Genomic DNA, 144,179 nt, shown 5'->3' on the forward strand with positions numbered 1-144,179 from the left:
TGTTCTCAAAATGGCCACCATACCCAACCCGATCACATGGAATGTATACACCAAAACTCATTTTTGCGTGCATATGATACGCTGTTTTTTGCGTGCATATGATACGCACTTTATGGCATTTATATGACACGCTCTCTTGGGTAGGTTTAGGGTAGTGGGCTGGGGGGTTCGTATGTATAATACACCATAAAGTGCGAATCATATGCACGTGAAAAACAGCGTATCATATGCACGCCAAAATTAGTTTTGGCGTATACATTCCACGACATTGCACACTCGTACTATTTATGCGCATTTTTCGTGAGATTCGACTGCCATACCGGCTGCCATACTCAACATGGCCACCATACCAGAGCCTGTTCTCAACATGGCCTCCATGCCAGAGCCTGTTCTCAACATGGCCTCCATACCAGAGACTGTTCTCAACATGGCCTCCATACCAGAGTCTGTTCATAACATGGCCTCCATACCAGAGCCTGTTCTCAACATGGCCTCCATACCAGAGCCTGTTCGCAACATGGCCACCACACAAGAGCTTCCAGCTGTCATAGCCACCATGCCTGAGCCTCCAGCTGTCATGGCCACCTCGATAGTGCAGAGTCCTCCAAACTGGAGAATGTCTTCCAGTTTGGAGGACATCCATTTTTTTGGATGTCCAGTTTTTGCTGACGTCAGTGCAAGCAGCTGGTATCTCTGCGGTGGTATCAAGTCTGGGGGTCTCAAAGGCGGTTCCTATTACAATGATGGCCGTTTTGTGTGTTTGGGCCACACACTGCTCTCCAGGCCAGGAGTCCACTCTTGCGCCCGCTCCAGCACAGTCCACTCCAGCCCATGAGTCTGGTCCAGCCCATGAGTCTACTTCAGAGCCCACTCCTTCCCCAGAGCTCAACCATGTATTGTTTCCAGCCTGTGAACTTCCTGTCTGCCTTGATGTGGCCATAGAGGCCATCTCAGATTTTATTGTCTCCCCTAATATGACCGTTGAGGTCACCCCTGAGTTTCATGTCTGCCTTGATGGGAGGTTGCCCATGATCTTCCATTTTGCCTTGACAAGACCAAAGAGGTTGTCCCTAAGTTCCTGTCTGCCCTGACACGACCACAGAGTCCGTCTATGAACTCTCTGTGATGACCACAGAGGTCATTCCTAACCTCTCTGTGCTCTGTGTCCCAGATCAGCTGTGTCCAGCCAGCTCCGCCATGGTGGTCACCATCTCCGTCTGCTTTCCCGTGGTGGTCCTCTACTCTTTTGTGGGGGTCTTCAGTATCACCTACACTGCTGTGGTGGACTTCGGATCTACCGTAGGGATTTTCATTCTCACCTACACTACTGTGGTGGTCTTCTGGTCCATCATGGAAATCTACAGTCTCGACTGCTATGCTGTGGTGGTCTGGCGCTTCGCAGTGGGTATCATCAGTATCGTCTGCCTGGCTGTGGTGGTCATCTGCTCTGCCATGGATGTCTCCAGCTCCTGCTGGGGTGGTCTTCAGTCCTTTCAGCTCTGCTCTGGCCACATACCCAGTCTCTTTAACAGATCTGCCTTACTCCCTAAGTCCGTCTCCTCTACATGGACCATCTTTCATAACCTATTGCCCACATTAAGCCTACATAAACCCTGTTCACTTATTCATTAATTGAGAAGTCTTGTTTGTCTACACTGCATTTCTGAGCACACTTTTGGTTTTCTGTTTCATGGTTTTGCTCATTTTCCTGTTTCCTACCCTTTTTGTTACCCTGTTTGCCCGGGTTATCTGCTTATGTTTATGAACTCTTGCCTGTTTTTGGATTAGCAGTTCATGAAATAGGTAGGTTTTTTGAAAACACATTGTCATTTAAAAATGCACATAATTGTTCCAATGTGTCATGGCCTTTTAACTAACTAAAAAAAAAAAATCTGATCTTGGGAGTTGTCGCATTTCCACAGTTTTAGAAGTCACTATGATCCTATTAAACATGCAGCAGCATCACCATCAGAGCATGAATGAAAGGAATTGACATGCTTTATAAAGTGGTGACTTAAATTGGTATGAAGTGTAAACTTAATAAATACTTTATGATTTCAACATCAGCATTTTGTAATGTTTGTGGCATCTTGGTTTTTAATTCCAACATCTCATTTCGTTTCTCAACTATAACCACAAAAGGAAGTAGTACAAACCTCAACCTTTTAAGTCAATGTCAACATTCATTCTTTTTGCTTTGAAGTCCTTGTGAGTTTCAAAAAAGTTAATGTAATGAATATACACAATAGTCACATATATCTAAATAAAATAAAAATTCTAATCATACAATGTAACAATTTGTGTGTGTGTGTGTATATATATATATATATATATATATATATATATATATATATATATATATATATATATATATATATATATATATATATATATATATATATATATATATATATATATATCAAGTTTATACATTATTTTAGACAGAAAGCAATAATCTTGAATCTGGAAAGGGACTACAGGGCAACACAATAATTGGAAAAGATGAAGGAAAAGGTGAAGATCACATTTCATCAGTTCTTATTCCCTGGGAATTAACCCCATGATATTGGCATCGTTTAAACAAACACATGTAAAGCAAAACTACAACGACTGCATTTATCTTTAAAGGGATACTTCACTGCTTTTTCATATTAACCTATTAATCTGTGCCCCGTTTTTTAGAGAATTTAAAAAACTATGTTATCCCCTTAACTAAGATGAGTTAATGCACACCTCTCGTCTCATTTCTGTCAATAGGGGGAGATGTGAGGGAGGATTTTTCAGCCGCGACTTTTTACTGCGCCGAGTCGAAGTACTCTCAGAAGTGCTGTTCCCCCATACATTATAGTTCTCCTTTTTAATCCGCTTAGAAAAGCGCCACGTTTTATTTTGTGCCACCATACTTGATCGTTCAACTATTGGTGTAACTGTATTTAAATAGGGAAAACGTGGAGGTGTTTGGTCGCTTCTGACTTGATCTCTGTTTGGTACCATGGTGAATGAACTGGGCTTATTGGGCTAAGCTAAATGCTATCAGATCGCCACCGCGCGTCAGAGAGATTAAGTGCACGCACTGAGACGAGAGAGGTATGTATCAACTTATCTTAGTTAAGGGAATAACATAGTTTAATATGAAAAAGCGGTGAAGTATCCCTTTAAAAGGCCTTAAAAAAAGGGAACAATAATTCAAAAATAAAAAGAGCCGGTTCGATGAAGATGCACGCTGTTAGTTGTACATAAAGATCATATCTACACAGGCATACACAAACATGTATTTCCATGAACTCCTCAACTCTGATTAACAAAAGACTCAATTAAACAATGATTATAAAGAAAAACATTTCAGAAATGCCTGCATTTTCTGAAAGACCTCGTGTAGTGAAGGCAAACATGGTTATTTTGGTGGCAACTCAGTCTCATGGACTGTTGAATTGTCTGTGGGCTGTTCCATAAGATATTTGGCGCACGGATGCCCTTCAGTGGAGAACATCATTTTATTAATTTCAATAATTTCAATATCATTCAGTTTTTTTACTTCTGCGAACTGCAGTGAACTTAGCAGAGGAAAGAAAAATGAATAGGTAAATCTAAAGGAAAGTTAATCTTTCAGACTTAATCTTGTGTGTCCTCCTTGTCTGTTGCTGTGTGTTTTTTGTGTATTGTTAATTCCGGTTTCTGTACAAAAACCGAAATTAACAATACACAAAAAAACACACACAAACAGTGGTTATAGAAAGTATTCAGACCCTCTTAAATTTTTCAACCTTTTTTAAATTGCAGCCATTTGCTAAAATCATTTAAGTTAAAAAAATTTCCCCATAATTCATTATTTCATTATCACAGCCCCCCATATTGACAGAAAAACACAGAATTGTTTACATTTTTGCAGATTTATTATAAAAGAAAAACTGAAATATCACATGGTCCAAACTATTCCGACGTAATCCTCATCAAAGAGCATCCCAATGATCCACACAATAGATGGAATGGACTAATGAGAATATAAAATATTTAATTTGTACTTCTCTTTTCATTGCATATTGTTCTTTATCATTTCGATCTTTGTCTTTCTTTAGATTCAACATCTAGGAGAAGTAGAAATGTTAAAGCACAAAGAAAACAAGCAGGTGCACTGAAGATAAGGCCAGTCAGTGTTGTATTGATCTTAGAATCGCAAGGGCATGAAAACATGTAATCGGCCAAAACCTCCAACAGAATCGAAAAAAGACTTGCTGGAAAAGAGCACATTTAGTCAGGACACTCTGAAAATGGATATACATTTTTCGGTAAAGATATCATTATAGGTTCAGAGGTCAATTTTGAGCTTGTTTTATTTTGGATGTTTTGGTGCTCAAAATTGGTTCAGCAGATCGTCTTTCTGAAGAACAAAATGATACGCCTTATTCATATTTTAGCAATTGATCAGATCTAGTGACACATTTTCAGAGCAATGTGATGTGTAACAGAACACACTTCAATAATATCCTATTTAAATAAATGTGTTTAATTGCAACATATTATCAACAATCGTCTTTAAAGGAAGTGTATGTAATTGTGGCCAAAACAGGTACTGCAATCACTATCAAATGACTGTAGAGCGGTGTATCTGACTTCATGACTGGTCGATAGGTGGAGGGCGGAGCTTCAGGCCAAAACACAACATGTCAACATCAACATCAGTTGAGGGCTGCAACAACAAGTATAGGTATTTCAAATATAAGTATTTGAAATTAATGATTTCTTAATGTCTAGTGACATATCAGGACCATTTTATTTATTTTAAATGTTATAGCTTTAGACTTCCCCCTTTTCTGGCTCTGTTGTTCTATTTCATCAACATTTAAAGGTGTCTGGAAAAGTAGGAAAGAGACAGGAAGTGCTTTCTGTGGTTAAAGATTAGTGCAAGGTCAAACAATAATGGGGGGGGGGTGAAAATGTACTTCAAAAGTATACAGGTAATTAAGACTAAATTAGTATAAGCAAAGGACATTTTCTTTTTTTAAATAAATACATTCTGGTCTCATTTGGTTTCCCTCAAAAACTTGAGAAATTCTCTCATAGAAGGCAGCAGCAACTAGTTAATATTAATATTTTCACTTTTGTTAAAGACAAACACAGTTCAAAGTATGCATATGCTGCATTTGAAGTAACTTAATGGCATAAGATAGTTTTGGTTGAGGAAGAGAGTTAAAAGTAATTTGTTAATAGCTGGTCTTTTTTTTAGGAGATGAACTTTCACAAGCTCATTTGATAGCTGTCTTTTGTTGCCCCTTAGGTGGCAATAGGTTTTTGAAATTCCTGCATCATTGTAATAGAATCCATTGTAGAAGAATTCCCTGAAGCCGGCTGTCTATGTCCTGCTGTAGCAAACATCCCTGACCCTTGCAGTCCATGTACATAGTAGCAGAACCTTGTTTCTTTCAGTCCCTCAACCACTATGGTTGCCCTTCCACTTTTGCAGAACTTCCTGACCCTTGTACTCCACTTTGGCAGTGATCACATTTACCTCTTATGCAGCAGTCATAAATAGCCAATGAGGTAAACGCCAAGCCGCTAAAGATGCCAATCGTGATGTAACCTATATACTGAAAGAAAGAATAAAAATAATACATTAAGCAACAAACAGTCCCCTTTCTTTAGGTAGATGTTGTCTGTTATGTCTGTTAAATCCTAAAAGTGCACACTAATTTTACAGTTTGTGTTTGTTGTGGGTTTAAATGTGTGTTAGTAGTATCAGCAACAAAGTGCCTTAGCCCTTAAATGAATACCTTGGGTCTTTAGCGACCTGGGACATCATTCACTACTCTCCTCCTTATTCATTTTTTAAAGTTAGAAATAAACCTTCTTAGTATTCCTTAAAGCTACACTAAGTAACTTTTCCGTCTGCTAGAGGGTGCCTATTCAAAACAAAGGCGTAGTTTGACGTCAAGTTTAAGTTCAGAATCTTGGGACATGTGGTCGTCACCTCACAGCCGGTGGAAAAGAATTGGGATAGGACTCAGGCAGAAATCGTGCTCATGGATGTGATTATTAATGTTACTGTAGTATGAAGCAGACCAGACCGAGTGTTGAGGGAGCTGAGCAAGGCCGCTGGAGCTATTGTTAATAAGATGAATGCAACACAGCTCGTGAGCAGCAGGACTTTTATTATGCTATTATGAGGTAACGCAGCTCTGTTTATCATATTAGTTACATTTAAGTGTGTTTAAAATGATGTTATGACGTTACTCTTTGCGTTCGCTCAGCATCTGCTGTGACACTTGTTCACACTGCTAAGAGTAAAGCGCTTCTGACAAATAATCCCGGAAACAGGGGGTAATGTAGAGATACACACACACACACACACACACACACACGCACACAAACCTAAAGGATTATTACGAACACCATACTAATACCGTGTTTGACCCTCTTTCGCCTTCAGAACTGCCTTAATTATGAGTGCCATTGATTCAACAAGGTGCAGAAAGCTGAAATGTTGGCCCATATTGATAGGATAGCATCTTGCAGTTGATGGAGATTTGTGGGATGCATATCCAGGGCACGAAGCTCCCGTTCCACCACATCCCAAAGATGCTCTATTGGTTTGAGATCGGGTGACTGTGGGGGCCATTTTAGTACACTGAACTCATTGTCATGTTCAAGAAACCAATTTGAAATGATTCAAGCTTTGTAACATCCGAGGATGGGTACATGGTGTTCATAAAGGGATGGACAAGGTCAGAAACAATGCTCAGGTAGGCATTTAAACGATGCCCAATTGGCACTAAGGTGCCTAAATTTTACCAAGAAAACATTCCCCACACCATTACACCACCACCACCAGCCTGCACAGTGGTAACAAGGCATGATGGATCCATGTTCTCATTCTATTTACGCCAAATTCGGACTCTAACATCTGAATGTCTCAACAGAAATCAAGACTCATCAGACCAGGCAACATTTTCCTAGTCTTCAACTGTCTATTTTGGTGAGCTTGTGCAAATTGTAGCCTCTTTTTCCAAATGGTTGTGCCCAGTAACTGAGCAGATTGTGAAATACTCAGAACGGCCCATTTGGCACCAACAAACATTCCACATTCCACCATTCCATCATATTTTATGGTCGGCAATGACTTGAGTTGTATAAGAATCTACGTATATTATTTCCTGCACAACAACAATTGAATCTTTAATGACGGAATAAGCGTAATTGACTTTTATTCCACAAGGTGGCAATGTCTGATACACAATGACAAAGTGACGTTTCACTCATAGATACTGCAGACTGATAACGAAACAATAAGTATAATCTGCAAAACTTGAAATGGCTCAGAGATTTACTGCAGAGCTAGTGCTGCATGCAATCAAATACTACCGTCACTGTCCCTTGATGGTGGGTCTGGTTGCAGAAGCGGTCGTCGATGAAAATATTGATTTTAAAGATGTTGAAAATGATAAAGATGTTGAAAATGATAGCAGGATCAGCTGAATCTACATCCCACATGATTCGGACTAAGGACAGAGTCTTTGCCAAAATAACTTTTGTATACAACTAACCACAAATCACTGCAGCCCACGACCATCTGTTAATAAACATTTAGAAGGTAGACATTTAGGAAGTAGAGAGAAAGCTATATACATTATGGCATTAAAATATCAAGAAAAGCTTATAGAGTACATGATATTTACCTGAGATTCAAGAACAAATGTTCGAACCAAATATTGTAGCTCTCTCATTCTGGACCCTTCGATAGGTTTACACCAAGACCTGTCGATCTCCTCATCAAAAACATAAACTCCCTTCCAGTGTGTCTTGGCACAGGCAACATAATTACCATCAAGTAACAAGATGAAGATCCACAATACAGACCCCTAAGGCTAGTAGGGACCTTAGGGATATAACCCGGTCTGGAATGGAGAAAAGCTTTCACCATCCCGGGTGTGAATTCCAAGCACGAGGGAACCACTGAGAGGGACTGAATGTCTCCAATTCTTCTTAGAGACGAAATAGCCAAAAGAAAGAGTTTTAAGTGTCACAAATTTGTCTGACATCTCCTCTATAGACTCAAATGGGGCCTAGAGCACAGTGGCCAAGTCCCAAGCCGGAACCCTCGTATGAACTACCGGCCTCATCCTCAAGGTACCACGAAGAAAGCGAGTCACTAACGGGTGTCTCCCCAAAGAAACCCCACCCAAAGGAGTGTGAAAAGCAGCTAAGGCTTTTCCCCCCGCCACGTACACCTTTATTGTGGAGGGGGTCAACCCTGCTGAGAATCTATCCTGCAGGAACTCCAGCAATGTACCAACCGGGCAGTTAACCGAGTCCAACTGGCGATCTCCGCACCAAGCAGTGAATAATCTCCACTTTAGTGCATACAATTTCCTCGTGGATGGAGCTCTGAATTGAAGAATGTCTCAATGACCTCAGCCAAGAGACCTGAATCTATGAGCTGGGCCCCCTCAGAGACCAAGCCCAAAGTTTCCATAACTCTGAGCAGGGAGCAGGAAAGCGAGAAACACCGCCAGCATCTCCAGGCAATTTATATGCCACGAGAGCTGGTGTTCCTGCCATAGACCCTGGGATGAGTGACCACTCATGGTCGCCCCCCAACCCATGAGAGATGCATCTGTCATTAGCGTGACGCGACGAACATGAGCTCCTAACACGGGTCCCTGGGATAGAAACCGAGGATCTTTCCACATGACCAGAGCACAAAGGCATTGTCGCGTGACTTTGATCGTGAAAAGTGGGTTCCTCCTCGGGAAGAACCCCTTGGTTCTGAGCCACCACTGCAATGGCCTCATGTTCAGCCAGCCAAAAGGTATCACATTGGATGCAGCTGCCATGAGGCCTAACAGTTTCTGGAACTGCTTGACATTGACAAGACAATCTAGCTTCGGTTCTTTCACCGCTGACAGGATCAAAATGATACGTACTGACAATAATTGCGCCCACTTAATCATCGAATCCCATACCATGCCTAGATAAGTGGTCCTCTGAGCTGGAGGAAGTACAATTTTATTTGCGTTTAATCTCAACCCCAACCTCTTCATGTGTGTGAGAACGACATCTCGATGTTGGACCAGACCGGCAGGGAACAACTGACCTGACTGCTCGAAAACCCTCCGAGGAGGGGGCGAACCACCCTTGGGTGGCCCGCGGAGACCTTCTGCGCCCCAGCATTGCGGCGGAGTTGGCAGCGTGGCCCCCTTCGGAGTTGTTTACCCTCACTGTCCTGACCCTTTTAGTGTCAGGACTTCTTCAACGAGGACTTCTTGGTGATAATGCCTGTCCTCAGATCAGCCCTACCCCTCGAAGACCTCGTCTGCGAGCGCCGCCCCACCTCCCAGTCTATCTGAGGTGAAGCACGGGCTGTGATGCTCTGCCTCTGCTGTGCCCTGTGTGCGGAGCTCATACTCGGCTTGGGCTGCTGTGGACCTGGACGTGGAGAGGGAGAAATTGCTTGAGCGGCGCTGCCTGTTTCTTTGACTCCTGAAAACTCTCGGTGACCGATTGTACAGAATCACCGAAGAGGCCAGCAGGAGACACTGGCGCATCAAGCAAAAAGCTCTTCTCCCTCTCCTTGATTTCAGTGGGGTTGAGCCAGAGATGCCTCTCCCTGACCTGCCTGCTGAGTACGCCTTACCCACCAAGGCTGAAGTTGTTTTTAGTGGCTTAGTGGGTAATGTTGGGGCTTTCAGGAAATATGCAGCTGAAAGCAAGGGATGGCTCACAAGCGTCTCTTCAACCTTAGGCATCGCCCCATAACCATACGGTCTCAGCCCCAAAACGCTGTACGTAGACGTTCAAGGGCTGAAGACACGATATGATGCCGGCTTTTTCCAGGACCTCGACACCTCGGTGTGGAGGTCTGAAAAAAACAGCAGGTCCCAACGTTGAGGTTGTGCTGCACAAGAGGGTAAAAAGCACTCATCTAATTTGCTTTTTCTATGATGAGGCTCAGATCTTTCTACCGGCCAGTCAATATTTAACCAGGCCACTGCCCTCGTGAGCACCCCAACTAGCTCCTCACCTGCAGGTGACTGAAGTGGCGAGTCTTCAGTTGCGATGCTCTCAACATCCAACTCCTCAGAGCTGGATAGTTGGAGCACCGGTGCCCCGCCCAGGAGAAAGAAACCGCAGGGCGGGCTTCCAAACCCCGAGACGAAGCACTGGATCTCACAGGTGAGGGCTAATATAAGGCTGGGCCTGTCTCAAACCCCTCTGTGAGATCCATCTGCGAACCCCATGACTGTAGTCGCCGCTCTACCTCGGCAGCAGCGGGACCTAAGCCACGGGGAACCCTCCTCGAAGAGTGCCCAGCGGGAGCACAGCGTTCTCAATAGAAGCTGCTCACAGTGCTCACAAGCAGCCCCCTCAAGAGCTGCTTGGCCATGCTGCACTCCCAAACAAGCAGCACACATAGAATGTGTATCCCCACCCGTGATGAAGCGAGGTCAGGGATGAACACATCTAGTGAATTGTTGTTCACTCGCCATAATTCTCTTTTTTCTCTTTATGTTCTTAATATTTAACAAAGGTGGAAAACTCCTGCCTAGCATTCACTAAGGACAGACAAAAACACCAAATTGACAGACAGATTCACACAGATCACTTACTGAAGCTAGTTTCTGTTTGTGTTCACGGGTGCTTTATACGGGTGCGGGTTTATCGCGGGTGCTTTATATTTATGACGTTGTAACTCCTATCCCTTTTATTTTAGTTTAAGTATTACATGTACTGAGGGATCACACAGACTAATTTTGCTCATGAGTCAGATGTATTAAGTATAATGGCATAAAACACAGATTTAACATGATACACATCCCGATTGGTAAATAGAGAACAACAAACAAAAGCAGCACCCCAAACCACAGTCTTTCCTTTAGGACCTGTTAGGACCATAAGTCCTTCTTAAATTACTTCAAAGGTCAGGATGATTCCACCACCAAATTCATCTGGAAGAGAAGGCCTCAATGCTCGAAACATAGCTTTGGTTTACCGCCAGGTAACAGTCAAACAGTAGTTGAAATCAATTCTCTCCATTCCATCTTCTCAGTTGTATAATCCCCCAAGTACTCCAGAACTTCCCAGAACACAAACCCTCTGTAGAAACATTCAAATAAACAAACAAACCAACGACCCATAACTGTATACTACAAACAATAATTAGCAAAGAAAAGGAAAAACAAAAATAAATAATTACTTACAGATGAGCTTAGAACTATAAAGTTCCTCAACCAGGGCAAAAGCCATGAAGTAAGCATCTCCGTGAAGATAGAGGATCAACTTCCTCTCTTTCTTCTTCTCTAATCCCTTAAATAGGTAACATGTTTCCAACCAGAGCGCCCCCTAATGCTCAGGTGAATAATAGCACTGCTTTACTGAGAAGCTATTAGTAACAGAAAAACTTTTACAACGTCACCCGCCTATGACGTTCCGTCTTCGGATTGGACTGATTCGACACACGCTTCATGACGCAATCACGCAGAGGCATTCTCACAGCGTTTCGACGCAGCTCGAGTTCCCTGATAGGGAACTGGAGATTGTTTTAGAAATCCTTGTGTTTGTGATGCCTGCTCCATCTTCAAAAGGAAGTGTAATGCTGCTTTTGGCTCCTTCTGTCTCTTGTAGTCTGCCCTTCAACAAAAAAAAAAAATATATATCATGTTATTTGCATCAGTAATGGAATTATATAGTAATGGGAACAAATAGTAGCCATTTGTGTTTAAAATTATTTAAAAAAAAACTGTACAATATAGTTTTTGTAATAAACAAATGAACCTTTCTCTGACCTTTCTCAGATTGTACTGTGAATGAGTACTCAATGACTTTAATAAAAAAATTAAAAGTACAGCTTTTTGTGTTAGATTAGTTTTATTATGTTTGTCTATTTATTTTAGTCAATGATTTACTCTTGAGTCGGCTCGTCTGTTGCGGTGTGGTGTGTAAGTGTGTCGCTCTGCCTTTGAATCAGCCTTTGAAGGTGACTGTGCAGCAACTTTAATCAGGAGAGAAAACTGTGTTGTGTTTTATTAGATAAGCCACAATAAATGTGCTGTATATATAAAAAACACTAGTTTTCTGCTACCTTTCTCTCAAAAGTGTTTTTCAGTCTGCACTGTGAATGAGTACTCAGTGACTAATAGAAAAGTACAGCTGTTTGTGTTACTAGTTTAGTTAGATTATGTTTGTCTATTTATTATAGTTAGTGACTTACTCTTGTTTCGGCTTGTCTGTTGTGATGCTCACTGAGAAAAACAAACAAACAATTGATTTACAATATTTAATTGTGTACATCGGTCCCACATGAATCAATGAAGTTAACAAACAACATCATGGAATGATAACATTTTAAGTGAGCCAATTAAGTAGTCTCAACGTGAATTTTATCATGTCTCCCTGACATGATTCAGTCATTCGATTTCATATATTCATTCATTCACTTCAATTTCACATACTTTAATGTTACATAACTGAATTATAATACTACATTAGCTAGTACTCTTCTACACTGTAAAACCTAACAGTGAAATTCACTAAATGAAATAAGTTCATTTTACTTAATGTTACCAAAAAAGTTAATTCAACTTAACAAATATGTGTGATGTTAACTCAAAAATGTATTATTGTAAGCAAACCTCAATCTAAATAAGTTACTAAAACTTTTTAACTCTAATGGTTTAAGTTACAGATATTTATTTAATCTAGTATTTTACATCTATGGCCAATTAAATAACTAAAAGCTGATAAAATAAATAAATAAACAATAGTATATACATTAATCTACCTCATATTAAGCCTACAGTCTTACATTAAGCTCTTTTAAAGTCATTACATTTAGTCATGTCAAAGTATCACCCCAGTGAGTTTCCGAGGTAACAAAAACCGCACCATTTTCCCTCCTTCAGTCCAGTCACAGCAGGACGGCTCGCGCTACAGTCAAGAAAAACAAAAGGTAAGCGTTTCAAACTTATTTATTCATATTTCGCTCATGTTTGAACGTTTTCAGTGTTATTTTTGTACCTCTTTTATGTTTATCCGAAGATTAATAATGTTGTGTGTAAAGTTAGCCAGCAAACAATCTAACATTAGGAGCAAATGCGCTATTGCACCAGTGTTATCAACGGTAATGTACACGTTTGGAGTTAATTATGCTGTTTTACACTGCAGTTTGTCAGCGGGGAATTAAAAAATATATGTTTGTGCTTTCTCACAGTCGGACAGATAAACGCTGGCTTTTGAGACAGTTGGCCATCTTTCCATGTCTCTCGTCTCGTGCCACAGTGACGTTAACTAACTTACGTTAAAGCAAAAGGTAACGTTAATGCAAACTCACGCATTCCTTATATTACAACCGTTTTAAATGTATTGTTAATCGAATTCGAGTTTCCTCTATCATATGTGATGCTAGTTAATTTGACTAAAGCAGCTGAAGCTCCGGGGTGAACAAAGTGACTTGAGGAGCATTTTAGATCCTGTTTTGCTAACGTTAGATAAAATTTTAAACTGTTATTTGTTTCTCATGACGTTTTCTCATTTGAAACTCACACTAACACATTGTTGCCATGCTTTTAAATCTTTTCAGAGCAAAGACGAAGGTGCAATGGCAGCAACGTGGCTACAATTCTATGAGTAAGTAAGTTAGAATTAACATTGAACAAATCAATGGAATTTTGTAACGTTACTGTGCAAAATGCAAATGATAACGTTATGAACAGTTACATAATGTTCATACAAATATAAGTTTGTTCTTCAATTTTAATTTTTGAATGAATTGCTATTTTTGCAAACGTAATTATGACCATAAATGTATTTTAGCACAACTTGTAAGTCTTCTGAAGCAATATGATTTTTTTAAAAGGCTTAAAGTCCAAAGTCCAGTCTGTCTATCATTCAAAGTCATGTTGTATTGCTTCAGGAGAATACTGGTCAAGTCTTGAAAGTTGTTGTTATAGTCGGCTTTCCTAATTTAAACAGAAACATTTCGTGTGTTATATTTTCACTGGCAGTTATCCTGAAGTTGCCTTGGGTTTGTAAAGGTGTAAGGTAATTGGCAATGCTAGATTTGCAGTGGTTGAAAGAAGTCTTGTCATGAATCATAAAAAAAACTACGATCCTGGCAGGTCTGTTACTATTTAAAAGGAAGAGTCAGGAGATGTTTTCAAGACACAAGGTAGGACACATGTCAAAACTACATTACATTTATTTAGCAACATGTTAACCTTTCAGCTGCCACCAGCATAAATGCATGGTGTGGTTACAGTGACTGATAGTTGATCATTCAAGTTGTCTTAAATGTATAGTCCACTTGCCAATACAAATTCAGTCATGATTCATAAATTACCAACCCTCATATTGTTCCAAACACATAAGAATTTTATTAATCTGTCCATTGAAAATCTAGTCTTCAAAACGTTTAATTTAGGCTTTCATTAGCATATACATTGAGCACAGCAAAAGCTTATTTGACACATAATAAACCAATCTCAGCTCAAGCTTAAAGGAATCGTTCACCCTGATTTACTCCCCCCCTCAAGTCCTCCTTGGTGTAAATGACATTCTTCTTTCAGACGAATACAATCAGAGTTATATTAATACATGTCCTGGCTCGTCCAAGCTTTATAATGGCAGTGAATGGCAGCCCAAAATTTGTAGCCCAAAAAAGTGCATCCATCCATTTTAAAAGTGCTCCACACGGCTCCGGGGGAATAATAAAGGCCTTCTGAATTAAATCGATGGGTTTGTGTAAGAAAAATATCCTCTCGTGATTCAAAACGCTTGTGCAACGCCCGACATCATCGTCACATCATTTATGTTTTTTACGCTGCGTCCGCCGTCAACGCCGTGGCTGTTATGCTTTTTTACACTATATCCGACGTCATCGTTGCGCCGGAAACTAGTTATTTTCTTATTTTATAACGAGTTAAATATGGATATTTTTCTCCTGGATAACCCTCCAGAGTCATGTGGATTACTTTTATAATGAATAGATGCACTTTTTTGGCTTCAAATTTTGGACAGCCATTTACTGCCATTATAATGCTTGGATTAACCAGGACATTTATTAATACCGCTCTGATTATATTAATCTGAAAGAAGAACGTAATTTACACCAAGGATGTCTTGCCATTATCCATTTAAAATTTGTTAATCAAATCTGTCTTGTTTCACCTTGTCTACACCGGATGTGAGCAGCGTGACAGGACAAAAGAGCCCCTTATAGTCCGTTATGTTGTCTACACTGGATGCGGCGTGATGTGAGCGACAAATCTTTGACAGTAAACTGTTGCCTCTTTCTATTTATGACATACTGACATGAAAAACAAATGTTTTGCAATGTGTGCATTATCTCTTGAATTCAATTCAATTCGTCATTCAATTCAAGGTCTAGAACATTCGGCTGATACACCCCTGAAAATGTTTTTCCCCCAATTAAACCTTGCTGACAAACAACTTAACATCTTTACAAAATTGAACTACAGGGTTTTAAATAAGCACACGCCCAATTAAATCAACAATAATCCGTTCCTTATAACAACGTTTTTTTTATTTATGAAAATTGAAATATGGTGTCTGCCCTGACAAGGGTTATTTTCTTATATGTGGTGACATACAAACTTTTTTTTCCAATGCATATAGAAAAAGGAGCTTGACCAGGTGCAGAAGCCAACAGTCACCATCCTTACTGTCGAGGAGGAAGAGGGAACGTTACCTTTAAACCCACTGGATGCTTTGATTGTCTTTAAAGATGAGGTGGGGATGTCTGCCAAGTCTTCGGTCAGTGCAATACACTTAGAGTACATTAAAGATCATACAGTGCTTTTGCTTTTTGAGGAAACGTACCTTTTTACATATTTTTTTTTATTTTATATGTTTGGTTATTTAAATGTTATGACTTTTTTAAACATGTTTGTGCTGTTTTATTTGGTGAAAAAGTCTAATATTTTTTGTCTAGTTATATTTGTGAACATATGGCATACTGTATTTATGATGTAAATGTTATATTTCAATAAATTACTTAAAAATACCCTCCTGTTCTGTCTTCATTTTGTACCAATGTTAGCTTGTGCTTAGTCTTATGTAACTTAATCACTTTGAGTTTGATGAACTTAAACCATTTGCCGCAATCTGTTTCCTAAAACCATTTAAGTAACCATGTAGTTGTTAAGACTTAGTTAGATTTGTTACCTGAATTCAAACTGAATTAATAAAATTAACTTAAAATCTTTAAGTTCAGTTTACTCTTAATAATTGATCAACACTAAAATATAAGTTTTAACACTTAAACAACACTAAAATATGAGTTAATTTAACTCAATGTATATGAGTTTTCAGTACTCATACTTAATGGTTTTAAAACTTAATTGGTTTGAAGCAATCGGTTTCCTCAAATGGTTTGAGTTACCGTAACTTGTTGGGTTTTACAGTGTACACAATGGTAACCCATGATTTAAATTGTTCTAATAATTCCAATACAATTGCATATTAAACACTGTTAAACATGAAGTCTCCCCCTTTCTCAGCTTGCTCAAAAATATAAAATAACACCCTTGCCTATAAAATAACAACATGTACTCTCTCTTGATTTAGCCATATGTAAAACATGCTGGAAACAAACAAGCCCCGTCCAGTTTCAGTTAATGCAACACAAATCATTCATGTAACACAACTCAAACAGATTAAGTAAACTTCAATTTGACTTGTAATTAAGTGGATTGAAAGCATTAAAATTAAGTTAGGGCAATTAATGTCAATCGTGTTGCTTTAGCTCATTTTAATTAAGCAATTTGAACAAGCAGTAAAAAGGTGTTTTTTTGTTTGTTTGTTTTTTTTTTAGTGTGGTGTTAGTGCATCAATCTACCTTTGCATCAACATTTGAAGGTGGCTGTGCAGAAAAAAGAAAACTGCTTTCTGTGTTATTAGATAAAAAGCCACAAGAAATGTGATTTTTTTAAAAACACTATGTTTCTTCTACTTTTCTCTCACTAGTGTGTTTTTATGCAGATTTACAGGCATAAGAAAATACAACAAAATATCCAAGTCTTAAAGGAATATTCCAGGTTAAGAAAAGGTTCAACTCAATGGACAGTATCTGTGCATTTTTTGTCTAATTTTCTTTAAAAAATTACAAACATTAAGGCTACAATGGAAGCGAAAAGGGCCAATTTCTGGAAGATTTAAAAGCAGGAATGTGAAGCTTATAGTTTTAAAAAAGCACTCATTGATTTTTTTTTGTTAATATTTCTATTCAGGTTGTAAAGCTGTTTAAACCTTATGCTGTCTGGGGGTTAAACAGTTTTGCAAACACCAGTAAATTTGACGAGTGCAAATATTAGTAAATCACCTTGCGTGAATTATTGATATACTCTCCTCCCATCAGTTTTGTGCCTGGAAGAGAAACTCCTACAAATGCACATGCAATAAGGTAAGCCGCAAAAATAAATTAAGTTTCACAAAGTCTACTACTTCAGCCATTTTTAGATCTAACCATAGCAAAAATTATGCTTTTTAAAACGCAAATGCACTAGTGTAAACAGGGCCTAAATGGAACAGAGAATGCAATGTTGGGGAAATTTGAATAATTTACCATTTCACAAAGATGAAAAATATGAAAATATGTACAAATAAATTATAAAATATCATTAAAGATAACCATAATGAAAAAGAACGAATGATGCAAAAGTTTATTTTTATTTTTATATTTTGAATTATGTTTTTGTTTAGCGAAGGTAGAGCATTAAACTGTGACAGTGAACAAAGTTTCAAACCAAAATATTATGGAATTTAGAAAGATATTTATTTGTACATTATCTTAAAAAAAGAGCAAATTGCATGTGGGTAAAATAAGACATTACATCTCTCAAGAGCTCCGCAGAGGAGGATTCAACAGCTCCACAAACAGTATTAGCTTCACATATTACTAACCAGATTGACTTTATTTATGTCATTTATGTTTTAATGAATACAATGGTTTCATTTGAAATCACCATAATGGTATTTTTTCACCATTATGGTGGAAAAAACCCCCCACAAGGGTTCTTGACCCTTTCTTACTAGCTTTAAAATATATATATTACAAAGAAAAAGCATCTAATTACAAAAACGTGATGAGAAAAGCTTGCACTGTACTGTGGGTGCAGAAAACCACACATCCTGGTATTCAATGATAACCATCATTCACACAGACAAAACAAAGAAATGCCCATATGCCCATTCAATTATAAATCCTAACAGAAAAGAGTGTTGAGCAGCAAACTGTTGGTGGTTACTTCCTAAGGATATTATGACTTCTATTTGTAAGAATCTATTTTGCTCAATATAAATGTATGCCTCTGTGATTGACTAAAATGTTAACTTTTGAGGCTACTCAAATATTGAAATCTTTCTCATGTAATAGGAGGCCACCCACTGAACATCTGACATCAGTTTTAAAATGGCTGAAATCTTAAAAACATGCTCAATCATTTAAGTTCACAGTTTAATCGAGTGATTAAATACAGATTTGTATTTGTTTAAAATGTTACTGATTAACTATATTTAAGGTGAATCATGACTGTTGACAACACTGAAGGCCAAACCAATTCATGTTCTAAACAAACAAACAAAAACACATATTTTCACACATTTTCAAAAAAAAAAAGGCATGACATAAACACTTAAATTAGACAGTGCCCCTATTGGCTGCCAGAGGAAGTTCAAAAATGCATGATTGGTACTTTATCTGTGTTTATGTAAGTGACATATTTTTTAGGAGATAAAAAGGGATTCCATTGAGATTTCACAGTTTAAAAGCTTGTAGCTTCTGTTTGTTGCCCCGTGTGTGATAATAGGATTTGCATTTCAGTAGACTGTCTATGTCCCACTGTAGCAGACCTCCCTAACCCTTGCGGTCCATGTCTCGTTGTAGCAGAACCTCTTGATTCTTCCAGTCCCTTATCCACTATAGCAGAACTCTTTGGTTGCCCTTCCACTTTAGCAGAACTTGCTGGCTTTTGTTGTTTCTGTCCCACTGTAACAGAACTCTTTGACTCTCGCTGTCTCTTTTTAGCAGAACTCATTGACACTTGCAGTTCCTGTTCCATTGTAGCAGGACCTATTGAACACACAGGAAAATCATACATAGTACAATTGCTCTCCAGTCATTTTCAGCTAATTAATTTAGCTTTTTTAGCTTTAAACACTTAAATGCATATAATGCATATTTGAGAAATGAGATTGACAGCTTCTCAGAGCGAAGTATTCACTGAGGCACCAACAGACGTTTTGATGTTATTCAATGTCATTTGTTATTAATAAATATGTAGCTTTCATAAATTTGGAATATTTTGAGCAATCATGAGTTTTAAATTCAAAGGAATTTACAGTTTTTCTCGATTGCTTAAACACATTTCTTGAAACTATGCCTCATATTCTCAAAACTATAGACACAAATCCATAACGTCTCACCCAGTTTCCCAAACAACCTATTTTCAGGTCAAAATGATGCTCTAAACTCAAAACCATTCACTCTTGCTGAAAAACCAAACTCTGCCCTCAGACAAGATACACAAGCCCTCAAAATCACACACACTACAACATAGTCTAACACACTGGTGCAATAAATTCAAAACAACATTTCCAAAACTGGTAAGTTATGTTACTTGTGGTTCCCCTCCTCACAAACCTTTTCACATGATGAACAAAATACACAACCAATGGATACATTGGCACATTTTTATTCATTCATTCATACTACACGGTACAAAAAAAAAACCAAAACCAAAAAATGTATTCCGCCTCAGCCTCCCTTCTTTGGTCTGGGTCAGGCCAGAGAATCTCATCCACATCACAGGCTATATTAGCCCTAGCCTGGCAGCAGGGGTAAAATCCTCTTGCATGCCTGATCCACCCCTGGCACGGCCTACTGACACATGGCTTGGACGAAGTGAACAAGCATATAAGGTTCTCGATCATACACTTTCCACTAGTGTTGTAGTCAAGACCACCTAAACCGAGACCAAGACCAAGACTTTGAAGGGCCGAGACCGAGTCAAGACCAAGACCAGTGCATGTCCCCACACTTACAGTATGATAAAATGTGGAATATGCATATGATTGGCACTTCCCTCTTATAATCAACTAAACTGGCTCTAATGTCATCCGAGACTGCTTGTCTTCCTCCTCCTCCTCTTCCTCCTCCTCCTCCTCCTCCTCCTCCTCCTCCTCCTCCTCCTCCTCCTCCTCCTCCTCCTCCTCCTCCTCCTCCTCCTCCTCCTCCTCCTCCTTCACCACATCCTCTTCCTCTCCCTCCTTCACCATGTCCTCTTCCTCCTCCTTCACCACGTCCTCTTCCTCTCCCTCTTCCTCCTCCTTCACCATGTCCTCTTCCTCCTCCTTCACCACGTCCTCTTCCTTTCCCTCCTCCTTCATGTCCTCTTCCTCCTTCTTCACCGTCCTCTTCCTCTCCCTCCTCCTTCACCACGTCCTCTTCCTCTCCCTCCTCCTTCACCATGTCCTCTTCCTCCTCCTTCACCACCCACGTCCTCTTCCTCTCCCTCCTTGAACTCTTCCTTCATTTCTTTGTGGATCCATTGTTCCAAATCTCAAAGGAACTGACTCTGGCAATTTTATGTATCTTGAAAGTTCTGATTGATGTGTGTTAAATTTTGACTCTTAGTGTTTTCACGTGGGTAATTGTGTGCTAATTGAGCTGAAACTATGCTGACTTGAGTGAACAATATTGAATGCTAGTGCTTTCTAAATGACCACATGGTCTAGGCAATGAGAAATTAAGGGATTTGTGTGTAGAGTTTTGCAGTGACAGTTCAACAAATCTGACTCATGTGTCAAAACAGGGAATAGTGTTTATAGTTTAGTGAAATGGGTGTGCTTTTTGATAAATGGCATTATGGTTTTGAAATTTTAGTTCAAAAGCCTGGTTATAGTGTTTAAGCAATCGAGAAAAACTGTAATTACATTCTATTCATTCCAAATGGTTTAATACTGGTAATATATAAATAAATCTTAGATTATATATGTTCTTATAAATCTCATAAAAGGTCTTTTCAATACTAAATATCATAGCTCGTACTTTTTGTGTTTGTTTTGTTTGTGTAATTTCGAAATTTCTACGTTTTTTAGTACAAAAAAATGGGTAAATACAATTATAACATGGTAAAAGTAAAAATCAAAATGTGGATTTTTTTTCCACATTCACTCATTAATGAGAAGTTGCTGATATAATATGGTTTTAGTTTAAAAACATTAAATTGTTTTATAAAATAATCCTGTCCAAATGGAACTAGAATGTGAAAATAATAAGCTGATTTTTGAAAGCATTATGATGGTTAGCAAGCATATTTTTAAACCACATCAGTAAAAAAAAAAACAAAGTGCAATAGAGTTTCCTTGCAATACTACACAAGTACTGTGTTGTTCGTCTTATTAATATAAATAAGAAAAGACACTATGGGGAAAACTAATTTTTCTCTGATTCTGAAGCCTTTATAAAATCACGCAGGGAATGCTGCGCATGGACTGTTTCAAAAAGTTAAAGAAATTGAACCAATAACAGTGCGGCATGCGCAAGCCAATGGTGAGCGAGCCTGCTCGAGCCCGCCGAAATGGGCAGAGACTCGTCTATAAAAGTGACCGTTTCAGCATGGCAAATCATTTCATTCTACTTCTGCGATACAGATAACTTCTCTTTGTTGGAACTTAGATTGAAGCAAGCAGCTGGACTCACTCAACGCTGATATTCGCCCCTTTGTGCAGTCGATCAGCCCGCCTTCCTGCTCGCCGCTCTCAAGCAGCTCGCACCTGCGCAGTCACCACTTCGAGCAGCCGTAGCCCTCTCTCTCTGCTCTTCAGCTCGCCGTTTAGACCACCGCTCACTTTCCGCTGTGTTACAGCCTGATCAGCACTTCGCTCACAAGCTGCCTGCAGTCGAGTGAGTGCATTTCACTCTTCTGCTTCCCACATCTGTTGATGGTGCCAGGCATCACCTCGGCAATTGCGTTTTGGGATGCCTGCCTTTATATGCACATGAACTTTAATGAAATCCCATTCTTAATCTGTTGGGTTTAATATGGAGTTGGCCCACCCTTTGCAGCTATAACAGCTTCAACTCTTCTGAGAAGGCTTTCCACAAGGTTTAGAAGTGTGTGTATGGGAATTTTTAACCATTCTTCTAGAAGCACATTTGTGAGGTCAGGCTCTGATGTTAGATGAGAAGGTCTGGCTCACAGTCTCCGCTCTAATTCATCCCAAAGGTGTTCTATCGGGTTGAAGTTAGGACTCTGTGCAGGCCAGTCAAGTTCTTCCGTACCAAACTCACTCATTCATGTCTTTATGGACCTTGCTTTGTTCATTGGTGCTCTGTCATGTTGGAACAGGAAGGAGCCATCCCTAAACTAATCCTATAAAGTTGGGAGCATGAAATTATCCAAAATGTCTTGGTATGCTGAAGCATTAAGAGTTAATTTCACTGTAATTTAGGAGCCAAGCCCAACTCCTAAAAAACAACTCCACACCATAATCCCTCCCTCCATCAAACTTTACACTTGGCACAATGTAGTCAGGAAAGTACCGTTCTCCTGGAAACAGCCAAACTCAGACTTGTCCATCGGATTGCCAGACAGAGAATTGTTATTCGTCACTCCAGAGAACATGTCTCCGCTGCTCTAGAGTCCAGTAAAGGCGTGTTTTACACCACTGCATCTGACACTGCAGCTACTCGGCCATGGAAACCCATTCCATGAAGCTCTCTATGCACTGTTCTTGAGCTAATCTGAAGGCCACACAGAGTTTAAGGTCTGTAGCTATTAACTCTGCAGAAGGTTGGCGACTTCTGCGCACTGTGAGCCTCAGCATGCACTGACCCCGCTTTAACGTGGGGAGTTTCTTTTGTTCCCAACTGCTTCCACTTTGTGCCTCAGCATGCACTGACCCAACTTTAACGTGGGGTGTTTATTTTGTTCCCAACTGCTTCCACTTTGTTATAATACCACTAACAGCTGACCTTACATGATCCTTCACCTTTCAAACTATCATGGTAACATGCTTGAATTCACTGAGCTCCTGAGAGCGACCCATTCTTTCAATTTTGTAGAAGCGTCTGCATGTGGTGCTGGATTTTATACAACAGTTGCCATGAAAGTGTTTGTAACATCCAAATTGATTTTTAAAAAAATTATTTAGTGGGGCGTCCTAAAATTTTTGGCAATATAGTGTATCTGTGTCTTTCCAGTGCTGAAAGTAACAGGCTAAGACCAAAATGGCACAGTGTTTGATACTTGATACTTTAGATTTGTTTTGATACTTAAAATTGTCTCCTACCATGTTCCTCATCCTCATTCCTCACTGGTGTTTGTCCACAGCAGCGTAACCGTCCACATTTACCACTTATGCAGCAGTCATAAATAGCCACTGAGATAATCACAAAGGCACTGAAGACACCAATCATGACGTAAGCTGTAAACTGAAAGAGAAATCATTAAGTAACATTTTAAGATTTCTTTTATGCTGTTGCCTTTAATCTGTTTCGTTAAAAGAGCACTCTTATTTTATAGTAGTTAGGGTTTGTTGTGGGTTTAAATAGGTGTAAATTAAATGGACGGAACCACACAGTATAGCTAGCATCTGCCTTAAAGCGATAATTCACAAAAAAAAGTACAATTTTGTAATTATATACTCAACCTTCTTGCCATTGTAAAGTTGTATGACATTAAATATGTGGAATATAAAATAAGATTAATAAGGTTTTAAATAAGTTACATATTTTTAAATAATATTTTTTTTTTTAGATAAAATATTTTAGAGTCCAGTGGTTCCCAACATTCAAAAGAATGTTGCGTTCCAAAAGTCACAGAAGAACAAAAGTCATGCAGGTTTGAAACAACAGGAGGGTGAGTCAATGATGATGAATATTAATTTTGGTTAAACTATCTCTTTAAATTATGTATGAGCACAGAAATACATATGAATAAGGGAAATCTGAGATTTTAGCATTATTCTTCCAAGAAGACTCTAATGCCACATCAGTCATTCATACTAATAGGTCTGGCCAATCACTGCTTGACACCTGGAGTATATAAGAACTGAACTCATTCCTGATGTTCCCCTTCATCCTCCCCATAACCACCAGGTTGGCCCCTGTCCGTCCATCTATCGGGGGTAGGCTCCGCCCCTGCCTTCGTCTTTAGGCAGGAACAGCCGAATCTACATCCCCCAGGATCTGGACTAAGGACAGGGCCCTCACCAAAGATCTTACAACTGAACACGAATCATTGTAGCTCACTATTATCTGTAAATAGATTACTTTACTTTACTTTAATAAATACCATGCAAACGTTAACCTTTCTGGAACTGAACTATCCTTTTCGCATTTGAGAAGTAGAGAAAGCTAATTATATTGTGCATTATGGCATTAAAAAATCAAGAAAAATTCATATAGTACATGATATTTACCTGAGATTCGAGAACATATGTTTGAACCAAATGCTGTAGCGCTTGCTCATTCTGGAACCCTTCCATAGGTTTACACCAAGACCTGTTGATCTCCACATCAAAAACATAAACTCCCTCCCAGTGTGTCTTAGCACAGGCAACATAATTACCATCAAGTAACAAGAAGAAGATCCACATTACAGGTGGAATCAGACAAGCTGCAAAAGCTTTGGGGCAGTTCTGCTTAGTATTATAATTTGCTCCTGCACAACAACGACTGCATCCATGTTTAAAAGGCCTTAAGACGAAATACATTAAAGCAAAAATAAAAAGAGTAGGTCCAGTGAACAATGACACTGTTAGATTTACATTCAGCTCTTCTTTGCATGGGCATACAAAAACTAGTTTTCCAGTAAATTCCTCTAGTCCCATTAACAACAAGCTCGGTGGAAAAGAGCTGAAAACTGGAGATTGTCTAAGAAATCCATGTATTTTTCCTAAAATATCTTCTGGCCGCGTCATCTTTTAAGGGAAGTTTGATGATGCGTTTGGCTGCTTTCGTCTGTGGAAATAACTGGATTCCGGTTAACAAGATCTTTAAATGGTGGACGGATGCCCTTTAACAAAGAAGAATATCATTTTATTTGCATCAGTACAAATTGCTCCAATCTACATGTGAAATTATTATTTTTTTTTTAAAGCTGTACAAAAATAGTTTCTGTAATAAAGAAATTAACTTTTCTCTGACCTAAAAGTACATTTCGCCATTTTTCAGACTGCACTGTAAATGAGTACTCAGTGGTTTTAATAAAAATGCGAAAAGTACAGCTGTTTATGTTATTAGTTTAGTTAGAATATGTGTCTGTTTATTATAATTAATGACTTACTCTTGTTTCGGCTCATCTGTTGTGATGTGGTGTTAGTGCGTCGTTTTGCATTTGCATCAACATTTGAAGGTGGCTGTCCAGTAACTTTAAACAGGAAATAAAACTGCTTTCTCTGTTATCAAATATAAAGCCACAAGAAATTTGATTAAAAAAAACATTAGTGTGTTTTTTTTAAATCTTGCATTATTTTGTACTTTCTCAGCACTTTCAGCATCTTTTTTGGCTTTTACTACTTTGAATAAATAAAGTCAGTGAAGAAGAAAAAGATCAGGGACAGAGAGGAAATAGAACCATGTCCCAGAATCAAACCTGCATTTGATATCTGTCTTGGCATTGTTTCATCATCAACTTATATTTCTGATCACAGTTTTATCAGAGTATTGATACTTTTCACACAACATGCAATTATATGCAAATAGTTACAGCCATAGATGTAAGAAAATACAATAAAATATTCAAGTAAATGAATATTCTGGGTTCAGAAAAGGACAGTGACCGGGTTCAGCTTCATATGACCCCCCTAATGAAAAGGTTTGCTTTAACAATGAGTTATTCTATATTTCATTTATTATTTATGCAACACATACAGTTTGGTAGCTTCAATTTCTCTATTAGACTATTCAGTTTCCCTCTTAGGCAGGTAGGAAGGACACATGTAAATATTACATTTATTATAATGGGTTTATATGAAGATTGTTTTAAGTTTACTTGAAATTGATTGCTTTTAATTATACTGTAATGTTGGATGACTATCATTAATGTTTAAAAAAAACAAAAAACAAAAACAATTTCATAGCAGCATCAGTAACTGTATTAGTATCTGTAACATAAACATCTGTCTGTTGCCACCACCATCCTTTACTAGTTTAAATTTAGCCCTGTTAGGTTACTTAGTCATTATCTGTATCACCTTTTCCCTCTTTATGTTCTCATCAGTCTGTGTATTTAGTTCCTCTGTGTTCACTCTGGGCGCGTCTCAATCATCTCACTAGTTCAGTAGTCAGGGCACTGATCAGGGAGTCAGCCCATTGACTTATGTCCTAATCAGTGCCCTGACTAGAGAGATGATTGAGACGCGCCCTCTGTCTTTGTCCGTCGTCGTCAGTACACCCGTCTGCATACCTGTCCTGATTAAAGTCAGAACGACGGACCAAACAAGCGAACGATAGTCAACCAAGATTCGTGTTTGTAGTTCGTGTTCAGTGTTTTCTTTTTCGTTTTTTATCCTTGCGTGCACCATGACCCTTCCCGCAGTCGATTTAATGTGCTTTGAGCAGGGAGAAAGCTCCGTCAAGAGACATTTAGAACGCTTCATGGATCTCGCCCATTAGAGCACCTTCCCGGACTACTGCCTGTTTGTGGGACTCAACGCCGCCACATGAGCACAGCTGTCCGGGGCGGGTCCTCGAGGGAGCTTCTCATCGTATGTGGAGTGGGTGATGGCATCCTGCAACTCGCCGGTCACCATCGTGGATGCCGCCCAGCCCCACTCCTGATCCAGGACCCAGCCCAGGACCCAGCCCAGTACCACCTCGCGACGAGGAATGGCAGGACGTGCCCACCGCAGACAGAGAGAAGACCTCGGCAGCAAAGCCTGAGGGGAACTCGTCTGACCAGGTGTGCGAGCTGACTGACCATTCCATCGCCGAGGGAGTCCTCGTGGAGTTCGAGGGAAGGGAGATGAGTACTGGATCAGCTTGGAAAGTTTGCTTTCCTGTGGAGAGAACAATTTCCTGTTAACCCTACCCATCCTCCCTCTCCCACCACCTCTCCAAACTACCAGCTACTGACATAGTCCTGTGAACACCATCTGTTATCTTCAGTCTCCTCCTCAGTCTTCTACCACTCCTACAGACCAGTCATAGTCTCCTCCAAACAGTCCCTCACCTTCACCTCTGCCTCTTCTCAGTGGCGCGGTCAACCCGCGGATTTGCTGGGAGTCACCGATCCTTGGAAGGTTGAAGCCCGTGGCCCCTCTCCAGCCTCCGGGGACTCTACTCCACCTCGACCCGTCATCCTGGCACCAGCGCCCTCACTCCTCCCTCCCTCGGCTCCAGAAAGGACCATCGGCCATTCGGCATTGCAGGGCTCCCTCGGTACGTCAGCTCCACCTGGATCAGACGTCGCCATGCCTCCGCCGCGGACTTGCGAGCCGTCCGCTGCTTTCTGCCACTCCACTCCTTCAGCCTCAGCAAGCTCTGCCTTCTCTCAGTCTTCACCTCCGCCCTCGGTCGCTCCCGCTCCACCTCTGGCCTCCGTATCCTTGCTTCCACCTCGGGGGGTCGTCGTGGAGACTCCGTTGCGGCTGCCGAGGTCTTCAGTCTCGCTCCACCCATCGGCCTTCCGTCTACGCGGTGGGCTTCATCTTCGTCGTCATCCCCAAGGTGGCGTCGGACGTCACTCACCCTTGGCTCCTCCCTCCTGCGACGCCGCCTTGGGGCATCCTCCTGGCTGGGACCTGGATCCTCATCGGGATGTCCCTGCTCGAGGCCATCCTGTGGCTCCTCCCACCTTCCACTCCTCCCCGTGCTCTTATGTGTTGTTATCTTCATTGTCTATCTGTCTGTTGCCAGGTCCTGTGTCCGCGCCCTCCTCCGGAACCCCCGCCCTCCCTCCTCAGAAGTTCCTGTGATCGGTGCGAGGACGTGCCTTTTCGGAGAGGGCATACTGTAACATACACATCTGTCTGTTGCCACCACCATCCTTCACTAGTTTAGTTTAGCCCTGTTAGGTTAATTAGTCATTATCTGTATCACCTGTCCCCCTCGTTATGTTGTCATCAGTCTGTGTACTGATTTCCTCTGTGTTCACTCTGTCTTTGTCGGTCGTAGTCAGTAAACCCGTCTGTGTACCTGTCCTGATCAAAGTCAATGTTACCAGTGGTGAAGTTCCATTAAAGTGTTATTTACTAAAGTCATCTTCCTCGTCCTTCTTCATCTTCTTCTGCGTGCATTATCATCACCACTGGGGCCTGACAGTATCAGTGTTGCTATCCTTCATAAAAAGATGCTATTACAACAAATATTTCAAATATACTGTTTTTAAGCTATTTCTTTATTACTAAGGAGAATAAGTGTGACCTTTTTACAATAAAAAAAAAAATAATAAAAAATGCAGAGGTTTTTAATTGTGATTATTTACAGAAATGGACTGCAAATGGATGGACTGCATTTATATAGCGCTTTTATCCAAAGCGCTTTACATTTTTGCCTCACATTCACCCATTCATACACCGACGGCGATGTCAGCCATGTAAGGCGCCATCCAGCTCGTCGGGAGCAGCTGGGGTTAGGTGTCTTGCTCATGGACACTTCGACACTTGGTCAAGTGGAACCAGGGATTGAACCACCAACCTTCTGGTTTGTAGACAACCTACATGAACCACTGAGCCACTGCAGCCCCACTGCCGAAATGTGTATGACTAATTAGTTACTTTTTTAAAATAAAACTATTCCTTGTTATTGGACATACTCAAAACATATTTCAATAAATGTATTTCTTTATTTAAAAGTAAGCTATGTTTTAGACTTACTCTTGCTGTGGTGTGTTGTCAGCCTGTCATTCTGATTCATCAACATTTAAAGGTGCTGCATGTCCCAACAAGACAAGGTGCAGGAAGTGCTCGTCTTAAAAAGAAGTAGGTTTCAAATTATGTACAAATAAATGAAGGCATTTTGGCAATACAGTGAAGAATAGAGAATTATTTATTATTGAGTTAGTAACAACCATAATGTCCCAGTATTATGTATAAATATTACATTGTGTAAATAGGCTACAGCACTTTAGAAAAGTTTACATTGTACCAAAGGTTCAGAAACCCACATCCTGTTGTAGGCTAACAGATAGAAGAAATGTGATAGTCTAAACCCCATCCTGATTGAGTTTTACTCAATTATTCCTTATAGGGATAGTTCACCCAAAAAAAGAAAATTCATCCATGATCTCACCTAAATGCTGTTCCAAGCCTGCATGAGTTTCTTTCTTCTGTTAAAGGGTATATAAGACATAGTTTCTGCCAATCTCATGTTAATCTTGAGTCCCTAGTATTGAATTCTTCATAACCCCGAAAAGTCTTTAGTTTTACCAGATTTACAAAAGACAGATATGCTGTACAAATTCTTTCCGAAAACAGCCGAGTTCATAAGGCATGTTGTGGGGGGAGCTAAAAAGTCACAAGCACACACACACACACAATGTTTTTCCCTTGGGGGTAAACATGTTTTACTCTAACTCTACTTAGAGCAGGACTAGGCAAGTTTGGTCCTAGTGAGTCGCTGTCCTGCAGAGTTTGGATTCATCCCTGAAAGACATCTATAGAAGCTCTTATTGAAAATAAACAGAGGCTAAGATGTTAAAGTTTTGTTAAATTTTTTGGTCACCATTATGGTGATCAGTGTTGGCTTTAGTTGGGCAATTAGACTCTTGGCTTTGCATGGAAGTTCAAGGTTTTTGTTACAGTATTAAAACACATAATCTGATCAAATCGAATCAAAATATGCCATAAAAAATTGTCATCAAGCTTGTGTCATCATACTACAGCCCTGCGCGGGACTGTTTTCTTCATCCCACTCACGCCTGCCGAATTTCTGACCATTACCGCCCGCTCCCGCAACGTATGTTACACTTCCCCCCGCTCCCGCAATATGTATGTCCACTCCCGCCCGCACCCGCAAAACTCTGAGAATGTATTCCTGCACAATAATAGAGATGCATTGATTTTGTGTCTTCTCCCGTCCCGCAGGAAAAAAACAAAACACGTAGGCCTATTTGTATTGATATTATTAAAGAGACTCATGGGGTTTTTTGTTTCGTTTCCCTGGCCTGCATGTAAAAAAAAAAAAAAAGAAAAGAAAAAGAAAAACACAATACATTCAAATATAATTTTGTTTTCATCAAAAACTTTGCACATAAAAATAGAGAGAGAGAGAGAGAGAGAGAGAGAGAGAGAGAGAGAGAGAGAGAGAGAGAGAGAGAGAGAGAGAGAGAGAGTATGAAAAACTAGGCTACATGAAAACTTTGACCGGGGAGAACAGAGCAGGTGTGTCGCCTCAACCCAGACGTGCAGAATTTGAGCCCATTGTAGATGAGTATTTTTGCACATTTGTCACAATGAACAAAGTCCAGCTCCTTTCCATCTTTATCACAAACAATTGAGAAACTTCTCCAAATGTCAGACTTTCCTTGCTTAGCTTTTGTGCTGTAAATACCTCATTTGAGGTTCTTTTCTACATCATCTATTGACATCTTCTCCATCATGGCGCTAGGCAACCACCCTATCCTGCTGTGTTTTTTTTTAGCCACCCATTCCCGCCCGCAGCAAAATTCAAACCGCCCGCTCCCGCGAGATTTGCGTTGGGTCCCGCGGGACCTGGCGGGACTCAATCCCAATGCAGCCCTCTACATCATACTCAAAAAGACTTGAGGCTGTAATTGGTACCAAAGGTGCTTCAAAACAAAGTATTGAGCAAAGGCTGTGAATAATTGTGTACATATGATTTCTTTAGTTCTTTTTAAAAAGTTTGCAAATATTTAAACATTTTCCCATGTCATTATGGGGTATTGTCTGTAGACAACATAACAAAATGTGGAAAAAGTTAAGTTTGGATTGGACATTGTATGCCTGAGTTACATCAACTTCTTGTTTTGAGGCGTTAATCATATACATTAGCACTTAGCCCAGTGTTGCATGATTTAACATGTTTCTAGCATATTTCACACGGACCCACTTTATATTAGGTGGCCTTAACTACTATGTACTAACATTGTAAATAATCATTTGATACAATGCACTTATTGTGTACATACATGTTTTTACATTGTACTTACTTTTTCAAAAATACCTGTATGTAATTACGTCTGTAATTAATTTCTGTAGTTACATTTGTAATTACACTGTTGGCACTTCCCTTACACCTAACCCTACCCTTAAACTTACACACACCACCACACCTGTCCCTAACTCTACCCGTATCCCACCTCAATATCAGCAGAAATGCTTTGCAATATAATATGAACACTATAAGTACAGTGTACTTACTTTTTGATGTAAGTACATAGTAGTTAAGGCCACCTAATATAAAGTTGGGCCTTTGACACTTGATGCCATATTTTATTGCGTTCCAGGGAATGAATGACAGGGTAAAGCATTTTCTGTTGGCCACAGGTGCCGCTATAACTAACTGAATATTGGCATGTAGTTGTCTTCAGACCAGGACTCTTATCAAACATGCTAAGCTTGGGGAATCCAATGAAATGTGAAGTTTGGGGCTGATCGGACATTGTATGACTGAGTTCATCAAATTTTGTGAAACCGACACGGACACGTCCTTCAGGGACAACTCAAGATCTTCGCAATTTAACGTCGCAAAGCCCTTTAGAATAGACTGACCATATATGATCTGATAAAATGTCTAGTTGCAGCTTGTCAAAATACAATGTCTGTAAATGGTAAAAACAACAAAAATTTCGCAGAGAAAATTAACATTCACATCTTGGTCTAAGGGAGTGTTTTTGCAGGTATTGGGCTGTTACATGTGTGTACCTTGTATACTTGTATGTGAAATGTATAGCACGAACAACGCTTAATTGAAATATTGGCTTCAATTAAATGTAGGCTTTATTTGTAGGTGGTGCCATCGAGCCATTTAGCCATGCCTAATTCTGAAACCCATATCAGACATAAACTTTCACCCCCTCAAAAATTTGATTCATTTTGGAGAATAATAATAATTGTTTTTTTTTGTTGAGGGAACCAGTGTGATGCTAACTGCGGTTAGCCTTCAATACAAAGTAACATCATACCTGCACCAGTCTATTACATATAATGTTAGAATGTTGGTCATTATGATTGTCATTTGCATACTGAATTGTCTATTCTTTCTTAAATTTAAATGACCAATAACATTAAATTAAACTATATTTTGCATGTGATGGTATATTTCCTTCAGAACCTGCATGTATCTAATAACTTATTTTTATTTAGGTTAATAATTAAAACTAAAGCAGGTAGCCAAGAGATGTCACGCATTGCAGTGATTTTAAGTAGTGCTTGATAGGATGTAAAAGCTGTAAAAATAAATAAAAATTAAAGTACAGCCTTGAGAATGTTTAATATTAAATTCTCCAAATATTACTTTCATGATTAATACAACAACATTTTGTGTTTCAATAGTGTGTTGACACATTAATATAAGCCTATCTAAATCATTGTTTAATAAAACAAAACTCACACTAACCCTCGAGTAGAAAAAGATTGTTTCAGTCAGATCTAGCAGCTCTGTTGCGTTCACTCCGGCGGGTTTGCACCGTTTTATCTGGTTAGACTAATTATAGTGGAGCAAACCAGTTAAACAGGAAGACAACATCTATTAAGTATACACGTATAATAAATAAACCATTGTGCTATTTGCAAATAGCCTGAGTTACACACCATTGAACCTTTAAATCACATTCAAAACGCATATTTCATAGTTCTTGGTCCAAAATCGCATTAAGTGTATCTATATGTATCTCACTGACTAAACTCTTTAATTTCCCTTTGTACAATAGCAACCTGTATGATTGCGCAGTGCAATATCAAGCTATTTAATTTCATAATTAAAAAAACACGTCAGTTACAGCTCAAAGTGAAGACGGACCAATATACGGCGTACATTGCTTTGTATAAAAGTTCTACATTTAATACATTTCCAGAAAATACAAGCAAACCGGACGTACAAATCAACTATAAAATTATAAAACTTTTCTTCTCCGTCTATAGTTGTGTACAGAGAATGTGTTTTTTCATCAAACATGGCATCACAAGAGTCCCACACGTCGTTTGACAACCAGCGAGTGAAGGTGAGTGACGTGAAATCATTTTTTAGTCCTTAGATATGTTTTGCAATATGCAAATGAAATATCACGTTTTCAAGTTGTAGTACAGTTGCAAAAAAAAACTAAAAACACACACTGTGGGTTTCGACTTCATATTTGAAGCATCTAGGCATTGGTGATCGTACCACCAACAGGAAAACATATACATAGTGTGTACGTAAATAAACCAACTGTATATAAAATTGTCTTTAAATAAATTTATTACAGGGTGTGGTGAAGGGGGCGTGGTTCTGTGAGGTCTGCAGCGGGAGAGAGAGCACAGAGCGGAGCGGCAGGTAAGTAGGTCAAGCACAGATGGCGAACACCTGTTTCTGATTGCAGTGATTGGCGTGGAGAGAGCGCATTTAAGCCGCGGCCGGGAGAGAGTCGAGAGAGAGAGTTGGACTTGGACTTCATCGATCGGGTGGCACTGGAGCAATTCGTGGCAAGGTTGCCAAAGAAAACTGCTCAGTGGGACCAGTGCCACCGCCCAACGTCGCTAGACCAGGCCATCCAGCTGGCGGAGGACGAAATGGTGGCGTGCCGAGGGGTCGGCGAACCCCTACCATCATCTCTCTCTCTCTCTCTCTCTCTCTCTCTCCTTCTTCCCCCTCCTCTCAACCCTCTAAGCCTGTCCCTATGCCTAGGTCGCGCAGTGCGCTGACGCCCCGGCCGGCTCCCCGATGGAGGTCAGGAGCCCCGACGGAACAAGCCGCCGGGTACCAGTCGTCAGCGAGAGGAGGGGGAGGAGCTCAGGATCCCGGTCTGCCGGCTTACCGGCACCCGCTCTCTCCGCGCAAATACTCTAGCGGCTCTATAGCGGCTTTACTGCCAGCCGCTAGAGCCGCGGGGAAACCTGGGCCGGCGTGCTGGCGCCGCGGGGACCCCGGACACTTTATCGATCAGTGTCTGATGATGGGATGGGGACGCTGGTCCGGGTCCCCCAACATGCTGCACGCCGCCCCCGATCAGGCTGGCCTGTACCAAATACCCGTGAGTATCAAGGGGGGTACTTATTAGGCTTTGGTGGATTCAGGTTGTAACCAGACCTCCATACACCAAAGCCTGATTCAACCCGGGGCATGGGATAAGCGCTGCATGGTTATGGTGAGGTGTGTGCACGGGGAGGTGAGAGAATACCCTTTAGTGCCGATGGATATTCTATTCTGGGGGTCAAAAAACTGAGTTGAGGTGGCCGTTAACCAGCACCTCCGGCATCCTGATTATGGGGACAAATTGGCCACGATTTAATAAATTATTGGAATATTTGTGTGTGGATGCCTCTTGGGGAAAAAAGAGAAAGGGAAGGTGGCGATTGCGCAGGCGGGGGAGGTGGAACCGAGACCACTGGGCACTGATCCGGGGGAACAGAGTGCTCCGGAAACGCCAGTGTTTTCGGAGCGCGATGACTTTCCCCTGGAACAGTCCCAGGATGAGACGCTAAAAAATGTGTTTAATCAGGTCTTTGCCATCGACGGCCATCCCCTTCTTCCTGATCAACCGCTCACCTTTCCTTATTTTACTCTGTTAAAGGACAGGTTGTATCGGGTGACCCAAGATGCCCAGACAAAACAGACTACAACCCAGTTGTTGATTCCAAAAAGCCGTCGGGAAATGCTTTTCCAGGCGGCTCATCACAATCCTATGGCTGGGCATTTAGGGCAAACAGCGACACTAAACCGCCTCATGGCCCGATTCTTTTGGCCGGGCATTCATGAGAATGTACGCCGATGGTATGCGTCTTGTCGTGAATGTCAGTTGGTAAACCCACCGGCCCAACCAAAAGCACCATTGTGCCCCCTCCCGTTGATGCAGGTCCCCTTCGAAAGAATTGGTATGGACCTCATCGGGCCATTAGAGCGGTCAGCCCGCGGACATCGCTTTGCATTAGTCCTAGTGGATTATGCAACGCGATATCCCGAGGCAGTGCCACTGCGTAACACTTCAAGGTTACAGACGTAACCGGGACGATTCTTTATAGAGGGAGGTTTAGGCTAAATATTCTCTGCACTAAGAAAAAAAAATATATATATTTTAAGACCTTTTCTAGGGGAATTTACAGAATTTACATATGATGAATAAAAACAAGAAGTCTGATATGCTATCAATTGAAGAAACGTTTACTGAAGAATATAGTTTGCAGTTTCATCATTAGAAGTCAGCTTCAGCACTCAATACAGCAACAAATAGGCTATATACTCTAACACAGGTCACTAATGCTGCCTTCACGTGCTATCGGAAAAAAATCGATTATTCCCACTTCAAGAATTTTTGATTTCGAAATCATCACGTTCAAATTTCAAATGGGAGGGCATTCATGTGCAATTTTTATCTTGGAAACTCGTATTTACGATAATTCCGAGACCACGTGAAGGCAGTGTAAGCTACGTCATCCCAGCAGGTTAAATGATTCTGAATGGTTAAGGCATAGATAAATTGTACACATGGCTTGTGAGTCAGAAAAATATGTCCATCGATTTTCTGGATGACAGTTGGTCATCTCACCTTCCCTGCATGCCAGTTGTTCAGCTCAAAATGTCCTTTAAAAAAAGAGTGCTGACACACATACACACTAGGGATGGCTCGATACCACAATTTTGGCTTCGGTACGGTACCACAATCTAATACCGAAGTACCGATATTAAATCGATACCACAAGGTCTGATATTAGCGCGGGTATATTGCACGCGAATGAGTTCAATTATGCAAGTTTTGAGTTTATAAAGTGGGAAATTACCACAAATGTTTATTAGTAAATTAATCAGCAAAGCTTATCACATCAAATCAGTCATTTGAAAACTTTCTTGTGAGAAATAATTTCAGCAAAAATCTCTCAAAATGAGCAAATTGCTTTTGGTTTCAAAAGACATCGCACTACTCTAAAACAATCTGCATAATCCGATTCAGCATTTCACGCTCGTCTCGGGATGGAGAACGGAAATCATTTGAACATGCAAGCGATTTTATAGCATTTCGTAATAACAGTTACAGGAGATATGAGCTCATACGACACACACACACACACACACACACACACACACACACACACACACGCCTGTCACTTAGTCACGCTCGCACATTACACATTAAGTTTCCTTAAACAGTCAAATACACAGAGTTATGTACAAATGTCCATCTTTAGTGAGTAAGTTATTCACATAAACACAGGCGGTTGTGTCTAACGGGAATATAAATAGTGCAAGTAGTACGCGTGCAAATATAATGAGATCTAAATGTCATTGGTTGAAACGAACGCTGGAGATTGTGATATTCGATTTTATGTAAGGCTATGTGTGTGCGTTGATCAGTGTTAAAAGAAAATAAATTTCTAAATGAGATGGTTTGAATGATCACTGACCTGTCGATCTCTTCAGAAGTCTTAAAGTCAGAATAGTGACGGATGCTTCTTGGCTAGGTTTGATGGTTCTTCATCAGTTTTATAAGCAAAGTCATTACAAATGTCACTTCTACTCCTCTCTTTATTAATTCGTTTTGGGCATCTTGAGTGAGATTCAACTGCTTTATCCATTTTGTTCATCTGTTGTTGTCACATTTGCCGGTTGTTTCGGGTCAGTTTGGGTAGCGCGCTGCCATCTAGCGGTGAACTTCGGAACAGCAGCATGTACCGAAATGTGCCAAATCATGATATCGTACCGTTTTAAATAAAATATATACCGGTATTTTTCCAGTACCGGTATATCGCGCATCCCTAATACACACACACAAAGCTTCTTCCAAGTCTAAGTCGGTCAAGCTCTAGCTCTGACCAGGTAACTTTCCTAAAATATACTGATACGATTTTTCTCTAAAATGTTTTTTTTTTTCTACCCTAGAAATCTAGACGCACCCTAGCAGCAGCAAATCTTATTTGCACCGAGTGTGGCCTAACAACTCTCCATAGACTTGCGAGCTGGACAAAAACAAACTCTGGTCAGGCCAATCACATCGTGTATAGAGTTGGTGGGCGTTCATTCTTAAGAAGGGAAGATGTGTTCAGAGTTTTGGCGACCGGATACAGCGAAAGTTTAATTATCAGCTTATTAACAGCTTCTTCTTTTTTTGCCACCAATTTTTGGTCATTTTCACAGATTATTGTATGTTGTATAAATATCTGAACATGCAATATATCAAAAGAAAGAACTCTGCTTTAAAAACAAAACAAAACAAAACTAAACAAAAAAACACTTGAATGTGGGCAAGTTTCATAAAAAAGTAACATTTTTATTTAAAAAAAGCTGATAAATATCAGGTGTTTGTCAAAGACATTCAGATTCTACATTTATATCGGATTTAGAATGGTGATCAAAACATTGATGGAGTAGATCAAGTTCATCAACAAAGCTTCACAGTCCTGTAGCTCGTCCTGGGTTGTCTTTTGATCAGAAGATTCTGTACTCTTTCACAACACGTGTCATTACGCTCCTAGTCTTGCGTACACATTTTTGGATCTATTTTTGGTTTCCCAAAGAACCTTTAAAAAATAAGCTGTGGTGCACCGCCCTCCAAAATGCAGCTGTTTATTCGTTTTTAGAAAAAGCTATCAGTGGGTGTGTAGAGATGGAGATGGTGGGGCTGCTGCACTCTACATCCTCCTGTCTGTTTCCTCCACCGCGTCTCACTTTTCTTCCGCAGAACGACAACAGTCGACTTGGGCAGTGGTCACATTTGCCACTAATGCAGCTGTCATAAAGGGCCACAACGATAAGCGACAAGGCACTGAAGAGAAAGATCAAGACAAAGCCTAAATACTGAAAGAAAAAAAAAGAAAAAAATTGAAATTGTATTTGTTAATATTTCCTTTATGATATTACAGTAACAGAACAAGCAGTATATGAAATTTACCTGAGATCGATTAATATATTTGCGAGTCAATTCTTGTAGCTCCGTCTCATTGCGTGTCCTGTCATTGGGTTTACACCACTGCATTTTTTGCGCCTCATCAAAAACAGAAACACCCTCCCAGTCCGTCATGGCACAGGCAACAAAATTACCATGAAGTAACAAGAAGGAAATCCACATAACGGGTGGAATCAGACAAAATATGAAAGCTTTAGCACAGCTCGTCTGTGTATCATCTTCCACTCTTTCAGGGCAATGAAGCCATCTATATCTAATAGGTCTTAGAATGTGGAACATAACGACAAAAATAAAAAAAACAGGTACAATGAAGAGGGACACTGTTATTGCTGTATTCTGATCATTTCTGCACGAGCATGTGAATTGATGAGCTATTGAATACATAAAACCGATAAACAAAATGCTCAATATAACAGTGCCTAAACCAGGACACCATTTCAGGAACTTTACAATTTGTTTCTCTTGAGATGACATGTTCTGAGGGAAGTTTGATGATGTTGTTTTTTGCTGCTTCTTTCCCTTTTAGTCCGGTTCAAAAGCTGGTATCCTGGACAGATTCCCTTTAATGATGAAGATGAGAATTATTATTCATATCAGCAGAATGAAGAATATGGCTTTAAACACATCAACAGTGCAAAGAACATTTCACATAAAGGTTAGTTAATAGTTCCACAAAGAACATCTAACATTCAGAATCCTTCAGTTGCACTAAAGATTCATTATATCGGTAAAAAGTTATTTACCAAAAATTAAAAAACTCTTCTGGAACTTTTTAAGAGTGTCCAGAACAATCTGATGGACTTTATTACTGTATAGGTGTAACAAAATTAATCCAATGGCCAATCGAAAATATCCCAATGACGATATCCCAAAAATCGGATGAAAAATATGCCAGTCCCACACTTTTTTTTTTTTTTTCAGTCACTAGTCATCACAAAACTTAACAGCTAGCACAGTTTTATCATTAGTAGAATATAAAAAATTTCAATACAAGCACTTCAGTCAAATATAATTTAAGTAATGTGTCAAAGCGTTAACCAAATACACTTGGGACTTTGCAACTCTGGTTGCTTTCACCCTGGCACTGTTATATCATCCAACTTTCATTTCTTTCTTTCTTTAACTTACTCACAATAATGTTAGTATTATCTTGAGTATTTGATGGAAACTTCTAATTGTTCAATTGTTCGTTTAAACAAAGTAAACTTTCACCGCCCTCATGCTAGCGTTTTAGTGGTACCTCAGAGGGCATAATAAAAAAATTAAAAACATACAAAATCTTTCCCAAAACAAGTCAACATCTGTGGCACACAAAAACTTTCCTTAATCACATCATAAAATCTTAAATAGCAACCTACCTGAAGCAGTTTGAATTCACTTCGATGTAAACAACTTTAAGAGTCTGCTGCACAGTGCTCTTGACTGTGTGTTCAACATGAAGATGGAAGTTTTACTTACTCAAAAATGATATGAGGGCAGAAAGGGAAATGATTGGTTTACAGATACAACATATGCAATTGAAGCAGAGGCGGGCCAAAAGGTTTGTGCGTGTGGAGGGTGGAGGTTTGTGCACAGCGAGGATCGCTGTGTTATTATCACCTTTAAATATTCCAATGAATTGTATTATATATACTTACGCTTGTGGCTGTGTTGTAATGTGTCGTCTGTGTATTGTTCTCCTTCTTCATCAACATTTAGAGCGGTCTCAACAAGAAAGGCACAGGAACAGCACTCCTTATCAAGAATCCCATCATGTTTAACACTTTGTTTTTTCTCTTGCTTTCTGAAAGAGCATGCTACAGTAAAAAACATACTTGTTTTTTGTTATTGAATTGAGACATGAGGTAAAAAAAAAAAAAAAATATATATATATATATATATATATATATATATATATATATATATATATATATATATATATATATATATCATATGAGTAGCGAGTACCACAGTTCATTATGGAATCTGGAGCAAGTGACATTATATTATACTTTATATATAGCATTTCCTCATCAACTAATCACTGCATTGCTGGTCATGGTTCCAGATATCAATGCAACTTCAATCAAGATGTAGAGTGCTAATCGTATCCATATGCGACTGTTGAGAAACATATCTGTTTGTGAATGTCGAAAGCGCACGATAAATAGATATTTTCTTCCAAAAGAAAGAATCGACTCTGAACCGTCTATACGAGTCGTTTTTAACTGGAATCCCACTCTGTTAGGGTTCTACGTCACTAGAAAATTATATCCGCATAATGCCCGCCTATGTTATACATCGTCCACCCGGAAACAACTTGACCCACCCTCAAACGTAATTTTACTGCCTACTGCTTTTCAAACAGGTTCAACACGGGATTCACAAAACGCTTGCTCTTGAAAGATGGGTCGGTACAGAGTTTTTTTGGACCAGCTTGCTCCTCAGAATCAAAACCTGTTATTCTGAATTATTATTGATGTATATTTTCTAACGGGTGTTCAAAATACGTAGTTTTGTGTTTTATGTTGTGTAAGTTGCCGGCTAACTGGTTAACTCCCATTATTACTGTCTTACTGAAATGTAGGCCACTATGACCTAAAACTGTGTCTTAATGCCGATGTCGTTCTTACTACTTTGAGTAAAGATAAAGGATGGAGCAAGATTTGTTTTACAAGCGTTTGTTACATTCGTCATTCAAGTTATTGATACAGTTCCTGCATGTGCACAATAAATTACAAATACACACATGAGTTTGTTAATGTAAATAGTCTTGTTAATGCTGATGGTGAGGAATTACAGTTGAAACATCTCAATGTACCTCAAACTGAGTAGCGTATCACTGAGAAAAAACAATGAAAAAACTCCACCTTGCGATTGAGGTTCGGGTTGAATAACTATTTCTTCCAACGTTTCAACATTGAACTCGCACACGGATTGATGTGGTAAAATCAACGGCATCATTACTGTCTTTACAATCGATGAGCTTTAGGAAGCATCTGGACAGAGCTGAGGTTCATGTATGGTAATGGCCGTTTAGTTCCTGAAGCCCGTGCTGTAAATGGTAGACCAATCACAACAGGCTGGGCCAATTGACCAATCAGAGCATAGTAGCTTGGCACGATGCAAGTGTTTTTGCTAGTTTCAGCCCAACGCAGTTATCCTTTTTACGTCCTGCACCAAGTTGTTTTAATAGCAAATGCGGCCATCTGTTTGCCCATTGCGTGCTGGTCTGAAAACGAGGTGTGTTCAGGCGCATTGTTGGCATGTTGCTGTTTTGAGGCAACTGAATATGACTGCAGCATTGATCAACTTAAACTTGGTTTAAGTCACCGCTGCAGTATTTTTTGTGTTATATAAAGAGTGTGTTAGTAATATGCACCTATAGTCGGGTCCACAACACGTGCACACTCTGCTTATGACACACAGGGACACACAGCAGCACACAAATGAAAAAATAAAAGGATTCCTCTCTGTCGTTTAGCTCACAAGTTCAGCCATGTAATTAGCAAATCCGCCATGGTGCGAGTGTTACAACCCTGTGGTTTGTATTTTGTGACATTAGGTTTTGTAAATCTCTGTGTGTATCTGTGTGTCCATCTGATTGGTTCCTGCAGGCTGATTGATGCTGTCATGATTGGTGCATTAAAAAAAAAGCATGTCATCACTTCCTGTACCCAGATTGGCATTACCCAGGGTTTTGAGAGAGAGTTTTTTGACATGTACACTGCAGAGTTTGTGTTATGAATATTAGAGACTGTGAGTAGTTCTTGTTTGTTTGTTTAATTTGAACTGTTTGTTTCAGATTAACTTTATTGGTATATCTGACCCTTTGCCTGTTTTCTGACACTGATTTAGACTGCCCTTTTCAGTTTGTTTGCTTGGTTGTAAATATATTGTAAATACTGATTATTTTGGAAAGTATACTGTAAAAAAAGGGCAAATTTTGAAGTTTTCAACATTTCAACATAGATTATGTTAAACTGATTTTAAAAACTTAATATAAAAAGTTATGTATAACTTATAAAATTTTTACCATTTCTTAATTTATTTTGATGAGTTAAAAGAATGCAAAATCAAGTTGTCATAACTTATTGAACACATAATTCTTTACAGTGGGAGAATCTGACACCATTTTTGTTAATTGTAAACTGTTTTTGATCTCTGTTTTTGGTTAGGGAGTTCCCTTTATCGAGGGAACTCGCACTGCGTCATCGTAGATGACACATCGGGGAACGCCCTCGGCGTGACGCTGCTGAGTTCATATCAAAAAAGTCCAATCTTGATTGGTGCTGCGTAATGACGTAACGAGTGACGGCATACCCGGAGGTGGGGGACATTCAGGCATTGGCAGTAACACCCAATTGCTTGGAGTTTGCCCCAGGCAACGTGAAAGCTATCTTGCGGCCGACCCCGGGATACGTCCCCAAGGTACCGTCTAATGCGGTACGGTCGGTGGTTCTCCAGGCTTTTCATCCCCCGCCTCATGTGACGGCAGATGAGGACAGGCTTCACCTCCTCTGCCCGGTGCGGGCATTGAGGATTTATTTGGAGAGGTCTGCCCAGTGGAGGAAGTCAGACCAGTTGTTAGTGTGCTTTGGTCCACCTAGGAAGGGGCTGCCTGCAGCGAAACAGACAATTAGTAACTGGATTGTCCAGGCAATAGCAACGGCCTATCAGGTGCGCAACTTGCCTTCACCTATAGCCGTGAGGGCTCATTCTACCAGGGGCATGGCCTCCTCGGTAGCCCTCCTTTCCGGAGCTTCTCTGCAAGAGATTTGCGAGGCGGCTGGGTGGGCCACACCGCATACCTTCGTGAGGTATTATAGTCTGCACCTCCCGGCGACGCCAGGCGCTAGGGTGCTCGCCCCCTGATTATGCACTCCGGTTCATGTCATGGGGTGCAAGATAGGCGAGGACTAGTGGGTACTCGTTCCCCGATGTGTCATCTACGATGACGCAGTGCGAGTTCCCTCGATAAAGGGAACGTCTCGGGTTATGAATATAACCCATGTTCCCTGAGAGGGAACGAGACACTGCGTCTCGTAGCCCCGCCTATCTACAGAGCGGCCCGCTTCATAGCAGTAAGCTGCGTTTGCTTGTGCCGGCGTCCCTTTATACCTCCGGGTATGCCGTCACTCGTTACGTCATTACGCAGCACCAATCAAGATTGGACTTTTTTGATATGAACTCAGCAGCGTCACGCCGAGGGCGTTCCCCGATGTGTCATCTACGATGACGCAGTGTCTCGTTCCCTATCAGGGAACATGGGTTATATTCATAACCCGAGACGTTAGCTTTATATATTGTATTTTCCTTTTCTTTTCTTTTTGGGTTAGGGTTTAAAGACAAGGAAGTTTTGTTTGTTATTTTAGCCCAACAGTCAACTTAAATCTAAGGTCCCAAATTAACTCAATAAAATAATCTTTATTCAAATACACTGTTTTTTTCAGATGTTTCATGTTGCACCCTTTTCCCCTAGATGGGGCATAACAGCGAGCACAACTGGCTTTTAAAGGGAATGGGAGATGAGACTCTGATTGGTTTATTGCACGTTATGCCCAAAACACACCCATGATTCATTAATCACTTCAGCTCTGCACCCCCCATTGGACCCACCCATGGGTCCAAAATTGCATCATCATAATCTTTTTAAAAAATCTATAACTCACACACCACAAAACTAGACATTGAAAGATTAGAACCTCAGCTTTCTTAATAACCCAATAACTTCTGCATTTATATTATATAGAAGAAAATAATACGGTCTGAATTCATCACAGATTGCGACATGTTGCGTTTTAGTCAATGTACATTTGAAATGGGAAATGTGCGCCTTCACGGAAAGAAGCTGGATCAACATTTTCATGGATGAATCATTTAAAATCTGCTCTGTACCTCAAAACTATACCACCAGAGATAAATGGGACTGCAACACATCGTCAGCTGAACTATTGTTGGTAGAGCGTTTAACATTTTTGCAATAAATAAATAAATAAATTATTGTGATTGCACTTGTCTGTCCGTTATGCTTTTATTTTTAACAATACATCGTTTTGAGCAATAGTTATGGGTAGGTGTAGGATTAACGGCTCAAAATATTGTTTTAATGCTATATTGTTACTAAAAAACTTAATTATGCTATGTTTAAATGTTGCCAATACATCCATAATTTTCTTTTTAGAATCTATCCATATGTACAAAAACTTACGTTTTGTATCTTTGAAAGTTAAATTTTAATACCTTCGTATGTTGTCTTATAAAGCGTAAAGAGCTGCCCATGAGAAAACTTTGTTCTGCCACTAAAGAGCAGAAACCACACATCCTGTTGTTGCAATGTGTAGTGACTCTGTATAAGGGAAATGGATATATTTATCTCAAATTATTTCATTAATTCATGGGAAATTTTGGAAGAGTATTTTAAGGCAGAGCAAATGACTCATGTCATCCCTTCCTCTACCCAGATTGGGTCAGAAATCTTGTGTTTTGAGAGAGAGTTTTGTGACAGGTGTAGTGCAGAGTTTGAGTTTGTGTTATGAATATTAGAGAGTGTCAGTATTGTTTGTTTGTTTAAATTGAACTGTTTGTTTCAGATTAACTTTATTGGTATATCTGACCCTTTGCCTGTTTTCTGACACTGATTTGGACAGCCCTTTTCAGTTTGTTTGCTTTGTTGTAAGTACATTGTAAATACTGATTATTTGGGAAAGTAGGGAGTCTGACACCATTTTTGTTTATTGTAAACTGTTTTTGATCTCTGTTGTTGGTTAGGGAGTTGCGCCCTATAACCAAAACACCTGCCCCATGCGCTTCAGACCAGGCGCTCAGATCGTTAAAATAGGGCCCATAGTCCACAAAAACACAGCACAACACAAAATAGGTAGCCTGGATGCCAGCCGAACTTAGCCCCGCCCACAACATTTTTAGGTCGGGAAGTTCTGTCTGAACTTGATCCGTAGAGGAGTTATTATGCCCGAACAGAAACTGTTTGGACCAATCACATTGGCCCTCATTTATCAAAAGTGCGTACACCAAAGTTCCAGCGTACACCTTGAGTACGCCCCAAACCCACGGTGACTTTGAGATTTATCAATATGGACGTTGGCGTACGGCATGCTCAAATCCTACGCCAGCTCAGGAGGTTGTGTACGCACGTTTTGAGTTAGTGCAAAAATGCGCAGAAAAACAATTCCTAACATCACAAAACGCACTGACAAAGATATGCTATATTATGACCCCCTGTAAAAAAAACAACAACACATAGTAATTATAAACTTCGGTGTTTATTTTTGTGCAACATGGACTTGTTTAATTTGTGTGACTTTACCAAAGCATTTGATTTGTAGGCATGTATTCTTCCAGTTGCGAGCCTGTGCGCTTTACCTGACGTTTCAGGGTTAGGCCCGGCAGCTGCGCACGGACTGGGACTGAAAATAATTCAGACGGACAAAATAATAAAAAAAAAATTTTTTTAAATAATAATAATAATAAAATAAATAATAACGACATTCTTCTTATAAATACCAATAATAATACAAATCATAATAATAATAATAGGAGAAGAAGAATAATAAGAAGAAGACGAATCTTACAAATTGTCATGTAATTATTAATGTGAATGAATGGTATTCCACATCAAATCATCATCACTATTGTACACCCCAATACATGTGCCGTGATACGAAATTAAATGCTAATTGTTTCAAAACATGTGCTGTAAAATAATGCATTGTGATGGTAATTTATCATCCAAACAGCTATTTAAACTGCTGGAGTGCGCTTCTCAACCTCCACACAATTAACAGTACTCATTAACAGTATTATTAACACTCATATTAACAGTAATTTGGGTCCATATTCTGTTTTTGTGGGCGCCTTTAATCCCACTCTTTAAACTCCTAAATACAATTTCTTTTTTTCCACTTCCCTGGTGATGGTCTCGATGGGCACATCTCAATCAGCTCTCTAGTTCAGTAGTCAAGGCACTGATCAGGGAGTCAGCCCATTGACTTATGTCCTAATCAGTGCCCTGAATAGTGGACTAGTAAGATGATTGAGACGTGCCCGATCTCCATGTCGGAGAAGTTTTGCGCCGTCTTCAGCATGTCCTTGGGGTAAAATGAGGGCGTGGGGGAGGCGGAGAGACTTGGATATATAGGGGCGTGTTATTCTAAGGACGATCGGTTTCAGCCGTGGCATTTATCAAGGGCAGGTATTGCGTACACCTGGATTGCAGAGGTGTGCACAGCTTCATAAACTAGACAGTGAGAGGAGTGTAAGCATAATCTTACGCCAACATATACACCCGTTTCTACGCAAGATTGATAAACCTGGCCGTAATCAGAGTCAGGACGGCTTGTGTGTTTTGTGTAACTTGCAAAATGTAAAATTACAAGTAAAAGAAAAGAAAAGTGTGAGTTGAGAAATAAGGTTTCTCACTAGGAGTATGGCTGTCTCTATGACTCTTATTTCGGGAGTTTCATTGTCAGAGGTATGTGATGCGGCTGGGTGGTCCTCTCCGCATACATTTGTGAGGTTTTACAATCTAGATGTAGCCTCTACACCGGGGTCCCGGGTGTTTCTGGGTTGATTCACACATACAGACATTTGGGACTCTGGCGGCGTGGGTATTGAGGTCTCCTAGCGTTTCGACGCAGCTCGAAGTTCCCTCGAGATAGGGAACGTCTCAGGTTATGTATGTAACCATGGTTCCCTGAGAGGGAACGAGACGCTGCGTCGCTATGCCATACTCCCGGCATGCCTGTGATCGACTTGTTCGGCTTTTTCCAGAAGCTAGTGACTGTTTGGTCCAGGTGTGCTTTATAGCTTCCTGGTCGATGACGTCTCGCTATTGGACTGATTACACAAGTGCTTCATGACATGGTACGCAGAGGCGTCCCCTAGCGTTTCGACGCAGCGTCTCGTTCCCTCTCAGGGAACCATGGTTACATACGTAACCTGAGACGTTTTACTTACCCCTGTTCTACAGGAAGTCGTTTTCAGCAGGTTAGAGGTTACAGTGAACCAGAACTGCAAAAAAAGAAAAAAGAAAAAGAAAAAAAGTTTTTATTTGTATTCAAACATTTCTTTAAAATAATTTTTAAAAATAGCAGTCCATTTAGCACCAGCAGCAGTTTTTTTTTTTTTTTTTTTTTTTGCATGTGAAAATATGGTCCAACGTTCAACGTTCCACGCAACCCAAACTATACAAGCCAATGCAAATTGCCCTGCGAAATTTGTATTTTACTCTCCACTCAACAGTATTGGGTATAAATACGGAAGAAGATGCAACAAACCTTTGGGCTTCTTGAAGGAGAGAACAGAGATGTTACAGCATAAAGATAAAACATTTTTGTTGTTATATTTAAATAATTTAGGAAATATCTTAATTCTGGAAATTTATCAGAGGAATTAAAATTAACATGTTGGCCATTTAGGTTATGTAATAGGTTACAGATTACAAGTTATCCTATTTAAAATGTAATTGTAACTGATTACATTTGATTACTTTTGGATTACTTTTCTATTCCCCAGCACTGAAACACATTTTTATCATTCACCATGGTGGAAAATCTCAGACAGGTTGTAGCATAAAACTTTTGGTGGCAATGTGGATTAATATAGTAGGTAGATGTGGTGCACTGCAAATTCAAACAAAATCCAATCAAAATCTAAATGATTATTAGGAAGACCTGTTCAATTTCTCATTAATGGAATTATCTAATCAACCAATCACATTGCAGTTGCTTCAATGTATTTAGGGGTGTGGTCCTGACTCGAGGTTGCCAGATAGGCTGCAGGATCCAGCAGGAACATTTGTAGCTGCAGCTGTGGTAACTAGAGCATCCTGGCCGGACTACTGTTGTCAGTGATATAAGTATTTGAAATTAACATGATTTCTTAATGTCTAGTGACATATCAGGGCCATTTTATTCATTTTAAATGTGATAGCTTTAGACTTCCCCTTTTCTGGCTCTGTTGTTCTAATTCATCAACATTTAAAGGTGTCTGTGCTGCACGTGGAAAGTAGGAAAAAGACAGGAAGTGCTTTCTGTGGTTGAGGATTAGTGCAAGGTCAAACAATAATGGGGGGGGGGGTGTACTTCAAAAGTATACATGTACATATTCATCTGTTCTTCACATCCTCCAATGTAAACGCAGCTCTGTTTATCATATTAATAATAATAATAATAATAATACCTTTTATTTAAAGGCGCCTTTCAGGACACTCAAGGACACCGTACAGACAAGATATAAAAGATAATAAATATGAAGCAAACAAAACACAACTTGCACATGAATCAATCAATCAATCATTCATATAATTAAAAGTTTATCTAAACAGATGTGTTTTTATCTGAACTTTAAATTGGGAAATTGAATCCGACTGTCGAATGAGTAATGGTAGAGAGTTCCATAACTTGGGAGCTGCACGACTAAAAGCCCTACCACCAAAAGAGCTCAGCTTGAAATTTGGAACAGACAATAGTTCTGCCTTAGATTATCTCAGAGAACGAACAGAAGTATACAGATGAAGAAGGTCCGAAAGATAATCAGGTGCCAAATTGTTTAGAGCTTTATACGTAAGGAGTATAGTTTTGTAATGTACGCGGTAATGGACAGGAAGCCAGTGCAATTGAAAAAGAATAGGAGTGATATGATCAGATATACGTGAGTGGGTAACAATCCTGGCTCCTGAATTCTGAATTAACTGCAATCTGTGAAGATGTTTTTCAGGAATACCAAATAAAAGAGAATTACAATAAAGAATCCGGGATGTAACCAAGGCATGAATAAGTACTTCGGTGTTGTGTTGAGAAAGTGAAGAATAGAGTCAATGTTACGTATATGAAAAAATGCAATGCGTGAGATATTATTAATATGTGAACCAAAAGAAAGTAAACCCTCAAGTATAACCCCCAGGCTTTTCACTTGGGTGGAGAAGTTAACCAGACAATTATCAATAGCCAGATTGAAGGATTGGGCTTTGGATAGAACAGATTTAGTACCAACAAGAAGTGCCTCAGTTTTGTTGGTATTCAACTTAATAAAATTATTAGTCATCCAGATGTTCACATCCTGCAAGCATTTAGTAAGATTAGAGGGGGGATGGAAATCGTCAGGCCTTGTAGAGACATAACCCTGTGTGTCATCAGCATAAAAATGGAAATTAATACCATAGGATTGAAAAATGTGACCAAGTGGTAAAATATATATAATAAATAAAAGCGAACCCAACACTGACCCCTGAGGAACACCATGAATGACTGAGACAGGCTCTGAATGAGCCCTCTTTATCTGAACAAACTGTTTTCTGTCACTTAAATAAGAAATGAACCCAAGTAGTACATTATCAGCTATACCAATGCTAGCCAATCGTTCCAGTAATACTGAGTGTTTAATGGTATCAAAGGCAGCACTAATATCTAAAAGAATAAGAATAGACAGAAAACCAGAATCAGCAGCCAAGAGAAGATCGTTTGTCACCTTAACAAGAGCTGTTTCTAAAACCGGACTGAAGGTGCTAGATAGAGGTCATTACTTTGCAGATGGGATTCAAGTTGAGTTGCTACTATTCTTTCCATTATTTTAGAAATAAATAGAAGGTTTGATATGGGCCTAAAATTATTTAAATCATTAGAATCAGCACCAGATGTTTTTATTGAAGTTGTAGATGAATTAGAACAGCATTGGTTTACAGAATAATCAATCATTTCATGCTTTCATCAAGCATTAAGGTCTACATTTTTTATATTACGAAATGAGACAGAGCGTTGTGGTTTAACTTTTGCCAAGGGGATAGAAATATTAAAAAATATAGGCTTGTGATCTGAAATAGGCAATTCAGTAGAAGTAAAATTAAAAGGCATGACACCAGAACAACATACAAGATCTAAGAAATGCCCCTTGTTATGTGTTGGAAAGTTAACAAATTGTACAAGGTCAGCACTTTCCAGAACTGATTTAAATTCATTATATTGAGTGCTGGTAGTATTGTCAAAGTGTATGTTAAAATCACCCATCAACATGATATTCGGAGACAAGGTACACAGATGTGTTAAAATAATAGAAAATTCAGAAAAAAATATATTCAAAGCAGATGTCTTTGGTGGTCTACATACCATTACAACAATAGTTGGGGTTGAGCCTTTAAGTTGTACAGCCAAGATTTCAAAAGAAGTTTGCTGAGATATGGAAATCGGAAAGACTTTATAACTGTCTTTCCCAGAGCAGCGGGGTTTGCAAGTATAAGCATATCCAGAAGGTATTGTTTGGTTTAAATAAAAATAGTCATTAGGCTTCCGCCATGTCTCAGAAACAGACAAAAAGTCAATATTTCTGTCCTCAATAAGTTCATGGATGAGAGATGTCTTCTTATTGTTGAGTGAGCGAACATTAAAAAGAGTAAAACGAAGTACAGAAGGCTTGTAGTCAACTGACCTGGGCAGCGGAGTAAGAGCTTCATGATCAATGGTCCTCCCAGCACTTTTATGCAGCTTAGGGTGTGTAACGTTAGACCAAAGCGACCGAATTTGTCCACCACATTCAGATTTAGCTGAACTGAATCGGAAATTCCGACGAGACCTACGATGAATGTATTTCGATTGACGTGTAAGATCCGGATGATTAAATGCCAACAGCGGCGGAGGTTTGATTGCAGCATTTGCAGATCTAAGTTTGTGCAGGTCTGCCGCCGAATAAACCAATCTAGGAGCGGCACTGATCACAGCAGAAAAGATGATCCATAGCAGCAGCTTGAGTAACCACATCACGGAAACTCATTATTGTAATAATTAGACAGGCACCCAAACAACGATGGAAGCCAAGTTGTAGATGCAAATCGTTCGCTAAAAGGTCAGTATCAAACAGCATTCACAAGAATCAGATGATCAGACAGGTCAGTAATGTCAGCAGAGGCTCATTAAAACTTCCCGATTTCAAATGTTCAGATAAAAGAAAATAATAAAAACAGAACCAGTGAGTAGCGGCAGCCAAGTCAGTGTTCACTCAACCGGAAGTTCATATTAGATACATTTAAGTGTGTTTAAAATGATGTTATGACGTTACTCTGACGTGGCTGCTGTGACACTTGTTCACACTGCTAAAAGTAAAGCGTTTCTGTCAAATAAAACCGGTAATGCAGAGATGATAATCAGGTGGACAGCCAGACCTTCTCCCCTACTTGGAAGGAGGGAGTCTTGGAGCGGCGAAGGTAGGCTGAGCCCTATGGAGTTGGTGGTGTGCATAGTCCCAGACTCTCTCACTCTCCCGGAACCAGTAGTCAACCGCAGGGACATCGGAGGGTTCCCTGACCAGGGGAACAGTGGGGGTTGATAGCCAAGTATGCACTGAAATGGCATGAAACCGGTGGTAGGCTGGCGGAGAGAGTTCTGTGCGTACTCGGCCCATCCTAGGAACTGGTTCCAGGAGTCTTGCTGGCCATGACAGAAGGTACGGAGGAAACGTCTTATCTCCTGGATCTTGCGTTCCGTCTGATCATTCGTCTGGGGATGGTATCCGGATGACAGGTTCACGGTCACACCTAGGAGAGAGAAGAAGGCTTTCCAAACCTTAGAGATGAACTGCGGTCTTCTGTCTGATACGATGTCTTCAGGGATGCCATAATAGCGGAATATGTGGTTGAACATGAGTTCGGCTGTTTCTAGATGCAGTGTGTAGACCTCAGAGTGGAATGAGATGGCAGGACTTGGAGAAACGGTCTACAACTACCAACACACATGTGCAGTTCCCAGAGACTGGCAGATGGGTGATAAAGTCTACTCCCAGGTGTGACCATGGATGGTTGGGAACGGGCAGACTTAACGGTGATATTGTTGAGTGCCCGGTAATCTATGCAGGGCCGCAAGCCTCCGTCCTTTTTTGCCATGAAGAAGAAGCTCAAAGCAGCAGGGGAAGTCGATGGACGGATGTAGCCTTGCTCCAGTGCCTCTTCGATGTACTACTCCATGGCCTTCTCCTCCGGGAGTGATAGAGGGTAGATCTTTCCTTTGGGCACTGGTTCACCGGGAAGTAGATCAATGGCCGATGGGGAGGCAGCTTTGAAGCCCGTTGGGGACAGAAGACATCACTGAATGGGGCGTAGCAGGATGTGACATCCACCGAACGTCGCTCTACTGGACTCTCGGTGGACGTGGCGCAGATATGGAGATCGTGGGAACGCGAAGAGGGACGTACCGGTGGAGATGGGAAACAGTCCGGAAAACAGGTGTCGCCCCACTTCAGGACTTCCCCGGTTTTCCAGGAGATGACTGGGCTGTACTGCTCTAACCATGGGCACCCTAATATGATGTCAGCCGTGGATTCCTCCAGAACCATCAGATGTAATTGTTCCATGTGAAGGATACCAACTTGGATGCCAATGGGGCCGACGGACCTGCCTCCGACTAACAGGTTTTCCGGTTATCGATTGGATCTGGTAAAGGGAAGTGTCAACAATGTAATTATAAATGGACAGAAATTAATTACAGATGTAATTACATGCACTTATTAAAACAAATGGAAGTACAATGTAAAAAAAAATTATGTACACTAATAAAAAGTGGGTCCGTGTGTCCCACTACGTCTCTGATTCTACAACCATGTTCTCCCCCTGCAATCCAAAATAAATTACAAATGCATGCATGCTGCAAAAAGTGTACATTTTGTCTTTCATCGTGGATTTTTCCACATTTTTATTTAGACAGTGAATATGGAAGGGATTGCACTCAAAACAGTTTGATGTAAAAACAGTTTTCACTCAGAAATGTCATAATTATTACAAAGAAAAAGCAAATCATTACGAAAACTTGATGAGAAAAGCTTGCACTGTACTGTGGGTGCAGAAAACCACACAACCTGTTATTCAATGATAACCATCATTCACACAGACAAAATGATATGCCCATCATTCACACAGACAAAATGTCCATATTCAGTTATATCCTAACAGAAAAGAGTGTTGAGCAGCAAACTGTTGGTGGTTACTTCCTAAGGATATTATGACTTCTATTTGTAAGAATCTGTTTTGCTCAATGTAAATTTATGTCGATGTGATTAACTTAAAAACTAACTTTTGAGGCTACTCAAATGTTGAAATAATTCTCATGTAATAGGAGGCCACCCACTGAACATCTGACATCAGTTTTAAAATCAAGTTCACAGTTTAATCGAGTGAATATTTATATTTGTTTAAAATGTTACTTATTAACTATACTTAAGGTGAATTATGACTGTTGACAACACCACAACACTGAAGGTGTTTATTTGGTTGGCCAAACCAACCAAATAAACAAACAAAAACACATATTTTCAAACATTTTCAAAAAAAAAAGCATGACATAAACACTTAAATTAGACAGTGCCCCTATTGGCCGCAAGAGGAAGTTCAAAAATGCATGATTGGTACTTTATCTGTGTTTATGAAAGTGACATATTTTATATGTTGTCATTTTTAATTTTGCATGCTTGTGTGTTTCATAAAACATTATGAAGCACAAAATAATTGTAAATTATTATCACGTTCCAATTGTATATACTGATAATTGATCAATAATGTTCAGTGAACTGTAGCTGCAGCTGTTATGGCCAATTAAAAATAAACCAACCCTTAGAAATATTTACTGAATTAGAAACATGAACATATGGACATGTGTAAATATTATTCATATAGCTTACATAGGTAGCTAAAATCTAACATTTGTAATGAGGTCAAAAGTTCAAGAGACTCAATATATAAGCTAAAACAAAAAAAAAAAAAAAAAATGTGTTAACTATATGTGTTAACACTTTTTAAAAACTCAAAAGATTTTAACTTGATATAGTTAAAAAAATTTTTTTTTTTTTTTTTTTTTTACTTCTAGTCTCTGTTTTCTGTGGTTAAGGATTAGTGCAAGGTCAAACAATAATGAAACAAATATATAATTAATTTAGAAATTATAAATGTCCCTTTTTGTCATTGGTATTGTCAAAGTTGACAATACAAAAAAGTTGTGGAAACATACTTCGCAAATAATACATTTCAATATTTGCCTGTTCTTCACATCCTCTTATGCAAACATGCATCGAGCATGTTTCACTTTCAGTTTTATTCAATGCGAGTCTCTTTAATCTTTTCATCTCACGGAATGAAAACACTGCCCGACATACATCACCGTGGGCAACAGAAAATGAGATATTTGTAGTTATTTATCTAACAATCATATCTATCTGTCGGCCTACATACCAACATGATTTCAAAGAATATCTGCAAGCTGGTTATAAATTTCACTAGTTTGAAGCTAAACCTCTTCTTTTTTCCTTCATTCAAATGCAAGTTTCTGCTTCAGAGAAACAGACTGTTCTGAGCAAATCATTTCATATGCAAGACATTTTCCCCTTAACCTTCATCCTTCCCGTGGGTCATTTTGACCTGAAACAGTTAATATATTTATTTATAAAAATAGAGAGTTCATGGGAGTGGTCCAAAACCCCAGGAATTCTGTCACACTTGAATTATGAAAAATGCACAGCATTTTTACACTGGATTAAAGTTTTGTGGTTGAAAAAAAGGTAACAAATCCTTCCCTCGCAACAAAATTTGACACTCTTATAGAAATAAATGGAATATATATATATATATAATTTTGATAATTAATTCTTTTTTAAATTCTGATAATACAAGGGAGGTTTTTTTTTACCAAGTGCGACGGAAGGATGAGGGTTAAAAGAGAGACTTTAACGAATGTGCACATGTAATATATTAACCTCTGCATAAGGTAGTTTTAAATTGAGGAATAGAGTAAAAATTGTATTGTTAATAGCTGGTCTATTTTAGGATAGAAAGAGATTCCATTGAGATTTCACTCTTTACAAGGTTGTAGCTTCTATTTGTTGCCCCGTGTGTGATAATAGGATTTGCATTTCAGTAGACTGTCTATGTCCCTCTGTGGCTAACCTCCCTAACCCTTGCAGTCCATGTCCCGTTGTAGCAGAACCTCTTGATTCTTTCAGTCCCTTATCCACTATAGAAGAACTCTTTGGTTGCCATTCCACTTTAACAGAACTTTGTTGTTTCTGTCCCACTGTAGCAGAACTCCATGACTCTCGCTGTCCCGTTGTAGCAGAACTCATTGACACTTGCACTTCCTGTTCCTTTGTAGCAGGACCTATTGAACACACAGGAAAATCATAAATAGTAAAATTGCACTAAATAAAGCATGTTCCAATCATTTTCAGTTAATTATGTTTTTAAGTTTTAAAATTGCTTTTAACCCTCATAATCCAATGAGGTCCATTTTGACTCAGAAGAAATACATAGCATTCCCATAAACATTCCCATATTTTTTTTTTAAATAAATGCATATTTGAGAAATGAGACTGACTAGCCTGACAAGCCAGACCCACATCAAGATGTACTCACCATTGGGGGGGATTTCTGGAGGAGACTGGAGCTTTAGCTTTAATTTATACATTTCCACGATTTACATTTACAATATGGCCGTTTCAGCATGGCAAATTGCTTCATTCTCCTTCTGCGACGCAATAACTTCTCTTCGTTGGAACTCGGATTGACGCAAGCAGCTGGACTCACTCAAACGCTGATATTCGCGCCTTTGTGCAGTCGATCAGCCCGCCTTCCTGCTCGCCGCTCTCAAGCAGCTCACACCCGCGCAGCCATCATTTCGAGCCACCGTAGCCCTCTCTCTCTGCTCTTCAGCTCGCCGTTCAGACCTCCGCTCACGTTCTGCTGTGTTACAGCCTGATCAGTGCTTCGCTCACAAGCTGCCTGCAGTCAAGTGAGTGCCCTTCACTCTTCTGCCTCCTATGTCTGTTGATGGTGCCAGGCATCAACTCGGCCATTGCGTTTTGAGACTCCTGCCTTTATATGCACATTAACTTTAATGACATCCCATTCTTAATCTGTAGGGTTTAATATGGAGTTGACCCACCCTTGGCAGTTATAACAGCTTCAACTATTCTGGGAAGGCTTTCCACAAGGTTTAGGCACATTTGTGAGGTCAGGCACTGATGTTGGATGAAAAGGCCTGGCTCGCAGTCTCCGCTCTAATTCATCCCAAAGGTGTTCTATCGGGTTGAGGTCAGGACTCTGTGCAGGCCAGTCAAGTTCCTCCATACCAAACTCACTCATCCATGTCTTTATAGAAATTGCTTTGTTCACTGGTGTGCAGTCATGCTGGAACAGGAAGGAGCCATCCCTAAACTAATCCTATAAAGTTGGGAGCATGAAATTGTCCAAAATGTCTTGGTATGCTGAAGCATTAAGAGTTAATTTCACTGGAACTAAGGGGCCAAGCCCAACTCCTAAAAAACAACTCCACACCATAATCCCTCCCTCCATCAAACTTTAAACTTGGCACAATGTAGTCAGGAAAGTACCGTTCTCCTGGAAACCGCCAAACTCAGACTTGTCCATCGGATTGCCAGACAAAGAATTGTGATTTGTCACTCCAGAGAACACTCCTAACTCTTTGTCACTACTAACCCTAACCCTAACCCTGTGGTCTTTCATCTCGAGGGATGAAAGCCAAATATGTTGTAAACTAATCGAATCTCGTGTTTGCTGAGGCAGCGTGCAGGGCCGTACCCACCATTGAGGTCCCTGAGGTCCGGACCTCGGTAATTCTCAGAGGTGTACATAATAGAAGTTGCAAAATAATAGCCTATTAAGGTGGCGTGTACAAACAGGTGTTCTCGCCTTGCCCGGCGTATGTTTTCAATTGTTTCCAATGGATCCGCAGTACTTTTCAATAGCGCCAAAAGCTGGCAGGGTTCGTCCATTTTTACGCATTGAGCATCCACAGTTCAGTTTAGCTAGGTTTTCAAAGACGGAGTCACAAATATGTCGTCTTTGGCTCAATTTAACAACAATACAGATTGTCTAATTTGGGGTCTAATTTTTTTGCAACATTTAACCAGATTCTCATTTATAATATTCAGTTGTCAAATAAAATAATTTAAATAATTTATACTGCACACTGACATGGTTTTAAAGCTACAGTTAGCTGATTCTTAGATTTTCTTATGTCTTAAAATGCATTTGTAAAGGAGGGAAATGTTTTTTTTTTTTTCTAACCCTCCAAAATTCATATTTGGACCTCGGTATTTTGAAAATCCTGGGTACGGCCCTGGCAGCGTGTAGATGACGATTCGGTTGAAAACATTTAAACAGTATCGTCTGGTGATCATGGCTGCATTTAAGGCTCCTGAGGTTCGCTTTTGGGGGCGAAGCGAACCAATATCGTGTTCTTCCCTTCATCCTAGCTCTTTCACCCCGCACCTTCACGAAGTGCATGGATGCAGCTCTGGCTCCGTTAAGACTCCAGGACTCCTGTGTACTCAATTATATCGATGACTGGCTCATTCTGGCCAGGTCGTACGATATGGTGGTTCGGCATCGAGATGTCGTTCTGGCCCATATGAGGTGCTTGGGGCTGAGACTCAACACGAAGAAACACGTTCCACACGTTCCTGGGAGTCGTATGGGACTCGACAATGATGTGGTCACAAATGTCCCCTGCACGTATCGAGTCCATACTGGCAGAGGTCTCCAGAGAAAAGCTAGGCCGCAGCCTCACTGTTAAGCAGTTCCAGAGACAGCTGGGTCTCAGGGCAGCAGCATCCAGCATGATTTCGTTCGGCCTGCTCCACATGAGACCCCTACAGTGGTGGCTGAAGAGCAAGGGGTTTTCCCCAATGGGGAATCCCTTCCGTACGACCAGGGTAATGCGCAGATGCCTTTGTTCTCTCGTCATATGGAAGAAACCTTGGTTCTGTCCCTAGGGCCAGTATTGGGAGCATTGTGTTGCCGGAAAACCGTTTCAACAGATGCATCCCTTACTGGCTGGGGCGTGATCATGGAAGGCCACTTTGCGAGAGGTCCGTAGGGGACACCGGCATTTCTCCTGGCACATCAATTGCCTGGAAATGCTGGTGGTCTACAAGTCTCTGAGGAGCTTTCTCCCGGACCTTCGCGCCACCATGTCCTGATATGATCAGACAATACGGCGTGGTATTGTATCTAAACCATCGGGGGGTCTGAGGTTGCACCCTCTGTGCAGACTGGCACATCAGGTTCTCCTGTGGTCCCAGGGGAAACTGTCATCCCTCAAGGCGATGTACATCCCCGGGGACAGAAATCAGGGAGCAAACATCCTGTCGAGGCAGGGGCTGAGGCCCGGGGAGTGGCGTCTCCATCCCGAGGTGGTGGAGGCCATTTGCAAGAGGTTCGGCCCAGTGGAAGTGGATCTGTCTGCGTCTCGAGAGATGCCCCACTGTCCACTGTGGTTCTCCCTCCGGCATCCGGCTCCATTAAAAGGGGCCTGGATGCCATGACACAGACATAGCCAAGGCTGCGTCTGTATGCATTTCCCCCGATTGCTCTGTTCCCGGGAGTTTTGGAGCGAGTCCGCTGGGAGGGCGTCAGCCTGCCTTTAGTAGCACCCCGGTGGCCGTACGGAGTATGGTTCTCCGACATCATAGACCTGATAGACGGCCTTCCATGGCAGATCCCTCTGAGGAGGAATCTGCTGACTCAGGCGGGGGGCACGATATTCCACCCCCGGCCAGAGTTGTGGAACCTATGGGTCTGGCCCCTGAGGGGGCACAGCTCATAGAGGAGGGTCTGTCAGCAGGTGTCGTCGAGAACCTGCTCAGCTCCAGAGGTCCTTCCACCAGGAGGCTGTACAACCTAAAGTGGAATGTGTTCTCCACTTGGTGTAGAGAGCAGGAGGTGAACCCAGTTAACTGCACAGTGGCTTCAGTGCTGGAGTTTCTCCAAGATCGCTTCTCTGACGGGGTAAGCTTACCCCGTCCACCCTTAAGAAGTTTGTGACAGCCATTGGGGCTTTTCACACACCTATAGGTGGTGGACCGCTGGGAAGGCACCAGTTGGTTGTACGGTTCCTCCGAGGGGCGCGGAGGATGAGGCCTGTGGCTCATTCCAGGGCCCCAACCTGGGACCTGGCAGTTGGAGACTCCACCATTACTTGGAGAAGTCTGTGCAGTGGAGGAAATCAGGCCAGTTGTTGGTGTGCTGCGAAGCGGCCGGGTGGGCCACTCCGCACACCTTCATCAGGCATTATATTCTGCACCTCCCGGCGACGCCAGGCGCTAGAGTGCTCGCTTCCTGAGTGTTCCCAGTTTGGCTTCACACCAGGGGGTTATGATTGGTGTGGCATAGTGGGTACTCTTTCCCGAAGTGTCATCTACGATGACGCAGTGCGAGTTCCCTCGATAAAGGAAACGTCTTGGGTTATAAATATAACCTATGTTCCCTGAGAGGGAATGAGACACTGTGTCTCGTCGCCACACCTATCGTCAGAGCACTCGCTTCATCACAGCAAGCTAAATATGCTATGTGCCGACGTCCCTTTGTACCTTCCGGGTATGCTGTCAATCGCTACGTCATGACGCAACACCAATCAGGATTGGCCTTTTTCATTCAATCTTCAGTAGCGTCACGCTGGGGGCGTTCCCCGAATTGTCATCTACGATGACGCAGTGTCTCGTTGCCCCTCAGGGAATATGGGTTATATGTATAACCAGAGACGTTTCTGTTGTTCACAATTGCTTCCACTTTGTTATAATAGCACTAACAACTGACCTTACATGACCTTTCACCTTTCAAACTATCATGGTAACATGCTTGAATTCACTGAGCTCCTGAGAGCGACCCATTCTTTCAATGTTTGTAGAACTGCTGCATGCGGTGCTTGATTTTATACAACAGTTGCCATGAAAGTGTTTGTAACAGCCAAATTGATTTAGAGAAAAAATTATATATATTTAGAGGGAGGTCCTAATAGTTTTGGCAATATAGTGTATCTGTGTCTTTCCAGTGCTGAAATTAACAGGCTAAGACCAAAATAGTGTTTGATACTTGATACTTTTGATATGTTTTGATACTTAAAATTGTCTCCTACCTTGTTCCTCATCCTCATTCCTCACTGGTGTTTGTCCACGGCAGCGTAACAGTCCAAATTTACCACTTATCCAGCAGTCATAAATAGCCACTGAGATAATCACAAAGGCACTGAAGACACCAATCATGACGTAACCTGTATACTGAAAGAGAAATCATTAAGTTACATTTTAAGATTTCTTTAATGCTGTTGCCTTTAATCTGTTAGTTAGGGTTTGTTGTGGGTTTAAATAGGTGTAAATTAAATGGACGTAACCACACAGTATAGCTAGCATCTGCCTTAAAGCGATAATTCACAAAAAAAAAAGTACAATTTTGCAATTATATACTCAACCTTCTTGTCATTGTAAAACTGTATGACATTTTTAAATATATGGAATATAAAATAAGAATAATAAGGTTTTAAATAAGTGAAATGTTTTAAGATTTTTAGATTTGAGATATTTCAATGGAGTCCAGTAGTTCCCAACATTCAAAAGAATGTTGCGTTCCAAAAGTCACAGAAGAACAAAAGTCATGCAGGTTTGAAACAACATGAGGGTGAGTCAATGATGATGAATATTCATTTTGGTTAAACTATCTCTTTCAATTATGTATAAGCACAGAAATACATATGAATAAGGGAAATCTGAGATTTTAGCATTATTCTTCCAAGAAGACTCTAATGCCACATCAGTCATTCATACTAATAGGTCTGGCCAATCACTGCTTGACACCTGGAGTTTAAAAGAACTGAACTCATTCTGATGTTCCCCTTCATCCTCCCCATAACCACCAGGTTGGCCCCTATCCGTCCATCTATCGGGGGTAGGCTCCGCCCCTGCCTTCATCTTTAGGCAGGACCAGCCGAATCTACATCCCCCAGGATCTGGACTAAGGACAGGGCCCTCACCAAAGATCTTACAACTAAACACAAATCATTGTAGCTCACTATTATCTGTAAATAGATTGCTTTACAGAATAAATACCATGCAAACGTTAACCTTTCTGGAACTGAACTATCCTTTTCGCATTTGAGAAGTAGAGAAAGCTAATTATATTGTGCATTATGGCATTAAAATATCAAGAAAAATTCATATAGTAAATGATATTTACCTGAGATTCGAGAACATATGTTTGAACCAAATGCTGTAGCTCTTGCTCATTCTGGAACCCTTCCATAGGTTTACACCAAGACCTGTTGATCTCCACATCAAAAACATAAACTCCCTCCCAGTGTGTCTTAGCACAGGCAACATAATTACCATCAAGTAATAAGAAGAAGATCCACATTACAGGTGGAATCAGACAAGCTGCAAGAGCTTTGGGGCAGTTCTGCTGAGTATCATCATTTGCTCCTGCACAACAACGACTGCATCCATGTTTAAAAGGCCTTAAGACGAAATACATTAAAGCAAAAATAAGAAGAGTAGGTCCAATGAATAATGACTCTGTTAGATTTACATTCAGCTCTTCTTTGCATGGGCATACAAAAACTAGTTTTCCAGTAAATTCCTCTAGTCCCATTAACAACAAGCTTGGTGGAAAAGAGCTGAAAACTGGAGATTGTCTAAGAAATCCATGTATGTGTCCTAAAATATCTTCTGGCCGCGTCATCTTCTAAGGGAAGTTTGATGATGGGTTTGGCTGCTTTAGTATGTGGAAATGACTGGATTCCAGTTTACAAGATCAATAAATGGTGGACGGATCCCTTTAACAAAGAAGAATATCATTTTATTTGCATCAGTAATGGATACATAAAATTCTGGGTACAAATTGCTCCAATCTGCATGTGAAATTATTATTATTTTTACGGTACAAAAATAGTTTCTATAATAAAAAAATTAACTTTTCTTTGACCTAAAAGTTTGTAAATTTCAGCATTTTTCAGACTGCACTGTAAATGAGTACTCAGTGGTTTTAATAAAAATGCGAAAAGTACAGCTGTTTATGTTATTAGTTTAGTTAGAATATGTGTCTATTTATTATAGTTAATTACTTACTCTTGTTTCGGCTCATCTGTTGTGATGTGGTGTTAGTGCGTCGTTTTGCCTTTGCTTCAACATTTGAAGGTGGCTGTGCAGCAAATTTAAACAGGAAATAAAACTGCTTTCGGTGTTATCAGATAAAAAGCCACAAGAAATTTGATTTAAAAAAAAAAAAAAAAAAAAAAAAAAACATTAGTGTGTACTTTGTAAAACATCTTGTATGTGTACTTTCTCAGCACTTTCAGCATCTTTATTGGCATAAATAAAGAATAAAGAAAACAATATCAGGGACAGAGAGGAAATAGAACAATGGCCCAGAATCAAACCTGCATTTGATATCTGTCTTTGCTATGTTTCATCATCAACTTATATTGCTGATCACAGTTTTGAGTATTGATACTTTTCACACAACATGCAATTATATGCAAATAGTTACAGCCATAAATGTAAGAAAATACAATAAAATATCTAAGTAAAGGAGCATTCTGGGTTCAGAAAAAGACAGTAACCGGCTTCAACTCAATGTACAATATATGTGCATTACATTACATTTTCTCAACTTTCCCTCTATTAAAAAAAAATATATAAATAAATAAAAATAAAAGGACAAATATGGAGGCGACAGTGAGGCACTTACAATGGAAGTGTATTGGGTCAATTTCTGTGTTGTAATGTGTCGTCTGTGTATTGTTCTCCTTCTTCATCAACATTTAGAGCGGTCTCAACAAGAAAGGCACAGGAACAGCACTCCTTATCAAGAATCACATCATGTTTAACACTTTGTTTTTTCTCTTGCTTTCTGAAAGAGCATGCTACAGTAAAAAACATACTTGTTTTTTGTTATTGAATTGAGACATGAGGTAAAAAATATATATATATATATATATATATATATATATATATATATATATATATATATATATATATATATATATATATATATATATATATATCATATGAGTAGCGAGTACCACAGTTCAGTATGGAATCTGGAGCAAGTGACATTATATTATACTTTATATATAGCATTTCCTCATCAACTAATCACTGCATTGCTGGTCATGGTTCCAGATATCAATGCAACTTCAATCAAGATGTAGAGTGCTAATCGTATCCATATGCGACTGTTGAGAAACATATCTGTTTGTGAATGTCGAAAGCGCACGATAAATAGATATTTTCTTCCAAAAGAAAGAATCGACTCTGAACCGTCTATACGAGTCGTTTTTAACTGGAATCCCACTCTGTTAGGGTTCTACGTCACTAGAAAATTATATCCGCATAATGCCCGCCTATGTTATACATCGTCCACCCGGAAACAACTTGACCCACCCTCAAACGTAATTTTACTGCCTACTGCTTTTCAAACAGGTTCAACACGGGATTCACAAAACGCTTGCTCTTGAAAGATGGGTCGGTACAGAGTTTTTTTGGACCAGCTTGCTCCTCAGAATCAAAACCTGTTATTCTGAATTATTATTGATGTATATTTTCTAACGGGTGTTCAAAATACGTAGTTTTGTGTTTTATGTTGTGTAAGTTGCCGGCTAACTGGTTAACTCCCATTATTACTGTCTTACTGAAATGTAGGCCACTATGACCTAAAACTGTGTCTTAATGCCGATGTCGTTCTTACTACTTTGAGTAAAGATAAAGGATGGAGCAAGATTTGTTTTACAAGCGTTTGTTACATTCGTCATTCAAGTTATTGATACAGTTCCTGCATGTGCACAATAAATTACAAATACACACATGAGTTTGTTAATGTAAATAGTCTTGTTAATGCTGATGGTGAGGAATTACAGTTGAAACATCTCAATGTACCTCAAACTGAGTAGCGTATCACTGAGAAAAAACAATGAAAAAACTCCACCTTGCGATTGAGGTTCGGGTTGAATAACTATTTCTTCCAACGTTTCAACATTGAACTCGCACACGGATTGATGTGGTAAAATCAACGGCATCATTACTGTCTTTACAATCGATGAGCTTTAGGAAGCATCTGGACAGAGCTGAGGTTCATGTATGGTAATGGCCGTTTAGTTCCTGAAGCCCGTGCTGTAAATGGTAGACCAATCACAACAGGCTGGGCCAATTGACCAATCAGAGCATAGTAGCTTGGCACGATGCAAGTGTTTTTGCTAGTTTCAGCCCAACGCAGTTATCCTTTTTACGTCCTGCACCAAGTTGTTTTAATAGCAAATGCGGCCATCTGTTTGCCCATTGCGTGCTGGTCTGAAAACGAGGTGTGTTCAGGCGCATTGTTGGCATGTTGCTGTTTTGAGGCAACTGAATATGACTGCAGCATTGATCAACTTAAACTTGGTTTAAGTCACCGCTGCAGTATTTTTTGTGTTATATAAAGAGTGTGTTAGTAATATGCACCTATAGTCGGGTCCACAACACGTGCACACTCTGCTTATGACACACAGGGACACACAGCAGCACACAAATGAAAAAATAAAAGGATTCCTCTCTGTCGTTTAGCTCACAAGTTCAGCCATGTAATTAGCAAATCCGCCATGGTGCGAGTGTTACAACCCTGTGGTTTGTATTTTGTGACATTAGGTTTTGTAAATCTCTGTGTGTATCTGTGTGTCCATCTGATTGGTTCCTGCAGGCTGATTGATGCTGTCATGATTGGTGCATTAAAAAAAAAGCATGTCATCACTTCCTGTACCCAGATTGGCATTACCCAGGGTTTTGAGAGATAGTTTTTTGACATGTACACTGCAGAGTTTGTGTTATGAATATTAGAGACTGTGAGTAGTTCTTGTTTGTTTGTTTAATTTGAACTGTTTGTTTCAGATTAACTTTATTGGTATATCTGACCCTTTGCCTGTTTTCTGACACTGATTTAGACTGCCCTTTTCAGTTTGTTTGCTTGGTTGTAAATATATTGTAAATACTGATTATTTTGGAAAGTATACTGTAAAAAAAGGGCAAATTTTGAAGTTTTCAACATTTCAACATAGATTATGTTAAACTGATTTTAAAAACTTAATATAAAAAGTTATGTATAACTTATAAAATTTTTACCATTTCTTAATTTATTTTGATGAGTTAAAAGAATGCAAAATCAAGTTGTCATAACTTATTGAACACATAATTCTTTACAGTGGGAGAATCTGACACCATTTTTGTTAATTGTAAACTGTTTTTGATCTCTGTTTTTGGTTAGGGAGTTCCCTTTATCGAGGGAACTCGCACTGCGTCATCGTAGATGACACATCGGGGAACGCCCTCGGCGTGACGCTGCTGAGTTCATATCAAAAAAGTCCAATCTTGATTGGTGCTGCGTAATGACGTAACGAGTGACGGCATACCCGGAGGTGGGGGACATTCAGGCATTGGCAGTAACACCCAATTGCTTGGAGTTTGCCCCAGGCAACGTGAAAGCTATCTTGCGGCCGACCCCGGGATACGTCCCCAAGGTACCGTCTAATGCGGTACGGTCGGTGGTTCTCCAGGCTTTTCATCCCCCGCCTCATGTGACGGCAGATGAGGACAGGCTTCACCTCCTCTGCCCGGTGCGGGCATTGAGGATTTATTTGGAGAGGTCTGCCCAGTGGAGGAAGTCAGACCAGTTGTTAGTGTGCTTTGGTCCACCTAGGAAGGGGCTGCCTGCAGCGAAACAGACAATTAGTAACTGGATTGTCCAGGCAATAGCAACGGCCTATCAGGTGCGCAACTTGCCTTCACCTATAGCCGTGAGGGCTCATTCTACCAGGGGCATGGCCTCCTCGGTAGCCCTCCTTTCCGGAGCTTCTCTGCAAGAGATTTGCGAGGCGGCTGGGTGGGCCACACCGCATACCTTCGTGAGGTATTATAGTCTGCACCTCCCGGCGACGCCAGGCGCTAGGGTGCTCGCCCCCTGATTATGCACTCCGGTTCATGTCATGGGGTGCAAGATAGGCGAGGACTAGTGGGTACTCGTTCCCCGATGTGTCATCTACGATGACGCAGTGCGAGTTCCCTCGATAAAGGGAACGTCTCGGGTTATGAATATAACCCATGTTCCCTGAGAGGGAACGAGACACTGCGTCTCGTAGCCCCGCCTATCTACAGAGCGGCCCGCTTCATAGCAGTAAGCTGCGTTTGCTTGTGCCGGCGTCCCTTTATACCTCCGGGTATGCCGTCACTCGTTACGTCATTACGCAGCACCAATCAAGATTGGACTTTTTTGATATGAACTCAGCAGCGTCACGCCGAGGGCGTTCCCCGATGTGTCATCTACGATGACGCAGTGTCTCGTTCCCTATCAGGGAACATGGGTTATATTCATAACCCGAGACGTTAGCTTTATATATTGTATTTTCCTTTTCTTTTCTTTTTGGGTTAGGGTTTAAAGACAAGGAAGTTTTGTTTGTTATTTTAGCCCAACAGTCAACTTAAATCTAAGGTCCCAAATTAACTCAATAAAATAATCTTTATTCAAATACACTGTTTTTTTCAGATGTTTCATGTTGCACCCTTTTCCCCTAGATGGGGCATAACAGCGAGCACAACTGGCTTTTAAAGGGAATGGGAGATGAGACTCTGATTGGTTTATTGCACGTTATGCCCAAAACACACCCATGATTCATTAATCACTTCAGCTCTGCACCCCCCATTGGACCCACCCATGGGTCCAAAATTGCATCATCATAATCTTTTTAAAAAATCTATAACTCACACACCACAAAACTAGACATTGAAAGATTAGAACCTCAGCTTTCTTAATAACCCAATAACTTCTGCATTTATATTATATAGAAGAAAATAATACGGTCTGAATTCATCACAGATTGCGACATGTTGCGTTTTAGTCAATGTACATTTGAAATGGGAAATGTGCGCCTTCACGGAAAGAAGCTGGATCAACATTTTCATGGATGAATCATTTAAAATCTGCTCTGTACCTCAAAACTATACCACCAGAGATAAATGGGACTGCAACACATCGTCAGCTGAACTATTGTTGGTAGAGCGTTTAACATTTTTGCAATAAATAAATAAATAAATTATTGTGATTGCACTTGTCTGTCCGTTATGCTTTTATTTTTAACAATACATCGTTTTGAGCAATAGTTATGGGTAGGTGTAGGATTAACGGCTCAAAATATTGTTTTAATGCTATATTGTTACTAAAAAACTTAATTATGCTATGTTTAAATGTTGCCAATACATCCATAATTTTCTTTTTAGAATCTATCCATATGTACAAAAACTTACGTTTTGTATCTTTGAAAGTTAAATTTTAATACCTTCGTATGTTGTCTTATAAAGCGTAAAGAGCTGCCCATGAGAAAACTTTGTTCTGCCACTAAAGAGCAGAAACCACACATCCTGTTGTTGCAATGTGTAGTGACTCTGTATAAGGGAAATGGATATATTTATCTCAAATTATTTCATTAATTCATGGGAAATTTTGGAAGAGTATTTTAAGGCAGAGCAAATGACTCATGTCATCCCTTCCTCTACCCAGATTGGGTCAGAAATCTTGTGTTTTGAGAGAGAGTTTTGTGACAGGTGTAGTGCAGAGTTTGAGTTTGTGTTATGAATATTAGAGAGTGTCAGTATTGTTTGTTTGTTTAAATTGAACTGTTTGTTTCAGATTAACTTTATTGGTATATCTGACCCTTTGCCTGTTTTCTGACACTGATTTGGACAGCCCTTTTCAGTTTGTTTGCTTTGTTGTAAGTACATTGTAAATACTGATTATTTGGGAAAGTAGGGAGTCTGACACCATTTTTGTTTATTGTAAACGTACTCGGTTACTTTCGTAACCTCGGTTCCCTGAGAGAGAGGAACGAGTATTACGTATGGGAAAAACTCCTTTTCTCGAGAATGTGAAGCAAAACTTTTAATAAAGGTATCTATGTAAAGCGCAGTGAGCTGCACGGCCATAGCCCAGCGCGAGGAGCGCTCTGATTGGCCGGGCTGCGGCAACTGCAGGAACCTATGGTGAGGCGGCTGAGAGGAACGAACCAATGGGGGGCGTTCCAGAAGCCCGCCGAAAAAGGTGCTTATATTTGCATACAGGAGGCTATATAAGACCCTAATTCGCCATAGGTGTCAGGTTTTAAGATCGACTGAAGCGATACCTGAGAAGCATAAACACGGCACGGAACGTAATACTCGTTCCTCTCTCTCAGGGAACCGAGGTTACGAAAGTAACCGAGTACGTTCCCTTTCGAGAGAGGTTCCTCGTATTACGTATGGGAACACAATGTAAAGCGCCGTGTGTGCTGACTGACCCAGTATACCCAAAGCACATGTTATAAACCCCCGAGACACCGACAGAGGCGGCTTATAAGGGGAATGAAGAACCGGAAGAGTCGGTTCGTTTGAACAGCTGATCGGACATAGTCGGATCTTATGATGAATGAATAGTGCTTAAGGACTAATGTGTACAGGCCAAAATGTAAGGCAATCTGTTTGCCAGGGTCAAGATAGAGCCTAGATGGAGAGAAGCCCTGCTTGTAGAGCTGGAACCTCCAACTTGTAGAATCTGATAAAAGTGGACGGAGAGGCCCAGCCTGCCGCCGCACAGATATCTTCCAAAGAAATGTCACACGACCAAGCCCAAGATGAGGCCATGCCTCTAGAGGAGTGGGCTTAAATGCCTGTAGGACAGGTTAGGTCCTGGACCTATATGCTAGTGGGACTGCATCCACTATCCAGTGTGAGAGACTGTTTCATGACAGCACAAACTTAGTGCGGCCACCGAAGCAATGAAGAGCTGATCCGACTGCCTGAAGGGGGCGGAGCGCTCTAGATACAATCTCAATGCTCTGACTGGGCAGAATATGTTTGCGTCTTATTCTCTCTGAGACGCGGGTTAAGCAGTGCAAAGAGCTGCATACTGAAGGGGTTGATAGCACTTTCAGCATAAAACCATGCCTCGGTTTGAGCACAACCTTGAAGTTGCTGGACCCAAACTCAAGACAGGAAGGGCTCACGGAGAGTGCAGGTAAGCCACCCACTCGGTTAACCGAGGCCACAGCCAGCAGAAAAACGGTTTTGAGTGATATGTGCTTCAAGCTCGTGTTCTGAAGTGGTTAGGAGGGGGAACCCTTCACGGCCTCCAAAACCATGGCGAGGTCCCAAATAGGGACCGAGGTAGGGGCAAGGCGGGCTGAATCTCCTGGCCCCTTTAAGAAAACACACAATAAGATCACTTTTCCCTAGTGAATGTGCCGCGATAGGAGCGTGGCTAGCTGCTATGGCGGAGACACACACCTTGAGTATGGAGGGGGGACGACCCGCATCCATTAGCTCTTGGAGAAAGCGAGCGGTTCCGCCAGTTCGCATGAGTGTGCGTCGATGTTTCGCGTAGCACATTGGTTAGAAAACCACTGACCACTTCAAGCAGAGCTGCCAGATAGCAGGGGCTCTAGCTTCCGAAATAGTGTTCATAACTTGTCAGAGAGGTTCCCGGATACCGTTGATGGGCCATACGTGGAGGGCCCACAGCTCGGGATTGGGATGCCAGACCTTCCCTTTCATTGGCAGAATAGGCATGGGGCTGTGTCTGACAGCTGAAACAGTATGGAGAACCATGTGCGGTTCTTCCAAAGTGGGGCTATTAAAAAGCACAGGCTGCAGCTGGATCGCGATCGGAGGGAACATATAGAGGGAATCTGGGCCAACATGGGCCAGGGCATCCCTGCGTTTGCAGAAAAAATATTGGGCAGTGTGTGCTGTGCAAGCTGAATTGTTTGCGGGTAAAGGGACCATCCCCCTGGGGACATGGGTCCTCTGGATAACATGTCCGGACCCTGATTCAGAATACCTGGCACGTAAGCCGCCCTTAGGGAGCTCAGATTGTGCTCTGCCCATAAAAGGAGATGCTTAGCCATGCAGTGAACAGAGTCTGATCTCGGCTGCCCTAGCGATTTTATGTACATTATCAAGACGTGGTGGTTCTTATGCCGTAAGTCTTGAGTCTATGACAATGACTGTACTGATAAGCCTGCCCCTCGAAGGCGAATCTCAAGAATGGCCTGTAGTGGGGGTGGGGGGTTATCGTAACGTGAAGTATGCGTTTTTCAGATCTATTGAGAAAACCCAATCCCCGGGGCGAATGTGCGCGAGGATTTGTTTCACCGTCAGCACCTTGAAACGAGCGTGTCATAAGTGCTTTGTTCAGATGCCTGGAAAATGGGCCTGAGACCGCCACCCATTTTCGGCATGAGGAATTAGCGACAGTAAAAACCTGACTCGCTAGCGTCGGGTGTACTGTTTTCGCCGCTCTCTCCTTTAACAGTCTCAATGCCTCAGCGAGAAGCACGTGACTGACACTGCTTCTTACAGAGGGCTCGACCACGGCTTGAATCGCGGGGTCTGCGAGCAAAACTGTAGCGAGAACCTCGTTTTATATGTTCAACACCCAATATTATATACCAGGAATGGCCTGCCAGGCCTGGGCTCGTAAAGCCAGGGGTTGAATTAGATTCGGGGGCTGGCCGCTTAGTAATAGGGGCCTGTTAGCCGGGTTGCTTGTGCTGTAACACTGCTTTTAACACTGTGGGGATAGTGTTAGTTTTGGCGGTGCAGGCTTTGCAGTGGGCGCACGCCTCACATTTATATTGTGTGTGCGAGAGTGAACTTTGTGAAAAGTGCTTGGGTGCAGGAGTGCAGACTGTAAAGTGGGCACATTTCCTACATAGAAAGCTCTTTTGTGTGTAGTGTAAACAATGTGCAGTGGCGCACAACCTACGTAGAATACCCACGGTGCAAACCAGTGAGCAAATCCACAGGGGTAAACGCACACAGCATTAGTGTGCAGACGAGCGTGTTTAACACAGGCTAGTTGACTGCAATATTTCATCTCCAGTCACTTAACTTAAGGGAACTGGGAGAATGTAAGGAAGTGCGGGTGGTATGTGAGCCATTCCACAATGCCGTTATGCTCTAGTCTAGACTGAAAGCGCGCATGCAGACAAGCGTGTTTGACCACAGGCTAGTTGACTGCAATAAGGCTAGTTGACTTTATATGGTGTAATCCGGCCGCGGCGGGATTTATTTGTGATTTTGTGAGGCTGAATTAACAGTGCTTATGTAGGGGTGCACACTGTGTAGTGGACACTTTGTCTACAGTGTAAAAACCTTTCCAGCCGCCTGAATAAAGGGGACTGGAAGTGATAGAGTGAAAAAAGGGCTTAGCTTGGCAGCCATTTTCCGACGCCCTTATGCTCTGACAGTGAGCGCGTGCTATGACGTAAGCCGCGCTCTAGTCAGCAACGCGCTGTGGAAGGGGCGCGCGCTATCATGACAAGGCAGCCATTACAACTTCCTTGGCAGTAAGCGCGCGCTGCAGCGACATTGTTCTTGACATACCCAACAGCCCGAGCTCGCTCGTCTAACTTACTCTAGTATTCTCTGTCCGCAGCGCTTCAGCACGGCGGCGGTAGAATGAGCACGGCGAGAACTTCGGCTCGAGTTAGTTTATTCACTCTAGTATTCTCTGTCCGCGGCGATAGAGCGACAGGACGAGAGAATTGGAAGCGTGAGGTAAAACTCTGTCCGCGGCGCTTCTAGCACGGCGAGAGCTTCGGCTCGAGTTTGTTTATTCACTCTAGTATTCTCTGTCCGCGGCGATAGAGCGACAGGACGAGAGAATTGGAAGCGTGAGGTAAAACTCTGTCCGCGGCGCTTCTAGCACGGCGAGAGCTTCGGCTCGAGTTTGTTTATTCACTCTATTATTCTCTGTCCGCGGCGATAGAGCGACAGGACGAGAGAATTGGAAGCGTGAGGTAAAACTCTGTCCGCGGCGCTTCTAGCACGGCGAGAGCTTCGGCTCGAGTTTGTTTATTCACTCTATTATTCTCTGTCCGCGGCGATAGAGCGACAGGACGAGAGAATTGGAAGCGTGAGGTAAAACTCTGTCCGCGGCGCTTCTAGCACGGCGAGAGCTTCGGCTCGAGTTTGTTTGTTCACTCTAGTATTCTCTGTCCGCGGCGATAGAGCGACAGGACGAGAGAATTGGAAGCGTGAGGTAAAACTCTGTCCGCGGCGCTTCTAGCACGGCGAGAGCTTCGGCTCGAGTTTGTTTATTCACTCTAGTATTCTCTGTCCGCGGCGATAGAGCGACAGGACGAGAGAATTGGAAGCGTGAGGAAAAACTCTGTCCGCGGCGCTTCTAGCACGGCGAGAGCTTCGGCTCGAGTTTGTTTATTCACTCTAGTATTCTCTGTCCGCGGCGATAGAGCGACAGGACGAGAGAATTGGAAGCGTGAGGTAAAACTCTGTCCGCGGCGCTTCTAGCACGGCGAGAGCTTCGGCTCGAGTTTGTTTATTCACTCTAGTATTCTCTGTCCGCGGCGATAGAGCGACAGGACGAGAGAATTGGAAGCGTGAGGTAAAACTCTGTCCGCGGCGCTTCTAGCACGGCGAGAGCTTCGGCTCGAGTTTGTTTATTCACTCTAGTATTCTCTGTCCGCGGCGATAGAGCGACAGGACGAGAGAATTGGAAGCGTGAGGTAAAACTCTGTCCGCGGCGCTTCTAGCACGGCGAGAGCTTCGGCTCGAGTTTGTTTATTCACTCTAGTATTCTCTGTCCGCGGCGATAGAGCGACAGGACGAGAGAATTGGAAGCGTGAGGTAAAACTCTGTCCGAGGAAAAACTCCGTCTGTCCGCGGCGCCTCCTCAGCGCGACGGTATAGTGACGAGAGCTTCGGCTCGAGTTCGCCTATTCACTCTAGTATTCTCTGTCCGCGGCTGTAGCGCGACGGAATGAGAGAAGAGTGAGGACAACTCTGTGGCAGCGGCGGAAGAAGAGCCGCGGCGGCGGCAGAGTGAAGAGAGCTTCGGCTTGAGTGTGCTCATGTCCTCTAACATTCTTTCTTTCCGCGGCGCTATTCAGCGCGACGGGACGAGAGCAGAGGGAGAGTGAGAAGAGCTCCGTCTTTCCGCGGCGCTTAACGACGCGGCGGAACGAGAGAGTCCTCGAGTAGAACAAGCCTGTAAGCTCTAGAAGTGGCGTTGCAGCGGCAACACAAACACATATAACACTCAACATAGACACAGTTTAAAGGATATATAACGCCGGATGGCGTAGCTGGAACGGCAGAGAAGGCGGAGAGGGAGTCCGTCGTCCTCAGCTGCAGGTTCCGCTGGTGCCTTTTCAACGGCGGTGCTTCTTCCGGAGACCAGCGAAGGTATCGCTGAAGGAGATAAAATCTGACACCTATGGCGAATTAGGGTCTTATATAGCCTCCTGTATGCAAATATAAGCACCTTTTTCGGCGGGCTTCTGGAACGCCCCCCATTGGTTCGTTCCTCTCAGCCGCCTCACCATAGGTTCCTGCAGTTGCCGCAGCCCGGCCAATCAGAGCGCTCCTCGCGCTGGGCTATGGCCGTGCAGCTCACTGCGCTTTACATAGATACCTTTATTAAAAGTTTTGCTTCACATTCTCGAGAAAAGGAGTTTTTCCCATACGTAATACGAGGAACCTCTCTCGAAAGGGAACTGTTTTTGATCTCTGTTGTTGGTTAGGGAGTTGCGCCCTATAACCAAAACACCTGCCCCATGCGCTTCAGACCAGGCGCTCAGATCGTTAAAATAGGGCCCATAGTCCACAAAAACACAGCACAACACAAAATAGGTAGCCTGGATGCCAGCCGAACTTAGCCCCGCCCACAACATTTTTAGGTCGGGAAGTTCTGTCTGAACTTGATCCGTAGAGGAGTTATTATGCCCGAACAGAAACTGTTTGGACCAATCACATTGGCCCTCATTTATCAAAAGTGCGTACACCAAAGTTCCAGCGTACACCTTGAGTACGCCCCAAACCCACGGTGACTTTGAGATTTATCAATATGGACGTTGGCGTACGGCATGCTCAAATCCTACGCCAGCTCAGGAGGTTGTGTACGCACGTTTTGAGTTAGTGCAAAAATGCGCAGAAAAACAATTCCTAACATCACAAAACGCACTGACAAAGATATGCTATATTATGACCCCCTGTAAAAAAAACAACAACACATAGTAATTATAAACTTCGGTGTTTATTTTTGTGCAACATGGACTTGTTTAATTTGTGTGACTTTACCAAAGCATTTGATTTGTAGGCATGTATTCTTCCAGTTGCGAGCCTGTGCGCTTTACCTGACGTTTCAGGGTTAGGCCCGGCAGCTGCGCACGGACTGGGACTGAAAATAATTCAGACGGACAAAATAATAAAAAAAAATTTTTTTTAAATAATAATAATAATAAAATAAATAATAACGACATTCTTCTTATAAATACCAATAATAATACAAATCATAATAATAATAATAGGAGAAGAAGAATAATAAGAAGAAGACGAATCTTACAAATTGTCATGTAATTATTAATGTGAATGAATGGTATTCCACATCAAATCATCATCACTATTGTACACCCCAATACATGTGCCGTGATACGAAATTAAATGCTAATTGTTTCAAAACATGTGCTGTAAAATAATGCATTGTGATGGTAATTTATCATCCAAACAGCTATTTAAACTGCTGGAGTGCGCTTCTCAACCTCCACACAATTAACAGTACTCATTAACAGTATTATTAACACTCATATTAACAGTAATTTGGGTCCATATTCTGTTTTTGTGGGCGCCTTTAATCCCACTCTTTAAACTCCTAAATACAATTTCTTTTTTTCCACTTCCCTGGTGATGGTCTCGATGGGCACATCTCAATCAGCTCTCTAGTTCAGTAGTCAAGGCACTGATCAGGGAGTCAGCCCATTGACTTATGTCCTAATCAGTGCCCTGAATAGTGGACTAGTAAGATGATTGAGACGTGCCCGATCTCCATGTCGGAGAAGTTTTGCGCCGTCTTCAGCATGTCCTTGGGGTAAAATGAGGGCGTGGGGGAGGCGGAGAGACTTGGATATATAGGGGCGTGTTATTCTAATGACGATCGGTTTCAGCCGTGGCATTTATCAAGGGCAGGTATTGCGTACACCTGGATTGCAGAGGTGTGCACAGCTTCATAAACTAGACAGTGAGAGGAGTGTAAGCATAATCTTACGCCAACATATACACCCGTTTCTACGCAAGATTGATAAACCTGGCCGTAATCAGAGTCAGGACGGCTTGTGTGTTTTGTGTAACTTGCAAAATGTAAAATTACAAGTAAAAGAAAAGAAAAGTGTGAGTTGAGAAATAAGGTTTCTCACTAGGAGTATGGCTGTCTCTATGACTCTTATTTCGGGAGTTTCATTGTCAGAGGTATGTGATGCGGCTGGGTGGTCCTCTCCGCATACATTTGTGAGGTTTTACAATCTAGATGTAGCCTCTACACCGGGGTCCCGGGTGTTTCTGGGTTGATTCACACATACAGACATTTGGGACTCTGGCGGCGTGGGTATTGAGGTCTCCTAGCGTTTCGACGCAGCTCGAAGTTCCCTCGAGATAGGGAACGTCTCAGGTTATGTATGTAACCATGGTTCCCTGAGAGGGAACGAGACGCTGCGTCGCTATGCCATACTCCCGGCATGCCTGTGATCGACTTGTTCGGCTTTTTCCAGAAGCTAGTGACTGTTTGGTCCAGGTGTGCTTTATAGCTTCCTGGTCGATGACGTCTCGCTATTGGACTGATTACACAAGTGCTTCATGACATGGTACGCAGAGGCGTCCCCTAGCGTTTCGACGCAGCGTCTCGTTCCCTCTCAGGGAACCATGGTTACATACGTAACCTGAGACGTTTTACTTACCCCTGTTCTACAGGAAGTCGTTTTCAGCAGGTTAGAGGTTACAGTGAACCAGAACTGCAAAAAAAGAAAAAAGAAAAAGAAAAAAAGTTTTTATTTGTATTCAAACATTTCTTTAAAATAATTTTTAAAAATAGCAGTCCATTTAGCACCAGCAGCAGTTTTTTTTTTTTTTTTTTTTTTTTTGCATGTGAAAATATGGTCCAACGTTCAACGTTCCACGCAACCCAAACTATACAAGCCAATGCAAATTGCCCTGCGAAATTTGTATTTTACTCTCCACTCAACAGTATTGGGTATAAATACGGAAGAAGATGCAACAAACCTTTGGGCTTCTTGAAGGAGAGAACAGAGATGTTACAGCATAAAGATAAAACATTTTTGTTGTTATATTTAAATAATTTAGGAAATATCTTAATTCTGGAAATTTATCAGAGGAATTAAAATTAACATGTTGGCCATTTAGGTTATGTAATAGGTTACAGATTACAAGTTATCCTATTTAAAATGTAATTGTAACTGATTACATTTGATTACTTTTGGATTACTTTTCTATTCCCCAGCACTGAAACACATTTTTATCATTCACCATGGTGGAAAATCTCAGACAGGTTGTAGCATAAAACTTTTGGTGGCAATGTGGATTAATATAGTAGGTAGATGTGGTGCACTGCAAATTCAAACAAAATCCAATCAAAATCTAAATGATTATTAGGAAGACCTGTTCAATTTCTCATTAATGGAATTATCTAATCAACCAATCACATTGCAGTTGCTTCAATGTATTTAGGGGTGTGGTCCTGACTCGAGGTTGCCAGATAGGCTGCAGGATCCAGCAGGAACATTTGTAGCTGCAGCTGTGGTAACTAGAGCATCCTGGCCGGACTACTGTTGTCAGTGATATAAGTATTTGAAATTAACATGATTTCTTAATGTCTAGTGACATATCAGGGCCATTTTATTCATTTTAAATGTGATAGCTTTAGACTTCCCCTTTTCTGGCTCTGTTGTTCTAATTCATCAACATTTAAAGGTGTCTGTGCTGCACGTGGAAAGTAGGAAAAAGACAGGAAGTGCTTTCTGTGGTTGAGGATTAGTGCAAGGTCAAACAATAATGGGGGGGGGGGTGTACTTCAAAAGTATACATGTACATATTCATCTGTTCTTCACATCCTCCAATGTAAACGCAGCTCTGTTTATCATATTAATAATAATAATAATAATAATACCTTTTATTTAAAGGCGCCTTTCAGGACACTCAAGGACACCGTACAGACAAGATATAAAAGATAATAAATATGAAGCAAACAAAACACAACTTGCACATGAATCAATCAATCAATCATTCATATAATTAAAAGTTTATCTAAACAGATGTGTTTTTATCTGAACTTTAAATTGGGAAATTGAATCCGACTGTCGAATGAGTAATGGTAGAGAGTTCCATAACTTGGGAGCTGCACGACTAAAAGCCCTACCACCAAAAGAGCTCAGCTTGAAATTTGGAACAGACAATAGTTCTGCCTTAGATTATCTCAGAGAACGAACAGAAGTATACAGATGAAGAAGGTCCGAAAGATAATCAGGTGCCAAATTGTTTAGAGCTTTATACGTAAGGAGTATAGTTTTGTAATGTACGCGGTAATGGACAGGAAGCCAGTGCAATTGAAAAAGAATAGGAGTGATATGATCAGATATACGTGAGTGGGTAACAATCCTGGCTCCTGAATTCTGAATTAACTGCAATCTGTGAAGATGTTTTTCAGGAATACCAAATAAAAGAGAATTACAATAAAGAATCCGGGATGTAACCAAGGCATGAATAAGTACTTCGGTGTTGTGTTGAGAAAGTGAAGAATAGAGTCAATGTTACGTATATGAAAAAATGCAATGCGTGAGATATTATTAATATGTGAACCAAAAGAAAGTAAACCCTCAAGTATAACCCCCAGGCTTTTCACTTGGGTGGAGAAGTTAACCAGACAATTATCAATAGCCAGATTGAAGGATTGGGCTTTGGATAGAACAGATTTAGTACCAACAAGAAGTGCCTCAGTTTTGTTGGTATTCAACTTAATAAAATTATTAGTCATCCAGATGTTCACATCCTGCAAGCATTTAGTAAGATTAGAGGGGGGATGGAAATCGTCAGGCCTTGTAGAGACATAACCCTGTGTGCAGGGCTGGACTGGGGCTAAAATTCGGCTCTGGCATACCCAGCCCATCCGGCCCATGAGTTCCCCGTGAATGTTTTTGCTGGGGTTGGGGCCTTAAATTGGAGTAAATAAATAAAACTAGGACAAGGACAAATAATGATAGATATTATCGAATTTGCTGCAAATGCAGATAAACTTAATATTGCTTTTTTTGTCACACAGAAATGCCCTTGGCAGTAAAGCACTGATGATTTAGAGCTAGGATGAAGTAAAAGTAAATTTACTGCTTTTAAATGCTGTCATCATCATTTACTCACTCTCATGTCGTTCCAGACCTGTATGACTTCTGGGAAACACAAAAGAAGATGTTTTGAAGAATGTTGGGCTACCAAGCCATTTTGGTTAGGCTACCATTTAAATATTGTATGAACAAAAAAACAGACTCAAATTATTTTATTTTATGCTACACTGAAATAAATTCATTTAGGTTTGGAATGACATTAGGGTGTGAGCAAATGATCACATTTTTGGGTTGAACAATCATATTTTTTAAGAGTTAACACATCATTTAAGTAAGACACTGATATCTATCTTTCATGAGGCTATTCAATTTCATTAAATCTATTTTAAAAACTTTTAAAGAGGAAAAAAAAGCTTTGTCCTTAATTCATGGGATCCAGACTTTAAAGCTGTTTTATAGACTGTAGTTTAACTGTAGGCCAGTTTCATTTAAATGTAAGATCATGGCAGTCACCGGGTAAAAAACATAGACTGTTAAAACCTTGCTCCTCATTATATGGCTATATGGTTTCTAAAACTATATAAAACATACATAATAAACTATTATATTTGTAAGTAAAAAAAATTAAACACCTGTAGAAAATACGAAAACAGCCTCTATAAAAGTGATTTCTTTTCTGCAATATTAATTTAAGTAATATAGCAACATTTTTAATAAATGTTTCTTCCAAAACACCATATTTATTCGCTGTTAGCTGCAAAGTAAATTGTGGCAGTGGTAAAGTGAAGCGTTTGTGTGTGTTGCCGTTTTCCACTTTACCTCGTCATGAACACATGCTCGCGGCTGTTTTCAGCTGATTCAACACAGAACCTGTAATGTTTCCATATCATATGATTGTATAAAACAAAATTCAGAGTCAAAGTGCCGTATAGAGCAGCATTTAAACGAAGAGCACGTTCGTCAGCGGCTGCGCTGTGCGGATATTCGCCTTTGCAGTTCCATGCGCTCAAATACTAATAAATAAATGAATAGAAAATAGCGCCTAATATGGAGGGGAGGTCTCTCTCGCTTCGGCTTGTCAATGCAGAAGACAAACCAATGGGCCGCTGTCGCTGCATGTTGTCAGTGGTACAAATTTTTATTTATTTTTTAAAAACACTACCGGCCCCAAATTGCGTCGGCCCACCGGGCAAATGCCCGGTATGCCAGATTACCAGTCCAGCCCTGCCTGTGTGTCATCAGCATAAAAATGGAAATTAATACCATAGGATTGAAAAATGTGACCAAGTGGTAAAATATATATAATAAATAAAAGCGAACCCAACACTGACCCCTGAGGAACACCATGAATGACTGAGACAGGCTCTGAATGAGCCCTCTTTATCTGAACAAACTGTTTTCTGTCACTTAAATAAGAAATGAACCCAAGTAGTACATTATCAGCTATACCAATGCTAGCCAATCGTTCCAGTAATACTGAGTGTTTAATGGTATCAAAGGCAGCACTAATATCTAAAAGAATAAGAATAGACAGAAAACCAGAATCAGCAGCCAAGAGAAGATCGTTTGTCACCTTAACAAGAGCTGTTTCTAAAACCGGACTGAAGGTGCTAGATAGAGGTCATTACTTTGCAGATGGGATTCAAGTTGAGTTGCTACTATTCTTTCCATTATTTTAGAAATAAATAGAAGGTTTGATATGGGCCTAAAATTATTTAAATCATTAGAATCAGCACCAGATGTTTTTATTGAAGTTGTAGATGAATTAGAACAGCATTGGTTTACAGAATAATCAATCATTTCATGCTTTCATCAAGCATTAAGGTCTACATTTTTTATATTACGAAATGAGACAGAGCGTTGTGGTTTAACTTTTGCCAAGGGGATAGAAATATTAAAAAATATAGGCTTGTGATCTGAAATAGGCAATTCAGTAGAAGTAAAATTAAAAGGCATGACACCAGAACAACATACAAGATCTAAGAAATGCCCCTTGTTATGTGTTGGAAAGTTAACAAATTGTACAAGGTCAGCACTTTCCAGAACTGATTTAAATTCATTATATTGAGTGCTGGTAGTATTGTCAAAGTGTATGTTAAAATCACCCATCAACATGATATTCGGAGACAAGGTACACAGATGTGTTAAAATAATAGAAAATTCAGAAAAAAATATATTCAAAGCAGATGTCTTTGGTGGTCTACATACCATTACAACAATAGTTGGGGTTGAGCCTTTAAGTTGTACAGCCAAGATTTCAAAAGAAGTTTGCTGAGATATGGAAATCGGAAAGACTTTATAACTGTCTTTCCCAGAGCAGCGAGGTTTGCAAGTATAAGCATATCCAGAAGGTATTGTTTGGTTTAAATAAAAATAGTCATTAGGCTTCCGCCATGTCTCAGAAACAGACAAAAAGTCAATATTTCTGTCCTCAATAAGTTCATGGATGAGAGATGTCTTCTTATTGTTGAGTGAGCGAACATTAAAAAGAGTAAAACGAAGTACAGAAGGCTTGTAGTCAACTGACCTGGGCAGCGGAGTAAGAGCTTCATGATCAATGGTCCTCCCAGCACTTTTATGCAGCTTAGGGTGTGTAACGTTAGACCAAAGCGACCGAATTTGTCCACCACATTCAGATTTAGCTGAACTGAATCGGAAATTCCGACGAGACCTACGATGAATGTATTTCGATTGACGTGTAAGATCCGGATGATTAAATGCCAACAGCGGCGGAGGTTTGATTGCAGCATTTGCAGATCTAAGTTTGTGCAGGTCTGCCGCCGAATAAACCAATCTAGGAGCGGCACTGATCACAGCAGAAAAGATGATCCATAGCAGCAGCTTGAGTAACCACATCACGGAAACTCATTATTGTAATAATTAGACAGGCACCCAAACAACGATGGAAGCCAAGTTGTAGATGCAAATCGTTCGCTAAAAGGTCAGTATCAAACAGCATTCACAAGAATCAGATGATCAGACAGGTCAGTAATGTCAGCAGAGGCTCATTAAAACTTCCCGATTTCAAATGTTCAGATAAAAGAAAATAATAAAAACAGAACCAGTGAGTAGCGGCAGCCAAGTCAGTGTTCACTCAACCGGAAGTTCATATTAGATACATTTAAGTGTGTTTAAAATGATGTTATGACGTTACTCTGACGTGGCTGCTGTGACACTTGTTCACACTGCTAAAAGTAAAGCGTTTCTGTCAAATAAAACCGGTAATGCAGAGATGATAATCAGGTGGACAGCCAGACCTTCTCCCCTACTTGGAAGGAGGGAGTCTTGGAGCGGCGAAGGTAGGCTGAGCCCTATGGAGTTGGTGGTGTGCATAGTCCCAGACTCTCTCACTCTCCCGGAACCAGTAGTCAACCGCAGGGACATCGGAGGGTTCCCTGACCAGGGGAACAGTGGGGGTTGATAGCCAAGTATGCACTGAAATGGCATGAAACCGGTGGTAGGCTGGCGGAGAGAGTTCTGTGCGTACTCGGCCCATCCTAGGAACTGGTTCCAGGAGTCTTGCTGGCCATGACAGAAGGTACGGAGGAAACGTCTTATCTCCTGGATCTTGCGTTCCGTCTGATCATTCGTCTGGGGATGGTATCCGGATGACAGGTTCACGGTCACACCTAGGAGAGAGAAGAAGGCTTTCCAAACCTTAGAGATGAACTGCGGTCTTCTGTCTGATACGATGTCTTCAGGGATGCCATAATAGCGGAATATGTGGTTGAACATGAGTTCGGCTGTTTCTAGATGCAGTGTGTAGACCTCAGAGTGGAATGAGATGGCAGGACTTGGAGAAACGGTCTACAACTACCAACACACATGTGCAGTTCCCAGAGACTGGCAGATGGGTGATAAAGTCTACTCCCAGGTGTGACCATGGATGGTTGGGAACGGGCAGACTTAACGGTGATATTGTTGAGTGCCCGGTAATCTATGCAGGGCCGCAAGCCTCCGTCCTTTTTTGCCATGAAGAAGAAGCTCAAAGCAGCAGGGGAAGTCGATGGACGGATGTAGCCTTGCTCCAGTGCCTCTTCGATGTACTACTCCATGGCCTTCTCCTCCGGGAGTGATAGAGGGTAGATCTTTCCTTTGGGCACTGGTTCACCGGGAAGTAGATCAATGGCCGATGGGGAGGCAGCTTTGAAGCCCGTTGGGGACAGAAGACATCACTGAATGGGGCGTAGCAGGATGTGACATCCACCGAACGTCGCTCTACTGGACTCTCGGTGGACGTGGCGCAGATATGGAGATCGTGGGAACGCGAAGAGGGACGTACCGGTGGAGATGGGAAACAGTCCGGAAAACAGGTGTCGCCCCACTTCAGGACTTCCCCGGTTTTCCAGGAGATGACTGGGCTGTACTGCTCTAACCATGGGCCAGAGGTGGTAAAAGTACTCAAAAGTTATACTCGAGTGAAAGTATATATACCTTAATGAAAAAATACTCCAGTAAAAGTAGAAAGTCCTCCATTCAAACATCACTTGAGTAAAAGTACAAAAGTATCTGATTTAAAAGGTACTCAAGTACCGAAAGTAAAAAGTAAATATTCAAATTAACTGTAAATATCAATAAGCAGATAAAATCTTTTGGGACTGATATGCAATGCTTTAATTGAACAAATGTTAAGATTAGATACTGCAAATAAGAATTTGTTAGATTTGCAATTAATAGGAGACAATGAAGCACCTTAACGCAGTATAGGGGTTAAACTTAAAATAGACATGTTCCATAACATTAGCAGCATAAAACAGATGAGGAGCAAGATACTATTAACTAATTCAAAATTAATTCAAAAGCCATAACCACAATGACATATTACGTAACAATTAGTTAATAGTCATGTGCCTCAACAAAAAAGTTATGATATAATTTTGCCAATTGTTATGATTAATGATTAATTAAACAGACAACTGAGAGTTGGAATGCATGGCTTTGAATACATGAATTTACATTATTAGTTCATGTAATATGTTATTAGGGAATTAATGATGTCATATTTAATTAATAGCAATTCATGTATTACTTAATCTATTAATCATATAGAATGTTCATTAGTTGCTGATGCAGTAATCATTAATAAATGGGTTAGTTCACCATTAGTAAAACATTAACTCATGATTATCTGTGCATTAGTTAGGCATGAATAATAATAGTGCACCTGTATTGTAAAATGTTACCGATGTTTTCATAGTAAATTGTGTGCCGCAAAATAAAAAAGTTGGGGAAACACTGAGCTAAAGTTAGTGTGGCAAACCTGACTTGTCAGCTTTTTTCCAAGTCTATACCCGACTGGATCATCCATGACCGACCAGACCGGTTTGGAAATCAAGTGTAATAAATACTTAATACTTGGAGCGGGTATGGGGAAATGTATTGGAGTAAAAAGTACACTTTGCCTTTAATATTGTAGTGGAGTAAGAGTAAAAGTAGATGCAAATAAAATATACTCAAGTAAAGTACAGATCCCCGAAAAAAATACTTAAGTAAAGTATCAAAGTATTTTTACTTGAGTACTTACCACCCCTGCCATGGGCACCCTAATATGATGTCAGCCGTGGATTCCTCCAGAACCATCAGATGTAATTGTTCCATGTGAAGGATACCAACTTGGATGCCAATGGGGCCGACGGACCTGCCTCCGACTAACAGGTTTTCCGGTTATCGATTGGATCTGGTAAAGGGAAGTGTCAACAATGTAATTATAAATGGACAGAAATTAATTACAGATGTAATTACATGCACTTATTAAAACAAATGGAAGTACAATGTAAAAAAAAATTATGTACACTAATAAAAAGTGGGTCCGTGTGTCCCACTACGTCTCTGATTCTACAACCATGTTCTCCCCCTGCAATCCAAAATAAATTACAAATGCATGCATGCTGCAAAAAGTGTACATTTTGTCTTTCATCGTGGATTTTTCCACATTTTTATTTAGACAGTGAATATGGAAGGGATTGCACTCAAAACAGTTTGATGTAAAAACAGTTTTCACTCAGAAATGTCATAATTATTACAAAGAAAAAGCAAATCATTACGAAAACTTGATGAGAAAAGCTTGCACTGTACTGTGGGTGCAGAAAACCACACAACCTGTTATTCAATGATAACCATCATTCACACAGACAAAATGATATGCCCATCATTCACACAGACAAAATGTCCATATTCAGTTATATCCTAACAGAAAAGAGTGTTGAGCAGCAAACTGTTGGTGGTTACTTCCTAAGGATATTATGACTTCTATTTGTAAGAATCTGTTTTGCTCAATGTAAATTTATGTCGATGTGATTAACTTAAAAACTAACTTTTGAGGCTACTCAAATGTTGAAATAATTCTCATGTAATAGGAGGCCACCCACTGAACATCTGACATCAGTTTTAAAATCAAGTTCACAGTTTAATCGAGTGAATATTTATATTTGTTTAAAATGTTACTTATTAACTATACTTAAGGTGAATTATGACTGTTGACAACACCACAACACTGAAGGTGTTTATTTGGTTGGCCAAACCAACCAAATAAACAAACAAAAACACATATTTTCAAACATTTTCAAAAAAAAAAGCATGACATAAACACTTAAATTAGACAGTGCCCCTATTGGCCGCAAGAGGAAGTTCAAAAATGCATGATTGGTACTTTATCTGTGTTTATGAAAGTGACATATTTTATATGTTGTCATTTTTAATTTTGCATGCTTGTGTGTTTCATAAAACATTATGAAGCACAAAATAATTGTAAATTATTATCACGTTCCAATTGTATATACTGATAATTGATCAATAATGTTCAGTGAACTGTAGCTGCAGCTGTTATGGCCAATTAAAAATAAACCAACCCTTAGAAATATTTACTGAATTAGAAACATGAACATATGGACATGTGTAAATATTATTCATATAGCTTACATAGGTAGCTAAAATCTAACATTTGTAATGAGGTCAAAAGTTCAAGAGACTCAATATATAAGCTAAAACAAAAAAAAAAAAAAAAAATGTGTTAACTATATGTGTTAACACTTTTTAAAAACTCAAAAGATTTTAACTTGATATAGTTAAAAAAATTTTTTTTTTTTTTTTTTTTTTACTTCTAGTCTCTGTTTTCTGTGGTTAAGGATTAGTGCAAGGTCAAACAATAATGAAACAAATATATAATTAATTTAGAAATTATAAATGTCCCTTTTTGTCATTGGTATTGTCAAAGTTGACAATACAAAAAAGTTGTGGAAACATACTTCGCAAATAATACATTTCAATATTTGCCTGTTCTTCACATCCTCTTATGCAAACATGCATCGAGCATGTTTCACTTTCAGTTTTATTCAATGCGAGTCTCTTTAATCTTTTCATCTCACGGAATGAAAACACTGCCCGACATACATCACCGTGGGCAACAGAAAATGAGATATTTGTAGTTATTTATCTAACAATCATATCTATCTGTCGGCCTACATACCAACATGATTTCAAAGAATATCTGCAAGCTGGTTATAAATTTCACTAGTTTGAAGCTAAACCTCTTCTTTTTTCCTTCATTCAAATGCAAGTTTCTGCTTCAGAGAAACAGACTGTTCTGAGCAAATCATTTCATATGCAAGACATTTTCCCCTTAACCTTCATCCTTCCCGTGGGTCATTTTGACCTGAAACAGTTAATATATTTATTTATAAAAATAGAGAGTTCATGGGAGTGGTCCAAAACCCCAGGAATTCTGTCACACTTGAATTATGAAAAATGCACAGCATTTTTACACTGGATTAAAGTTTTGTGGTTGAAAAAAAGGTAACAAATCCTTCCCTCGCAACAAAATTTGACACTCTTATAGAAATAAATGGAATATATATATATATATAATTTTGATAATTAATTCTTTTTTAAATTCTGATAATACAAGGGAGGTTTTTTTTTACCAAGTGCGACGGAAGGATGAGGGTTAAAAGAGAGACTTTAACGAATGTGCACATGTAATATATTAACCTCTGCATAAGGTAGTTTTAAATTGAGGAATAGAGTAAAAATTGTATTGTTAATAGCTGGTCTATTTTAGGATAGAAAGAGATTCCATTGAGATTTCACTCTTTACAAGGTTGTAGCTTCTATTTGTTGCCCCGTGTGTGATAATAGGATTTGCATTTCAGTAGACTGTCTATGTCCCTCTGTGGCTAACCTCCCTAACCCTTGCAGTCCATGTCCCGTTGTAGCAGAACCTCTTGATTCTTTCAGTCCCTTATCCACTATAGAAGAACTCTTTGGTTGCCATTCCACTTTAACAGAACTTTGTTGTTTCTGTCCCACTGTAGCAGAACTCCATGACTCTCGCTGTCCCGTTGTAGCAGAACTCATTGACACTTGCACTTCCTGTTCCTTTGTAGCAGGACCTATTGAACACACAGGAAAATCATAAATAGTAAAATTGCACTAAATAAAGCATGTTCCAATCATTTTCAGTTAATTATGTTTTTAAGTTTTAAAATTGCTTTTAACCCTCATAATCCAATGAGGTCCATTTTGACTCAGAAGAAATACATAGCATTCCCATAAACATTCCCATATTTTTTTTTTAAATAAATGCATATTTGAGAAATGAGACTGACTAGCCTGACAAGCCAGACCCACATCAAGATGTACTCACCATTGGGGGGGATTTCTGGAGGAGACTGGAGCTTTAGCTTTAATTTATACATTTCCACGATTTACATTTACAATATGGCCGTTTCAGCATGGCAAATTGCTTCATTCTCCTTCTGCGACGCAATAACTTCTCTTCGTTGGAACTCGGATTGACGCAAGCAGCTGGACTCACTCAAACGCTGATATTCGCGCCTTTGTGCAGTCGATCAGCCCGCCTTCCTGCTCGCCGCTCTCAAGCAGCTCACACCCGCGCAGCCATCATTTCGAGCCACCGTAGCCCTCTCTCTCTGCTCTTCAGCTCGCCGTTCAGACCTCCGCTCACGTTCTGCTGTGTTACAGCCTGATCAGTGCTTCGCTCACAAGCTGCCTGCAGTCAAGTGAGTGCCCTTCACTCTTCTGCCTCCTATGTCTGTTGATGGTGCCAGGCATCAACTCGGCCATTGCGTTTTGAGACTCCTGCCTTTATATGCACATTAACTTTAATGACATCCCATTCTTAATCTGTAGGGTTTAATATGGAGTTGACCCACCCTTGGCAGTTATAACAGCTTCAACTATTCTGGGAAGGCTTTCCACAAGGTTTAGGCACATTTGTGAGGTCAGGCACTGATGTTGGATGAAAAGGCCTGGCTCGCAGTCTCCGCTCTAATTCATCCCAAAGGTGTTCTATCGGGTTGAGGTCAGGACTCTGTGCAGGCCAGTCAAGTTCCTCCATACCAAACTCACTCATCCATGTCTTTATAGAAATTGCTTTGTTCACTGGTGTGCAGTCATGCTGGAACAGGAAGGAGCCATCCCTAAACTAATCCTATAAAGTTGGGAGCATGAAATTGTCCAAAATGTCTTGGTATGCTGAAGCATTAAGAGTTAATTTCACTGGAACTAAGGGGCCAAGCCCAACTCCTAAAAAACAACTCCACACCATAATCCCTCCCTCCATCAAACTTTAAACTTGGCACAATGTAGTCAGGAAAGTACCGTTCTCCTGGAAACCGCCAAACTCAGACTTGTCCATCGGATTGCCAGACAAAGAATTGTGATTTGTCACTCCAGAGAACACTCCTAACTCTTTGTCACTACTAACCCTAACCCTAACCCTGTGGTCTTTCATCTCGAGGGATGAAAGCCAAATATGTTGTAAACTAATCGAATCTCGTGTTTGCTGAGGCAGCGTGCAGGGCCGTACCCACCATTGAGGTCCCTGAGGTCCGGACCTCGGTAATTCTCAGAGGTGTACATAATAGAAGTTGCAAAATAATAGCCTATTAAGGTGGCGTGTACAAACAGGTGTTCTCGCCTTGCCCGGCGTATGTTTTCAATTGTTTCCAATGGATCCGCAGTACTTTTCAATAGCGCCAAAAGCTGGCAGGGTTCGTCCATTTTTACGCATTGAGCATCCACAGTTCAGTTTAGCTAGGTTTTCAAAGACGGAGTCACAAATATGTCGTCTTTGGCTCAATTTAACAACAATACAGATTGTCTAATTTGGGGTCTAATTTTTTTGCAACATTTAACCAGATTCTCATTTATAATATTCAGTTGTCAAATAAAATAATTTAAATAATTTATACTGCACACTGACATGGTTTTAAAGCTACAGTTAGCTGATTCTTAGATTTTCTTATGTCTTAAAATGCATTTGTAAAGGAGGGAAATGTTTTTTTTTTTTTCTAACCCTCCAAAATTCATATTTGGACCTCGGTATTTTGAAAATCCTGGGTACGGCCCTGGCAGCGTGTAGATGACGATTCGGTTGAAAACATTTAAACAGTATCGTCTGGTGATCATGGCTGCATTTAAGGCTCCTGAGGTTCGCTTTTGGGGGCGAAGCGAACCAATATCGTGTTCTTCCCTTCATCCTAGCTCTTTCACCCCGCACCTTCACGAAGTGCATGGATGCAGCTCTGGCTCCGTTAAGACTCCAGGACTCCTGTGTACTCAATTATATCGATGACTGGCTCATTCTGGCCAGGTCGTACGATATGGTGGTTCGGCATCGAGATGTCGTTCTGGCCCATATGAGGTGCTTGGGGCTGAGACTCAACACGAAGAAACACGTTCCACACGTTCCTGGGAGTCGTATGGGACTCGACAATGATGTGGTCACAAATGTCCCCTGCACGTATCGAGTCCATACTGGCAGAGGTCTCCAGAGAAAAGCTAGGCCGCAGCCTCACTGTTAAGCAGTTCCAGAGACAGCTGGGTCTCAGGGCAGCAGCATCCAGCATGATTTCGTTCGGCCTGCTCCACATGAGACCCCTACAGTGGTGGCTGAAGAGCAAGGGGTTTTCCCCAATGGGGAATCCCTTCCGTACGACCAGGGTAATGCGCAGATGCCTTTGTTCTCTCGTCATATGGAAGAAACCTTGGTTCTGTCCCTAGGGCCAGTATTGGGAGCATTGTGTTGCCGGAAAACCGTTTCAACAGATGCATCCCTTACTGGCTGGGGCGTGATCATGGAAGGCCACTTTGCGAGAGGTCCGTAGGGGACACCGGCATTTCTCCTGGCACATCAATTGCCTGGAAATGCTGGTGGTCTACAAGTCTCTGAGGAGCTTTCTCCCGGACCTTCGCGCCACCATGTCCTGATATGATCAGACAATACGGCGTGGTATTGTATCTAAACCATCGGGGGGTCTGAGGTTGCACCCTCTGTGCAGACTGGCACATCAGGTTCTCCTGTGGTCCCAGGGGAAACTGTCATCCCTCAAGGCGATGTACATCCCCGGGGACAGAAATCAGGGAGCAAACATCCTGTCGAGGCAGGGGCTGAGGCCCGGGGAGTGGCGTCTCCATCCCGAGGTGGTGGAGGCCATTTGCAAGAGGTTCGGCCCAGTGGAAGTGGATCTGTCTGCGTCTCGAGAGATGCCCCACTGTCCACTGTGGTTCTCCCTCCGGCATCCGGCTCCATTAAAAGGGGCCTGGATGCCATGACACAGACATAGCCAAGGCTGCGTCTGTATGCATTTCCCCCGATTGCTCTGTTCCCGGGAGTTTTGGAGCGAGTCCGCTGGGAGGGCGTCAGCCTGCCTTTAGTAGCACCCCGGTGGCCGTACGGAGTATGGTTCTCCGACATCATAGACCTGATAGACGGCCTTCCATGGCAGATCCCTCTGAGGAGGAATCTGCTGACTCAGGCGGGGGGCACGATATTCCACCCCCGGCCAGAGTTGTGGAACCTATGGGTCTGGCCCCTGAGGGGGCACAGCTCATAGAGGAGGGTCTGTCAGCAGGTGTCGTCGAGAACCTGCTCAGCTCCAGAGGTCCTTCCACCAGGAGGCTGTACAACCTAAAGTGGAATGTGTTCTCCACTTGGTGTAGAGAGCAGGAGGTGAACCCAGTTAACTGCACAGTGGCTTCAGTGCTGGAGTTTCTCCAAGATCGCTTCTCTGACGGGGTAAGCTTACCCCGTCCACCCTTAAGAAGTTTGTGACAGCCATTGGGGCTTTTCACACACCTATAGGTGGTGGACCGCTGGGAAGGCACCAGTTGGTTGTACGGTTCCTCCGAGGGGCGCGGAGGATGAGGCCTGTGGCTCATTCCAGGGCCCCAACCTGGGACCTGGCAGTTGGAGACTCCACCATTACTTGGAGAAGTCTGTGCAGTGGAGGAAATCAGGCCAGTTGTTGGTGTGCTGCGAAGCGGCCGGGTGGGCCACTCCGCACACCTTCATCAGGCATTATATTCTGCACCTCCCGGCGACGCCAGGCGCTAGAGTGCTCGCTTCCTGAGTGTTCCCAGTTTGGCTTCACACCAGGGGGTTATGATTGGTGTGGCATAGTGGGTACTCTTTCCCGAAGTGTCATCTACGATGACGCAGTGCGAGTTCCCTCGATAAAGGAAACGTCTTGGGTTATAAATATAACCTATGTTCCCTGAGAGGGAATGAGACACTGTGTCTCGTCGCCACACCTATCGTCAGAGCACTCGCTTCATCACAGCAAGCTAAATATGCTATGTGCCGACGTCCCTTTGTACCTTCCGGGTATGCTGTCAATCGCTACGTCATGACGCAACACCAATCAGGATTGGCCTTTTTCATTCAATCTTCAGTAGCGTCACGCTGGGGGCGTTCCCCGAATTGTCATCTACGATGACGCAGTGTCTCGTTGCCCCTCAGGGAACATGGGTTATATGTATAACCAGAGACGTTTCTGTTGTTCACAATTGCTTCCACTTTGTTATAATAGCACTAACAACTGACCTTACATGACCTTTCACCTTTCAAACTATCATGGTAACATGCTTGAATTCACTGAGCTCCTGAGAGCGACCCATTCTTTCAATGTTTGTAGAACTGCTGCATGCGGTGCTTGATTTTATACAACAGTTGCCATGAAAGTGTTTGTAACAGCCAAATTGATTTAGAGAAAAAATTATATATATTTAGAGGGAGGTCCTAATAGTTTTGGCAATATAGTGTATCTGTGTCTTTCCAGTGCTGAAATTAACAGGCTAAGACCAAAATAGTGTTTGATACTTGATACTTTTGATATGTTTTGATACTTAAAATTGTCTCCTACCTTGTTCCTCATCCTCATTCCTCACTGGTGTTTGTCCACGGCAGCGTAACAGTCCAAATTTACCACTTATCCAGCAGTCATAAATAGCCACTGAGATAATCACAAAGGCACTGAAGACACCAATCATGACGTAACCTGTATACTGAAAGAGAAATCATTAAGTTACATTTTAAGATTTCTTTAATGCTGTTGCCTTTAATCTGTTAGTTAGGGTTTGTTGTGGGTTTAAATAGGTGTAAATTAAATGGACGTAACCACACAGTATAGCTAGCATCTGCCTTAAAGCGATAATTCACAAAAAAAAAAGTACAATTTTGCAATTATATACTCAACCTTCTTGTCATTGTAAAACTGTATGACATTTTTAAATATATGGAATATAAAATAAGAATAATAAGGTTTTAAATAAGTGAAATGTTTTAAGATTTTTAGATTTGAGATATTTCAATGGAGTCCAGTAGTTCCCAACATTCAAAAGAATGTTGCGTTCCAAAAGTCACAGAAGAACAAAAGTCATGCAGGTTTGAAACAACATGAGGGTGAGTCAATGATGATGAATATTCATTTTGGTTAAACTATCTCTTTCAATTATGTATAAGCACAGAAATACATATGAATAAGGGAAATCTGAGATTTTAGCATTATTCTTCCAAGAAGACTCTAATGCCACATCAGTCATTCATACTAATAGGTCTGGCCAATCACTGCTTGACACCTGGAGTTTAAAAGAACTGAACTCATTCTGATGTTCCCCTTCATCCTCCCCATAACCACCAGGTTGGCCCCTATCCGTCCATCTATCGGGGGTAGGCTCCGCCCCTGCCTTCATCTTTAGGCAGGACCAGCCGAATCTACATCCCCCAGGATCTGGACTAAGGACAGGGCCCTCACCAAAGATCTTACAACTAAACACAAATCATTGTAGCTCACTATTATCTGTAAATAGATTGCTTTACAGAATAAATACCATGCAAACGTTAACCTTTCTGGAACTGAACTATCCTTTTCGCATTTGAGAAGTAGAGAAAGCTAATTATATTGTGCATTATGGCATTAAAATATCAAGAAAAATTCATATAGTAAATGATATTTACCTGAGATTCGAGAACATATGTTTGAACCAAATGCTGTAGCTCTTGCTCATTCTGGAACCCTTCCATAGGTTTACACCAAGACCTGTTGATCTCCACATCAAAAACATAAACTCCCTCCCAGTGTGTCTTAGCACAGGCAACATAATTACCATCAAGTAATAAGAAGAAGATCCACATTACAGGTGGAATCAGACAAGCTGCAAGAGCTTTGGGGCAGTTCTGCTGAGTATCATCATTTGCTCCTGCACAACAACGACTGCATCCATGTTTAAAAGGCCTTAAGACGAAATACATTAAAGCAAAAATAAGAAGAGTAGGTCCAATGAATAATGACTCTGTTAGATTTACATTCAGCTCTTCTTTGCATGGGCATACAAAAACTAGTTTTCCAGTAAATTCCTCTAGTCCCATTAACAACAAGCTTGGTGGAAAAGAGCTGAAAACTGGAGATTGTCTAAGAAATCCATGTATGTGTCCTAAAATATCTTCTGGCCGCGTCATCTTCTAAGGGAAGTTTGATGATGGGTTTGGCTGCTTTAGTATGTGGAAATGACTGGATTCCAGTTTACAAGATCAATAAATGGTGGACGGATCCCTTTAACAAAGAAGAATATCATTTTATTTGCATCAGTAATGGATACATAAAATTCTGGGTACAAATTGCTCCAATCTGCATGTGAAATTATTATTATTTTTACGGTACAAAAATAGTTTCTATAATAAAAAAATTAACTTTTCTTTGACCTAAAAGTTTGTAAATTTCAGCATTTTTCAGACTGCACTGTAAATGAGTACTCAGTGGTTTTAATAAAAATGCGAAAAGTACAGCTGTTTATGTTATTAGTTTAGTTAGAATATGTGTCTATTTATTATAGTTAATTACTTACTCTTGTTTCGGCTCATCTGTTGTGATGTGGTGTTAGTGTGTCGTTTTGCCTTTGCTTCAACATTTGAAGGTGGCTGTGCAGCAAATTTAAACAGGAAATAAAACTGCTTTCGGTGTTATCAGATAAAAAGCCACAAGAAATTTGATTTAAAAAAAAAAAAAAAAAAAAAAAAAAACATTAGTGTGTACTTTGTAAAACATCTTGTATGTGTACTTTCTCAGCACTTTCAGCATCTTTATTGGCATAAATAAAGAATAAAGAAAACAATATCAGGGACAGAGAGGAAATAGAACAATGGCCCAGAATCAAACCTGCATTTGATATCTGTCTTTGCTATGTTTCATCATCAACTTATATTGCTGATCACAGTTTTGAGTATTGATACTTTTCACACAACATGCAATTATATGCAAATAGTTACAGCCATAAATGTAAGAAAATACAATAAAATATCTAAGTAAAGGAGCATTCTGGGTTCAGAAAAAGACAGTAACCGGCTTCAACTCAATGTACAATATATGTGCATTACATTACATTTTCTCAACTTTCCCTCTATTAAAAAAAAATATATAAATAAATAAAAATAAAAGGACAAATATGGAGGCGACAGTGAGGCACTTACAATGGAAGTGTATTGGGTCAATTTCTGTGTTGTAATGTGTCGTCTGTGTATTGTTCTCCTTCTTCATCAACATTTAGAGCGGTCTCAACAAGAAAGGCACAGGAACAGCACTCCTTATCAAGAATCACATCATGTTTAACACTTTGTTTTTTCTCTTGCTTTCTGAAAGAGCATGCTACAGTAAAAAACATACTTGTTTTTTGTTATTGAATTGAGACATGAGGTAAAAAAAAAAAAAAATATATATATATATATATATATATATATATATATATATATATATATATATATATATATATATATATATATATATATATATATATATATATATATATCATATGAGTAGCGAGTACCACAGTTCAGTATGGAATCTGGAGCAAGTGACATTATATTATACTTTATATATAGCATTTCCTCATCAACTAATCACTGCATTGCTGGTCATGGTTCCAGATATCAATGCAACTTCAATCAAGATGTAGAGTGCTAATCGTATCCATATGCGACTGTTGAGAAACATATCTGTTTGTGAATGTCGAAAGCGCACGATAAATAGATATTTTCTTCCAAAAGAAAGAATCGACTCTGAACCGTCTATACGAGTCGTTTTTAACTGGAATCCCACTCTGTTAGGGTTCTACGTCACTAGAAAATTATATCCGCATAATGCCCGCCTATGTTATACATCGTCCACCCGGAAACAACTTGACCCACCCTCAAACGTAATTTTACTGCCTACTGCTTTTCAAACAGGTTCAACACGGGATTCACAAAACGCTTGCTCTTGAAAGATGGGTCGGTACAGAGTTTTTTTGGACCAGCTTGCTCCTCAGAATCAAAACCTGTTATTCTGAATTATTATTGATGTATATTTTCTAACGGGTGTTCAAAATACGTAGTTTTGTGTTTTATGTTGTGTAAGTTGCCGGCTAACTGGTTAACTCCCATTATTACTGTCTTACTGAAATGTAGGCCACTATGACCTAAAACTGTGTCTTAATGCCGATGTCGTTCTTACTACTTTGAGTAAAGATAAAGGATGGAGCAAGATTTGTTTTACAAGCGTTTGTTACATTCGTCATTCAAGTTATTGATACAGTTCCTGCATGTGCACAATAAATTACAAATACACACATGAGTTTGTTAATGTAAATAGTCTTGTTAATGCTGATGGTGAGGAATTACAGTTGAAACATCTCAATGTACCTCAAACTGAGTAGCGTATCACTGAGAAAAAACAATGAAAAAACTCCACCTTGCGATTGAGGTTCGGGTTGAATAACTATTTCTTCCAACGTTTCAACATTGAACTCGCACACGGATTGATGTGGTAAAATCAACGGCATCATTACTGTCTTTACAATCGATGAGCTTTAGGAAGCATCTGGACAGAGCTGAGGTTCATGTATGGTAATGGCCGTTTAGTTCCTGAAGCCCGTGCTGTAAATGGTAGACCAATCACAACAGGCTGGGCCAATTGACCAATCAGAGCATAGTAGCTTGGCACGATGCAAGTGTTTTTGCTAGTTTCAGCCCAACGCAGTTATCCTTTTTACGTCCTGCACCAAGTTGTTTTAATAGCAAATGCAGCCATCTGTTTGCCCATTGCGTGCTGGTCTGAAAACGAGGTGTGTTCAGGCGCATTGTTGGCATGTTGCTGTTTTGAGGCAACTGAATATGACTGCAGCATTGATCAACTTAAACTTGGTTTAAGTCACCGCTGCAGTATTTTTTGTGTTATATAAAGAGTGTGTTAGTAATATGCACCTATAGTCGGGTCCACAACACGTGCACACTCTGCTTATGACACACAGGGACACACAGCAGCACACAAATGAAAAAATAAAAGGATTCCTCTCTGTCGTTTAGCTCACAAGTTCAGCCATGTAATTAGCAAATCCGCCATGGTGCGAGTGTTACAACCCTGTGGTTTGTATTTTGTGACATTAGGTTTTGTAAATCTCTGTGTGTATCTGTGTGTCCATCTGATTGGTTCCTGCAGGCTGATTGATGCTGTCATGATTGGTGCATTAAAAAAAAAGCATGTCATCACTTCCTGTACCCAGATTGGCATTACCCAGGGTTTTGAGAGAGAGTTTTTTGACATGTACACTGCAGAGTTTGTGTTATGAATATTAGAGACTGTGAGTAGTTCTTGTTTGTTTGTTTAATTTGAACTGTTTGTTTCAGATTAACTTTATTGGTATATCTGACCCTTTGCCTGTTTTCTGACACTGATTTAGACTGCCCTTTTCAGTTTGTTTGCTTGGTTGTAAATATATTGTAAATACTGATTATTTTGGAAAGTATACTGTAAAAAAAGGGCAAATTTTGAAGTTTTCAACATTTCAACATAGATTATGTTAAACTGATTTTAAAAACTTAATATAAAAAGTTATGTATAACTTATAAAATTTTTACCATTTCTTAATTTATTTTGATGAGTTAAAAGAATGCAAAATCAAGTTGTCATAACTTATTGAACACATAATTCTTTACAGTGGGAGAATCTGACACCATTTTTGTTAATTGTAAACTGTTTTTGATCTCTGTTTTTGGTTAGGGAGTTCCCTTTATCGAGGGAACTCGCACTGCGTCATCGTAGATGACACATCGGGGAACGCCCTCGGCGTGACGCTGCTGAGTTCATATCAAAAAAGTCCAATCTTGATTGGTGCTGCGTAATGACGTAACGAGTGACGGCATACCCGGAGGTGGGGGACATTCAGGCATTGGCAGTAACACCCAATTGCTTGGAGTTTGCCCCAGGCAACGTGAAAGCTATCTTGCGGCCGACCCCGGGATACGTCCCCAAGGTACCGTCTAATGCGGTACGGTCGGTGGTTCTCCAGGCTTTTCATCCCCCGCCTCATGTGACGGCAGATGAGGACAGGCTTCACCTCCTCTGCCCGGTGCGGGCATTGAGGATTTATTTGGAGAGGTCTGCCCAGTGGAGGAAGTCAGACCAGTTGTTAGTGTGCTTTGGTCCACCTAGGAAGGGGCTGCCTGCAGCGAAACAGACAATTAGTAACTGGATTGTCCAGGCAATAGCAACGGCCTATCAGGTGCGCAACTTGCCTTCACCTATAGCCGTGAGGGCTCATTCTACCAGGGGCATGGCCTCCTCGGTAGCCCTCCTTTCCGGAGCTTCTCTGCAAGAGATTTGCGAGGCGGCTGGGTGGGCCACACCGCATACCTTCGTGAGGTATTATAGTCTGCACCTCCCGGCGACGCCAGGCGCTAGGGTGCTCGCCCCCTGATTATGCACTCCGGTTCATGTCATGGGGTGCAAGATAGGCGAGGACTAGTGGGTACTCGTTCCCCGATGTGTCATCTACGATGACGCAGTGCGAGTTCCCTCGATAAAGGGAACGTCTCGGGTTATGAATATAACCCATGTTCCCTGAGAGGGAACGAGACACTGCGTCTCGTAGCCCCGCCTATCTACAGAGCGGCCCGCTTCATAGCAGTAAGCTGCGTTTGCTTGTGCCGGCGTCCCTTTATACCTCCGGGTATGCCGTCACTCGTTACGTCATTACGCAGCACCAATCAAGATTGGACTTTTTTGATATGAACTCAGCAGCGTCACGCCGAGGGCGTTCCCCGATGTGTCATCTACGATGACGCAGTGTCTCGTTCCCTATCAGGGAACATGGGTTATATTCATAACCCGAGACGTTAGCTTTATATATTGTATTTTCCTTTTCTTTTCTTTTTGGGTTAGGGTTTAAAGACAAGGAAGTTTTGTTTGTTATTTTAGCCCAACAGTCAACTTAAATCTAAGGTCCCAAATTAACTCAATAAAATAATCTTTATTCAAATACACTGTTTTTTTCAGATGTTTCATGTTGCACCCTTTTCCCCTAGATGGGGCATAACAGCGAGCACAACTGGCTTTTAAAGGGAATGGGAGATGAGACTCTGATTGGTTTATTGCACGTTATGCCCAAAACACACCCATGATTCATTAATCACTTCAGCTCTGCACCCCCCATTGGACCCACCCATGGGTCCAAAATTGCATCATCATAATCTTTTTAAAAAATCTATAACTCACACACCACAAAACTAGACATTGAAAGATTAGAACCTCAGCTTTCTTAATAACCCAATAACTTCTGCATTTATATTATATAGAAGAAAATAATACGGTCTGAATTCATCACAGATTGCGACATGTTGCGTTTTAGTCAATGTACATTTGAAATGGGAAATGTGCGCCTTCACGGAAAGAAGCTGGATCAACATTTTCATGGATGAATCATTTAAAATCTGCTCTGTACCTCAAAACTATACCACCAGAGATAAATGGGACTGCAACACATCGTCAGCTGAACTATTGTTGGTAGAGCGTTTAACATTTTTGCAATAAATAAATAAATAAATTATTGTGATTGCACTTGTCTGTCCGTTATGCTTTTATTTTTAACAATACATCGTTTTGAGCAATAGTTATGGGTAGGTGTAGGATTAACGGCTCAAAATATTGTTTTAATGCTATATTGTTACTAAAAAACTTAATTATGCTATGTTTAAATGTTGCCAATACATCCATAATTTTCTTTTTAGAATCTATCCATATGTACAAAAACTTACGTTTTGTATCTTTGAAAGTTAAATTTTAATACCTTCGTATGTTGTCTTATAAAGCGTAAAGAGCTGCCCATGAGAAAACTTTGTTCTGCCACTAAAGAGCAGAAACCACACATCCTGTTGTTGCAATGTGTAGTGACTCTGTATAAGGGAAATGGATATATTTATCTCAAATTATTTCATTAATTCATGGGAAATTTTGGAAGAGTATTTTAAGGCAGAGCAAATGACTCATGTCATCCCTTCCTCTACCCAGATTGGGTCAGAAATCTTGTGTTTTGAGAGAGAGTTTTGTGACAGGTGTAGTGCAGAGTTTGAGTTTGTGTTATGAATATTAGAGAGTGTCAGTATTGTTTGTTTGTTTAAATTGAACTGTTTGTTTCAGATTAACTTTATTGGTATATCTGACCCTTTGCCTGTTTTCTGACACTGATTTGGACAGCCCTTTTCAGTTTGTTTGCTTTGTTGTAAGTACATTGTAAATACTGATTATTTGGGAAAGTAGGGAGTCTGACACCATTTTTGTTTATTGTAAACTGTTTTTGATCTCTGTTGTTGGTTAGGGAGTTGCGCCCTATAACCAAAACACCTGCCCCATGCGCTTCAGACCAGGCGCTCAGATCGTTAAAATAGGGCCCATAGTCCACAAAAACACAGCACAACACAAAATAGGTAGCCTGGATGCCAGCCGAACTTAGCCCCGCCCACAACATTTTTAGGTCGGGAAGTTCTGTCTGAACTTGATCCGTAGAGGAGTTATTATGCCCGAACAGAAACTGTTTGGACCAATCACATTGGCCCTCATTTATCAAAAGTGCGTACACCAAAGTTCCAGCGTACACCTTGAGTACGCCCCAAACCCACGGTGACTTTGAGATTTATCAATATGGACGTTGGCGTACGGCATGCTCAAATCCTACGCCAGCTCAGGAGGTTGTGTACGCACGTTTTGAGTTAGTGCAAAAATGCGCAGAAAAACAATTCCTAACATCACAAAACGCACTGACAAAGATATGCTATATTATGACCCCCTGTAAAAAAAACAACAACACATAGTAATTATAAACTTCGGTGTTTATTTTTGTGCAACATGGACTTGTTTAATTTGTGTGACTTTACCAAAGCATTTGATTTGTAGGCATGTATTCTTCCAGTTGCGAGCCTGTGCGCTTTACCTGACGTTTCAGGGTTAGGCCCGGCAGCTGCGCACGGACTGGGACTGAAAATAATTCAGACGGACAAAATAATAAAAAAAATTTTTTTTTAAATAATAATAATAATAATAAAATAAATAATAACGACATTCTTCTTATAAATACCAATAATAATACAAATCATAATAATAATAATAGGAGAAGAAGAATAATAAGAAGAAGACGAATCTTACAAATTGTCATGTAATTATTAATGTGAATGAATGGTATTCCACATCAAATCATCATCACTATTGTACACCCCAATACATGTGCCGTGATACGAAATTAAATGCTAATTGTTTCAAAACATGTGCTGTAAAATAATGCATTGTGATGGTAATTTATCATCCAAACAGCTATTTAAACTGCTGGAGTGCGCTTCTCAACCTCCACACAATTAACAGTACTCATTAACAGTATTATTAACACTCATATTAACAGTAATTTGGGTCCATATTCTGTTTTTGTGGGCGCCTTTAATCCCACTCTTTAAACTCCTAAATACAATTTCTTTTTTTCCACTTCCCTGGTGATGGTCTCGATGGGCACATCTCAATCAGCTCTCTAGTTCAGTAGTCAAGGCACTGATCAGGGAGTCAGCCCATTGACTTATGTCCTAATCAGTGCCCTGAATAGTGGACTAGTAAGATGATTGAGACGTGCCCGATCTCCATGTCGGAGAAGTTTTGCGCCGTCTTCAGCATGTCCTTGGGGTAAAATGAGGGCGTGGGGGAGGCGGAGAGACTTGGATATATAGGGGCGTGTTATTCTAAGGACGATCGGTTTCAGCCGTGGCATTTATCAAGGGCAGGTATTGCGTACACCTGGATTGCAGAGGTGTGCACAGCTTCATAAACTAGACAGTGAGAGGAGTGTAAGCATAATCTTACGCCAACATATACACCCGTTTCTACGCAAGATTGATAAACCTGGCCGTAATCAGAGTCAGGACGGCTTGTGTGTTTTGTGTAACTTGCAAAATGTAAAATTACAAGTAAAAGAAAAGAAAAGTGTGAGTTGAGAAATAAGGTTTCTCACTAGGAGTATGGCTGTCTCTATGACTCTTATTTCGGGAGTTTCATTGTCAGAGGTATGTGATGCGGCTGGGTGGTCCTCTCCGCATACATTTGTGAGGTTTTACAATCTAGATGTAGCCTCTACACCGGGGTCCCGGGTGTTTCTGGGTTGATTCACACATACAGACATTTGGGACTCTGGCGGCGTGGGTATTGAGGTCTCCTAGCGTTTCGACGCAGCTCGAAGTTCCCTCGAGATAGGGAACGTCTCAGGTTATGTATGTAACCATGGTTCCCTGAGAGGGAACGAGACGCTGCGTCGCTATGCCATACTCCCGGCATGCCTGTGATCGACTTGTTCGGCTTTTTCCAGAAGCTAGTGACTGTTTGGTCCAGGTGTGCTTTATAGCTTCCTGGTCGATGACGTCTCGCTATTGGACTGATTACACAAGTGCTTCATGACATGGTACGCAGAGGCGTCCCCTAGCGTTTCGACGCAGCGTCTCGTTCCCTCTCAGGGAACCATGGTTACATACGTAACCTGAGACGTTTTACTTACCCCTGTTCTACAGGAAGTCGTTTTCAGCAGGTTAGAGGTTACAGTGAACCAGAACTGCAAAAAAAGAAAAAAGAAAAAGAAAAAAAGTTTTTATTTGTATTCAAACATTTCTTTAAAATAATTTTTAAAAATAGCAGTCCATTTAGCACCAGCAGCAGTTTTTTTTTTTTTTTTTTTTTTTTGCATGTGAAAATATGGTCCAACGTTCAACGTTCCACGCAACCCAAACTATACAAGCCAATGCAAATTGCCCTGCGAAATTTGTATTTTACTCTCCACTCAACAGTATTGGGTATAAATACGGAAGAAGATGCAACAAACCTTTGGGCTTCTTGAAGGAGAGAACAGAGATGTTACAGCATAAAGATAAAACATTTTTGTTGTTATATTTAAATAATTTAGGAAATATCTTAATTCTGGAAATTTATCAGAGGAATTAAAATTAACATGTTGGCCATTTAGGTTATGTAATAGGTTACAGATTACAAGTTATCCTATTTAAAATGTAATTGTAACTGATTACATTTGATTACTTTTGGATTACTTTTCTATTCCCCAGCACTGAAACACATTTTTATCATTCACCATGGTGGAAAATCTCAGACAGGTTGTAGCATAAAACTTTTGGTGGCAATGTGGATTAATATAGTAGGTAGATGTGGTGCACTGCAAATTCAAACAAAATCCAATCAAAATCTAAATGATTATTAGGAAGACCTGTTCAATTTCTCATTAATGGAATTATCTAATCAACCAATCACATTGCAGTTGCTTCAATGTATTTAGGGGTGTGGTCCTGACTCGAGGTTGCCAGATAGGCTGCAGGATCCAGCAGGAACATTTGTAGCTGCAGCTGTGGTAACTAGAGCATCCTGGCCGGACTACTGTTGTCAGTGATATAAGTATTTGAAATTAACATGATTTCTTAATGTCTAGTGATATATCAGGGCCATTTTATTCATTTTAAATGTGATAGCTTTAGACTTCCCCTTTTCTGGCTCTGTTGTTCTAATTCATCAACATTTAAAGGTGTCTGTGCTGCACGTGGAAAGTAGGAAAAAGACAGGAAGTGCTTTCTGTGGTTGAGGATTAGTGCAAGGTCAAACAATAATGGGGGGGGGGGGTGTACTTCAAAAGTATACATGTACATATTCATCTGTTCTTCACATCCTCCAATGTAAACGCAGCTCTGTTTATCATATTAATAATAATAATAATAATAATACCTTTTATTTAAAGGCGCCTTTCAGGACACTCAAGGACACCGTACAGACAAGATATAAAAGATAATAAATATGAAGCAAACAAAACACAACTTGCACATGAATCAATCAATCAATCATTCATATAATTAAAAGTTTATCTAAACAGATGTGTTTTTATCTGAACTTTAAATTGGGAAATTGAATCCGACTGTCGAATGAGTAATGGTAGAGAGTTCCATAACTTGGGAGCTGCACGACTAAAAGCCCTACCACCAAAAGAGCTCAGCTTGAAATTTGGAACAGACAATAGTTCTGCCTTAGATTATCTCAGAGAACGAACAGAAGTATACAGATGAAGAAGGTCCGAAAGATAATCAGGTGCCAAATTGTTTAGAGCTTTATACGTAAGGAGTATAGTTTTGTAATGTACGCGGTAATGGACAGGAAGCCAGTGCAATTGAAAAAGAATAGGAGTGATATGATCAGATATACGTGAGTGGGTAACAATCCTGGCTCCTGAATTCTGAATTAACTGCAATCTGTGAAGATGTTTTTCAGGAATACCAAATAAAAGAGAATTACAATAAAGAATCCGGGATGTAACCAAGGCATGAATAAGTACTTCGGTGTTGTGTTGAGAAAGTGAAGAATAGAGTCAATGTTACGTATATGAAAAAATGCAATGCGTGAGATATTATTAATATGTGAACCAAAAGAAAGTAAACCCTCAAGTATAACCCCCAGGCTTTTCACTTGGGTGGAGAAGTTAACCAGACAATTATCAATAGCCAGATTGAAGGATTGGGCTTTGGATAGAACAGATTTAGTACCAACAAGAAGTGCCTCAGTTTTGTTGGTATTCAACTTAATAAAATTATTAGTCATCCAGATGTTCACATCCTGCAAGCATTTAGTAAGATTAGAGGGGGGATGGAAATCGTCAGGCCTTGTAGAGACATAACCCTGTGTGCAGGGCTGGACTGGGGCTAAAATTCGGCTCTGGCATACCCAGCCCATCCGGCCCATGAGTTCCCCGTGAATGTTTTTGCTGGGGTTGGGGCCTTAAATTGGAGTAAATAAATAAAACTAGGACAAGGACAAATAATGATAGATATTATCGAATTTGCTGCAAATGCAGATAAACTTAATATTGCTTTTTTTGTCACACAGAAATGCCCTTGGCAGTAAAGCACTGATGATTTAGAGCTAGGATGAAGTAAAAGTAAATTTACTGCTTTTAAATGCTGTCATCATCATTTACTCACTCTCATGTCGTTCCAGACCTGTATGACTTCTGGGAAACACAAAAGAAGATGTTTTGAAGAATGTTGGGCTACCAAGCCATTTTGGTTAGGCTACCATTTAAATATTGTATGAACAAAAAAACAGACTCAAATTATTTTATTTTATGCTACACTGAAATAAATTCATTTAGGTTTGGAATGACATTAGGGTGTGAGCAAATGATCACATTTTTGGGTTGAACAATCATATTTTTTAAGAGTTAACACATCATTTAAGTAAGACACTGATATCTATCTTTCATGAGGCTATTCAATTTCATTAAATCTATTTTAAAAACTTTTAAAGAGGAAAAAAAAGCTTTGTCCTTAATTCATGGGATCCAGACTTTAAAGCTGTTTTATAGACTGTAGTTTAACTGTAGGCCAGTTTCATTTAAATGTAAGATCATGGCAGTCACCGGGTAAAAAACATAGACTGTTAAAACCTTGCTCCTCATTATATGGCTATATGGTTTCTAAAACTATATAAAACATACATAATAAACTATTATATTTGTAAGTAAAAAAAATTAAACACCTGTAGAAAATACGAAAACAGCCTCTATAAAAGTGATTTCTTTTCTGCAATATTAATTTAAGTAATATAGCAACATTTTTAATAAATGTTTCTTCCAAAACACCATATTTATTCGCTGTTAGCTGCAAAGTAAATTGTGGCAGTGGTAAAGTGAAGCGTTTGTGTGTGTTGCCGTTTTCCACTTTACCTCGTCATGAACACATGCTCGCGGCTGTTTTCAGCTGATTCAACACAGAACCTGTAATGTTTCCATATCATATGATTGTATAAAACAAAATTCAGAGTCAAAGTGCCGTATAGAGCAGCATTTAAACGAAGAGCACGTTCGTCAGCGGCTGCGCTGTGCGGATATTCGCCTTTGCAGTTCCATGCGCTCAAATACTAATAAATAAATGAATAGAAAATAGCGCCTAATATGGAGGGGAGGTCTCTCTCGCTTCGGCTTGTCAATGCAGAAGACAAACCAATGGGCCGCTGTCGCTGCATGTTGTCAGTGGTACAAATTTTTATTTATTTTTTAAAAACACTACCGGCCCCAAATTGCGTCGGCCCACCGGGCAAATGCCCGGTATGCCAGATTACCAGTCCAGCCCTGCCTGTGTGTCATCAGCATAAAAATGGAAATTAATACCATAGGATTGAAAAATGTGACCAAGTGGTAAAATATATATAATAAATAAAAGCGAACCCAACACTGACCCCTGAGGAACACCATGAATGACTGAGACAGGCTCTGAATGAGCCCTCTTTATCTGAACAAACTGTTTTCTGTCACTTAAATAAGAAATGAACCCAAGTAGTACATTATCAGCTATACCAATGCTAGCCAATCGTTCCAGTAATACTGAGTGTTTAATGGTATCAAAGGCAGCACTAATATCTAAAAGAATAAGAATAGACAGAAAACCAGAATCAGCAGCCAAGAGAAGATCGTTTGTCACCTTAACAAGAGCTGTTTCTAAAACCGGACTGAAGGTGCTAGATAGAGGTCATTACTTTGCAGATGGGATTCAAGTTGAGTTGCTACTATTCTTTCCATTATTTTAGAAATAAATAGAAGGTTTGATATGGGCCTAAAATTATTTAAATCATTAGAATCAGCACCAGATGTTTTTATTGAAGTTGTAGATGAATTAGAACAGCATTGGTTTACAGAATAATCAATCATTTCATGCTTTCATCAAGCATTAAGGTCTACATTTTTTATATTACGAAATGAGACAGAGCGTTGTGGTTTAACTTTTGCCAAGGGGATAGAAATATTAAAAAATATAGGCTTGTGATCTGAAATAGGCAATTCAGTAGAAGTAAAATTAAAAGGCATGACACCAGAACAACATACAAGATCTAAGAAATGCCCCTTGTTATGTGTTGGAAAGTTAACAAATTGTACAAGGTCAGCACTTTCCAGAACTGATTTAAATTCATTATATTGAGTGCTGGTAGTATTGTCAAAGTGTATGTTAAAATCACCCATCAACATGATATTCGGAGACAAGGTACACAGATGTGTTAAAATAATAGAAAATTCAGAAAAAAATATATTCAAAGCAGATGTCTTTGGTGGTCTACATACCATTACAACAATAGTTGGGGTTGAGCCTTTAAGTTGTACAGCCAAGATTTCAAAAGAAGTTTGCTGAGATATGGAAATCGGAAAGACTTTATAACTGTCTTTCCCAGAGCAGCGAGGTTTGCAAGTATAAGCATATCCAGAAGGTATTGTTTGGTTTAAATAAAAATAGTCATTAGGCTTCCGCCATGTCTCAGAAACAGACAAAAAGTCAATATTTCTGTCCTCAATAAGTTCATGGATGAGAGATGTCTTCTTATTGTTGAGTGAGCGAACATTAAAAAGAGTAAAACGAAGTACAGAAGGCTTGTAGTCAACTGACCTGGGCAGCGGAGTAAGAGCTTCATGATCAATGGTCCTCCCAGCACTTTTATGCAGCTTAGGGTGTGTAACGTTAGACCAAAGCGACCGAATTTGTCCACCACATTTAGATTTAGCTGAACTGAATCGGAAATTCCGACGAGACCTACGATGAATGTATTTCGATTGACGTGTAAGATCCGGATGATTAAATGCCAACAGCGGCGGAGGTTTGATTGCAGCATTTGCAGATCTAAGTTTGTGCAGGTCTGCCGCCGAATAAACCAATCTAGGAGCGGCACTGATCACAGCAGAAAAGATGATCCATAGCAGCAGCTTGAGTAACCACATCACGGAAACTCATTATTGTAATAATTAGACAGGCACCCAAACAACGATGGAAGCCAAGTTGTAGATGCAAATCGTTCGCTAAAAGGTCAGTATCAAACAGCATTCACAAGAATCAGATGATCAGACAGGTCAGTAATGTCAGCAGAGGCTCATTAAAACTTCCCGATTTCAAATGTTCAGATAAAAGAAAATAATAAAAACAGAACCAGTGAGTAGCGGCAGCCAAGTCAGTGTTCACTCAACCGGAAGTTCATATTAGATACATTTAAGTGTGTTTAAAATGATGTTATGACGTTACTCTGACGTGGCTGCTGTGACACTTGTTCACACTGCTAAAAGTAAAGCGTTTCTGTCAAATAAAACCGGTAATGCAGAGATGATAATCAGGTGGACAGCCAGACCTTCTCCCCTACTTGGAAGGAGGGAGTCTTGGAGCGGCGAAGGTAGGCTGAGCCCTATGGAGTTGGTGGTGTGCATAGTCCCAGACTCTCTCACTCTCCCGGAACCAGTAGTCAACCGCAGGGACATCGGAGGGTTCCCCTGACCAGGGGAACAGTGGGGGTTGATAGCCAAGTATGCACTGAAATGGCATGAAACCGGTGGTAGGCTGGCGGAGAGAGTTCTGTGCGTACTCGGCCCATCCTAGGAACTGGTTCCAGGAGTCTTGCTGGCCATGACAGAAGGTACGGAGGAAACGTCTTATCTCCTGGATCTTGCGTTCCGTCTGATCGTTCGTCTGGGGATGGTATCCGGATGACAGGTTCACGGTCACACCTAGGAGAGAGAAGAAGGCTTTCCAAACCTTAGAGATGAACTGCGGTCTTCTGTCTGATACGATGTCTTCAGGGATGCTATAATAGCGGAATATGTGGTTGAACATGAGTTCGGCTGTTTCTAGATGCAGTGCGTAGACCTCAGAGTGGAATGAGATGGCAGGACTTGGAGAAACGGTCTACAACTACCAACACACATGTGCAGTTTCCAGAGACTTGCAGATGGGTGATAAAGTCTACTCCCAGGTGTGACCATGGATGGTTGGGAACGGGCAGACTTAACGGTGATATTGTTGAGTGCCCGGTAATCTATGCAGGGCCGCAAGCCTCCGTCCTTTTTTGCCATGAAGAAGAAGCTCAAAGCAGCAGGGGAAGTCGATGGACGGATGTAGCCTTGCTCCAGTGCCTCTTCGATTTACTACTCCATGGCCTTCTCCTCCGGGAGTGATAGAGGGTAGATCTTTCCTTTGGGCACTGGTTCACCGGGAAGTAGATCAATGGCACAGTCCCATGGCCGATGGGGAGGCAGCTTTGAAGCCCGTTGGGGACAGAAGACGTCACTGAATGGGGCGTAGCAGGATGGGACATCCACCGAACGTCGCTCTACTGGACTCTCGGTGGACGTGGCGCAGACATGGAGATCGTGGGAACGCGAAGAGGGACGTACCGGTGGAGATGGGAAATGGAGATGGTGGAGATGACTGGGCTGTGCTGCTCTAACCATGGGCACCCTAATATGATGTCAGCCGTGGATTCCTCCAGAACCATCAGATGTAATTGTTCCATGTGAAGGATACCAACTTGGATGCCAATGGGGCCGACGGACCTGCCTCCGACTAAGAGGTTTTCCGGTTATCGATTGGATCTGGTAAAGGGAAGTGTCAACAATGTAATTATAAATGTACAGAAATTAATTACAGATGTAATTACATGCACTTATTAAAACAAATGAAAGTACAATGTAAAAAAAATTATGTACACTAATAAAAAGTGTGTCCCACTACGTCTCTGATTCTACAACCATGTTCTCCCCCTGCAATCCAAAATAAATTACAAATGCATGCATGCTGCAAAAAGTGTACATTTTGTCTTTCATCGTGGATTTTTCCACATTTTTATTTAGACAGTGAAGATGGAAGGGATTGCACTCAAAACAGTTTGATGTAAAAACAGTTTTCACTCAGAAATGTTATAATTATTACAAAGAAAAAGCATATCATTACGAAAACTTGATGAGAAAAGCTTGCACTGTACTGTGGGTGCAGAAAACCACACAACCTGTTATTCAATGATAACCATCATTCACACAGACAAAATGTCCATATTCAGTTATATCCTAACAGAAAAGAGTGTTGAGCAGCAAACTGTTGGTGGTTACTTCCTAAGGATATTATGACTTCTATTTGTAAGAATCTGTTTTGCTCAATGTAAATTTATGTCGCTGTGATTAACTTAAAAACTAACTTTTGAGGCTACTCAAATGTTGAAATAATTCTCATGTAATAGGAGGCCACCCACTGAACATCTGACATCAGTTTTAAAATCAAGTTCACAGTTTAATCGAGTGAATATTTATATTTGTTTAAAATGTTACTTATTAACTATACTTAAGGTGAATTATGACTGTTGACAACACCACAACACTGAAGGTGTTTATTTGGTTGGCCAAACCAACCAAATAAACAAACAAAAACACATATTTTCAAACATTTTCAAAAAAAAAGCATGATATAAACACTTAAATTAGACAGTGCCCCTATTGGCCGCCAGAGGAAGTTCAAAAATGCATGATTGGTACTTTATCTGTGTTTTTGAAAGTGACATATTTTATATGTTGTCATTTTTAATTTTGCATGCTTGTGTGTTTCATAAAACATTATGAAGCACAAAATAATTGTAAATTATTATCACGTTCCAATTGTATATACTGATAATTGATCAATAATGTTCAGTGAACTGTAGCTGCAGCTGTTATGGCCAATTAAAAATAAACCAACCCTTAGAAATATTTACTGAATTAGAAACATGAACATATGGACATGTGTAAATATTATTCATATAGCTTACATAGGTAGCTAAAATCTAACATTTGTAATGAGGTCAAAAGTTCAAGAGACTCAATATATAAGCTAAAACAAAACAAAAAAAATGTGTTAACTATATGTGTTAACACTTTTTAAAAACTCAAAAGATTTTAACTTGATATAGTTAAAAAATTTTTTTTTTTTTTTTTTTTTTTTTTACTTCTAGTCTCTGTTTTCTGTGGTTAAGGATTAGTGCAAGGCCAAACAATAATGAAACAAATATATAATTAATTTAGAAATTATAAATGTCCCTTTTTTTCATTGGTATTATCAAAGTTGACAATACAAAAAAGTTGTGGAAACATACTTCGCAAATAATGCATTTCAATATTTGCCTGTTCTTCACATCCTCTTATGCAAACATGCATCAAGGATGTTTCACTTTCAGTTTTATTCAATGCGAGTCTCTTTAATCTTTTCATCTCACGGAATGAAAACACTGCCCGACATACATCACCGTGGGCAACAGAAAATGAGATATTTGTAGTTATTTATCTAACAATCACATCTATCTGTCGGCCTACATACCAACATGATTTCAAAGAATATCTGCATGCTGGTTATAAATTTCAGTAGTTTGAAGCTAAACCTCTTCTTTTTTCCTTCATTCAAATGCAAGTTTCTGCTTCAGAGAAACAGACTGTTCTGAGCAAATCATTTCATATGCAAGACATTTTCCCCTTAACCTTCATCCTTCCCGTGGGTCATTTTGACCTGAAACAGTTAATATATTTATTTATAAAAATAGAGAGTTCATGGGAGTGGTCCAAAACCCCAGGAATTCTGTCACACTAGAATTATGAATGCACAGCATTTTTACACTGGATTAAAGTTTTGTGGTTGAAAAAAAGGTAACAAATCCTTCCCTCGCAACAAAATTTGACACTCTTATAGAAATAAATGGAATATATATATATATATATAATTTTGATAATTAATTATTTTTTAAATTCTGATAATACAAGGGAGGTTTTTTTTTACCAAGTGCGACGGAAGGATGAGGGTTAAAAGAGAGACTTTAACGAATGTGCACATGTAATATATTAACCTCTGCATAAGGTAGTTTTAAATTGAGGAAGAGAGTAAAAATGTTATTGTTAATAGCTGGTCTATTTTAGGATAGAAAGAGATTCCATTGAGATTTCACTCTTTACAAGCTTGTAGCTTCTATTTGTTGCCCCGTGTGTGATAATAGGATTTGCATTTCAGTAGACTGTCTATGTCCCTCTGTGGCTAACCTCCCTAACCCTTGCAGTCCATGTCCCGTTGTAGCAGAACCTCTTGATTCTTTCAGTCTCTTATCCACTATAGAAGAACTCTTTGGTTGCCATTCCACTTTAACAGAACTTTGTTGTTTCTGTCCCACTGTAGCAGAACTCCATGACTCTCGCTGTCCCGTTGTAGCAGAACTCATTGACACTTGCACTTCCTGTTCCTTTGTAGCAGGACCTATTGAACACACAGGAAAATCATGAATAGTAAAATTGCACTAAATAAAGCATGTTCCAATCATTTTCAGTTAATTATGTTTTTAAGTTTTAAAATTGCTTTTAACCCTCATAATCCAATGAGGTCCATTTTGACTCAGAAGAAATACATAGCATTCCCATAAACATTCCCATACAAACTTTTAAAAATAAATGCATATTTGAGAAATGAGATTGACTAGCCTGACAAACCAGACCCACATCAAGATGTATGGTCTGGAAACTCACCATTGGGGGGGATTTCTGGAGGAGACTGGAGCTTTAGCTTTAATTTATACATTTCCACAATTTACATTTACAACATGGCCGTTTCAGCATGGCAAATCGCTTCATTCTCCTTCTGCGACGCAATAACTTCTCTTCGTTGGAACTCGGATTGAAGCAAGCAGCTGGACTCACTCAACGCTGATATTTGCGCCTTTGTGCAGTCGATCAGCCCGCCTTCCTCCTCGCCGCTCTCAAGCAGCTCGCACCCGCGCAGTCATCATTTCGAGCCGCCGTAGCCCTCTTTCTCTGCTCTTCAGCTCGCCGTTCAGACCTCCGCTCACGTTCCGCTGTGTTACAGCCTGATAAGCGCTTTGCTCACAACCTGCCTGCAGTCAAGTGAGTGCACTTCACTCTTCTGCCTCCTACATCTGTTGATGGTGCCAGGCATCACCTCGGCCATTGCGTTTTGAGACTCCTGCCTTTATATGCACATTAACTTTAATGACATCCCATTCTTAATCTGAAGGGTTTAATATGGAGTTGATCCACCCTTGGCAGTTGTAACAGCTTCAACTATTCTGGGAAGGCTTTCCACAAGGTTTAGGCACATTTGTGAGGTCAGGCACTGATGTTGGACGAGAAGGCCTGGCTCGCAGTCTCCGCTCTAATTCATCCCAAAGGTGTTCTATCGGGTTGAGGTCAGGACTCTGTGCAGGCCAGTCAAGTTCCTCCATACCAAACTCACTCATCCATGTCTTTATAGACCTTGCTTTGTTCACTGGTGTGCAGTCATGCTGGAACAGGAAGGAGCCATCCCTAAACTAATCCTATAAAGTTGGGAGCATGAAATTGTCCAAAATGTCTTGGTATGCTGAAGCATTAAGAGTTAATTTCACTGGAACTAAGGGGCCAAGCCCAACTCCTAAAAAACAACTCCACACCATAATCCCTCCCTCCATCAAACTTTAAACTTGGCACAATGTAGTCAGGAAAGTACCGTTCTCCTGGAAACCGCCAAACTCAGACTTGTCCATCGAATTGCCAGACAAAGAATTGTGATTTGTCACTCCAGAGAACACTCCTAACTCTTTGTCACTACTAACCCTTACCCTGTGGTCTTTCATCTCGAGGGATGAAAGCCAAATATGTTGTAAACTAATCGAATCTCGCGTTTGCTGAGGCAGCGTGCAGGGCCGTACCCACCATTGAGGTCCCTGAGGTCCGGACCTCGGTAATTCTCAGAGGTGTACATAATCGAAGTTGCAAAATAATAGCCTATTAAGGTGGCGTGTACAAACAGGTGTTCTCGCCTTGCCCGGCGTATGTTTTCAATTGTTTCCAATGGATCCGCCGTACTTTTCAATAGCGCCAAAAGCTGGCAGGGTTTGTCCATTTTTACGCGTTGAGCATCCACAGTTCAACTTTGGGTGAACATCAATGTCCAATCACAGTGGAGGAGAGGTGGGACAAATGCCACAACCACCAACCGGCGCTTCGAACAACGACAGATGTTTGACATCACAACACCGCAAGAGCACTTAAAAATCAGGGATGCAAACTAATAACGTTTTCTTGACCTGGTTTTCTTAGAAGCCCTCAGTAAATTTAAATTTACAACTTTGTTTTTACCGATACAGACGAAAATGAAAAGACTGCTTCAAACAAAGCTCAGCTTTGCAAAGAGAAAAGAATAAAGGGCAAGGGGAAAAAAGAAAGAGAGATGATGGCGATGAGACAGAAAGAGCAGGTAGCCCACTGTGCTCAGAATAGAAAAAGCATTAGCCTACAATATATTCCCAATTGCTACACATAATGTGATTCTTGTCTGTAAAATCCAGGCTAAAGTCTCATAATCTAATATCGAAATTAGGAGCATCAGATTTTGATTTCACTCATTGGTTATATTTTCACATTGATTTCTATCTTTGACATGATCTTACTCATTCAACATTAAATATATCAAGGTTATATATGTTCAAATAATGCTCTTTCCATAATGTAAATCACAAAAATTTACTTTAGCTAGGTTTTCAAAGACGGAGTCACAAATATGTCGTCTTTGGCTCAATTTAACAACAAAACAGATTGTCTAATTTGGGGTCTAATTTTTTTGCAACATTTAACCAGATTCTCATTTATAATATTCAGTTGTCAAATAAAATAATTTAAATAATTTATACTGCACACTGACATGGTTTTAAAGCTACAGTTAGCTGATTCTTAGATTTTCTTATGTCTTAAAATGCATTTGTAAAGGAGAAAAATGTTTTTTTTTTTCAAACCCTCCAAAATTCATATTTGGACCTCGGTATTTAGAAAATCCTGGGTACGGCCCTGGCAGCGTGTAGATGACGATTCGGTTGAAAACATTTAAACAGTATCGTCTGGTGATCATGGCTGCATTTAAGGCTCCTGAGGTTCGCTTTTGGGGGCGAAGCGAACCAATATCGTGTTCTTCCCTTCATCCTAGCTCTTTCACCCCGCACCTTCATGAAGTGCATGGATGCAGCTCTGGTTCCGTTAAGACTCCAGGACTCCTGTGTACTCAATTATATCGACGACTGGCTCATTCTGGCCAGGTCGTACGATATGGTGGTTCGGCATTGAGATGTCGTTCTGGCCCATATGAGGTGCTTGGGGCTGAGACTCAACACGAAGAAACACGTTCCACACGTTCCTGGGAGTCGTATGGGACTCGACAATGATGTGGTCACAAATGTCCCCTGCACGTATCGAGTCCATACTGGCAGAGGTCTCCAGAGAAAAGCTAGGCCGAAGCCTCACTGTTAAGCAGTTCCAGAGATGGCTGGGTCTCAGGGCAGCAGCATCCAGCATGATTTCGTTCGGCCTGCTCCACATGAGACCCCTACAGTGGTGGCTGAAGAGCAAGGGGTTTTCCCCAATGGGGAATCCCTTCCGTACGACCAGGGTAATGCGCAGATGCCTTTGTTCTCTCGTCATATGGAAGAAACCTTGGTTCTGTCCCTAGGGCCAGTATTGGGAGCATTGTGTTGCCGGAAAACCGTTTCAACAGATGCATCCCTTACTGGCTGGGGCGTGATCATGGAAGGCCACTTTGCGAGAGGTCCGTAGGGGACACCGGCATTTCTCCTGGCACATCAATTGCCTGGAAATGCTGGTGGTCTACAAGTCTCTGAGGAGCTTTCTCCCGGACCTCCGCGCCACCATGTCCTGATATGATCAGACAATACGGCGTGGTATTGTATCTAAACCATCGGGGGGTCTGAGGTTGCACCCTCTGTGCAGACTGGCACATCAGGTTCTCCTGTGGTCCCAGGGGAAACTGTCATCCCTCAAGGCGATGTACATCCCCGGGGACAGAAATCAGGGAGCAAACATCCTGTCGAGGCAGGGGCTGAGGCCCGGGGAGTGGCGTCTCCATCCCGAGGTGGTGGAGGCCATTTGCAAGAGGTTCGGCCCAGTGGAAGTGGATCTGTCTGCGTCTCGAGAGATGCCCCACTGTCCACTGTGGTTCTCCCTCAGGCATCCGGCTCCATTAAAAGGGGCCTGGATGCCATAAACAGACATAGCCAAGGCTGCGTCTGTATGCATTTCCCCCGATTGCTCTGTTCCCGGGAGTTTTGGAGCGAGTCCGCTGGCAGGGCGTCAGCCTGCTTTTAGTAGCACCCCGGTGGCCGTACGGAGTATGGTTCTCCAACATCATAGACCTGATAGACGGCCTTCCATGGCAGATCCCTCTGAGGAGGGATCTGCTGACTCAGGAGGGGGGCACGATATTCCACCCCCGGCAAGAGTTGTGGAACCTATGGGTCTGGCCCCCGAGGGGGCACAGCTCATAGAGGAGGGTCTGTCAGCAGGTGTCGTCGAGAACCTGCTCAGCTCCAGAGGTCCTTCCACCAGGAGGCTGTACAACCTAAAGTGGAATGTGTTCTCCACTTGGTGTAGAGAGCAGGAGGTGAACCCAGTTAACTGCGCAGTGGCTTCAGTGCTGGAGTTTCTCCAAGATCGCTTCTCCGACGGGCTTACCCCGTCCACCCTTAAGAAGTTTGTGACAGCCATTGTGGCTTTTCACACACCTATAGATGGTGGACCGCTGGGAAGGCACCAGTTGGTTGTACGGTTCCTCCGAGGGGCGCGGAGGAAGAGGCCTGTGGCTCATTCCAGCGCCCTGGCAGTAGTGCTCAAGGGGTTGGCTGACGCCCCCTTCGAGCCGCTGGAGCTGACTGAGGCCAAGAACCTCACGCTCAAGGTGGACTTTCTCCTTGCCATCACTTCTCTGAGGAGAGTGGGGGACCTCCAAGCGTTGGCAATCACGGCAAATTGCTTGGAGTTTGCCCCAGGCGGAGTTAAGGCCATCTTGCCAGCTAGAATGCTCGCTTCTTGAGTGTTCCCAGTTTGGCTTCACACCAGGGGGTTACGATTGGTGTGGCATAGTGGGTACTCGTTCCCCGAAGTGTCATCTACGATGACGCAGTGTGAGTTCCCTCGATAAAGGAAACGTCTTGGGTTATAAATATAACCCATGTTCCCTGAGAGGGAATGAGACACTGTGTCTCGTCGCCACACCTATCGTCAGAGCACTCGCTTCATCATAGCAAGCTAAATATGCTATGTGCCGACGTCCCTTTGTACCTTCCGGGTATGCTGTCAATCGCTACGTCATGACGCAACACCAATCAGGATTGGCCTTTTTTCATTCAATCTTCAGTAGGGTCACGCTGGGGGGGTTCCCCGAATTGTCATCTACGATGACGCAGTGTCTCGCTTCCCCTCAGGGAACATGGGTTATATGTATAACCCGAGACGTTTCTGTTGTTCCCAATTGCTTCCACTTTGTTATAATATCACTAACAACTGACCTTACATGACCTTTCACCTTTCAAACTATCATGGTAATATGCTTGAATTCACTGAGCTCCTGAGAGAGACCCATTCTTTCAATGTTTGTAGAACTGCTGCATGCGGTCCTCAATTTTATACAACAGTTGCCATGAAAGTGTTTGTAACAGCCAAATTGATTTAGAGAAAGAGAATTTTTTTTTTTAGAGGGGGGTCCTAATAGTTTTGGCAATATAGTGTATCTGTGTCTTTCCAGTGCTGAAATTAACAGGCTAAGACCAAAATAGTGTTTGATACTTGATACTTTTGATTTGTTTTGATACTTAAAATTGTCTCCTACCATGTTCCTCATCCTCATTCCTCACTGGTGTTTGTCCACAGCAGCGTAACCGTCTACATTTACCACTTATGCAGCAGTCATAAATAGCCACTGAGATAATCACCAAGGCACTGAAGACACCAATCATGACGTAACCTGTAAACTGAAAGAGAAATCATTAAGTTACATTTTAAGATTTCTTTAATGCTGTTGCCTTTAATCTGTTTCGTTAAAAGAGCACTCTTATTTTATAGTAGTTAGGGTTTGTTGTGGGTTTAAATAGGTGTAAATTAAATGGATGTAACCACACAGTATAGCTAGCATCTGCCTTAAAGCGATAATTCACAAAAATGTAAAATTTGTCATTATATACTCAACCTTCTTGTCACTGTAAAACTGTATGACATTTTTAAATATATGGAATATAAAATAAGAATAATGGAGTTCAGTGGTTCCCAACATTCAAAAGAATGTTGCGTTCCAAAAGTCACAGAAGAACAAAAGTCATGCAGGTTTGAAACAACATGAGGGTGAGTCAATGATGATGAATATTAATTTTGGTTAAACTATCTCTTTAAATTATGTATGAGCACAGAAATACATATGGATAAGGAAAATCTAAGATTTTAGCATTATTCTTCCAAGAAGACTCTAATGCCACATCAGTCATTAATAGGTCTGGCCAATCACTGCTTGACACCTGGAGTATATAAGAACTGAACTCATTCCTGATGTTCCCCTTCACCCTCCCCATAACCACCAGGTTGGCCCCTGTCCGTCCATCTATTGGGGGTAGGCTCCGCCCCTGCCTTCGTGTTTAGGCAGGACCAGCCGAATCTACATCCCCCAAGGATCTGGACTAAGGACAGGGCCCTCACCAAAGATCTTACAACTGAACACGAATCATTGTAGCTCACTATTATCTGTAAATAGATTACTTTACTTTACTTTAATAAATACCATGCAAATGTTAACCTTTCTGGAACTGAACTATCCTTTTCGTTTCATTTGAGAAGTAGAGAAAGCTAATTAGATTGTGCATTATGGCATTAAAATATCAAGAAAAATTCATATAGTACATGATATTTACCTGAGATTCGAGAACATATGTTTGAACCAAATGCTGTAGCTCTTGCTCATTCTGGAACCCTTCCATAGGTTTACACCAAGACCTGTTGATCTCCTCATCAAAAACATAAACTCCCTCCCAGTGTGTCTTAGCACAGGCAACATAATTACCATCAAGTAACAAGAAGAAGATCCACATTACAGGTGGAATCAGACAAGCTGCAAAAGCTTTGGGGCAGTTCTGCTGAGTATCATCATTTGCTCCTGCACAACAACGACTGCATCCATGTTTACAAGGCCTTAAGACGAAATACATTAAAGCAAAAATAAGAAGAGTAGGTCCAGTGAACAATGACACTGTTAGATTTACATTCAGCTCTTCTTTGCATGGGCATACAAAAACTAGTTTTCCAGTAAATTCCTCTAGTCCCATTAACAACAAGCTCGGTGGAAAAGAGCTGAAAACTGGAGATTGTCTAAGAAATCCATGTATGAGTCCTAAAATATCTTCTGGCCGCGTCATCTTCTAAGGGAAGTTTGATGATGCGTTTGGCTGCTTTAGTATGTGGAAATGACTGGATTCCAGTTTACAAGATCGATAAATGGTGGACGGATCCCTTTAACAAAGAAGAATATCTTTTTATTTGCATCAGTAATGGATACATAAAATTCTGGGTACAAATTGCTCCAATCTGCATGTGAAATTATTATTATTTTAACGGTACAAAAATAGTTTCTATAATAAAAAAATTAACTTTTCTTTGACCTAAAAGTTTTTAAATTTCAGCATTTTTCAGACTGCACTGTAAATGAGTACTCAGTGGTTTTAATAAAAATGTGAAAAGTACAGCTGTTTATGTTATTAGTTCAGTTAGAATATGTGTCTATTTATTATAGTTAATTACTTACTCTTGTTTCGGCTCATCTGTTGTGATGTGGTGTTAGTGCGTCGTTTTGCCTTTGCTTCAACATTTGAAGGTGGCTGTGCAGAAAACTTAAACAGGAAATAAAACTGCTTTTGGTGTTATCAGATAAAAAGCCACAAGAAATTTGATTTAAAGAAAAACAAAAAACATTAGTGTGTACCTTGTAAAACATCTTGTATGTGTACTTTCTCAGCACTTTCAGCATCTTTACTGGCATAAATAAAGAATAAAGAAAACAATATCAGGGACAGAGAGGAAATAGAACCATGGCCCAGAATCAAACCTGCATTTGATATCTGTCTTTGCTATGTTTCATCATCAACTTATACTTATACCAATTGATACTTTTCACACAACATGCAATTATATGCAAATAGTTACAGCCATAAATGTAAGAAAATACAATAAAATATCTAAATAAAGGAATATTCTGGGTTCAGAAAAAGACAGTAACCGGCTTCAACTCAATGTACAATATATGTGCATTACATTACATTTTCTCAACTTTCCCTCTATTAAAAAAAAATATATATAAATAAATAAAAATAAAAGGACAAATATGGAGGCTACAGTGAGGCACTTACAATGGAAGTGTATTGGGTCAATTTCTGGAGGATTTAAAAGCAGAAATGTGAAGCTTATAATTTTTAAAAGCCTTACATTGATTCAATGTTTGAACACTGGCATGAGAAAATGAGAGAATTCTCCACTGTAACCACAATGCAATCAAAAACACATCCTGTTATTGCTCAATGACACTTGTTCACACAGTTTCCATATGTGAGTCCATAACCCGAACAGAGTGGCTTACTAGTTTATAACATATAGTTTATATTTGACTGTGTCTGTCTGCTCTGGTTAGTTCAGGTGGCGTCCTTGGGCCTCATGTATAAAAAGTTATAAAGAGTCTCTATACGCTAAAATCCACAACAATGTTCATATTAATAAAACAATTGTATTTGACTTGGAAAAACGTCTATATGTTCCTAGTTTAATCACCGTTTTCTGAAGGTGGGAATGGAGACATTGGGCTGACATTAGACTGATGTCACGGGATCTTACCTGGGAGCTAAATTACCTCCAAGTGGTACCAGAATGAGCAGATAAACATTGACCAGAGAGATTTGCATGACGGTCAGGTTTACCCTTGGTACCATAAGGCATATATTCTGTGGACAATACACATATGGGATTACAGCAGGGAATCACATCATATGGACATCTAGCCCAGTAAACTGTAAAAGCTAACAGTTATATGTACTAAATAAAAATGAGTTCACTGAACTCAAATATGACCAAAGGTTATGGAGACACAATGACTGAAACATCTGAATTATTTAACATTTCTAGTTTCTAGCATGATCATTTTATAATAATTGTATTGTTAAGTGATAAAAAAGTAATAAATGAGTATTAATGATGAACACCTGATGATAATGAGCAGAATCACTGAAGGAAAGAGCTTTAGATTAAATCAAATTAAGATGAAAGAAGACATTAAATCTCTGAAGATCTCAGTAGAGGATGATTAAATAACTCCACAAACAGCATTGAGACAATTCACACAAAACGCCACGTGAATGCCACATCACTATATTATTTACATATGGGTCTTGCAGGACTTAACTTACAAAACACTTGCTTAGTCCAAGCCCAAAACAATTATGTTTGAGTTCTACTCCATGAGACCTTTCAAATTCAAATGACATATGACACATGACACATGACTATCTGAGCTGTGTGAATGACACATTGCAGTACATCTCTGGAAAAAATTAAGACACAACTTAACATTAAGAAATCCATGTTAAGTGGTCTATGTAATAATATATGTCTTTTGTCAGCAGTTTCTTAGCATTAGATTGCCCAAATGCAAAATGCCTCTGCTACTGCTGGGGGGCCACCACGTAAGCATACAACGGGCATGCAGTTACAAGTCTGTAGACGGGGCTGCAACTGCATTGGCATATCAATTGCCTCAAGTTTCTGGCAGTGCATCTTGCACGTGTCCCAGTATAAATCTGTTGTGCCCCAATAACATTTTATTATATTTGTCAGTACTTAGATGGATAATCTCACAAAATAAGAAATGGATCTATATGCAACATAGTAACCCAATCAACACTTGTAAAATCAATGCAGTGCATTTCCTAGTTGCTGCAGCGTGCAGCAGTACACACAGAAGTCCAGTGTCTACGCGCAGATAAAGTAGGCTATGATCACATGATGAAACTAAAGTAAATTTCGAAATAATCCAATAATCTAATTTTGACTCAAACATTATTGGCTCCTGAAGATGGACACCAGAACATATTTTGTACGAAGCAGGGACATGGAAGCAGAAAAGAGAGATGATAGTTTGAGGGAGGTAAAGGCCGCTACATAATTTTGTTCTTGCAGCACAGGTTTTGGAGTTCTCGCAGCTCGTTCTCGACACATCGTCTAAGCAGAACTTTTTTCGGCCCCACTTTATATTAGGTGGCCTTAAGTACTATGTACTTACATCAAAAATAAGTACAATGTAGTTCATGTGTTCAAATTGTATTGGAAAACACCTTTGCTGACATTGAGGTGGGATACGGGTAGAGTTAAGGGGGTCGCACACCGGACGCGGAGCTCGGCGGCGCTCGGCGGCGCGCCACGTCTTTAAAATTCGAACACATTGTTTTCAATGAGTGTACGCACACCGGTGGCGGCATTCGGCGCCTGTCCGCGGCGACTCAGGAAGTTGTTCTAAATCCTGCCGCGCCACAGAGCGCCATTTCAAGGCTTTATATTAAAAGTATATTATCGTTAAGGTATACTGATTTCAACCTTTGCTACAAGACACATTTGTTTTACATTCTGAGTTCAAGCTTGAATAAAGTCTAAACATATTTTGGGGAAATGTATAATAAACGTAGCCTTTTAAAATGTGCGCGTCTGGTGTGCGATACCTGAGACGCTGCGTGGCGCGCCGCCGAGCGCCGCCGAGCTCCGCGTCCGGTGTGCGACCCCCTTTAGGGACAGGTGTGGTGGTGTGGGTCAGTTTAAGGGTAGGGTTAGGGGTAAGAGAAGTGCCAACTGTGTAATTACAAATGTAACTACAGACATTTATTACAGACGTAATTACATACAGGTATTTTTTTAAATGTACGTACAATAATTCATTACATTTATATAGCGCTTTTCTAGGCACTCAAAGCGCTTTACATAGAAGGGGGAATCTCCTCAACCACCACCAATGTGCAGCATCCACTTGGATGATGCGACGGCAGCCATATTGTGCCAGAACGCTCACCACACACCAGCTGATTGGTGGAGAGGAGACCGAGTGATTAAGCCAATCAGGATAGGGGGATGATTAGGAGGCCATGATGGACAGAGGCCAGTGGGCAAATTTGGCCAGGATGCCGGGGTTACACCCCTACTCTTTATCGAAGAACATCCTGGGATTTTTAACGACCACAGAGAGTCAGGACCTCGGTTTAACGTCTCATCCGAAGGACTCTTGCTCTTTTTACAATGTAAAAACATGTGTGTACACAATAGGTGCATTGTATCAAATGATTAATTACAATGTTAGTACATAGTAGTTAAGGCCACCTAATATAAAGTGGGTCCCTTTTTTCTTGCGGGTGTCCCATAACTATTGTGTGATTGGTCAGACATTTAAAGTGGGCGGGTTAATGCGGATAAACTGGGGTTAAAACAAAACCCCAGAGTATAATCAATTATGTTTACCACAGGCTTTATTTGACGAATAAAAAAAATAAAAAACACATAAAACAATCTTGAGGGAACTAATGGTGAATTAATCTTTTGGGTTCTCTAAAAGGGAGGGGTGAGTGGTGGGCAGTTGCAGTTCACAACCTCTCAGCTAGATGCTGCTAAAATGTACACACTGCACCTTTAAACTATACATGGGTGTCAGTTACTATAATATTATTTGGTATTAATGGGTAAAATTAACTTGTGCCCACCCTTTATAACGTCATACAGGGCCATACTCGAAAAAACCTTTCTAAAACTTATAAGAATCCTGAAGGAGTGTATTTGGCACTCATTAGCCAACACGTTTTTTGAAACATTGGCCATGTTTAGCATGAGAATCTGACTCTATAACAGTGTAATAACAGTGAAATAGCATTCGACATCCCCTTTAAACACAAAAGAAGATATTTTAAAAATGTTGGTAAACAGTTGACGGTAGCCATTTTTTTCCTACTATGGAAGTCAATGATTGCTGACATTTTTCAAAATATCTAAATATTGTAAGTCAAAAAAAGCTCATAAACAAAGATGACAGGTTTTACTGGACATCAGCTCTTGCAACTGGAGTACAAATGGTTGTGAATACATTTTCAGAGCACGCTGATGTTTGGTTGCTTCTGTCTCTTTCAAAGCTGACATGCATTACCATTAGCATTTTGCAGTAGCCTAAGTGTGCAGTACAGGGCACACATGAGAAAAGCTTGCCCTATACATACAATGCAGTAAACCACACATCCTGTTACAAGAAGAAACACGACAACATACATTACAGCAGAAATCAAAGCTGTTCCTTAGTGAAAAGTCTAAATTGGTCTTCATTTATGACAGTTTATAACCCTTGTCTTTTATTCAGTCAGATGGATGCTGTACTTCCACTTCTGAGCCGATGAGAGATGTTCGTCGTGTTGGTTCATCCCGTTTATCCAGGTCCTCCAAAGTTCTGTTCTTACAGTCTCTGTAAATGACGGCAGACATGATGGAAACGCAGAGGACTGTCAATAGAGCTAAAGCTGAAAGCTAACAACAACAGCAAAAAAGGAGATAAAAACAATTATACAGTGATGAGATGAAATTACAACACTGATATTCCATAACATGCCTTTTCCATTTATTTATTTATTTATTTATTTATTTATTTATTTATTTATTTATTTATTTATTTATTTATTTATTTATTTTTTGCAATTAAATAATTTAAACCATGTACAAACGCAATTCAATCTGTTTTATAGATAATGTAAAGGGTTAGTTCACCCAAACATGAAAATTCGGTCAATAATTACCCTTATGTCGTTTGACACCTGTAAGACCTCTTCGGAAGACGTTTATCTTCGGAACACACATGAAGATATTTTTGTTGAAATCCGATGGCTCAGAAAGGCCTTCAGTAACACCAATGTCCTTTCATCCTTCAAGACCCATCTCACTACAGTGGCTCTACGATCATTAATGATTCGGATCGCCAATGTCACGTGATTTCAGCAGTATGGCGGTTTGACATGCAATCCGAATCATGAATCGATACACTGACTACGTTTACATGGACAACAATACTCCGATATTAATCTGATTAAGACAATACTCTGATTAAGAGGCTACCATGTAGACAGCGATTTCTAATTACCTTAATCTGATTAAAGTCATAATCTAACTAAACATAAATCGGATTAAGACATGTGGAGTATGCCTATTTTAGTCGCATTATCGGAGAGCATTACAGACATGTACACACCTCAATCTAACTATTAATTTCGTGTCGGAGATTTCGCCGCATTTTGTGACAGGACACACAACGTTACGCACAACAGGGAAGTGCAGAGGGGAGGCTTTGTGGGTTCGAGACTCTGCCCTTTTTGAAAATTAATCAAAAGTGCCCTTCTCAACAATCATCAATAATATTGTGGCCAATAAAACAGAATTGGAATTATAATTAATATAACAACGTCTACAAACCAGTAACAAATGGCGGAAAAGTCCCGTTTATCTTTTACGTATCGTCAGTCTGAAATGTCGTTGCCATAACGCCTTGCTGTGGGCGGTGTGTGTTTTGATTGACTGTTCATTCTGAACACGGCGTCCTCTCTCTATATTTTTATTTTTTATTTTTGTTGTGATTATTATGCTCATTGTAAAAGTAAAATACCATACGTTTGTATCTGTAATCGCGAACCAGATGGGTCAGGAAAAACAATCCAAACAGTCACGATTTGTAAACTTTTTTAATCATTAATCAAAGCTATCATTCTAAATGTAGGCTGTCAATAAGGAGGACAGAGGAGCAGTGTCTCTTCAAAAAAACAGAAAGAGACAATACATAATATTCCAAAAATAAATTAACGTAAATGTATATAAAATATTATAAAAACACATGTTTTTTTATAATTCTTAATGTAAAGTAACACTGTCCAACAGCGACACCTGCAGGTGAAGTTACAGCGGGTTTCCTGAGCCCATAAAAATTGACAGACCTGCCAAAGTCACGCTATGATTGGATGTTGGAGAACATAGCGTGGCATGGGGACGTAATGACGTGCCATAATCGATCTATGTTCTATCACATGTAAAACGGGAACATGAACGGTGTACTCTAAAAGCGACTCATGTAAACACCTTAATCAGAATATTGTCTTATTTAGAATAAGGCCAATAATTAGATTACTGCTGTCCATGTAAATGTAGTCACTGATTCAAAACAGTTCGAAGCTTTAATAATAAACATAATATATAATAAATAAATGTTGGTTTTGTGCGCAAAAACTATTCTTGTCACTTCAAAAATTGTCGTAGAGCCACTGTAGTGAGATGGACTTTGTAACGACGTCTTTAGTGCCTTTTATGGGTCTTGAGAGAGGAAATGACATAGGTGTCAATGAAGGCCTTTCTGAGCCATCGGATTTCAACAAAAATATCTTCATTTGTGTTCTGAAGATAAACGGAGGTCTTACGGGTGTCGAACGACATGAGGGTAAGTAATTAATGACAGAATTTTCATTTTTTGGTGAACTAACCCTTTAATTTTTAGATACTGTAAATTATTGGAAATTGGAAAATATATATTTAAAATGTAAAAAAGTGCCTAGAGTGGCGCAGGTATAATGTCAGAACCTGGAAATCGAATTTGCCGCTGGATCCTTTGAGGTTTTCCAATGCTGTTTTATAAAGTTTTTTTTTTCTTCCATTTTCCATGTTTGGGACTTGATGGCTGCCTTTAACGGAGTGTCTATTCACACTAACTGCAAATAGTGTGGCTTGTTGGCAAGTGCTATTCGCACTAGCTCCGCCTAACACTGCCTGGCTATGCCAAGCAATATTTTTTTTTGAACGCCCATAATACAACATTCTCTCTCTTTAAAACATATGAAACTGGCGGGAGGCTTTTGCTTCGTCCCGTCTTTTAGTCTGTCTGTGTGCTGAGTTCTTCAATCCGCAGCGGTGCCGAGCACAGTCTGTTGTCTGTCACCGCTCGTCAATGTCAAAATATTTAAGAAAACCAATCAAATCAGAGTAGGCGGGCTTTATGTTCAACAAGAAACTGCTATAGAGCCATTTTGCCACACCTAATTCTGAAACCCACAACAGACATAAATGTTCACAACTTCTGACGCGTGTGCAAGGTTTCATGAGTTTTCGAGCATATTTAGGCCCTCAAAAATGCAATTCATTTCAGAGAAGAATAATAATAGACGAGCAATTCCAATAGCCCACTACCGGGGCTCGGGCCTAAATACATAAGTTACATTAACATCCTTTGCATATGCTGGTATGTTTCTTTCAGAACCTGCAAATGGATTTAAGAATTTTTATTTTGTTTCTAATTAAAACTAAAGCAATTAGCCAAGAGATGTCACGCATTGCAATGATTTTAAGTGGGTTTAGATGATAGGCTATGTAAATGCAGGAAAAAAAAAAATTTCTCTGTAAAGTACAGCCTTGAGAAGGTTATATTATATTCACCAAATAACATTAGCCAATGATATTTCATGATTAATACAACATTTTGTGTTTCAATGGTGTGTCGACACATAATATAGGTATATATCAAAGGCTTGGTTTAATAAAATGTTTTAAAAAAACAGTTCACTCACCCTCGAGTAGAAAATGATTTTTTCGGTCAGATCTAGCAGGTCTGTTGCGTTCACTCCGGCAGGTTTGCACCATTTTATCTGGAGTTTTTCATCCAGGATGTAATCTCCTTCCCAGTGTGCTACGCCACAAGTGATATATTCACCGTCAAACAACAACAGAAACATCCACAGCGAAGGTGGAATCAGGCAAAATAAAAAAACCTCCACGAAATTCTGCGATTTACGTCTGCAAGGCCTTCGAATGAACATCATCACAGTCAGAGCTAGAAGAGAAGGTCCGAGGAAGATGAAGCTGATCAGTGCAATGTTAAGGCTCGGGGTACAAGGGCAGGAAAATCCCTTATCCATTAAGAATTCCAATCCGATTAATACCACGGTGAACGGAAAAGTGCCAAATTTAGGAGTTTTTTTTAGCTTTTTTCCCAGATTGTTAGCAAATTGCTCTGGTAAGGACATTTTCCAATATAAAACGGATACTTTAATAATGGTTACCTTCTGTTCTATGTACACATCCACTCCTCCTAAAATGTAAAGTATAATGGAGCAAACCAGTTAAACAGGAAAACAACATCTATTAAGTATACATGCATCATAAATAAACCATTGTGCTGTTTGCAAATAGCCTGAGTTACACAACAGTGAACATTTAAATCACATCCAAATCACATGTAAAATGGCAAGAAAAACCATTTTATTTCATAGTTCTTGGTCCAAAATCACATTAGGTGTATCTATATGTATCTCACTGACTAAACTCTTTCATTTCCCTTTGTACAATAGCAACCTGTATGATTGCGCAGTGCAATATCAAGCTATTTAATTTCATAATTAAAAAAACACGTCAGTTGCAGCTCAAAGTGAAGACGGACCAATATACGGCGTACATCGTTTTGTATAAAAGTTCTACATTTAATACATTTCCAGAAAATACAAGCAAACCGGACGTACAAATCAACTATAAAATTATAAAACTTTTCTTCTCCGTCTATAGTTGTGTACAGAGAATGTGTTTTTTCATCAAACATGGCATCACAAGAGTCCCACACGTGTTGTTTCACAACCAGTGAATGAAGGTGAGTGACGTGAAATCCTTTTTTAGTCCTTAGATATGTTTTGCAATATGCAAATGAAATATCACGTTTTCAAGTTGTAGTACAGTTGCAAAAAAAAAAACACTGTGGGTTGGTTTTACTTTCGGTTTTGACTGCATATTTGAAGCATCCGGTCAACTTAAAGAGAAACATCAATGAGAAATATCAAAAATAAAAATCTGTGATGAGCATATGTTGCATTTATTAAATAGGTGTCTCTTTTTTCTAATACTGCTAAATGTAAGAGGCAACTTGGGAATATCTAGGCATTGGTGATCGTACCACCAACAGGAAAACATATACATAGTGTGTACGTAAATAAACCTACTGTATATAAAATTGTCTTTAAACATATATAAAGCCTTTTGAGATTGAGCAGCTGTATCGTTTCATTTTTTTTCGTATTTGTGTAGTGCATGTACAAAGTCACGAAGCAAAGAAAATCTGCATTTGTCATTTATAAAAAGAGATTTTGGTTGCAACTGAAAGAAAATGTGTAAAAAGGAAATTGGCACATAAATGTGGGACGCAAAGTGAGCTGATTTAACCTGACTGGACATAAAAAGTTCATAGTTTTATACATTTTATACAGATCTTTATATATATATATATATGTATATATAAAAAAAACAAAGCAGGAAAAGCTAGGCTATGCCGCCGTTTCTCGAATCGTCGTTTCCAGTCTCTTTGGGAGTAAATCGCGTCTCATGTCGAGGTTGATGACTGGCTTTCGACAGTGCTGTCCGTCATGGTACATCTTTGAGTAGATTGGGTTTGAATAGTTCATGGCCTGTAAATACACAAGTTTAAGTTTGGGTTATAGTCACTTAATAAACTATGGGTGTGTTCACATTTGTAGTTTGATTGGTTCAATTGGCCCAAACCAAAAAAAAAAAAAAGTAGTCCTGGTCTGCTTAGTGTTTAAATTGGCATTTTTATCACCGAAACCTAAAACCAAAGGGACCAAAGATAAGTTCACAACCTCACTGGTCGGCTTTTACCGACGTATTGCATATTTTAAGACTTAACTTACCAAACATCAAAAACAATGCTGTGTGTGGATAAATGCCCTCGCTGCATGTGCATAACCTACATATGATGGTGTTATGACCATCTGAAAACTCGTGAAGAGCTTCGAAAATGTGAAAGGAGTCAAAACAGCGGTATACATGTGCTGGTCAAATAATTACATTATCATCAAAAAGTAGATTTATTTCATGAATTCCATTCAAAAAGTGAAACTTGTATATTATATTTATTATATTTATAAAATCCCAAATTCAGTATCTCAGAAAATTTGAAAATTACTTAAGATCAATACAAAGAAAGGATTTTTAGAAATCTTGGCCAACTGAAAAGTAAGAACATGAAAAATATGAACATGTACAGCACTCAGTACTTAGTTGGGGCTCATTTTGCCTGAATTACTGCAGCAGTGCGGCGTGGCATGGAGTCGGTCAGTCTGTGGCATTGCTCAGGTGTTATGAGAGCCCAGGTGGTTCTGATAGTGGCCTTCAGCTCTTCTGCATTGTTGGGTCTGGCATATCGCATCTTCCTCTTCACAATACCCCATAGATTTTCTATGGGGTTAAGGTCAGGTGAGTTTGCTGGCCAATTAAGAACAGGGACACTTTTGTCCTTAAACCAGGTACTGGTTACTTCGGCACTGTGTACAGGTGCCAAGTTCTGTTGGTAAATAAAATCTGCATATCCATAAAGTTGGTCAGCAGCAGGAAGCATGAAGTGCTCTAAAACTTTCTGGTATACCTTGCATCCAAGGTCAACGCTTGCTGTGTTGACCTTGGACCTCAGAAAACACAGTGGACCAACACCAGCAGATAACATGGCACTGCAAACCATCAGTAATTGTAGAAAATTTACATGAGTCCTCATTTGTTCTCTGCTCTCTTCCTCCAGACTCTGGGACCCTGATTTCCAAAGGAAATGCACAATTTACTTTCATCAGAGAACATTACTTTGGACCACTCAGCAGCAGTCCAGTCCTATTGTCTTTAGCCAAGGCGAGACGCTTCTGACGCTGCCTATTGTTCAAGAGTGGCTTGACACAAGGAATGCGACAGCTGAAACCCATGTCTTGCATACACCTGTGGGTAGTGGTTTTTGAAGCACTGACTCCAGCTGCAGTCCACTTTTTGTGAATGTCCAACACATTTTTGAATGGGTTGTCTTTCACAATCCTCTCCAGGGTGCGGATATCACTATTACTTGTATACTTTTTTCTACCACATCTTTTCCTTCCCTTCGCCTCTCTATTAATGTGCTTGGACACAGAGCTCTGTGAACTGCCAGCCTCTTTTGCAATGATCTTTTGTGCCTTGCCCTCCTTGTGCAAGGTGCCAATGGTCGTCTTTTGGACAACTGTAAAGTCAGCAGTCTTCCGTATGATTGTGTAGCCTACAGAACTAGACTGTGAGACAATTTAAAGGCTTTTGCAGGTATTTTTAGTTAATTAGCTAATTCAAGTGTGGCACCAGGTGTCTTCAATATTGAATCTTCACAATATTCTAATTTTCTGAGATACTGAATTTGGGATTTTCATTGTCAGTTATAATCATCAAAATAAAATAAAAATAACCTTTGAAATATATCCATCTGTGAGTAATAAATTAATATAATATACAAGTTTCACTTTTTGAATGAAATTAGTGAAATAAATCAACTTCTTGATGATATTCTAATTACATGACCAGCACCTGTACCTCCGTCACAAACACAAATGAAGATCTGCGGACACCGGTTCTGACGCCTGTACCGAACTATGATGGGCAACATCACGACTATAACAAAAAATAATAATTACATGCATGAGCCTTTTGTCCTTTTTAGGATCTCATCTTCCTGTTTTTTTGGTTAGTTTCATGCCGAATCCATTTGGACCACCTCTTTTCAGCGGTCCCGGTCCGCTTGTTTGGTAAGCACCAGGGATCGGATGGCAGCGTTCACACTTGTTCGAACAGAGTAATCGCACCAGTTTGTTTTGATCCAACCATACCACCCAAATGTGAACACACCCTAAAACTCTTCATTTAATGTAGTTTTGGATAATAAAAAATCCACCTGTCCTGGAATGAGCTCCTTTGGAACGTTCTGGATAGGTAAAGTGTGTGCAGTCAAAGGGCGGGCGGGGGGCAAATTGCGTTGGTCGCTTGACTTTACACACCAGCCCTGAAAAACAACAAACAATTTAGAAGGAATGCACAAAAACACTGTACACATTGACCTCTTAAGATCTGGGACCATTTTTGGGATTTCCGCCTGGATTTGGCCTACCCAAATCGAAAAGCTTCCCATACACAAATATTGTGGTCTAAGTTCAAAATTGTGGTGTCATTTTACAGGAAATCCTTTGAAGTTACATAAAACACTGCTAAAAGCGATAAACATGTAAGTATATGTTGTCTTAGCTGTAATAACCCCCCAAAAAATGTGACCCTTTTTTATTTTATAAATTCAATTTTGAAAGTGTGTAACTCAGGCCCTGTGTGCTCTAGCACCCTGCAGACAGTTTAGGCTGTTTCCACTAAATTCCAGAACACAGTGGAAAAAGTAAGTTTGTCTGTCATTTTAAATCCAAAATTTATACAAATGGGTCTGAAGGGAGGACATAACCCCCGCCCCGCTACACCCCACCATGTACAGTGTATATCTGAACAAAATATGAACGAATCTAAGAATCAAATAATTTACACCGAAATTCATGAATTGTTTTAGCTAAACCCCCCAAAACGATTTGCAACAATATAAAAACAAATCAAACCATGTTGTTTACAGTCAAATCACAAATGTTATTTAAGTTCAGAAAGTGATGCCGAGCACTTCGAATACCTTATGAGGGTCAAGGGTGAAGCTGGGGTGAAGAAAGCTTCCGACGTCTACGTGATTGTCGTGTTCAACTTCGTACATGTTATAGGATGGATTTCCGATCTCCACGTTCAAGCCACCGTTCGCCATGGGCTGCCGCTGAACCTGCTTACCTCTGTGAAGGGGTAATGTGTATTATGTTTTCATTTATCACATCAGCTAAACACTTAATCACAGCTGGTTTATGAGATTGGTAACAGCAATATCAATTAATTTTGTGTAATGCTCTGATTAGATAACAGATTTGTTTATATATTTACCTTCGACATCTTTTGCAAATAAGGAGTCCCACTGTAACAGCGGTGATGATGCATACAAGAAGAACTAGAGGCACTATTATGGCAATACTTCCTGGAAAAAAATAACAAACAGAACAAATAGTAATTACATTTATATATCATATACATATATCATTGACCTTCATCATGAGCACCTCCTTAAAAGACTTTACGAGTGAGTTGTTCTGCTATGGTGCTAACGCTCTTTAGCTAACATGGCTAGACATGCACAGGAGTTAAAATGTCATGGTGAGATATGTCCTCAAATGTCAAATTTTCTCTGCAGAAATAAAATGAATGTCTGGAACCGTCTGTCTGACGACTAGAAGAAAGGTCATCACTACAAACTCGGACAGAAGGGCAGAGCAGGTGCGTTTTCTCTCCTGGCTGACTAATGTGACATTAGGCTACAAAATGAAATACAAAATGGCGGCCTATTGAAGGGTTGACTATAAATACACTGAAAAATGATTAAAAATTGAAAATGATTGATGAAAAACAGCTCAGTCTAATTGAAAACAGAACATTTCGCCCAATATTTATGTGTGACTTTTGTTTTGTTTACGTTTATGCCGTTAGCTTAGCAACATGCGCTAACACCAAACTCCATTGGAATCAATTGTAAGTAATGTCTACGTGTGTTTTTGACACTCACTCCCGCTGACGTTTTCTGAGCGGCTGGTCTTGGTTGCGGGTCTTTCGCACTGAGTTCCTGACCAGTTCGCAGAGCACCTGCGGAAAGAGAAGCAAAAAACAAATCACAGCTGGTGAAATTAACGCATTGACTACCCAAACCAACATATGATTAGATTTATACCAAAAAAGAGTTTAAATTCACAACTTTTACTACAATGAACAGATTTTTCACTCTGGTGTTCCTTTATTATATTATATTCATTATTACAGTATCATTTGTTATATTGATTTTAGTTTTGACAGGCATGAAAACACGCTTTAATGATAAACGCAGGATAAATCACATTTGGAGGTATAAATCCAGCCCGAGGGATGCATTATTCTTACTTGAGACACATGCAATGTGTGTGTTTGACCTCCTGGATCTAAATGGCATGCGTCCACAGCAGAACTCTACCGACGTGAGAGATTATGCTCTTATGAGAGATGGTGGCGTGAATGAAAACAATGTTTAATTGAGTTCCTGTGGACAGGGATTCCGTTTCCTGCAGGAGGGTGCACGTGAACGTATATCTGAAGGTGGAGACAGAGAACATCTAATGGTGGGAGCATCCTGCTAGAGTAAAGTCTGCTTAATACTTGGAAAAGTCTGAGGAAACTTTGAACTTTGTCTTTGATTTTTTTATTGATGTATTTATAAAAAATAAATAAAAAAAATCAGTGATAGGATAAAAAAACTCATAAAATATTATATATGAGCTGTTTTCTTTTTTTATTTGTGTTTTTGAGACTAATTTTAATATCAGAAAATATACAAATTACAGTGATTTTGTATTTTGTAGTTAAAAGATATATCATAAATAAATATTAAAATTCAATAGCCAAAATATTGTATATATATATATATATATATATATATATATATATATATATATATATATATATATATATATATATATATATATATATATATATATATATATATATATATATATATATATATATATATTCTTTGATTTATTTATTTAAAGAAATACTTAGTAAGTATCATAAATCTCAGAAAATAGTATGCATAAGCTGTCTTCCTTTTTTTATTTGTGGTTTTGAGACAAATTGTCTGCATATATTAATATAATAACGGATATAATGATATAATCAGTGAATAGTATTAATGATAAAATATTAAATATATAATATATTAATATAATTATAAAAAATATTAATATTATAATACATAAAGATACATGAGACATTTTACATAATGATTATACATATAGTATATATATATATATATATATATATATATATATATATATATATATATATATATATATATATATATATAGTATATATATATATATATATATATATATATATATATATATATATATATATATATATATATATATATATATATATATATATATATATATATATATATATATATATATATATATATAAACAAATACTCAGTGAAAGTATCATGAATTTCAGAAAATAGTATGTATAAACACTTATAAACTTGTTTCTGTTTTTTTATTTGTGGTTGAGACTAATTTTAATATCAATATTTAAGAATATTTATTATATTTAAAAATTAAATATCCAATTATTGTCTGCATATACAAATAGTTAATGGATAGTATTAATGATAAAATATTCAATATACAATTATATATTAATTGTAATTAATGAAAATTATGCCCAGTATGATATATTATATAAATTAAAATAATATATAATATACTCTATACAAAAGACTATTATAATACCTATTACTTTTTAAGTATGACTAATAGCTTTAGAACAAATTTCATTTCAACAAACTCAAAATACTGTTATTTTGTAAGATTTCAATTTTAAAGCACAGTCAAGACGGTCAAGACGTCTGACAGGCCAGAATGAACCCTTTTAACTAACCATTTCATTATTTTGCTTCTTTGTAAATTTCAATTTATTTCACTTGTTTATGCTAAGTCAAACATATTTAATACGTTTCACAAACAAAATACATGGGCTTTTATCCAATTCCAAAAAGTCACAGGACACCAAAGTGTACCATATTCATGAGACGTGCCATGTTTAAACATAAGCAATGAATGAATGAAAAAAATGAATTTCAAATAGGGTAAAACAAAAGTGCAGCAAAATGGAAAGAGAACAAATAAAGGACTTTATAAAAACTGCAAACAAAAAATAAGATGATAAATAATGGATACTAGAAGAACAATCAAAGAGACGTCATCCTCAGCATATGCAGGACCATAATCACTATATAATCACTACAATCAAGGCAAACACAGAAATGAAACGCACACCTACAGCATGGCGCAGAGAAATGAGTGTGTGTCTGGGAGAAGCGAGTGCAATGCGTGTGAAACGTGCTCTTGGAAGCTGTGCGAGTCGGTCAGCGGCGTCTGTGCGTGTGGCGGCATTTCACAAACAGGCCAGACGCATGCTGGCGGATGGGATTGTGGGAATGTTCTGGAATGTTTTGCTAATTTAATGAACCAGGAAGACCTACTTGCAGAGAGGTTTGTTATAGGCGGTGAGGAAACATACGCCCTGGTTCTGACAGTAGTGATCGCAAGGGTTAGCTCTCTCGTCACACCTCGGGCTTTTAAACTCGGACGGGCAACTGAGGAGAACGCAACGAGACGAAAGGAGACACATGAGGAGAGCAGAAGAGAAAGGAGGCCTGGAATACACTCACTTACACACAGTGTGAACAACTGGAGGCTGTGTGTCCTTCTGTACAAGACTGGGCGACGTCAACATGACAGTTAATTATCATTATTGTTCAGTTTCTTCATTAACATTATTTCACAGATCCTGTAAAGAACATGGCTGGGTAATATTTCACAAATTAAACTGTATTCGGCAAAAAAAAAAGAAGAAAAAAAAAGTAATCTCATTTGCAAAATATGGTTAATAATTAATCTCATTCTCATTCAAATAATGTAATAAACAAACAAAAGAACATCATTCTCATTACCATAATGTAAAATATAATCAATAAATAAATTAATATCATTCTCATTACAAAATTGCAACACAAAAAATATGAGGAATTTTGAACAGTATATTGAATAATAAATACATCAAAAGTACTATATATATATATAGTATATATATATATATATATATATATATATATATATATATATATATATAGTATATATATATATATATATATATATATATATATATATATATATATATATATATATATATATATATATATATATATATATATATATATATATATATATATATATATATATATATAGTGTGTGTGTGTGTGTGTGTATCCAGTATGTAATATAGTTAATGAATAGTATATAAATTAATAAAATAAATATTTAATAATATTATAATATACTCTATACAAATATTAAATAATGACTATTATAATAGTAAAATAAAATAGTTTAAATGAATTAAAATTATTCTCATAACAAAATTGGATTGAAAATGTCATTCTCATTAATGTAAAATGAAAAATCATTTCATTATCATGTCCATAAAACAAAATAAATGGGGGGGGGGGGTTAATTTGCATTATTAATGCAACAAATATAGAACAAATAATCACATTTTTATCATTGCAATGCAAAATAATTCAAAATAATAAATCGTATCATCATAATGGAAAAACAAACTAATAAAAAGAAGAAGAAATAATTATCATACTGCAAAAAGCTACTAAAATAACTAAATAAATAAATTATCTTTATATTAATGCCAAAAATAAAACAATAAATGTACTTTTCAGTTATGTAATGCAATAAATAAATAAAATAAACCAAACTTATTCTCATTACATTAACTTATACATAAACTAATATTTTTTGTTAATAATAAATAATCTCACTCTCATGAGAATGCAAAATAAATTAAAAAATGAAAATTCTCACATTATACTAATGCAAAAATAATTCAAATAACCTCATTCTCATCATCGTAATGCAAATTAAATTAAATCAATGAATGAATGAATAAATAAATCGCAAAAATAAAATAAACAAAATCAGTATATTAATAAAAACAATAAATACTCCAATTCCCATCACCATAATGCATTTTTTATGTATATTGACAGTTGTTGTTTTACAGTGATGACAATGACCATTGGGGAAATACAAAAAAATGAAATAATTAAGAAAAACAAAATTACATGTTAAGCACTCTGATCCGTTGCGGTAATGAGAATTTGGGGGCAAGTCACATGCCAAAAATTCAAAAACAAATAAAAATTGTGGATTACCCAAATATCATTTACTTTGTTGCAAACAAATTAATTGTGAGCATTAATATTCAAACTATCGTCCAACCCATAAAACAAAACAGCTCCAGTGTGCCGCACACGGCCGTCTGCAGATCTGAACTCCGACTGAAGAACGTCTTCCAGTAATGATCAAACATTAAAGACATGCAAACCACAGACTTGCTGGACACTCGAGTCTTAATTGTTTAATTCAGACCCATCACAGAGTGTCCGCAGGGCACTCCATCGAGACCCACCGAAACAAGCTCTGATGAAACGCTGCTGGGGAAAGATAATGAAACGGAGGAAGGACAAACAAAAGACAAAAAAAAAAAAGTCTGATGAGGTGATGTGAAATCTATACGAGCAGGACTTGACGATAATGCACTCATTTTCCAGGTGATATCTGAATGTCTGGCTACTGTCATTACCAACCCTTCACCTTCAAAGACCAAAAGAAAAACACAAGATTGAATCATCTGCATGCAAATTGATTCGTTCCCGAAGGGCACAACGGGGTTATCAGACCTTCAGTGCCAACGAGAGACGGGAAAAGCAGTGGAAACGAATGACCAAGTGTCACGGTAAAGGATTTTTGTCCGATTTGCTTTGATAGCTCAGAAAGGAAACCAAACAAAGCCTGACTTTTAGAGGGTGATGCATACTTATATGAACACCTATACTTCTTGACAAGGCTGATCTTTACCATACCTTTCATTTCTTTGATCCATTCAGGTTCATTTACTGTAGAAAATATAGGTGTATTTTCTCATCTAAATGTTTTTGAGGGTGCACCGTCCTCCTTTTCAGTGCAGACAAAAAGCCTTTGGCGGGCAAGAAAAGTGGAGGCAGGTACAAAATATAGTCTGGGTTTATTGTGTGTGGAAGAAAAAAGTAAAAGCTCCATCACATCGGCCAGACAAAACGCGAATCACTTCAGCTGAGAGATGGAGTACGTCCACCGCCGCATTCAGCATCTGTACAATGGCTCAATCGCTTTCTTATGCCGTCAGTCTATCAATTACTTTCTCCACATACAGTTTTTTTTTTCAAAGGACAAGGAATGTTCTACCATGTTGTGCAAAAAGGATTCAAATGAGTGTGCCGCTATTAGCAGAAAAATTCACTTTCCATCCATTTCACTGTTTCCATTTTCAAAAATTCCATTTGGTGACAATACAAAGGACATACTAGGCATTCCATATATAAAATCAAGGTGTCTTGAACCAGAAATGTAGTTTTCATGACCCTTTCCCAACTTATTAATGAAACATGCCGTTTTGCTACTGTGCCTTTAAGACTATATGCAAATGTAATCTGTTATGATTGGCTAACCGATTGTGAACTCACCTTGGCATGTTGGTGAGAACTGTATCAAAGTTTGACTCATGAATAAATCAATCTTTTAAATTCAATCTTAAAAAAAAAAAAAGTCCGAAATCGCATACTCTTTGAGCAGGTATTTGAATCCCGGTAAGTCCTTTTTATACAGTTTTATATAGTATGAATGTAATTAATATTGCTAATTTCTCTCACACTGTTTTTCGCCAACTATATTTTAGGGAAGTATGCTATTTAAGATGCAGCCCTTGTCAATCAGAGAACCAGAGCCAGACCTTTTCAATGAATCAGTTGATTCAGTTCACAAATTTGAGTGACTCACTGAATCCAAAGAGAGTGGTTAATGACTTAAAGGCACAATATATAAGATTTTTGGATTCAAATATCCAACAAACACTAGACAAGTTAAATATTTTGTTGATTTGTGTAATTACATTATCCCAAATGTTTTCAAGTATGAGAAATATCCAGAGAAATAAGCTATTTTAACCAGGACACTGACCGTGTGTCGCCTATCAATGACATCATACCCGTGTTACCCACGATTTCCTGTTTTGGTTTTATTTTGTAGAAACCATGGAAACACTAAAGACACATTAATATATTATGTGTTTTATTAGACAGGTGAGCAACTGTTTAAATACATTTATAGACAGAAAACAAATGACTGTTATATAGCTCAACAAAGTTAGTTTTATTGTTTAAATCTTGTTTTCTTGATTTACCGCGAGTACCATGTTTTACCATGCCTAATATCGATCTAGCTTACTGTAGTGGGCAATAAGTGTCTCATAGTAGCAAGCAAGCGAATGCACTAAGTTGCATTATAACATAATTTTCAACACACTCAAATAATGCATCTAATATGATACAACAGCGCTGCTTTACCACACATACACATGACTGGAAGAAGAGCAAGCACTCGTCTGCGGCATAATAAAAGCTCTGCAAAATCCAATCGTCATCAAGCTACGCTTTTGTTTTGAATAAGCGACCTTTAGCGGAGAAAAATTACATAATGTGGCTTTAAATATCTCACACAAAACTATTGTATGGCTTCAGACGTCTTAGAATATAGCGAATACGTCATTGCAATACTTATATGGCACGTCTGCATCCTTAAAGGGATAGTATCCTTAAAAAAAAAGTTGACAGTAGCCACCGACTTCCACAGCAGGAAAAAAATACCATGGAAGTCAACTGTATGGTTACCAACATTCTTTAAAATGTCTTCTTTTGTATTCAACAGAAGAAAGAAACTCATTCAGGTTTGGAAGAACATGAGGGTGAGTAAATTATGACCATTTTGGGGTGAAATATCACTTTAAATGAAGCTTTACTTCCAGTTCACTGTAATTTCATGGAAAAGAGAATGTGCTCTGCAGTTGAAATAAAGCTAGACACTTTAAAATGACGTTTGGATGAATCATTTTAGGGTGTACTGTCGCTTTAAGGGATTTTTATGGTATAAATGACCTAAAAAGTAGAACATATTCCCCCTTCAGTTTTACAGTTTTATTTTTGTATTTTTATACTGTGCTCTTTTCCACTCACATCGCTCATTGGTTTCTCTGCCTCTCTCTGTAATATACAAATATAGAGGTTGATATAAGTGGCCGATTATGGACCCCTGCTGTGATAATTCACTCGTTTGCAATACTACTCCCTCTCTCCTGTTCACCTTTACAAAAACATTCATCCTCCCAAGTCAGACGAGCAGAAAAAAATCCTATTAAAGTGGTTGCCGGAGGGAGTAATTTTAAATGAATGAATCTAAATAACGACAGGCAATTTCTTGCCATAGAAAGCTATTAAGAAATTACTCACTGACAGAACGGCAGGCCCATCTCTGAGTCGAGGTGGCAGGTTCCGCCGTTGTAGCAGTATCCGTCACACAACTGACAGCTGGCTGCGATTCTTCCATTCGTACAGCTGCGAACACGCACGTGAACAAGGACGAAATTCCATCTAGTGTTTAATGTTTTTTTCTTGATACTGATACACGCAAAAAATGCTAATGTAACTATTAAATACACACTTGCAGGCGACGTCTCCAGTCTCTTCATCTACGATACACGGGGCCCCTCGGCAGCGTAGGCATCGGTCCGCCTCACATTTCGGCCCCTCGTAGCGGGTGGGACACACACACTCCACATGTCCCGAGCCGGACAGCGTGCAGCCTTTGGAGTTCACGCAATAATGGTGACAAATATCTGCGATCAGACAGAAAGAAAGTTCATTATAATGATTGATCTGAAGCAAAGTATGCTAACTTTCAGTCACATCTTAAAGGACAACTTCGGTGAAAAACGAACCTAGGGGTAATTAACACATGGTTACCAAGTAGATCGTTCTCTGAGATGCGATTCATGAAAATTGGATGTAAAGAGTTTTTATCTCTAAAAACAGATTAGCTTATATCGCTGTGTATGGGGCATAGAATAAGTACAATTAAATCGCTAGTTAATACCACTAACAAGGCTTAAAATAGCCTCACACTAACACGGTAGCATAATGAGGATCCCTACATGCAAACCGAAACATTTTGAACTTTGTAAGAGTACAAACAGTTTAATAAGAAGATACTTTTTAAAGAGAGTACATTACGCATTTACAGACAGGCGCCATCTTGGAAAACAGCCTCGACCAGTCGAGCCATGAAACGCTGGCACATCTCTTATTGGCCTATGTTATACTCACCCCCTAAACCTCACTCCCATCCGGGTCATGGCACCAAACATAACCAGTCCTACTCAACCTGCTCTGAGTGGGATTCGAACCAGGGTCACTGGAATGTGAAATGGGCACACTAACAAGGACACTAAAGACCATAGCCTCTAGCTTCAGTCGCTAGTGTACCTCTTGAGGCCAGGGGAGTGAGGTTTACTGGCACAGCTCTTATTGGCCTACGTTATACTCACCCCAGAAACCTCACTCCCACCCGGGTCACGGCACCAAATGTAACCAGTCCTACTCAACCTGCTCTGAGTGGGATTCGAACTAGAGTATCTGGCATGGGAGGCAGGCACACTAATAAGGACACTAAACCACTCAACCCACTCCAAGTGGAATTCAAACTGGGGTCTCCAACATGGGAGGTGGTCATGCTAACAACGGTACTAAAGACCATAGCCTCTAGCTTCAGTCACTAGTGTGCCTCTTGGGGTCAGGGGAGCGAAGTTTACTGGCACAGCTCTTATTGGCCTATGTTTTGCTCACCCCCGAAACCTCACTCTCATCTGGGCCATGGCACCAAACTTAACCAGTCCTACTCTACCTGCTCTGAGTGGGATTCGAACCAGGGTCACTGGGATGCAAAATGGGCACACTAACAAGGACACTAAAGACCACAGCCTCTAGCATCTGTCACTAGTGCCCCTCTTGAGGCCAGGGGAGTTAGGTTTACACATAGAGCTCTTACTGGCCTATGCTATACTCACCCCACCCCCTAAACCACTCGACCCACTCCAAATGGAATTTGAACTGCGGTCTCCAGAATGGGAGGTGGGCATGCTAACAAGGACAATAAAGACCATAGCCGCTAGTTTAAATTGCTAGTGCGCCTCTTGAGATCAAGGGAGTGAGGTTTACTGGCACAACTCTTATTGGTCTACGTTATACTCACCCCCTAAACCTCACTTCCATCCGTGCCACGGCACCAAACGTAACCCAGTCCTACTTGACCCATTCCGAGCAGGGTTCGAACTAGGGTCTCTGGCATGGGAGGCGGGCACACTAACAAGGACACTAAAGACCACAGCCAATAGTGTCTGTCATTAGCACACCTCTTCAGGTCAGGGGAGTGAGGTTTACATGCAGAGCTCTTACTGGCCTATGTTATACTCATCCCTAAACCCCTCGACCCACTCCGAGAGGAATTCAAACTGGGGTCTCCATAATGGGAGGTGGGCATGCTAACAAGGACACTAAAGACCCTAGCCACTAGCTTCAATTGCTAGTGTGCCTCTTGAGGTCAGGGGAGTGTGGTTTACTGGCACAGCTCTTATTGGCCTATATTATACTCACCCCCTAAACCTCACTTCCATCCGGGCCACGGCACCAAACATAACCGGTCCTACTGGACCCATTCCCAGAGGAATTTAAACTGGGGTCTCCATAATGGGAGGTGGGCATGCTAACAAGGACACTAAAGACCCTAGCCACTAGCTTCAATTGCTAGTGTGCCTCTTGAGGTCAGAGGAGTGTGGTTTACTGGCACAGCTCTTATTGGCCTATGTTATACTCACCCCCTAAACCTCACTCCCATCTGGGTCACGGCACCAAATGTAACCAGTCCTACTCGACCCAATAGGCCAAAATATGACAATTCCCTTTTGAATTAGCTTGACCCATTTGTATTATCTTTCTGTACTGAACAAAATATTTATAATCAATATTTTCACCATAAAAATGTAAGGACAATTGTGATGCTGAAGACTTTAGACAAAATGAGATTGTATTGAGCCTGAACAGGCCTATGATGAGCATAATGCTGCCCAGGTTGTGTGCTAGCTACTGAATGCAAAAAATATTCATGGTAAAACAGATTCATACTCACGATGTAGGCAGCGTTCCCCGGTGTACTCCGCCAGACAGTGGCACATGGGTTGGTTACCCAGGGTCAGGTCGCATGTGCCTCCGTTCAGGCAGTAACTGTCACAAACACGCTTCTCGCACAGAGGGCCAGTGAAACCCAGAGCGCAGTGGCACGTGGGCTTTCCTTCAGTAAAAACACACTATTTAGTGGCTTGAAATCTAGACTGGATCATGTTTATGCATTTACCTGATTTTAATAATTTGCATAACTCCATAAACAACTCTGATTTGACCGGAACAGACTTGAATACATGTATGTGCTGAACTGAGCAGGTCATAAAAAAATAAAGAAAGAAATGCATTTAATTTGCAGGCTAATCGTGTAAATCACAGCGTGCTATGCTAGTATTTGCTTTCTTAGCCAACAGAGTTTGATTATTTGAGTTACTGTGACAGAGAAAAGGCGTTCTTGCGGGGATTTGCGAGACGGTACATCTGTTGGGAATTGATTTTGTACGTGCGCACGTTCAGCACACACACAAAGCCAAGGGATATTCAGTCCTACTGTTGGTGGTCCATCTGCCAGCTGGTGCAAATGACAGTTTTTAACACAAAGACGCCAACAGAAACCATTCCTGACTGTTTCTCAGACATTAACACACTCCAACTGATTCTCATCCAGCTTTTGGTCCCTGCCAAAATATTCTTTTGGAATAATAAGGCAAAACAGACAGCAGTGATTTACACAATGCTTTCCGGTGATATTTTTTTTTTGTAGAGGTTACGATAACAAATGGGCAGAGGAGCGTCTGGTGGCTTCTCATGTGGTTTAACAGCCAATAACAAACATATATTTAGTGAGCATGACGTTGCACTTTGGGAAAACAGGCTGTTGGGAGTTGGCTGGCAAGAATGTGAGTGTATGCGCCTGGGGAATTACAATAACGCTTGATCGCTGGAACAATTACCAACTATCTAATTACCTGTCGAAACCCTGATGTCCATGCATTCCCAGTCTTTCAGCCTGGTAAATTAAAGAATGGATATCCTGTCATCCTTTACTCACCCCCTTTATGACGTTCCAAATCAATTTATTTTTGGCATGGTACTTTTTTTAAAATATGGCTGATACATTTTCTTAATTCACTGGCATGGCAGGTGTGGCAAAAAGTTAGTTTTAGACCCTGTGTGCGTGTGTGTGTGTGTGTGTGTGTGTGTGCGTGCGTGCGTGCGTGTGAGTGTGTGCACATGCTGTGTATATTTATTATGTACATTGGAAAACACACCCACATGTATATATTAAAGAAATATATATATATATATATATATATATATATATATATATATATATATATATATATATATATATATATATATATATATATATATATACTATACATTTTAGAAGAATTGGTTCTGAATATATATATATATATATATATATATATATATATATATATATATATATATATATATATACTATACATTTTAGAAGAATTGGTTCTGAATATATATATATATATATATATATATATATATATATATATATATATATATATATTCAGAACCAATTCTTCTAAAATGTATACATGCATGTGTGTGTATTCATATATACGTTATAATTTTCTCTTTTTTGTGTGTCATTTTTGGAGCTCGACAGCTTTTATTTTAGCTTTTATTGAGCAGCATGAACAATCTACTAAACTTCTCCTTTGGTGTTCCACAGAGAAAAGAAAGTCATATAGATTTGGAATGACACAAGGGTGAGTAAATGATGACAGAATTGTTTCTTTCTTAAGAAAAGCCATTATTCAGTCTAAAGTTTATAAGAAAACTCCTCACCTTCAGGAAACACTGGCAATTTTGGATTTGCAATATTAAACACAATATCTTTGCATGTTTTTCATTTCACTCTATTCGGAGAACTTTGGATGACCTGAAACAACCCAAGGCAACACAGGTGCTGTATATTTCTGTTTCGTTTTGTTTCTTTACTAAAGAGACAGAAACCAAAAAAAAAGATGAGAATGAGAAATCCCTTCTGTATCAGAGGTTTGCCTGTGGCCTACTTTGAATTCTGAGAGATGTCACGAAAGCCTTGTTTGTACAACCTGATCGTTCTCTGGAAATGCATTTGAGAATTCTTATTTATATGTAGAATAATTCATGCTTTATTAAAAAAAAAAAAAAAAAGTTTATGTGCAACAACCAAGAATTTTGCCACTGATAAAAATATAAGCAGAAAAAAACGTTTGCAATACAAACAGTTTACACATATCATGTAGGAAA

The 144,179-nt window shown here is 40.0% G+C and overlaps 3 protein-coding genes and 2 long non-coding RNA genes across 8 annotated transcripts in view; 1 reads left to right on the forward strand and 4 right to left on the reverse strand.

Annotated features, from left to right (window-relative positions):
- Positions 1-10,910: 10,910 nt before the first annotated feature.
- LOC137039483 (calcium homeostasis modulator protein 6-like) lies at positions 10,911-61,926 on the reverse strand. 4 transcript variants are annotated; one of them, XR_010897670.1, is made up of 6 exons: positions 61,890-61,926; positions 61,003-61,597; positions 59,909-60,050; positions 12,203-12,233; positions 11,193-11,622; positions 10,911-11,088 (listed from the first exon to the last, which is right to left on the reverse strand). XR_010897670.1 is itself a non-coding variant. In XM_067414789.1 (5 exons), the coding sequence occupies exons 2-5, from the start codon at positions 61,501-61,503 to the stop codon at positions 11,466-11,468; spliced, it is 831 nt and encodes a 276-aa protein (XP_067270890.1). In that variant the 5' UTR covers positions 61,504-61,597; positions 61,890-61,926; the 3' UTR covers positions 10,911-11,465. The 4 variants fall into 4 exon arrangements, 3 of the variants coding, with proteins under 3 accessions (XP_067270890.1, XP_067270888.1, XP_067270889.1); XM_067414789.1 differs by having other exon boundaries at positions 10,911-11,622; XM_067414787.1 differs by lacking the exons at positions 10,911-11,088; positions 11,193-11,622; positions 12,203-12,233 and adding an exon at positions 17,719-19,078.
- On the forward strand, positions 12,603-15,719 carry LOC137039480 (uncharacterized). Its single transcript, XR_010897668.1, has 4 exons — positions 12,603-12,940; positions 13,202-13,300; positions 13,571-13,617; positions 15,625-15,719. It is a non-coding gene; the product is annotated as an uncharacterized lncRNA (long non-coding RNA).
- LOC137039482 (uncharacterized) lies at positions 23,193-29,424 on the reverse strand. The gene is made up of 3 exons (XR_010897669.1): positions 29,246-29,424; positions 28,831-28,924; positions 23,193-23,443 (listed from the first exon to the last, which is right to left on the reverse strand). It is a non-coding gene; the product is annotated as an uncharacterized lncRNA (long non-coding RNA).
- Positions 61,927-86,019: 24,093 nt separating the features above from the next.
- LOC137039484 (calcium homeostasis modulator protein 6-like) lies at positions 86,020-93,137 on the reverse strand. The gene is made up of 4 exons (XM_067414791.1): positions 93,101-93,137; positions 92,214-92,808; positions 91,120-91,261; positions 86,020-86,343 (listed from the first exon to the last, which is right to left on the reverse strand). Exons 2-4 carry the CDS (start codon positions 92,712-92,714, stop codon positions 86,045-86,047), a joined length of 942 nt encoding a protein of 313 aa, XP_067270892.1. The 5' UTR covers positions 92,715-92,808; positions 93,101-93,137; the 3' UTR covers positions 86,020-86,044.
- Positions 93,138-126,528: 33,391 nt separating this feature from the next.
- lrp1ba (low density lipoprotein receptor-related protein 1Ba) overlaps positions 126,529-144,179 on the reverse strand; it is a 334,663-nt gene continuing 317,012 nt past the window's right edge. Inside the window, exons 83-90 of the mRNA XM_067415030.1 lie at positions 141,913-142,074; positions 139,393-139,567; positions 139,182-139,286; positions 131,766-131,842; positions 131,093-131,183; positions 130,797-130,947; positions 130,029-130,136; positions 126,529-127,740 (exon numbers count right to left, since the gene is read on the reverse strand). Of these exons, the coding sequence (XP_067271131.1) occupies positions 127,600-127,740; positions 130,029-130,136; positions 130,797-130,947; positions 131,093-131,183; positions 131,766-131,842; positions 139,182-139,286; positions 139,393-139,567; positions 141,913-142,074 (1,010 nt within the window). The 3' untranslated portion in view covers positions 126,529-127,599. The remainder of the gene's footprint in view (positions 127,741-130,028; positions 130,137-130,796; positions 130,948-131,092; positions 131,184-131,765; positions 131,843-139,181; positions 139,287-139,392; positions 139,568-141,912; positions 142,075-144,179) is intronic.

Source organism: Pseudorasbora parva, chromosome 14 (assembly GCF_024679245.1).
Source record: "Pseudorasbora parva isolate DD20220531a chromosome 14, ASM2467924v1, whole genome shotgun sequence".
Classification (NCBI taxonomy): Eukaryota; Metazoa; Chordata; class Actinopteri; order Cypriniformes; family Gobionidae; genus Pseudorasbora; species Pseudorasbora parva.

Coding starts and splice junctions, on each gene's coding strand:
- LOC137039483 (XM_067414787.1), bottom strand. CDS start 61,503: ATGACGCGGCCAGAAGATATTTTAGGACACATACATGGATTTCTTAGA. Junction 60,051..61,002: donor CATATGTTCTCGAATCTCAG/GTAAATATCATT, acceptor TTTCTCTTTCAG/TATACAGGTTACGTCATGAT. Junction 19,079..59,908: donor GAATGAGGATGAGGAACAAG/GTAGGAGACAAT, acceptor TGTGTTCAATAG/GTCCTGCTACAATGGAACAG.
- LOC137039484 (XM_067414791.1), bottom strand. CDS start 92,714: ATGACGCGGCCAGAAGATATTTTAGGACACATACATGGATTTCTTAGA. Junction 91,262..92,213: donor CATATGTTCTCGAATCTCAG/GTAAATATCATT, acceptor TTTCTCTTTCAG/TATACAGGTTACGTCATGAT. Junction 86,344..91,119: donor GAATGAGGATGAGGAACAAG/GTAGGAGACAAT, acceptor TGTGTTCAATAG/GTCCTGCTACAAAGGAACAG.